The sequence below is a fragment of the Pipistrellus kuhlii genome, unplaced genomic scaffold (genome assembly GCF_014108245.1).
Source record: "Pipistrellus kuhlii isolate mPipKuh1 unplaced genomic scaffold, mPipKuh1.p scaffold_m20_p_35, whole genome shotgun sequence".
In the NCBI taxonomy this organism is placed as follows: Eukaryota; Metazoa; Chordata; class Mammalia; order Chiroptera; family Vespertilionidae; genus Pipistrellus; species Pipistrellus kuhlii.
In genome coordinates, this window is record NW_023425535.1 from 201,651 (window position 1) to 345,829 (window position 144,179).

Sequence of the window (144,179 nt, forward strand, 5' to 3'; positions counted from 1 at the left end):
ACTGTCACATGGGGCATTTTAGGATTCCTACTCAAACAAAACTCTTGAAAAGTTCTCTCTCTCTTCAACACCCCGCTCCCTGCCCCCATCCAATTGCCACACTGGCATACAGGGATAAATAGTGATGGGAAAAGAAAAGAGAGAGAGAGAGAGAGAGAGAGAGAGAGAGAGAGAGAGAGAGAGAGAGAGAGCGAGCTCTCTTTTCCAAGTGTGGTGCCAAGTCAACCCTGCTGACTCACAGTGGCGTCTCCTGTGGGCCAGTGTTTATTCAGAGGTTTGGGGGCTGAAGGAGGTGGTGGGGGACAGTTGCTTATAGGCACAGGAGTATAAGAGGTAATGCAATTAAAACCCCAGCTCTGTGTAAATGTAGCAGAGGGAGGAGCGAATTGGGAGATTATGTAGGTGTCAGCATGTGTGACAAATGGCATGAGGCGAGGAAGTGCAAAGCTCATTTGAGGAAAACAGAGTCTTATGTGCTGGAGCAGGCAGAGGTGTGCGGGATGTTGTTAAGCAAGCTGAGGGAGTAGATCCAGGTGTGTAAGAGCCTCACTTGCTGAAATAGTTGGACTGACTTGAACAGGCAATGGAGAATCACATGAGCTTTTAGGAAGGCAGTGTTATGATTGGAGAGCTGTATGTGTGCATGGAGAATAGACACTGGCTGTTTGGGACAAATGTGCAAGTGTTCCTCAGGAGCAAGGACAGCGCTGAGGCCTGCACGGCTCAAGCAAGCTGACTGACAGGAAGGATCCTGTGAGTTGTCAGGGGTCTCAGAGCTGGGCTTAGATTGGCAGATGACTGCAGGGCAAAATGGGCTGTGTCATGGATGAGCCAGGTCAGGATCCCAGCAAAAGGAGCCCATTTGTGCACATTTGATGTGTGCTGAACGAGGGGAGAGGCCAGGGTGGAGAACTGCATGGTGAGCCAGAGACACTACTGGGAGGGTGGTCAGTGCTGGGAGGGTGGTCAGTGCAGGGAACCTCACAGCTCTGGTGCTGCAATGATTCAGGGCCCTGCAAAATGGCAACGGCTAACTTCTCTGTCTTGGGTCACTGTTGAAATTGACCAGAAGGGTCACACTTAAAGGAAAAACCTGTGAATTGAGGAGAAGGGTCACACTTAAGGGAAGAATATGAGTTGAGTTTGGGTATGTGGAATTTGAGGTGCCTGTGGCATACCCGTGAGGAATGTTCAGTAGACAAGTGGGAGCATCCAGTTCAGCACTGGAAATGGGGCTCTGGAGAAGGGAATTGGGTCATTCTTCAACACGGTTATGGCAGTGGAGGAGTCAGTAAGATTGCTCAGACTGAAACAAAGGAAGCAAGAGAAGGAAAATCCCAGTCAAGGAGAGTACAGCAAAGGTGTACTGCATCCTTGAAGTATTTCTTTACCTATAAAGGGCATCTTATTTCATGTGCAATAAGAATTCCAGCATTTTATTATCATTAGTGTTTAGAATAAATGACTCAGAGGAATTTGGCCCAGCATGAGAGTTGCCAAATGGGTCAGCCTTGTTGCCTGCCTTTTTGAATCACCCATGATGCAACTGGGTCATTCACTTTAAGCATTTCTTCCTTTTTGGATGAGACCTGCTTTCCAAGGGAAAACAATTCCATTATCAGGTTTTCAGTTTTATGTATCAAAGATCTATTACTTTATTTCTCTAATCTTTTCCCCACAGCCCAGGTTTTTACTACCTGTAACTAAATACAACCTACAGGACACCAGAGCTCACGTGAGAGAAAATCATCTCTGGTTTCAGTGGGAGGGGGAGGAGCAAGCAGTTCACCTATTTGCCTGGAAGGACATGGGTCCTGAACAGCGAGTTGACTTTGTATTCACTTTTTGAGTAGGTGTATTGGCCTTATGTTTCTCATTACCCTGTAAATCTCTTTACCATGTTGAAAATTGAGGAACACATTTCTTTTCCTTGGCTCCATGTATCTGAAAACCATGCATGGCTAAGTGTACAGTGCCAGTGGAAAATGGATTTTCTGGAATATCAGCTTTGGCCCTCAGAGATTAAGAGTACTCCATGTGGTGAGCAATAAATCTGGACTCTGCTGTGTTTAATTAAGATAATTTTCCTACTAGCCCCAGATGTGGAGATGAGATTCAATTTTATTGTGCCTAAAAGAACACATCCTTCCAAATATGCGTGTCACCGACGTGGAATGTGACCACAGTTTTGCCTGCAACAAGCCTCTGTCTTCTAGAAGGAGAAGAACTTTGGCAGGAACAACTTCTAGTCCTGTCTTCTGCTTCTGCGGAGTTTGCCACTAAATGGGATGGCTTGGGAGGGGAGGAGTCCCACTGCTTAGGTACCAGATGGCAAAGGAAGAGGGAGGAAGGCAACGAGTTGAGATGGTAAAGGGAAAGCTGCTGGGTGGCATTTCTTGCCTGGTACAGAATCAATACATAAAGATTTTGACCATCCAGTAAGAATAAATTTTTGTTCTGTTCTTTATTTTCAAATTGACAAATGTTAAGAGAATCATCTAACTTTTTTTAAAAAAATATATTTTATTGATTTTGTACAGAGAAGAAAGGAGAGAGATAGAGAGTTAGAAACATCGATGAAAGAGAGTCATCGATCAGCTGCCTCTTGCACACCCCCTACTGGGGATATGCCCGCAACCAAGGTACATGCCCTTGACCGGAATCGAACCCGGGACCCTTCAGTCCCCAAGCCGACGCTCTATCCATTGAGCCAAACCGGTCTCTGCAATCTGATATATCTTTACCAGTCCCTGAAAATACTTTGAAAAGAGCAATATAATCCCAAAATGAACATTGGGAATCCTAGGATAAAAGAGAGCTGATAGCCTTGAATTTTGTCCACAGGTTTCTTGTAATGAGGTAGCCCAATCTGGGCTTGACCACATCCTGAAAAGGTAAATACATCCTGATACAGGGAAACCCATCTTTCCTTTGAAGAATTCAGGTGATTGAAAGTGTCTTAATTATATTATTGTGACAAATTCCTTTTCTCCGAGTCTTTCTCCCTTTTGTTTTATTGTTTTTAATTTTATTTATTTTACAGAGTTTGCCTTAGGTTCATTTGTACAAATAGCACAAGAGGACACTAGCTCATTGTTGACGGCAGTCCAGCAGTCATACCAGCCCTGTCCTCACATCGGCAGACAGAGGCGTCTACTCTGGAGCCTTGGGAGCCTGAGCCTGAGCTGGAGCTGCAGCACAGACTGGGGCTTGGTTTGAGTCCTGGCCTTGGACTTTGACTGGTGGAGTCTGAGACCCCTGGTGATGGCATGAGCACTTTTCCCAGGACTGGGGGGCAATGAAGGGCAGGCAATGTAGGCAAGTTGATTGAACTTGCAGTTGCTGCTCTTTAGGATCTTGGGCTTGATTTCCTTGGGCTTAAGGAGAGAGCCTCAATAGCCGTGGCATGTGCATTCATGACCTTGGCCTGGTTGACCTGTATCTTCTTCAGGCCCTTGTTGTTGTGCTCTTTGGCAAAGTGTATGCTCCTAAGAGTTTCATATGTTTGTGATTGGGGTTTCTTGATTTTATGTCTGTGGTTCCTGGACTTGGCCATATGTGCACAGAAGTCCACAGCTCCCAAAGCACCCAGGACCAGACTTTTAGTTCATTACATTAAAGGTACAAAAAGTAATACAGTGTCCCTTATTAAGGCTTATCTCTTAGGCTCCAGGCATCCAAAAGGAAAAATATACATCCTTGTTTTTAAGAAGATTATAATGAGTGGACAAAGGGAGAAAACCATAAACTCCCCAAGGTTAGGGTCACATGTTATTCATCTGTAGTTTTAGTGAGTGGTAGTACGGCTGGCACAAAGTAGGCACTCAGATATTATTGATCAAAAGAATAATTACATTGCTTTTCTCTGATTATGTCCCATGCCAAACTCTGGGACTTTCTGATCACCTTGGGTGATGACTAGAATTCTAGCTCTCACTTCTTGCTCTCTCATCTGACTCAGAGCATCCAAGTTTTGTAAGGTATTAGCACTCCATCCTGATTGGTCAAGTTTGCACATGTATCTCTGGAGCATCTGCCTGAGGTCCTCATTCTCCATGGCCTGATTCCAGTGAGCCTGGCCTACACAGAGACTCTAGGGAGCATTTGAAAGCTTGGGCATCTTTGCAAGACATCCTCCCACTTTGGAGTTAGCAGTTTCACAACACTAGGGAAAATGGGAAGTAATTTTTGCTGAGCTCAGTCTGGCCAGAGAGATAACATAGATATGCAAAGAACCCAAGACAGTTGTGATGATAGAGAAGGGATGCAAATTGGCCCATGAGTTGAAAGAAAGAGTAAGGTGCAGTATGAGTGCTCTGTCCCAGTGTCTTTGACAAGGCCAGAGGCAGTACCTAGAAAGGGAACTGGTAAAACCATTGGCACCTTGCTCTCTAGGCAGCCTGTGTCAGAGATTCATTATTGTGCCAGGAAATGCTCAAGCTTTTCCTGGAGGATTCGTTCACTCATTCATACAGTTGCTAACAGGAAGTCAACTATGTGCACTGGTATATGGGGGAGCTGCCTCAGTGCCTAAGACAGTCCGCCCTGCTTTCAAATGGGGTGGGATTGAGAATAAACAACAAAATACTTGTAGTTAGGCCTTAGAGATGTTAACATTAGAAAGCATTTAAACCTGTAAAGAATTTTTGTGAGTTTATTTGAGTTACAAGTTACCCTGACATTCCACAGATGTATTATCTTAGATGCAAAAAAGACAATAGGCTCTGCAAAGATCGAAGCTGATCTTTGTCTGGAAAGATACCAGCCTAGTACTTGCTACCCACTGTAAACTGCTTTTGAATGAAAAGGTTTTGATTTCAGACCATCCTTTGCAGTTATTTCAGGTCTATGAGTTTGTATGGCTGCCAGGCAGGCCTTTCCTGAGTTAGCCAGGTTAGTGTGGGGCTCCTTTTCATCCACAGAGACCATAAACCAGGATGATATAGAGTAGATGAGACAGGGCTGGTGAGGAAAGCAAGATGATATAGAATTGTCCAGGGAGGGCTGGTGGGGAAAGCCTCACAAAGGAGACATGGAGTTGGGACTGAACAATAGCAGGGGAACAGGTATAGTCTGGGGTCATATAAGCAGGTTGATGAGCTGGATGTGATGCTAGACTCTAAGAAAAAGTGCACCAGGGAGAAGAGAAAAAACAGCAGCCTCTAGACCTTCTCCCTTTCCCATTATTTAAGAAACTCAATGGCATTGGATGGCTAGCATCTAGTTATAAAGATCAGCATTAACAAATAAAAGTATTGGACACCCAGCCCTGCCAGTGTGGCTCAGTGGTTGAGTGTCAACCCATGAACTAGGAGGTCATGGTTTGATTCTCTGCCAGGGCACATGCCTGGGTTTTGGGCTCGATCCCCAATAGGAAGCAGCCAATTAATGATTCTTTTATCATGGATGTTTCTATCTTTCTCTCCCTCTCATTTCCTTTCTTTGAAGTCAATAAAAACATATTAAAAATATAGGACACCCAATTATATTAGAATTTCAGAGATATAACAAATTATTTTTAAAAATATAAGTATGTCCTAAAGAAAAGATTAAAATTTTCTGTTGTGGAAGAAACATAAAAACGGATAGAAGAAAGGAAGGAGAGAAACAGGCAGCGTCTCTCATTAGGGACTAACCTCAAGGGGGTTGACCTCCCCTCAGCTTTGCAGAGCCTAGTCAAACCCATGGTCAGTGATGGACCCAGGCCAAGGTGCAGAGGAGGATGGGTGAGAGACAATGTGGGTGGCCAAGCTCGTTCTTCCCCCCTCCCAGGACCCACTATAGAAATGAATAGTAGGGGATCCCAGTCCTTCTCCTTGAACCAGCATGGCGCGGGCAGTGGATCAGTGGGTCAGAACAGCTGTTCAGAGCCAGGGCTCCGGGGCCATCTGAGCAGTGTACCTGCTGGGGAGCCTGGGACACGTTGCTGAAGATAGCAGTCCCTCATCTGTCTAAGGCTGGTCAGAGGAGACTTTAGCCCTTAGGGATGTTGTGAGGATTAAATGAACTAATGCAGGGACAGGCAATGGTATAAAACCAGGCCCACAGTAACTACTTTAGAAAAAAATAATTCTAAGAAAACAGAATATCTGTTTGCTTCTAGATCACATTGTACCGCAGATGACAAGACCAGACAGCAAGTTTGAGGTGGAGCCCTGGTTATCAAAATGGCCGCCCAGACCACAAAGCTGAGTTATCTCAATTACAGCAGCAAATTCCTGTCGTGGTAATGAATCACAGGATGCATGCACACAGGGTAACGAAAAGCAGACACTGCCATGGCCTAATGATGCGACGCGTGTAGCAGCCGGGCCTGTGGCCGGTTATACAGCACGGGCCATAATGAAATCCAGCTTCTTTGTTTTTTCCCTAAATGATAAGGCTTTGCATATGACTCTTGCTCCCAGCGTAGCATTTTTTTCCCCAAAGCAAACAGTATAAAGATTTTAACTGAGGCTGGAAAACGAAAGCTTGTCTCAGTCTAAGGACAGCAAAGCCATCTGCGAGGAAAGCAGCTCTGTGATATAAAACACACAGAGCTGTGCTGCTCAAAATAATTTAATCATAAAATACCACTTCCGGGGTCTGAAGAGAAACATTTCTACTTGGCCACTAGAGCGTTCTGGAGAAAGGCGCTACAGATCTGCGGTGTGGTCATAGTGATGCTGAATTTCAAAGAGAAAAAAAAACAATGGATTTTGGCAAACATACACCCAAGAGATCATCTTTTCAATTATTTACAGATGACTTTGGAAGTTTTTGTTAAAACAACTTTGACAAAACAGAAACATGGCCATCAGTTTGAAGAGAAAGAATCAGATTTTGCTGTTTGCATTTTATTTTGAACACATTTAATAAATGAGGACATTTTTGCTCCGAGAGAGCAAAGCTCAAAGGTGGCCATGTGACGGGGACAGCCAGCAGTCAGACTAGGCTGCACACAAGCATGTGTTCGTGTGATGAGGACCACGTTCCCTGGGAAGAATCTGTGTGTAGTCTTTAATAAACACTCATTTGCACATATTTTCCCTGACAAGTCTCTTTCAGAACCACTGTCTACTTAGTTCTGAAAAAATAGGTTCCACTATTGCTCCAGCCATTGGCTATAAGGTAGATCTTATCCTATTCTAATATTAATTGATGCTTATTTTTTTAGCTTTTATTTTTACAGAAAGTAGTGCTCAGGAACACACAGGGTTTTAACATGCCACATTCCCATGTTTGAAGAACACTTCATGCTATCCACATGATTGTCCTTTAGCCATTATGAACTTAAATTCAAACTTTTAGCTCTTTTAGACATAGATCCACACATATATTAACAAAATCAGTTCTGTGCATTAACCAATAGTAACATATTTTTAGATGGGTCTCCGAATGGAATAAAAAACCCTTCAACATTGTATCTGGCATCTATTTACTTGAAGAAGGATACCCATATGAGCAAAAGTCACCCTGCCCTTCTTCCTTCTTCCCCACTCTCTTCTTTCCCTCTGCGTGCACACTCAAACACCCGGACATTCTGTTAGACATACCTCATTTCATGCTTTTGGAAAAAGTCCACACAATTTTGAGGACATTTTATATGATTTTCAATAGGGACTAACCTCAAGGGGGTTGACCTCTTTTTATAAGATTTCCTCCTAATTATCAATTTCATAAAATGATACGCATTCAGACCTCCAGTTAGTCCTCGTGTGCTCTGTATCCTGGCTGGTGCCTGGTTCAATAACTCACTCAGTGGACATGGACAGAGGATGATTTTGCATCATAACTACTGCATAGTGCTTTGGAATTTTCAGAATGTTTTCACATAGATCATCCTATTTCAGCTGGTGACAGTTATGTGAGCTACTATTTGTCAATATAACCAGGAGGAAATGAGGAATAGAGAAATTGCATATCCAACATCCCTATCTCTGATGTCATTCCCACACTGCCCCAATGATAATTCCCACCAGGTCTAATGCCCACCAGAACTCCTGGGGCAGGGTGGGGAGCATAATGGGGAAGGGTGAAGACCAGGATCAGGAAATCCAATGTGCAACCCTGGTTGAGACTCGACTCTCTAGATGAGTGGTTCCAAACCTTTTTTTTGGCCACTCCCCACCTAAGCATCTCTAAGATCCCGATGACCCCCTGTGACATATAATATTTATTATTCAAAAAGTGAACTCCTATTCATGTGGAGGAAGCCTAAAAGGCCACTAACTTGATCTAAACAAGCTTCTAAAGAACATGGAAAAAGAAAAGAATGAAAAGACAGTTGAAGTACTGAGGAAGAAATCACTAAGAAATTGTTAAAAAAATCATAATAATATGAAGAGATATGAAAAAATAGCAAATAAAGTTTCAAAACATATAAAAAAGAACTGAAATGCATAAATACATCACAATATATATTTATATACTAAATAAGAGGCCCCTAGAAGCATAAGAAATGCAAAAAATTCACTGTTACTAACTTATTCTTGAATTCCTCCCTTAAAAATCAAATTGCCCCCCTGTGGGCATGCTCTCCACATTAGGAACCACTGCTCTGGATCAAGTGCCTCCTTTTCCCTGATTCCACTCTCTGAGCTGAACTGGAAATGCACCCTGAGGACTAGGACCCAGAACTCCATCTGAAATTTTACTGACAAAGTATTTTTTCTAGCTGTCATCCACCATTTCTTCTTTGAGTTGCCTTTTATTTCAATGCCAGATTTTCTAGGCATCATTCTAAGAAAGGAGGATGGGGTAGGGGTAGCAGTGTCTCTTCCTGTCATGAGAGTTAACATCAGTCTTTCCTCTCTGGGTGATGAATCAGTGCCTCATGTTTCTGGATATATTACAGCATTCCATTCAGATTTTAATCGGATAAGTCACAGTTTTCCTCAAAATTCACTGTTGAGATCAGCTCATTAGTTTTGTTTACCACTGCTCTTCCTTAACTCACTTCCCACGTGTACCTTTGGCTCTGTCAGGGGGCAGCCCAGTCTGCTGCTCTGCCTGCGGAGTGCTCTCTCCAGGGGCCAGCAGCTCAGGTCTTCAGCTGTGGTTCCCATGAAGGTGTGGGGTTGGTCTTCTGAGCACTGTAGCAGGCCTTTCACTGCACCCAGCACTCCAGCACTCTGAGCCTGGGAGACTTGGGCAACTGCCTCCCACCTAGACTCACTCTCCTCGGGGAAAATACAGGTGGAAAACTGAGCAGTTCACCCTCAACTCATGGGTTCTTGGCCATCTGTTAACCCCTGAGGTCAATACTGCACCAGCCTAAGGATTGAGAAAACAAATCTGGAAAACTCCAAGAATACATTTTAGGGAATCTGGCTCTACCTTCATGTTGTTAAAATGATTAAAGAAAGCAACCTAGATGATACAAAGCAACTTTATTTAACACTTCATGAAGTGAACAGTCTCAATTTGGAGAACTGCAAAATGGGGCTGAAGGCAAGAAAATTTTATAGGATAAAAATATAAAGAACAAGGAAGATAAAAGTAAGAACTATCTTATTGGCTGGGGCCATACCCTACCTTGTTTGGAGAGAGAAGGAATATTGAAATGAGCACAGAGCCCAGAGTTGGCTTGATGTTGGGTGACTGGATGACTGGATATATTGTGTTTCTGGTCAACTGGAGCATTTACAGAGACACAAAAGTAATCTAAGTCTTGGTTTGCAGGATGGGCTCCATCTTGGGTCTAGAAATTTAGTTCAACAATATCCTGGATCACACATGAGTACACTTTCCATTGCAAACTAGAACTTGAGTGTTGATCAATAGGCATGTTTCTAGCTTTATATTGATAGATTAAGATTTTGAGACTCAAGAGTAATGTGACTGAAGAAAACCACTTGTATTACTTTCTTAGTTTTATGCACAAAGGGGTGTCCAATAAAAAAGTAGATTTTTGATAGATGACTTATACATATCAGCAAAAATAAATACTTGTCCTCTAGATTTATAACATTTTCCAGTAGCTCTGGACTTCGGCACGTGGGATAAAAAGAAAGCCAAGCCATGGGAGTGGGGTCAGCACTACTGAAAGCTCTGAGTCACGCCCTTGTAATGCCCGAGGAAACTGTCCGCACCTAACAGCTTCTTTCTGACATTTTCTCCCCTTTCATTTTATTTTGGTTTATTTTTTAGGCATTATGCTAAGTGAAATAAGCCAGCAAGAAAAGAGAAATATCACATGATCATCCTTAAATGTGGAACCCAATGAATAAAACATACAAACAAAATAGGTCCAGAGGCATGGATGAATGAAACAGGCTGACAGATTTCAGAGATAAGCAGGGTGGGAGGGACAGGAAGAGATTAACCCAAGAACATATGTCCATATATGAATAGCCCATGGACACAGAAAATAATGTGGTGAAGGCCTGGAGTGGCATGGAGGCTGGGTGGAGGGAAGCAAATGGCGGGAAGGGGTGGGGGCGGAATGGAGGATATCATAATCCTGTCAATAAATGTACAACAGCTTTTCTATCCACTCATCTACTGATGGGCACTTGGGCTGTTTCCAAATCTTAGCTGTTGTAAATAATGCTGTTATGAACACAGGGGTGCATTTTTTTTTTTTTCCTGATTGGTGTTGTGGGGTTCTTAGGATATATTCCCAGAAGTGGGATCACTGGATCATATGGCAGTTCCATTTTTAAAGTTTCAAGGAAACTCTGTACTGTTTTCACCATTGCCGCACCAGAATAAATACCTTCAAGAGGAATTGCTGGGACAGGGGCATTCGTGCAGCTTTTCCTTCATATAAATAGGAAGTGGGAACCCATTTCCAGCCCCGCTGGCAGTGAAGGCGAAGACAGTCTCGATGAGCTATTGTCTACACAGGGACTATCAGATGTTGTTCAATATGCTGTTTTCATCAATAACGTGTAGACTTTGGTGTGCTTTTTAAATATGCACTGATTTTATTACCAGTGAGCCTGGCCCTCATACAGATTGACCATCTGTACACCTTTTCCCCTCAAACTTTCTGCTCATATCTTTTGCTCATTTGGGCAGACTATTATTTTTTCTTACAGATTTATAAGAAATTTTAAAGTTAATGATAAGGCTAAGCTTTTTATGACATCTACTTTGCAAAAATTTTCCCATTTCATCACATGCTTTTACATGTTTTTCTAATAACTTAAAACTATACATTATTTCTTAAATTTTCATGGGTTTATCTTTTAATCATTTCCTGTTTGGCTTCTGTGGTATATTTTTTGGGAGCACCTCACTGTGTTAATAACCACGAGTTTTTCTAAATTGGTAACTTTATCTCCTGTAATGGGAAGGCTTTTTAAAGAAAAATCTTGACTATTTCCACATGATATTGCTTTGGGATTAAAAATTCTGTACCCCAACATCATCACTTCTTTTCTGGTTTAACTTTATTATAAAAATATGAAACATATAGAGAAATAGAGCAAACTGTATACAAAGCCTCATTTATTCATCTCCTGGCTACAGTAATTATCAACACTCAGTCATTCTTATTTCATCTTTTGTTTGCTTTGAAGCAAATTCTAGATACCATACCATTTCCACATAAATACTTCAGAATCTAGCTCTAACAGGAAATGTTTTTGAAAGATCACCATCATTCTGTTATTTTTCACACTCAATATAATACCAATTAATAGCTTAATAGGTATTTACATAAAAATTTACACCAAAACTATCTTTTTACAGGTATTTTTCTGGATTCAGGATCCGATAAAGTCTCACATTGCACTTGTGTGATGTGTCTCTTAGGTCTCTTTTAATCTGAAGTAGTTCTTCTTGTGTTTTTGTGAATTTATTTAATTTATTTGTTGGAGTCACTGGGGCATTGTCCTACAGAGTGAGTTCTGTTCTGGATTTAGCTGACTGCCCTCTCAATGAACAAGTCTTTTATCTTTCATGTTTCCTGTAAAATTGTGTTTATGTCCAAGGTTCAATTAAACTCAGTTGTTCTTTTTTTTTTTAAAGATTTTTGGCAAGAATATTTTATGCGAATGCTATGCACTTCCTATTGCCTCATAGTGGGAAGCAATAATGTCTTTCCATGTCACTTTTAATGGTATTAAAATTGCTGAATTCAGGTGCTGTGGGTCTAGGAATCATCAGTTATCTACATTTCTATCTATAATTTGCTCCAAGAGTCAGAGCTGGTGGTGAGTGTAATGGTTGGGAGTAATAGGTTCAAGTCAGAGACACTTAGGGTGTTTAGGGTCAAGTGTAGTTTCTGTCAGCCACATATTCTGCTTTGGCTGTTCCTCAGTCTCTCAGATTCTCTAAGGCTTGCTCAGCTTTGAGGAGCAATGCTCCATGTGACCACTGCTGGAGTGGGGTGAATTCTTTGGCAGGGCTGTTGCGTGGTGCAGAGGAGTAGTAGCTGTAATCACTGCCTTTGGTTTAAGCAGATGGAATTTGCTTAGATGAGGCCCAAGATGAATTACCAGGCAGCTTCTATAGCTGGGTTACCTGTGTAACCCAGGAAATTCAAAGGAAATCTGTGGGCAAAAGAGCTCATTGTCCAGTTGTAGTAGCTCAAAGGTTATACCAATTCTGCCAGATTTGGGTCCTGTGGACAGAGCTGAGATCTGTAAATTGGCATTTACTTTCCAAGTCCTGGTTTATAATGCTTGTCAATGTGTCACCAAGATGAAGATAGATTGATGACTACATTTTGGTACTTTACTTACTTTCCTGAAATAAGTGCTCAATCCTGTTATAGGCAAGACTCCATCTGGTTCTAATGAATGGCAAGAAGGAGCACTGTGTCTGGCCAGGAGGGCTGAGTCTGTGTCTATGCAGGCAAAGCTGCATGGAGAGCATCTACTGAGCAATTACCCAACAGGCAATGGTGTGCATAGTGTGCATCACCAGCAGGGATGGCTCAGCAAGGTGGGAAATGCTATGGCTGCTACTCATTCATAAACATTGTGGACACTTTTATGTGGCAGGTACTGTTTTAGGTTATGGGTTAGTTCAGTGAGCATAAGTTCCCTGTCCTCCTGTGGCTGATGGATATTATAATTGTGTGTGTGTGTGCGATGTGCGTGTGTGTGTGTGTGCGTGTGTGTGTGTGTGTGCAGCCAACAAAATACTGATGCAAACACAAAATAACAGAGCAAGTCAGAAAGTGATACAAACCATGGCAAAGAAAGTAGAGTGGACTAGGAGGCCTTAGAGTGACTTGGGAAGGATATGGGCTGTAGTTGAGGTAGGATATTCAGGGCAGATAGGCCTGGTTCTCAAGAACAAGCAGGGCAATGATGGCTTCTCCAGACCCCACATACTCAGTAACCCATTTGCTCAGCACTGATCTGGGCCTCGAGTGAAATTGACATGCTCAAAAGATCCACTGCACCCTAAATTGCTGCCCTGCATGACCAAATCACGGTTCTACCCTTTCATCCCCTTGAAGATGCCTTCCCCTATTCCCCAGCCCAAGAGAGACCTAGGAAGACTCCTGACCCCCACTTTGCCAGGACAATATTGCTTCCCAAGTAGACTCTGCACTGGTAGGTTTTGCACATTTCTGGAAGAACACCATGTCATCATCATTACCACCATCACTACCACCATCATCATCACCATCACTAACATCACCATCACCATCACCATCACCATCACCATCACTATCACCATCACCATCACCATCATCACCACCACCATTATCTTCCTCAAAAGTCTGATTGGGGACAGTCACATGTTAGCCACACGTGGGCTTGGCGAATGAACTCTTTTGAGCCTGGCCTGACGGGTTGAGCCAGCCAAACCTTTTGTTTGTCATAGGAAGATGACTTTTCCCTCTAGAAGTAGACTGGATGAATCATGCCTAACTTACTTACTGAGCCAGAGATTATTGGCTTCCCAGGCTGTTTACTGCAGCACAGACTTTTCTCCTAGGAGTTCTTAGGAAATGACAAGAGACAGAGAACTGTCATTGTTTTTGCTTAAAAAAACCCAGAGGCCTGGAAATAAGCCAGTCTTTAGTAGAAAAGAGTTCTTTGCCAGCCTATTTTATTCAGTGTCATGCAGGACAACTTCAGGGCCACTGTAGTGACCTGTCGTTAGCACAGATGAGGCCTGCCAGGAGAAGCAGTGACAGCTTCTTATCTTTCACCTGCTTGTCTGAGACCTTCTAATGACTCCTAATCACTGCCTGGCTGCTACTAATGGGGAAGAACTTACTGTAACATTTTACTTTTGAGCAACTGAGAGTCTAAGGACACTTGTATTAGTCACTTACATAATGCCACCTAGAACTTACTTTCCCCTAACATCTTGAATTCAGGCCCTTTAGAGCCATAGAGGGCTCAAGAGCTCATTCCTATCACCCTTTCCTGCCCCAGTGTACAAAGGAGAGTGAGACCAGGGAGTCTGAGGAAACTCGCCTGCAAAGCCCAGCTGGTGGCAGGCCTCCCACCCAGACAGACTCCTCAACTGCATCTGTCTTGCCCACCCATGCTTGCTCTGATGACTGTATGCCCATGGGGTCCTCTGACCACTCAAGAGCAGAGTCCATTACTGACACATGAGGCAATGCCCAGTATGTGTTATGCCTGATGGAATAAAGGGACAACTTGTGTCACAACTGTGCCCGGTGGGCACCGCTCTCTCGCTCAACTGACTTCTTCCCACATCTCCAGGCCTTGAGACGGGAAGGGGTGCTGACAAACTCAGGGAGGAAGGAGAGTGGTGAATGGGTCCGGGTTTGGGTTCTGATGACCTGGGTCAACTCCTGATTTTGCTACTTACCAGATGTGCATTAGGTGCTAACTTCCTGTGCTTGCTTTGCTTTGATTCTGCACCTTGATTATGATTCTCTTGGCCTCTTTCTCTTTGTGACATTTGAGGCCATCTCCAATGCATCACAAATGGCCACTGAACTTGTCCCCCACCAGATGTAGAAAGTAGGTCCTGATATAGCTTCTTGGAGCCCTGGGGGCCCTTCAGAGGTCCGTGCAGCAGCTGGCTGTGCAAATGTAACTGCAGCCAAGGTGGAGGGAACACCCTCTGTGGGGGGAGCCAGAAGACTGGAAGTCCCTGGGGGGGCCCAGAGGACTCATCCAAGTATCCTAAGATGAGGGCTAGGAGCTCTAATGCCACAATGGCAACAAAGCAAAGAAAAACGACTGTCCTGTGACATTTGACCCTGTTTTAAATCCCAAATGGTATGTCTGGGGAAACAGGTTTTATTCCTTACTTTAAGAGAAGGGAATTTTTTTTTAATTGTTTAATTAGCATGGTGTCTTACTATTGTGATGATTTTCTCCCCATATATTTATTGGCTATTTCTACTAAAATTATATATATATATATATATATATATATATATATATATATATATATATTCCTCATCTGAGGACATGCTTTTATTTTTATTGATTTGAGAGAGAGAGAGGAAGAAACATAGATGTGAGAGAGAAACATCAATCAATTGCCTATCATATGTACCTGACTGGGGATTAAACCTGCAACCCAGGTATGTGCCCTGATAGGGAATTGAACCTGCCACCTTTTGGTGTACAGATGGCCCTCTAGCCAACTGAGCCACACTGTCCATGGCAGATATTTCTATTTATTTACACTTAAGTCTTTTTCTTTTTAAAAATTTTTTGGTTAATCTTCACTTTAGTATATTTTTTTCATTGATTTTTAGAGAGAGTGAAAATAAGGGAGAGAGAGAGAGAGAAAGAGAGAGAGAGAGAGAGAGAGAGAGAGAGAGAGAGAGAGAGAGAGAAACATTGATGTGAGTGAGACACATTGATCAGTTGTCTCCCATGTGCACCTTGACTGGGATTAAACCTGCAACCTAGGTCCATGTCCTTGACTAGGAATTGAACCTGAAACCCTTCGGTGCTCAGGCTGATGCTTTAACTTCTGAGCACCAGGGCACACCCAAGTCTTCTTCTTCTTTATTTAAAAAATATTTTTTATTGATTTTTACATACAGGAAGGGAGAGGGATAGAGAGTTAGAAACATTGATGAGAGAGAAACATCGATCAGCTGCCTCCTGCACACCCCCTACCGGGGATGTGCCCGCAGCCAATGTACATGCCCTTGACCGTAATCGAACCTGGGACCCTTCAGTCCACAGGCTGATGCTCTATCCACTGAGCCAAACCAGTCAGAGCCCAAGTCTTCTTTTTAAAACATACTACAGGACAAAACAAGACAACTGGACTCCCTGAGCTCTCAAACTACATATCCTCCCACAGCCTTTCAGCACCATTGCCTTCAGACAGCCAGTCTGGGTTATGTACCAGCTGCTTCCCCTTCTGACCTTCCTCTTCTGTCTCCAGCCCTTCCTATCTGGCTTCTACTCTTACCCATGTGCCTACCACCCAGAAAACTGCATCCTGACACTTGCATTTCCCACCTCCCTCAGTGTTAGTGCGGCTGGCCACCCTTCTCTGCAGGACACTCTCCAACCTCCTCTGTCCCTCTCAACTTCCCCCACCTTCCTCTCCTCCAACGTTCTGTCTTCTTTAGTTCCTACTGGTAACTCCACATCTACTTGCCCTGACCCCTCCTGCGTGCCAGTTCTGCATGTCACAATGCCTGGCAAACATCTCCATGTGACATTTTGGGACTAAAGTGACAGCAGCCAACGACAGAGGTGAGCACAGAATTGCTGGCTGTCCTCAGTCCGGCCTGCAGCCTCTCTTCAGCACCAGCCCCAGGCCCAGACCTTATCTGCTCCCTGTACTAGCAATCCTTTCCCTACATGCATCTGGCCAGCGTGGCCTTGTCCAAAGCTTCATTATGCCACATCCCTGCCTAAATTCTTCAGTGGCACCACATTCTTTTTCTTCTTTTCTTTTATTCAGAACGAAGGGTGAAATACTCACCTGGACTTCACGCTCTCCCCAGTTGGGTTGCTGCCCCTCTCTGGAGGCTGCTCTTACATAACATCCCGTTCTCCAGCCCAGCCACTCTGCCCGGGGCTTCTGAATGTTACTTTGCTTCCTCCCTGAGTTTCCGCCCCTCTGTGGCCCATTCATGCACATTTGCCCTCCTGATCCCAGTCGGTGTGGTGCCTGAGTCTTGAAGGGGCAGGGCCTGTAGCCTCACCCACACAGATGTGGATGTGTCTCCCCCACCTCCCACCGCTGCCGATGGAACACCTACTTGTATGATGACTGGATGATGGAGGTCTTTCCAGTGCTTTGAGAATCATGCCTCGTTCTCCTAAACCACTGGTGTGAGAATAAAACATTCTTTTCTCAGCACAGCTTTGGTGTCACCATTCAGCGGCCCGTGCACAAGCCACTGTGGCTTTGGCAAGCACCCTTCACATGAGGAAGACGAAGCTTGATGATGTAAGAATCATCTTAGGGTAGAAAATCTGGGGACTTTGGGTCCCAAGCCAGCAGGGTCATGCCTTTAGGTCATTGCTGGTACTAATTTGGCGACAGTTTCATCTGAGTAAAGTCCACTGGAGGAAAAGGCCAGGCCAGGGTGAGGGTGACTCATTCTTCTGCCCCTCTGTGCTCCTTTCATCTGGATGAAGCCCCGCTAAGCAGGGTCATCCTCTGGATGTGAGCTTTGTCAGGAATGGAAGCAGAGCTCCTGCATTTGTAGTCAGCAAGTCCCTGGCTCCTCTGGCACTGTCTGCCACCTCCGTCTGTCCCTGTGGCCTCTTTATTTTCAGATCCTTCAGCCTTGAGTAGACCCACCCACACCTGTCTTCTTCTCAGTGGTCCCTTCTGTCCTGCTCTGTGGCATATGGCCCTCCTGTGCATATTGCCTGCTCCAGGAATATATGTATGGAAATTTGAAAAGCTATCATGTTACATCCTTCATATTTTACCAGCAGTAAATCCAGCCCCTTTCTTTTGAGTGGACTCTCAACTCCACAAATTGCGAGTCTATTTCCACGGAGGAAAGTTTCATCGTCCCTGAGACTCCCTACAGCCCGTTCTTATTTCAAGTGCTTCCCTGGAGTTGGACTAAGAAACCAGTGTCTTCCAGAAGGAAAGGAACTTGTGCTCTGAGAGCTGAGTCCACACACTTCTTGCTTCTTCCTCCCAGCCTGCCAGCTGGGCCCTCCCATCTCTCAGATTCCATACTGGGCTCTGGCTTTGGTCACCTGGCCTCAGGCCATCTCTGGGTTCTGCTCTTCTTGATAATCCTATCTGGGACCTTTCCTCAGAACCTGTGTCCATGGCCAGCAGGGCTCTATACGATGTAGCTTCTCTATGCTGAGGCAGTCTGTGCAGTAGGGACCTTGAAATCCACACTTTGATTTCTCTTCTACATGCTAAGCTGTTGGGATCCAAGCTCCATTTCCCCAAACCGGGCCTGTGCTTGCTTTTTATTTCAAATTCTAGGCCTGTAGGAGTTGGGGACAGTCCTTGAGTTGAGGTGGATGAGAAGTTGTGTTTGCCTTGAGCCCATCAGGAACATTCTAGAAAACAGTTTTCAAAGCAGCCAGAGAGAAGCTCTCCATCCCTCTTCATCCTGAAAACTCCCCCCAGGGAGCTGGGCTCCTGGCTGCAGGGAGCCTGAGACAGAGGGGGAGGGGGAATGGCCCTGCAGCAGCCCCAAGGAGGCTGTTGCCAGGAGAGAAATTTTCTAAGACAGTTCATAAACAGGTGCAGGCAAACAGAGAACTAGATACTGACTGCAAGGGCAGCTCAAGTCTTGAAGATAAAAGATGGGATGCATCGAAGCAAAGTGAAGCTGCAGGGGAAGTGGGCAGAGACAGGAGTCCAGCAGAGGGAAGGAGAGGTAGGACAAGGGTGGTAGCATGGAATGGATGGGGCAGTGGGGCAAGTGACGTCCAAGCAAAGAGTGGCCCCTGATGTAGGTCTGGGCAAGGCTGGCTCCTCAGTGGGCCTGTGCACACCTGTCCCCTCGTGGCCTCCATCCTGGAACTCAGGCTGGAATGAGGCATGACTATATGAGGTGCTGGGAAGGGCTGCCTGCTACAACTGAGATAGGCTAGGTGGGCCATGGTTCCACAGCGTAACCTTCCTGTCCTCAGCTCATTCAGCCAGGGGAACTGCTGCTGAGTAAGATGCCTTCACGCATGTTTCTCCAGGTCTCCTTCCTTTCTCCTGCTAACCAGCCATTCTCATTCTCTCCTTGGCCTTCTATAGCCTCAGGGCCCTAGGCAGGCTTTGGACAGAAGCTTGGTTTCCTGGGCGGCAGCTCCATCAGTGAGCCCCTCTCCTCATAGTGACAGAGATGGGGTGGTGGCCCTCGTGGGGAAGTGGAAGTGGTTCTTGTTGGGGACCTTCTTGTTTCATCACATAGATTCACCCTCTGTTGTTTGTTTCATGTGCAGAGGGGCTGGACACCCAGCATTCCATGAGCAACTGGAGCACAGGCCTTCAGCTGTGAAATAGGCAGTGTCCCTGAGTTGGTAGGGAGAGAGGATAGAAGACTGTCCCAGGTCCACAGTGATTAAGGGCACTGCTTTCTGCTCAGGAAAACTTCTCCAGAATGGGTCCTGGAATGTGGGGAAGAAGGGGACCAAGGAGGGACCTTCAACTCAGATCAGATCCACAGGAGGGACAACTGACACATAGCTAACACAGTCAACAGGGCTGTCCCCTCGGCTGCTGAAGTAGATGAGAAGTTGTGTTTGCCCACAAGCCCATCTTATGCTCAGGAAGGACTACCAGTGCACGTGGAAGTCTGGTGGGCATCAGAATAACCTGGGAGCTTTGATCTATAATCCTCTGTGTAATTCAGACACGTCCAAGTCTGAGAATCACTGACCTGTGACATGTCTGTAGGATAGAAACACACCTGTGTGGATAGAATTGCACCCACCTGGTGGGAAGAGCAACAGACTGCAGCTGAAATGTTTCTTGAGGCCGGATCCGGAGTTTTGAACCCTGGTTGTCTATGAAAATCAGCTGGGGAGTTAAAAAATGAAGGTGTCTGACTCCTCCCCTAGAGAACTCTCTCCTTGGTCTGGGCGGGGCCCGGGCTGCGGTATGCGGAACCTCTCTGGGTCCCCAATGTGCAATCGTGGCTGGAGAGAGCCTAACCCATGTGGCTGCTGTCCTTTTCATCTTTGCTTTGCTTACAGGTAAGGCTTGGGAAAGCTACTCCATAGATTGCAAGTTTACATTTTTAGATTGAGAACTAGATATTGGGAGTTGTAACCATGATCTATCCATAGGCATTCTGAGGATGATTCCATTATGATAGAAATGAGGTATTTGTTAGAAGCTGGATTTTGCTTTCCACATAGTGTCCCTCATGCCTCCCCACTACCTAATACATGACAGGAGGAGGGTGAATTTTGCAAATGAACAAACTTCCAAAGAGTCTTGTCAAAGGACTGAACACATAAAGCATCTTCACAGAGAGGACAGTGGGGAGTGATGACAGTTTGGCTTACTCATTTTGTTTGCATGGCCCTTTTATGGGAGGGTTCCTACTGATCTCTGTGTCTAGACCTTGTGCAGATGTCATTGGGGACACAGCTCACACAGAGGACTGCTGTTGACAAAAACAATCTTTAGGACTTGCAACCTATTATTGTGTATTTTCGTTCCCAGAGGCTAAGATCCTTGGAGAGCTGAGGGAACACAGGAAGCAGTGCTTGCCACGTGAGGCGGGCCGTGCTTCGCGATCACAAAGGATGCGGGCTTGGCCAGTGCAGCCTGGAGCCTGCCAACTGCCTGACGGCCCCACCAGAGACGTGTTGCTCACTGTACTTGGGTGACCTCCCCTGACTTCCCCAAAGGCCACACCCTCAGCATTTTCAATGAAGTGGACTCCCTTCCTTTACCGGCCTCAGAGTTCAGAGAGGTTCAAGGTTGACCCATTAGCAGGATGAGAACACCACATGGTTACTCAGTGCCATGGAGGGCTCTACCACAGGGCAATGTGGACACTGGGTCCTGTGTTCTCCAAGATGGCAGGGGTTTGCTCACAGGTAACATCCGGCTTAAGTGGCCCAATCTCTTCACACATAGGTCCTATGGGGACCTTGGTCCCATAGATGACCTACAAGGAGGACAGAAGAGGGGAAAGTGTTTTGAACTTGTCTTATATGAACAGACCAAACACACAATACACAAAAACGTGCACTTTTCCAGGCCAGTTCTTCTTTCTGAGATGTTCTTGAACCATTCAGGCTGCCCAGTGGAATATGAGGCACTGGCCAGGGAAGCATTGGGAAACCAAGCAATGCCAGCTTCCCTGGAGTCTGATATTACAGTTTACTTTCCCAGGACAGTGGCTGGAGACCAGGAGTGACAAAGGCAGCCTTCTTCCCTCTCTGCCCTCAGTGTCTACATTCAGAGCCTCTGCAGAGAGAGCTCTACCTCCAGCCCGTTCTGCCCCCTCCCTGGAGAGTGTTGTGGTTCAGACAACTAGTGCTGTGTATTCCTACTTCCCTCATTTTCCATGCCACCAGTGGGAAAGATTCCAAAACAGGTTCCAAAGAAACTTCATGCTGCTCCTATTTGAACAACCACTAATAAGAAAAGAAAAGCTAAAGGTTAGCACTGGGTCCAAGAACTAGAAGTGATTGTGAAGTAGATTTGGGATCAATCTGGAAGTTTTAATAATTGTGGGGCTCACATAGCACTCTTAGCCTTGTGAGGAATGCACTGCCATAGGCCACAGTACTTTGATCAGAGGTAGGTGCCACCATTAAATAGTCCATCAAAGATTGAGTATCTGCTTTGTGCCAATGCACTGTGCTGGGCCCTGGGGAGGTGACAGTGAAGGAGAACACAGGATCCCTCTCATCTTGGAGCTGAGAGTGTGATGGGAATGAGGATGTAAACATGACGCTAATGTGTCAGTGTGGGAAGAGTGGCCAATGGAAACAAATAGAGGCAGTGACAGAGGACAAGATGGGAACATTTAGATGAGGTTGTCAAAGACCACCTCATTGAGGAGGTAGAAATGGCACCGATTGTTACTATAAATCCTGATTGTGAAATCCCAAAGCTAAAACTGACTGTGAGAATAATGTAGTGAGAATGAGCATGATCACAGACACAGAGATGCATGTGAAGGAATCACACAGGGGTTAGAGGCAGAGCATGGCTCGGACTCTGAGCTCTGGGATCCCAGTGCGGTCCTGACTTTCCCATTGGAACTCACATGGTTTCCCATAGGTAATTGGTTTCTACTCTGCATGCCAGCCTGATAGCCTCCTAACTTCTCCCCTCCTGGTCTGATTGATGTCTAACTGCTCCCCTGCCAGCATGATTATCCCCAACTGCCCTCCCAAGTGGGGCTGAAGGGACTGGGTGACTCCAGCTGGATGAAACAGGACTGAGGGGACTGGGGGACTCTGGCTGGATATGGCAGGGTTGAGGGAACTGGGTGCCGCCATCTTGTGATGGTGTGACAGTCAATTAGCATATTCTCCCTTTATTGGCTGTGGGTACTGCCATCTTGTGATGACATGATACACCCACTGATTTCACCTGTCATTCACTGTTTGGTTGATTTGCATATTAGGTTTTTATTATATAGAACTAGGGGCCCTGCACATGAATTCATGCACCTTGAAAGGAACTGTGGGCTGTGAGGCTGCAGTAGACACAGGGGCAGGTCTCAGCCTATCCTCTGCACCCCTGGTCCCTTAACTGCTGGCAGTCTCACTCCTGCCACTGCCATTCCCATGCTTTGACAATGCTGGTCCTGCTTGAACCCACTGAAGGGTTGGAGCAATTGGGGCTGGTGCCAGCAGTGGGTGTGACTGGGGTTGGTGCAGCCAGTAGGTGCATGTGGTGGCTGCTGCCCCAATTGCCACTGCTTGCAGCCACTAGGCATCTGCAGTGGGTGTGAGCAATGGGCAAGAACATGGGTTTTGGGAGCAAAGAATTTTCAGTAACCTCCAGAAGCTCACCCTGATGACAGTGACTGGTGCCGGCTTGGTCTGGCGTCCCTGCTCACCCACTCCACCATCCTGCTGCGGCCAACACCTGCCATGTTCCAAGCATACCTCCTGGTGGTCAGTGCATGTCAGTGACCGGTTGTTCAATTGTTCCGTTGTTCTGGTTGTTCTGCCATTCGGTATATTTGCATATTAGCCTTTTATTGTATAGGATTTTTATTGATTTCAGAGAGGAAGGGAGAGGGAAAGAGAGATAGAAACATCAATCATGAGAGAGAATCATTGATTGGCTGCCTCCTACACACCCCCTATTGGGGATCAAGCCCACAACCTGGGCATGTGGCCTGACCAGGGATTGAACTGTGACCTCCTGGTTCATAGGTCAATGCTCAACCACTGAGCCACAGTGGGCAGAATGTGTATTTTAATTTTACACATTTCTATTCTAGAAGCAATATGGTAAAAAGAGCACAGGATTTGGTATCTCGAACATGGCCCCACTTCAACCCTTTCACACAAAAGCGGTGTGATACAGGCAGCTAGCTCAGTTGCTCCATGAGACTCTTAGACGGACAGAATCACAGCTCCCTGCAGAGGCACCGTGCTGAGGACCCAGGCCACGTGCTGGGCTTACTGTGGAAGGGCTCCGCACCAGATAGTTCCCTTCCCTTCCATCCTGCTAGGGGCCTTCCTGCTGGGCTGCAGCATGGCGGGGTGGTGGGAAGTTCCCGTTCTAGGCAGGAGTTTGAACTTTACATTTAAAGGTCTTTGCCATTTCAGAGTGACACATTTCTGCACGTTTGTTACATCAGCGATTACCTGCTGATAAACGCAGGAGAAGGAGAGAGGTAAGTGCCGCAGGCAGTGCCAGGACCACTCTGGGCACCGCCTTGCTGCACGCATGCGGCTGGTGCAGTGGATTGCAGGCTCCCCGAGGGCCACCCCGTGTCCCAGAGAGTGCTTCCTAGGTGCTGGGCTTTATTAGATCACAAATAATGCCGACAGAGGAGTGTCGTTATATTTTAAAAACCTGTTACCAGTTTCTTATGTCCTTAAGATAAGGGTATTAAATGTGGTTCAAGTGTATTGTCTTCTGAAAGTGGTGCAGCCAGTGGTGCCTAAAACGGCTGAGCTGATCTCCATGGCTGAGCTGACCTCCATGGCATCCCACGGCCGGGAGTCCCTGGTAAAGGAAGGCTCAACTCCTATTGAGGGAGAGGTCTGGCACGGGCACATTTTTTGAAACTGTGTATAAGTTGGCCCTTAGAAGTTTGCCATCTGTGCACACATATTATCAATAGGAGTGGAGGTGAGGTTGCACCAAATTTCAGAATACTGAACTCCAGATTAACAAGTGACCGGAGAATTCCTTCAAATTGATCCACAAGCACTTTATGCTTCTCCTGGGCGCTACCGCTGTGAGGGAGATTGTAGTGTCTCAAATGAAATTTTCCCAAACTCCAGGCTTGGTTCACAGGCACGCAGAGCATATATTTAACGTGTGGAAGGAATCCCGATTCTCCACATCGAAAGCTGTCCTTCTCCATTTTTACATTTTAATGAAGTAGAGCCCTCTCCTTCTCTAAGACCTAGCCTCTCTGTAACTCACTTTCTCCCTCGGTGAAGCTGAGGCAGCAGCACGTGCTCCTTTTAAAATTCTCAAGGTTGGGAGGTTTTCAAAGTAGTAAAATGACTTGTTATCCTTCTGTCAAATGTGCTCTCCAATTGTGTTTCTACCCATGGAAACGAAAATAGCCCACTTAGTTATAAAGGTCACTGGGAGATTAAGCTGAAATAAAAGAGTTATAAAAATAGAGCTGTTCAAGGGCATTCTAATTAGGTCGTTATTTCATCGTCTCCGACTCCCACAAGGTGGAGGTAACTTCTGTGGTGTCCTGGCCGAAGGTCACACGTAGCGTTCCTCGTGTCTCACAGGAATTGCACAACTAGACTTTGAAACGCTGCGGTGCGGCCGCTCCAGGAAGTCCAGGCTACACACAGCTAAGGTTAACGAGCATTGATAGGGGTGTGTTTTCTCTGCCTTCATTGAAAACCGGCATTCCCTTTTTGTCCCATGATTGTAGTTGAATTACACCTTGACCAACTAAGTGTGTGTCTTGCTTTCTTAGGTCCAGTATTTTTGCAACTTGCAGAGAAATGTGAGAAGGTAGCAAAATTCTCTGCAAACCGTGTGGTCCAGGCTCCAGTTTTGTCCCCCGCTAGTGTGGATGAAAAGGGGGCCTCCTGCTACACCTGAAGCTCAGGGGAGGCCGCAGGGTGGCCTGACAGACTCGGTAAGGCTTTTACTTTAGGTTAAAAGTAACCACATGTGATGGTGAAGTTAAAACTTCCTAACTAAAAGTGAGTCATAAAAAAAATAATAATAAAAAAAGTGAGTCATGGTGCATATTCACGTAAGGTTGGTATCTTATTTGACAAATGTCCCTCTTTTCCCTAACTGAGCCTATTGTCTTTAAAACATTTTTAATCCTCACCTGAAGATATGTTTTATCGTTTTTTAGAAAGAGATGGAAAGAGGAAACATTGATGTAAGAGTGAGACATCAATCTATCACATAGATTCTATATCAATTGATTGCCTCCCATATGCACCCCAACAAGGAATCAAAACCAAAATCTTAGATATGTGATCTGGCCAGGAATTGAACCTGCAACCTTTTGGTGTATGGACCGATGCTCCAATCAACAGAGCCACCAGCCAGGGCTGACTATTGCCTTTTTGCATCTAAGATAACATGGCTTTGGATTGGCAGAGTAATCCCCCTTTTCCAGGCCTCTCAGGGTACAATTCCCCACCAGAACACGAGAGCACAGAACCCCTGGTTGTTACCCTGTTCTTCCATATGCCATCTCTGTGTGCTGTAACTGTTCATTATTAACGATCCTATACCCACAAATGTAAAAAGAGTATGTGTCTAAGCATTTAGCTTTTTATTCAATTTCAGAGAGGTCCCCTTTGCTTTCCCCCAACTCCACAATTTATCACTAGTGGATTCAATGTAACCCCCTACGTCTTCCCCTTTGATTCTGATGTATAAATTAAGGGGTAAAACTGCCATTTTCCAGAGAATTTTCTCAATCCGTTGAGATTTTGCTTCTTGGCAATTGTCATTAATTGGCTCAAATAAATGCATAAACATTCTCTACAGGTTTGGATGTTTATTACGTCGACACTAGCAGCACTCCAATAAATCAAAGTAGAAGCTAGAGAATGGACCGTTCTCTCTTCTTTCATGCCCTTGACTGCCATGAGGTCATATTTATAATTGCAGGCAATGGAAGACATCTTTACGGAGCTGAGGAAATAAGCATGTCTAGTCACTCTGAGTTTGCCCAGCTTCCTTCTGGATTAATGGTAGAGCTCTCTATCACCACCTATTTCTAGCCGTTAGTTGTTGGGGAGGAAAGAGTGTGTGTACTAAGAAATTAAGTCAATGGCACACACTATTTGGGTTGTTAAATGCTATGGAAGGACAATTTCTAAGTCTTTGATAAGACATGGTTTCTCCAGATTTAGTCCTCAATAACAGCTTCTATGACTGACTGGAAGAAGGTAAGTTAGTGGTCTCTCTGTCAATCACTGTGATTGACACATTTGCCTCAGGTTGCATTCTGCCATCACGCAGATGCTGCTGGACACTGGTGTGCTCTGGCTCTGGAGGCAGAGATTAGACTCAGGGAATGAAGTCTCCTTTGTGTCTTCTTGTTGTCTAGCCTATTCGCCTGCCCTCCCTTCCTTCTCCTTCACCTCTCAGTGAGTGCCAATCATGTGCTGGCCTTGATTAGATGTTGAACATCCGGAGATAAACTGCACTGCTCCCAGGAGAAACACTCATTATGAAACTCTTTAAAGAGTGTCAAGAGGCTCTGGCTGGGTAGCTCAATTGGTTAGTGCCTCGTCCCAATATGCTAGGGTAGTGGGTTCAAGCCCTGTTCAGGACACATACAAGAATCAACTAATGAATGCATAAAGGAGTGGAATAACAAATCTCTCTCTCTCTTTCTATCTTTCTCTTTCTCTCTCTCTCTCTCTCTCTCTCTCTCATCAATAAATTAAAAAATAAAAAATATTAAAAAAAAACAGTGTTAGGAGGACTCAGCTTAGGCTACTGCAGAAATTTTAGCAAACAAAGAACTTCAGTTACAGTGGGTTGATTCTTTGTGATTTGATTCCAGGGCTGGAGGCTGTGTAGTGCAAAGGTTAGTGAAGTCCATTTTCATAGATTTTCACTCGGCTGAAACACATGAAATCTTTAGTAGAATCTAGTACCTCCTTATGCAGTTTTGTCCTGTGTTTGTGGCATGATTTCTCCACAGGTTTCTGACATTAGAGCACCGTCCACTGTCCCACGCTGGAGCAGGAACAGAGAAACCCAGAGGCCAGGGTCAGTCTGAGGCTGTGCACCAGCAACACGCCAGCTTGGCTCGCAGCTGACTTCCTGCCGCCTGGCCGCCTGGCGCTGAGCTGCCGGCCTGGCTGAAGCTGCTGATTGTGGAGCCACAGCTCCGAGGCTCATGCTGTTGTCGGATTGCCATCAAGGCCAGGAGTGCCGGTCCCAGAAAACGTAGGATATTTTAAGAGATAAAGAGCAATTGACAACAAAATCTATTCTGGGATGTTTTGAACAAAACAATCAGAGACTCAGCACCTCCCGGGGTTGAGAACCAAAGTGAAACATGACCAGCATCCCGCGTTACCTCTGATCTCGCACGTCGGTTTTGCAGCATGAGGAATGGTCTAAAAATAATACCTGGACCTCACAATACTGGCGTCTTAACTATTTACCCTTTTATGCTTTGTCTTTTGAAAGACAAAACATCTTTATATGTGCTGAGAGTTTCCTATCATTTGTGTTTATAGAGCCCTTTATTCTGAAGACCTCAAAGTACCTCCTTTCATTTCTGAGAGCTAAGGGCAGGTCTTCCCTGGGCAGAGTGACTTATGACGGGTTATACAGAAAGCGGTGGGAGGAGATGAGTGTGCCTCTTGGGTTTGGCTTGCAGAGTTGCTCTGATCCTTCCTGAGAAAGGAGAATACTGTCCTTGCTTCTGCTTCCGCCATGGTCCCCACCTGAGTCCTCCCACCCTCCCCTCTTGGCTACACCATACCTTTCCTGAAAGGCCGGGCCCGCCTTTTGGCCCTAATGACTGCTGATGTCTGAGGGTGCTCATTGTCAGCGGGGACCCCTCATGCCTTCTTCAAGTCACACCTCACATGCATCTGTCTCTCCAACAAGTTTTCGGTCCCTGGAGGGCAGGAACCTGAATCGTGTCCCTCAGTCCTGATGGGACAGTCAGCCCTTCCACAGCCAGAGCCTGAGTGAAGTAGTGCCAGCCCCTCACACTAACGGGTGATTCGGACCCAGATCACAGAAGAGACAACCCCAGGGACCTGAGCTGTATCCCGATCTGACTGAAGCCGAGGCTTGTAGGATCTTCTCTCCAGTCCCGTGTTCCTGTGTGGTCCGTGGCAGCCTTGGCCCTTCACTGTGCTTCAGCCCATTCACCGGAGTCACAGTGAGATGGGGCACAGAATCGTGAGTAGTAACCGAACAACCACAGAAGCCATTGCCCGGCCTGGAAGTGTGTCCTAAGTGTGGAAAAATTAGGATGTGCCAGTCTTCCTCACAGGAGCGATGGGATGGGCCCCGATTTAAGAACATCGATCACAGCCCTGGACCCCGAGGCTGAGGACAATGCTGCCTCTCCGGGTGGATCGGGAACACGGTGTGAGCTGGAGGGCTCACCCAATGCCATCAGACCCAGTCCCGTGTGGCAGCCAGCCCCGAGCACCGGCTCCTGGGCTCCCAGCATCCCTGGTCCTGGGCCGCCTCGGCAGGGGGAGGGTGTGCAGCTGGCATGCAGGTGTCTTGTGATCTGGCTTTGCTTTCTGTGTGATCCTGACATGCCCGCAGCCTGCCCCTGACACAGCCTCTGGAACGCTCACAAGGAAGTAGTAACAAGTATTTTTCACTAAAGGAGGGAAGAGCCACAGGAGGGGATTTGGGGAAAGGCTGCAGACAGGGGTGTGAGCAGCCGAGAGGCAGAGCCAGTCTACAAAAAGCACAGGGCGCGGGCCGTCCTGGTGCAGCCGCATGTGGAGGGGACAGAGCGAAGAGCCTGGGTGCGAGGCTCCCAACACCCACAGGCCCGGGAGAAGCCGTTGCCAAGCACCGTGGAAACAGCCGGGAACCATGGGAACAGCGGGTTTGGAGCCAGCGGTGTTCTCCCGGCTTTCCCTCCTGCTCTCCCAGCTGATGGCTTACAAAACGTGAGCACTGATTAACCACCCTCAGTCCTGGTTTTCTCCCACACATAATGGGAGAAAAATATGTACCTCACCAGCAATAAGCAAAACACTTACAGAATAACAACACATATCATAACACACTTAGGAGTATTTTTAAGGAAAGTTAATGTGATCACAATGAAGAAAATTGCAATTCTTTATTGACATATGAAATGTACACATAAAATAACAGACACATTTGAACAAAAGACATGTTCCTGGATAAGAAAATGACTATTGTGAAAATATTAATCATTCCCAAATAAAGGCACAAATTTAGTAGAAGTCATTTCAACATCCTCATAGTTTTTTTTTTAGAAACAGAAAAATTCTGAGGCTACTAATATTAATTTTTAAAATAATGCTTTGAATAAAAAATAAAAGTGATTAGTATTTAATTATTAGATTATGTTACAAAGATACAATATTCAAAATAATTTGTATTTTGTTCATCAATAGACAAATTAATGAAACAGAAAAATAATTCAAAGATCTTGATATACATATATAACACAAATATATGACTATATGGTACAGAAAGCAACAAAAATAAGTAAATAAGTAAACATATTATTGCAGAAATCACATAGAAATAACCTGTTAAAAATTAAAGACAAAGAGTAACCTAGTCTTAAAACAAATTAAAAATTAAAGTCAAAATATAGGAAAACCACAGGCAGATGCAAGAAAGAACTTCATCACATAGGAAAGATTTCTCTTCATCCTGTGGGCTTAGAAATTCATTAAAAAAATTGACTTGCCCAGCCGGTGTGGATCAGTGGTTGAGTGTTAACCTATGAACCAGGAGGTCATAGTTCAATTCCCAGTCAAAGCACATGCCCAGGTTTCAGGCTCATTCCCCAGTTGGGGGCTTGCAGGAGACAATCAATGATTCTCTTTCATCATTGATGTTTATGTCTCTCCCTCTCCTTTCTTCTCTGAAATCACTAAAAATATATATTTTTAAAAACTTTAAAAAATTGTTTCAGGGTTTAGCAAACCTCGGAATGCTGTTTGAGCTGTCCAAATTCATAAAACCGGTGTAGTAGACCTAGTGACAATTTGTCAGTTGATAGTGATGGAGATGTCAGTGTTGGCCTTGTCCCCCAGGGCATTAAAGGTGAGCGTGGCATCAGAGCGTGGTGAGCAGGGTCCTGCCCAGCGTTTAATTTACGACCCACTGGACCATCTGGAGGTTAAACATTTGCTCTCACACTGGATGGCATCACATCCCCAGATGCCACTGGACCTGCTGAGCCCTCCTCCCAGCATTGGCGGGAAGGCTACTGCCGCGTTGGCTCACGCTGGGGACCTTGGGGCCATGCAGGAAGCCCAGGAAGGTAAGCCCCCCCTTTGCCCAGGTGGAAGGATCTAGGCTTTCACCTCACGGGTGCCACAAGCACAGGCTCAGGCCAGCAAGGGCTGCGGTGGGTGCTCCCCCTTCTTCTAGCTCAGGTGGTCTCAGAGTCCCTCCCCCCCCCAGCTACTATGGGTGGCACAGTGTCTGGGTTTGTAGCTCCCGTTGTAGCTATGCCCTCTGAGGCCCTGTCCCCTCTGAGCATCTGCGTTGCTGAGAGGACCAGTAGCCTTCCTCCTTGTCTCAGGCTCATCTTTCTCCTTCCCACCTTGTGAGACTGGAGAGAGTCTATGCCAACCTCTTTTTGGAAAATTAAGACCCACCCCATTTAGCTGTAGAAGAGAGAGACCTGGTCATTGCCAAATCATCTGTAGGAGGGTCACCATGTAATTTCTTTTTCAGAATAAGACAGCTTTGAGAGTAAAATTGGGGTGAGCTGGAGGTATTAATAACAATGTTAAAACAACAACAACAACAACACAGGAGTAAACAAGATTCTCCAGCTCCCCCCAACATTCTTGCTTTTCTGGGCTTTTCTGAGCGTCTCTGACCAGCCCACCCGCATCTCTGATTGTCACGTTCTTTAGGGACATTGATGCCTCGAACACTGCTGCATTCCTTTCTGCCTCTGTCCCCTCAGGCTAACATCTCAAATGTCTGTTTTCACTGATTACGCACCTGTTATTATAGCAGAACTCGCAAAGGAAATCTCAATTCTACGTTCCTGAGGGCTTCTCGGATGGTTGGTCACTGACTTGCTCTCTCCTTCCTTTTCCCTCTCCCCTGTCCTTTGGGGGGATTGAAGGGAGAAATGTATCTTGCTAAAACAATCTGAAATTGCAATATTATTTAAAATAATGCTTCCCTCAAACCCCTGGAGCAATGCAAATGTTCCACAATTAGGGAATGTCCAAGCAAAACTGAGGGTATCGAGACTACCAGGTAATATTTAGGAAGGCGATGATTTTGAAACACTGGGGAACATGGAAAATATGTGTGCTATAATTGCTGGTGACACATTACGAAGAAGGCTATACAGTTGTACCACTTGGACTTTAATTGTATGAACATAATAACAAATTGTTAAATGTCAGGATGGAAAACAAAATGCCCAAACGGTCACAATAGCTTTGTTTCAATTATGGGATGAGAGGCCTTTCCCCCGCTTTTGCTGTCCCCCAGCCCGTCCGGAACGTGTTCATATAAATGGAAACAATGCCGGCCCTCCTCCTGGCGAGTGACATGAGGTAATGCCTCTGAAGTGCTTTCCTTTGTTTTCCCTGCTGTCAGCCATTGTGTCCTCCTGGCCTTGTCCTCTGGGGAGAATGGAACGCGTGGGCTTTCTCGTTGATCCGGGGTGTTCCCAGGGCAAGGCTCTCCCCTTTGCTCTCTTGTCCTCCAACTCCGTCACATGAAATGCTCTCAACAGCCCCATTGGTATCGGGGCCCGCCTGCACCTGCAAAGCCCTGCTTCCACGTCACTTCCATAGAAATTTCAGCCCTGTCAGAAACAGCTCTGCTTTGCAGGCTTTATTGGCAAAGGCAGTGTCCTGAGAGTTTTCTACAGCTCGGCAAGCTCCCCAAGTTCACCCCCCTCTCCAACACGCACTCAGGTTTCTGGCCACTTTGGTGGTCCCGGCTCTGAGTGTTGAGCTGGAATTCCTTGTTCAGGTTCTAACGTTGTTCTAACGTCGTTCTGAATGTAGCCTCTTCTTGATGAATGTTTTCCACGTCTTCCATTTTATTTTATTTGTTTGGTAAGCCATTTCTAAAATCCCCCGCCAGCTAACGAAGGCTAGCGGGCCCTCCCAGGCAGTCTCAGAGGAACGAATGTTCTGACCGTGTGGAGCGAGGGCAGCAGCACAGAGGCCAAGGGCCCGCTGTCAGGAAGATCCTGCATGTTTCCTCAGATTTCCTCCCAGGAGCCAACTCAGAAAGCTCCCTCAGTGCGTGCGTCTCCTCGGGCCTGGGCCATTCCGACGTCACCAACACAAGGCGCCTTTGCAGGACACCGGCCTGGATGTTAGCAGGGCTGACCGCACACTCCTGGACCCATGTCCAGGTTCATCAATAGGGCCGGTTCATCAATAGGGCCGGTTCATCAATAGGGCCGGTTCATCAATAGGGCCTGTTCTTCAATATGGCCAGGTTCAACAATCACGCTTCACCCAACAACAAAAATCCTAACTAACAAAGCAAGCGGTGTGAGCCAGAGGCGGGATTTGTATTACGCTACACTTAGGCATGTAAATATTTAGATATGCATTGGAGATTTCTGTGAGGCTAGAGATAAAACCAGTAACATATCCTCCTCCGGGGAGGGAGCTGGAGGCTGAAAGACAGAGCAGAGAGACAGATTTTTATGGTTTAGATTTTTGTTTTCTTTTTTCTTTTTTTTTCTTTTTTTTACCAACTGATATATTTTGTATAAAGTAACATTTCTGCCAATTTTACATTTAAAAAGTTTTTAAAGTAAATATGTATGAACTAGAAAAAAATTAAAGATGTGTATTTCATGGGCATGCTGAGAGCCTTCCACGTGGGTGGGTCACAGTCTTCTCACTCGTCCACACTAACAAGGGGAAGCCACCCCATGCCCGGGCCTCCTGCAGCCGCCAGCCCTTGCTGCTTAAATCGGTTCAGGCTGCGGTGCACACATTCAGTTTGCTCCCTTTGATTTCCATTCCTCACTTTCTTGGGAGCCACTTAAAATGTTTTGTTTAAGAATTCACCCTTCCCTCTGCTGCCCTCCCCTCAGACGGTGTAAGAAATCTAAAACATAAATGCTAGAAAATTGATTTTTGATACGAACTTGACATAATATTTATATAAATGTTAGCTCTTGCCAGCGAGTCTTGGGTACCTGGCTGTTGGACCGTGTGGGGAACTTGGCGGCTGGGGGCAAAGTCCGGGTGATGGGAGCCGTTTGCACGTGGGCAGAGGAATTAAGTGGAGGGTGCAGTTGTGAGTCGCTCCTCCACATTCAGGCGCAACAAGCATCGCATTTCTTTTTCTTCTGAATCAGATTACACTGCCTCCAAGCATCTGCTCCCCTTGCTAATGGGGTCAGCAAGAAACAGAGCAATGGCCGTTCCTGGGCTCCCCGACTTTAGTTAGCTCACACGGGGTCCTGGGGCTCCCCACTTTAGTCAGCTCACACGGGGTCCCGGGCTCCCCACTTTAGTTAGCTCACACAGGGTCCCCGAGGCTCACGAGTCCAGGGAAGAAGGCAAGAGCTGCCTCCTGACCCATGTGGTTGGCACCATGTCACTGCCGCCTTCTCTTTGCTGCCTGGCTTCCTGCCCCCCTGCAGGGCATGCTGGGGGCTGGGTTTAGCAGCAGAATGCCTCCAGCGAACTCCCACTCCCCAAAGCCCTGGCTGCCCCCTGACTCAGTGTGGGATGGGCACAGTTCCCAGGGCTCATCTGCCCAGGCATCTTCCCAGTCTTGGAAACCTCATCTTCTCTCTCATACATGAACCCCATCTTCTCTCTATTGTACAGGAACCCCATCTTCTTTCTCTTACACATGAAGCACGATTCTCTCGATGGTTTAGCCTTCCAGAACGAAGCTGCACTCTGCAGCCTGCCTCCTCTCTCCCGAAGTTTGGGACCATGTTCAGGTCTCAGGAAACCAGTGCCTGCTTCTACTTTGAGTGGTGAGTCCAAAGCAACAGCCTCTCTCGATAACGGCAATGCTGGTTTCCTCACCGCCTCCCTCACCGCCCCCCCCAACCCCCCCCCCCCACCACACAAAAAACAACAACAGTCCCTGTGCTCTGCCCTGATTGCGGCCTTGAGCTCCTCTCCTGTCTGTGGGGAGCCGGTAGCTGGGCGTCTCCCTACAAGTGCCTGAGCTCCCCTGCACCTCTGGTCTCCAAGTTCAGGCACTCTGCACCATGCAGGACACCTGGTCCCAAGGACCCTGGCCTGGGGGCCACAGGGTTAATGGCTCACTCTTGGGCAATAATTGCCCTCTGGCCTTTCCTGTGCTGGTTCCTCTGCGCTGGGAGCGGGGTGCCTGCAGGATTTTTGAAAGCTTTCATTTAGTGCTTTCTATTATTTGACTCCATCTGAAAAGTGGTCCTCAACCTTCTGGGCCAACACCTGGGGGTGTGCAGCACCACATTCCGGGGAACACGCATTCTCCCTAATCTCACCTTCTGGGGCTTATGCATCCTTATCTATGCTCGCTCTGAACGACGGGAGGTGTATATATTACATTAGTTTTGGTGTACAACTAAATGCTACCCGCCATTTCTACACCTTGCACTGCGGTCTCCACAGTAAGTCTGGTAGACATCTTCATCATACAAAGTTATCACAATATCCCCTGTGCTGTACTTTACACCATAATGACTTGCTTTATTTTCTGACTCGAAGTTTGTACCTTCTATTTCCCTTCGCCTTTTTCACACATCCACCACCTTCCTCCCCCACCACCACTCGCAACCGTCAGTTTGCTTTCTGTATCTATTAGTCTCCTTTTGTTTTGTCCCCCCCGCTTAGATTCTACATACAACTAAAATAATATGGTATTTGTCTTTTTCTGTCTGACTTATTTCACTTAGTGTAATTCCCTCTAGGTTCATCCATGTTGTTGCAAATGATAAGATTCCATTCTTTTTTATGGCTGAGTAATATTTCTTTGTATATCGATATATGCATTACATCTTTATCTAGGTCTATTGATGGATACTGTGATTATGTCCATATCTTCGTTATTATAAATAATGCTGCAACAAACATAGTGTTCAAATTAGTGTTTTTGTTTTCTTTGGATAAATACTCAGAACTGGAATTTCTGGGTCATCAAGTAGTTCTATTTTTATTTTTCTGAGGAAATTCCATACTGTTTTCCACAGTGGCTGCACCAATTTACAATCTATCAACAGTGCAAGGGTTCCCTTTTCTCCACATTCTCACCAACACTTGCTGTTTATTGATGATAAATAAATCGGGTGTGACAGGTGTGAGGTGATATCTCATTGTTGTTTTGATTTACATTTTTCTGAGGATTAGTAATTATATGTGTCTCTTCATTTGTCTGTTGGACTCTATGAAGAAATGTCTATTCAGGTCCGCTGACCATTATTGATTCAGATTATTTGTATTTTTCATGTTGAGTTGAATGACTTCTATATATTTTTTTGGATATTAACCACTTATCAGATATATAATTTGCAAATATCTCCTCTCATTCTGTAGGTTGTCTTTTTGTTTTGTTATGGTTTTATTCACTGTGCGAAAGCTTTTTAGTTTGATGTGGTCCCATGTGTTCATTTTTGCTTTTGTTGCTGTTGCCTGAGAAGAGACACATCTGAAAGAAAAATATTGGTGAGACAGATGTCAATGTTTCTTTCTGGAAGTTTTATGGTTTCAGGTCTTACATTTAAGCCTTTGGGTTTTTAATTTTATTTTTACAGATTAAAATAATTAAATTGAAACTATAAAAGTATTTACTGTTCTTAAAAATATGAATTTAATGTTGAAAAACTGTTTGAGTTGTTGAATTATTTAATTTTATGGTTCTTATGTTTTATTGATTTTCCTTCGGTTTCTATTTTTGCAATGTGGTCTGTGGTTTTTTAAAAATTTGGAAGTTATATTGTCTTTTTAGTTCTATTGTACATTTATAATGGCAATACCTTTAATCTACCTTTAAAATCTTAAAATTCTTATGCATCTTGTTCAATTTTAGAAATAAATTTCTGTATATTGTCATCCAAGATGAGAAAATAAGCACAAATAATTTTTACATATTGCTTATCACTCCCAAATCTCTATTCAACATTCTGAGTGTTGCTTCATTGTACTTTTGTAAATAATTAAGTATTTTTACATTATAGAAAATTTCTTTTAAGAATGATAAATACTTCCCTCATTGATTTGGCTCAGTGGATAGAGCATTGACCTGCGGGCTGATGGGTCACAGATTCGATTCCAGTCAAGGGCACATGTACCTCTGCTGCAAGCTCCATACCCAGCCCCTGGTGCATGCGTGAGGCAACCAATCAATGTGTCTCTCTCATATTGATGTTTCCCTCTGTCTCTCCCCCTCCCTTCCTCTCTCTCTAAAAATCAGTGGAAAAATATCCTCGGCTGAGGATTAATGACCACAACAAAAAATAATAACAAATTCCCTATTTTATTTTGGATCTATAATTACCCAAATTATTTATATTTAATTATGTTTATTTAGCTTTCTATATTAAGGTACATTTGAATAATAAACTGCCCATATCTAAAGTGTACACTTTTGAAAGTTTTGACATCTGCCTGTGGAACCATCAGCACCTCAAGAGAGTAAGCCTGTCCATTGCCCCTAAAAGTTTCCTTATGCCCCTTGGTAACCCCCCCTTCTTGCTTCTTCCTGATTCCCATCCTCAGGTGAGTACTGATCTCTTTCCATCACTATAGACTATGGTAGTTTACATTTTCCTGATCGTAAATAAATGGACACATTCAGTATGTGTACTTTTTGTCTGGTTTCTTTCAGGGAAAAATACTTTGTGATTTATCTGCATATCAATAGTTAACTTCCATTTATTTCTGAGTTTTTTGCATCATATAGATATGCTGCAATTTGTTTATTCATTCTCTTGTTGATGGGCATTTGGGATTTTCTTAGTATTGAGCTATTACAAATAAAGCTGTTATGACCAAATTTAGCCAATTCTTTGTATGGAAACATGCTTTTATTTTTTAAAAAATATGTTTTTATTTCCTTAGCCAGTTTGGCTAAGTGAATAAAGCATCAGCTTGCAGACTGAAGGGTCCCAAGTTTGATTCTGGTCAAGGGCACATGCCAGGGTTGCGGGCTCAATCTTTAGTAGGGGGCGTGCAGTAGGCAGCTGATCAATGATTCTCTCTCATCCTTGATGTTTCTATCTCTCTATCCTTAGTCCTTCCTCTCTGAAATCAATAAAAATTATTTTTAAAAATTTAAAAAGGTATGTTTTTTATTGATTTTTAGAGAGAGAGGAAGAGGGAGGGATAGAGAGATGAAAACATGGATGAGAGAGAAACTCCACTGATTACTGCCTCCAGGAGGGGTTGAGCCCTCAACCTGGGCATGTGTCCTGACCGGAATCAAACCAGCACCCTCTTGGTTCATGGGTTGACACTTAACCTCTGAGCCCCACTATTTTTCTTGATTAAATACATAGCAGTGGTATGGGTGCATCATGTCTTAGATATATATTTAACATTCTAAGAAACTGTATAACTATTTTCCAGAGTAGTACCATTTTACAATACCAATAGCAGTGTATGAGAATCAGTTACTTAGCATATGCCAAAATTTGATGTCTTTTTAATTTCAGAAATTCTAATATATAAAGTGGTCTCATTGTAATTTTATTTTACATTCCCCAAATGACTAATAGTGTTGAACATTTTTAATGTAATTGTTTACCATCCACATATCTTCTTTGATAAGATATCTGTTAAATATTTTACCCATTTTTTTTTATTGGGTGTTTGTTTTGTTAATGTGTTTCAAGACTTCTTTATATATTTTGGGTACAAGTACTTTATTAATATGCAAATATTTTCCTTTTGATTTGCATTTTAATTCTCTTAATAGTTTATTTGAAATTCTTAATTTTGAGGAAGTCCAATTTATCAATTTTTTTAATGGATCAGTTTTTGCTAACAAATCTAAGAAATATTTGTCTACTTTAATGTCACTGAGGTTTTCTCTAGAAGTAGTTTGACATTTTATATTTAGGTCTATCATTCATTTTAACTTATTTTTTATAAATGAGAAAGGTATGGGTTAAAGGTCATTTTAAAATATAGATTATCATTTCCCCAACATTTATTGAAAAGATTTTTCTTTCTCCACTGAATTTTCTTTACACCTTTGTCAAAATTGCTCATAAATGTGTGGAACTATTTTTGGAACTAGATTCTGTTCCATTGATCAGTTTATCTCTTGATGCCAATAGCACCCTGTCTTGATAAATGTACCTTGTAAGTTTGAAAGCAGGTAACGTTAGACCTGCAGACCTGCTGCTTTGCAAATTGTTTAGGCTCTTCTAGGTCATGTGCATTTCCACAGGAATTTTAGAACCAGTTTTTTAACTTCTACAGAAAGTCTACTGGGGTGGTGATTAGGATTTCATTGGATGTGTAGATCAATTTGGAGAAAATTCTCTTAATATTGAATCTTCTCAGCTGCTGCCTGTGTTCAGCTTAGGCCACTGGGATGAGCTACAAAGTGACTTGTGGGTGGTAGCTGCCTTGCTGGGCTTGGAGTTGCCTAAAAGTGATTACCTGTGAACATAGATGGCTACCACTAGCACTGGGCTTGGGGCCACTTTGCAAAAGGTACCAGGCTTGCCAAGGCCAGCCCCTGCTTGCTTGTGGACCTGTGAGGATTTTAGGAAAGTTTGCAGCCATTTGTGTGGGCTGGTCTCTGAGAGAGGATGGGCTGGTGCTGGAATTGGGTGGGGTTTCAGAGAGTCACCAGAGTAGATGAGAGCAGTGTGCACCATATTAAAGCAGATCAGATTTGGAATCCCCCGTCCTGCTGTGTGTGTGTGTGTGTGTGTGTGTGTGTGTGGTCTCAGCAAATATCAATTGCATCTGCCAGTACTTCATTCTCCAGAGAACGGCTCCTCCATCTCCCCTGCTGAAGCCAGACAATTCAGTATCTCCCTGTAGGTCCCTGGTGCTTTGTGAGCTGATGTCCCTTTGTGAGGGTGAGTGTTTGTGAGCTAGGAGTCAGTGCTTAGGCCCTTTAAGAGGACACCTCTGTTCACAGCAGCCCTCCCTCTCACTGGGATTGAGTGCCTGCTGATTCTCACTGTCAGCAGTTGTGGGGACGCCTCTTCCTGGTGTGTGCTCTGGGCTGGGAAGCCTGGTGTGGGGCTAGGACCCCTTGCTCCTCAGGGGAACCTTCAAAGCTGGGATAAGCCTCCTCATTCTTAAATGCCACACGTGGGTGTGCCAGCCTGCTTCGTGTCCCTGCTCCTCCTACCAGTCTCAACCTGGTTTCTTCTTTATCCTTTTAGTGATAGGCATTCTTCTCAGCCAGTCTTCCGGCGATTCTCAAGGTGGTTGTTCTATAATTTAGTTGTAATTTTTAAGTGGTCACAGGAGGAGGCAGGGGCAGTGTTTATATACTCCACAATCTTGACGGGAAATTCTGTATTTCTTATCGTTAATTTTCTTTTCTTTTTTATTTCCCTGGAGTAAATCTTCAGTGATTTTTAAAATGATCTTTTGCACATTGCATGCTTTCCTTCCCCATTCTCTCCTCTTTCTCCTCATTTCCCCTTACTGATCCTATATCTGCTTCTCTTCCTCTCTTTACTTTTCTTCTTCCTCTTGTTAAAGTTTTATTTAATATTGAATGCTGTGTCTTTGCATGTCAGTCCTATTTGACTTAAATACCCCAAAATAACATGGGTAGGATTTTTTTGACCCCTTTTTTATTTTTTTAATAACCTAGGCCAATGGTCAGCAAACTCATTAGTCAACAGAGCCAAATATCAACAGTACAACAATTGAAATTTCTTTTGAGAGACAAATTTTTTAAACTTAAACTTCTTCTAATGCCACTTCTTTAAAATAGATTCACCCAGGCCATGGTATTTTGTGGAAGAGTCACACTCAAGGGGCCAAAGAGCTGCGTGTGGCTCATGCACCGCAGTTTGCCGACCACGGACCTAGGCAACATTTTTATTATCACGTTAGGGTGAGTTAAAGAAGGTATTGGTCTTCATTATGCCACAGTACATGCTGGGCTAGGAGCAAACCCGCAGTCATGGTTCTGCTTCACCTAAGAACCCTGAGACAAATGCTCCCAAAATGTTTGTTCACTGAATGGATGAGCCACTGAAAGCCTGCTTTCCTGTCTCATAGAAAAGTAAGCAGTTAGACCGGAGGGGTAAAGCCACCTCGATCCTGTGGAGTACTTCACAAATCCCGGCTGAGTTTTTCAGAGTGAGCCAAGGTGGTAGTTGCAGGGCAATGCATTTTGGTAAAACATTTCACTTTCTCTGAGATGCCACAGTGTTTATTCCAAAAAATGTTGTACCATGTGCACTTGGGCGTGGGTGCCTGACCGCAGAACAGTGACAGTTATTAATAATGAGAAGTCTGTGGTTGTGACCAAATTCCTGCAATGAGTGACTCCAGGGCCCCCAGGCAGTGCAGACCGGGGAGGGAAGTCCCCAGGCTGTGCTGCCAATGATGCAGCACATCTGTGCGAGGCAGCACAAAGTTCCCCCTTTTCCAAACATTTACTGAGCTGCTCCTTTGGGGTGGATGCCAGGAAGGTGTGTGTGTGTGTGTGTGTGTGAGATCCACAACTCCTGGCATCCTTCAGGGATGGGCAGCATGTGCCCTTTTACTCTTTTTTTCTCTTCTCTCTGACATGTTACGAAGGGCTCACTCTCGGGCATGCCATAGCTAAAAATTGAAGGCTAATTTGGTGTTGCTGTTTCTTTATTGCTGGACATATGTGAGCGGTGTCAGACTCCGTTGTCCCATGTCTGTCCCTTGCCACGCTGACCCTCAGGCAGCTAGCCTCTCCTTTCTATAGCCTCCTGTCGGAGAAAAGTCTTTGCCTTCACCCTGTTTTCCATCTCTGCCTCTCAGACAGAGTGAATCTAGAATTTTCACATTCACTTGCTACTGCTTGTCTGGTCCATGATCTTGTGTTTTTGAGGACTGAATGTGTCAAAAGAGGAAGGATTCACAAATTGTTCACATATAGTTGACCCTTGAACAATGTGGGTTTGAACTGCATGGGCCCACTTACATGCATATTCTTTTCAATAAATATTTTCTTTCTTATGATTTTAAATAATATTTTATTATTTCCAACTTATTTTATTGTAATACTAAAATAAATAATCATACATAAAATATGTGTTAACTGACTTCTTATATTATCAGCAAGTCTCCCAGTCAACAGTAAGTTATTAGTAGTTAATTTTGGGGGGGATCAAAATTTATGTGGATTTTTGACTGTGTGGTGACTCAAAGTCCCTAACTCTCCTTGTTCAAGATTCATCTGTATTAAATGTCAGAATTGCATCACTGAAATTAGTCTTTAATTGGTTAAGCAAATCTCAATTAAAACTTAAAAAAACTCCACCAACTTCTGGGATGCACAGAATATAGAAAGTAGGCATTATCTAGCTCACAATTTATGCAGTGAGTGACATGTTTTGTTCAAGAGAGAGGAGCATGATCCAAGACAACTACATTCTTTTAGGACTATGACAGCCTGAGAGGAGATAGACAAGCCAGGAAGTATTGGAGCACTGTTATTTTTAGGACAGAAATCTAGACCTAAGGTCCACTGCTCCTGTCTCTGAGGTTCCTGTTCTCTCCTCCAAGGTCTTTTAACTTCTTCCATTTTCATTTACTGTCACTCCTTCCCATCTAGGCCCTGGACTTAAGTCTGAAGATTGCCACAGCAAGTCCTCTGCCTCTAGCCATGCTTGTCAGATATGCCCCCTAATCTTATCCATGTCTTAACTTAGCCAAGCATCCCAGAATCCAGGCAACTACATTCACCATTTCAGAGCACCACCTTCACCCCTTGTTAGTCACAGAACCCCAGTTATGGAAGTAAAATAAAGACAAAGGTATGTGAGCTGTCTGCTTTTCTAGAGCCTGGTATTTACTGGGGTAAAATATTACCCAGGGTGTTCAAAACTATATCTAAAAGCTTTAGATTCACTACGTGGAACTGCACTAAAATGAGATGCATACATTCATTTAATAAATCTAATAATGATAATGAATTATAATTTCAAGTTGTACTTGGTATTATGATGGGAAGTAAACAAAATATGGAAATTGAACCAGTCACAACAAATTTAAAATAGATAACACCAATTTACTTGTTAATTGATCAACTAATTCTTTAATTTATATAATGGCCATCCATCCAGCTGACAGAACTTTATAAAGAACAATCTCATGGCAGTGCATGTGTTGTGGGAGGCCAAGAGATGCCTGTTCCCAAGGAGCTCAAGGGTTGAGAGTCATTCTTGAAAACATATATCAATATGTGTTGATAGGCATGAAAAGAGATGCATGGGAATGAGCCTGGAGAAGTAAATTAAATTTAATATTGGCATAACTGAAGGCAAGTAGACTAGCTAGACATTTCTTGCAATCATGCAGTTGAGTGATTGTGATCTAGAGTACAATGGTGGTGGGTATGAAGAGAAATTGATAATTCCCAGAGATATTTAAGAAGTAAGAACCATGAAATTAACTATTGAAAGGTGTGAGGGTAGACAGGGAGTGAGGGGAGAGGGCGTTCTCTGCTGCTGAATTGGAGGACGTGGTAGATGGTGATAGAGATAGAGAGAAAGAAGGAAGTTTATGTGGGGATTTTCTGTTTCTCATGTGGGCTTGTTAAGATCTACTTGGAAATGTTGAGTAAGTCTGAAACTTAGGAGCAAGATGTAGGTTGATACTCTCTAATTGGAGTATCATTTTTTAAAGCAGTAATAATGGGAAGTGTGCAATTGGGAGAGATTATGAGAGAGTGATTCAGGACAGAATTAAATATTCTAAGGATCACCACATTTTAAAAGAAAGTTTGGGAAAGGAATACAGTAGATACAAAAAGTATGAGACAAATAGGTAGAGGAAAAACTAGCAGGGTGTGGTGTTTATGAAGCCAAAGGGAGAGTGTGATTAGAAGGGAGGAATGGTTTGTATCGAATGCTACTGAACTGTGAAGGCTGATGTGCATCAGGTTCTTAATTGATGACTTCTACTTTCTCTGAGCAGTAGGAGAGAAAGTGTTCTGATGAGAGTGAATTTCAGAGGACTGAGAACAGAGTTTCTGGGCAACTTTCCAGCCAGATTTAGGAAGCAGGATGAGATAATTTATGTAATGTGCTTTGAAAAGTGCCTGGCAAAGATCAAGCTCTCAATACATTTTGGCAGCTATTATAATGGCACCAAATTGTGCAGCTTTGTGGTTTTTCTGTACCAGCAATTAGCACCTGGGATATAAGCACATAAAAATTGGACAGATGCATTAATTCTGAGGGGGATTTTTCAAGAAGGGAGATAGGAGAGTAAGTAAGTTGGCAAGTATGAGAGAAATATTGTGCTATGGAATCTTAACTGAATTAAAAAACAAAAAACAAACAGAAGACAAGAGAAGGCTGTTAGATGGTGAGAAAATAGACAGTTCCTGGGCCAGAAAATCTTGATGAGGATAATAACAAGGTGCAGAGATTGTAACTGAATGAAAGACACTGAAGGGTGGAGGCTTAAGGAAGAGAGAGGAATGTCTAGATATTGGACTTATAAATACAGACATGACCAGTTAATGACAGGGAGATGTTCTGAGAAAGTGCCATTAGGCAATTTTGTCATTGTGCGAACACTATACACAAACCTAGATGGTATAGCTCGCTACAACTGTAATTATATATGCCATACTTTTATACAACTGGCAACACAGTAGGTTGCTTGCACCAACATCACCACAAGCAGGTGAATAATGTGTTGTGCTACATTATGATGATGAGGACATCATTACGTGATAGAAAATTTTCAGCTTCATTATAATCTTATGGGACCTTTATCATATATGTGGTTTGTCATTTTCTGAAACATCAATATGTAGCGCATAACTGTACAATGGTAATTGGTGATGAAAATATTTTGGAGAGGCAATGGAAGACAAAGTGGAGTGGAGGCAAAGGTCACTGGAAATGGGCTGATCAGAGGACTGAGAACTCAAGCAGGGACTTGAAGGTTAAAGTCACCCATAACGGTGATAGGACTTGGAGGCAAGGGAGAGACCAGGAGGCTGGTAGATGACAAAGGCGGTAGCTAGAAATGTGTGATATATGTTAGCCTATCTTTTTGTAATGTTCTCTTCCTTTTGAGTAGTCTGCATAGTCCAGATATTGAACGTACCACTCCTTTGTACAAAGGATTGCCACTATGCCCACCCAAATTCATGACACATCGGGCATCTGGTTGCATTCAGTCCGAGTTGCATGGTAACTTGTCCTCCCCTGGCTAGGAGCCTGTTTTTATCAGGCCCAGCGTCATGACTAGAGCTGTTTTTCAAATAGTGAGAAACTTTCTGCCCCAAGCCCCCCAAAGTTTTGTGACCCAGCTCTGTGCTCTGTTCCAAATCCAAAGGCCTAGTAAACAGCATGCGCGTTCTTATGGTCGGAGGCACCAAGTGCAACAATGTGCCCTTCACCTGAGAGGGAATGTCCCAGCACATCCTGACACTGGACTCGATTGACTTCACTGGTGGGCAGAACCGCATGGGATTTCGCTCCTTTGGTCCACATGTGTCCTATGATTCATGTTGAGAGCACATTCTTGCCTTTGACTCAGTACTTCATGCCTCCAAAAGCATTTGATTATAGCATTATGCTTCTCTAGGGCCAATGTATTTATTTCCATCAGAAAATGGGACTATTAATTTCTACCCTATATTTCTCACAGTGTCAAATTGAGGGCCATGTATTATACATGAGACACTTTAAACTTGTAAAGCATTACTTAATTATTAAATGGTTAATATTAACCTGTTATAGACACCACAGTGCCTTTTTTTCTTTATTTCTTTTTTGGTATCTGAGGAGTGAATTAGAGTTGCCACAAAAAGAAAGAGCTCAGGGCAGTGGTGTTCAGGAAAACCTTGGGAAATAAGCAAACAGGGGACAGCTCTTGGCTCAGGAATCCTGTTCTCCACTCAGGATTCCTCTGAGTCCCGCCTGGGATTGGTAACTGACGCGAAAGTGAGACATTTCCAAGTCTGAATGTTAATTTATGCCTCTCTTGTATGGGAATACAACTAAGTTGTAACCAAACTCATCTTAATAGAAAGTTCACCAAGTCCTTATGAGCTCTGTATGCCGCACGGGTAGCTGATCATCCCGCGGAGAGGCCTGTGAGGGTCCAGGCGCTTGGCCAGGCCTTTGAGAGGACGAGGTCCAGACGCTCTCAGCACCAGCACACTGACTGTCTCAGCCCCGGAGCTTGTCTGGGATGGATAGAATTTTCCCAGGTTTTCATTTCTTCTTGAGGAGGAGGCATCCCCCAGAGTTAGCAATTTTACTTGGGAGGGAAAGGTCAGGCGCATGGATTTCTGGGAACAATGACTGGGGCACCATGACAGGTCGATGACAATGATGCAGGAAGAGGCTCTGTGAGCAAATTGTGGGGATTCAGCTGTGGGAATGGGGTCTTAGCTGGCCTCATTTGCACTGCTGCACTGAGGCTTGAAGAGGGCAGGAGGCCAAGCGGCACCCCTGCAGGTCAGCTTTCCGGGAGCAGCAGTGTGCTGGCAATCCAAGCCTTACTCTGGGCAATTGGAGGAAGTAACTAATATACAGCGTCACTATGGGCATTGAACAAGTGTGACTTGCAAAATGTACTTTCAAAGCAATTTTTATAATAGTGTGCTAATATTTATTTGTTCCTTGTCCCTGGATAAAAATTAAGCAGTCCAGGGTCAGAGTTAGTAAGTGAGATGCAAAATGAGAAATTAGAATAAAAATGGGGTCCTGAAGAACAACACTGGGGTACTGTGGGAATCTGAAAGGACTCAGCTACTGTCCCTCACTCAGGTACATGACACTAACTATCCAGTGAAAGGACTGGGAGCAAATGTCAAGATGACCTTCTTCCCACTGCTGGGCTCCATGGCTTCAGGCTGCTGACATCCAGTTTCACTTCAATCGAAAATTCTCTTTGGAGAGCCATGCAAGTCTTCATGAGCTTCACTGTCTGCATGGTTAGTGTAGTATATGTATCCATTTCCCCCACTTTAGAGTTTAGACTTTCGGAGAAAATCATCTATACTAATTAAAGCCTAGGTGGCCCTCGTGCCCTTGTGCCCTCACGTCATCACAAGATGGCTGACCCCATGTCATCACAAGCTGGCCACTACAAGATACCCAACACAAGATGGCTGTCACAAGATGGTCACTACAAGATGGCTGGTGGGGAGGGAAGTTGGGACTGAAATGGTCAGCAGGGGAGGACAATTGGGGGTGACCAGGCCTGCAGGGAAGGACAGTTGGGGGTGATCAGGCTGGCAAGGGAGTGGTTAGAGGGCGATCATGCTGGCAGGCAGAAGCAGTTAGGGGCAATCAGGCAGCCAGGCAGGCAAATGGTTAGTAGCCAGTAGTCCTGGATTGTGAGAGAGTTGTCCCCTGTGGAATCAGATCTAAACCGGCAGTCGGACATCCCCTGAGGGGTCCCGGATTGGAGAGGGTACAGGCTGGGCAGAGGAACACCCTCCTCCCTCTAGTAAGTTTATAATACTGAGGAAAAGTAAAATTGTAAAAGGTTAGGAACACATTTCATGGAGTGTTATAGCATTTTTTCATTGATAGTAATTCTAAAGCTCGTATGACAAATGGAGTTTATTTAAGTAAATCCAATAATATTGTCAATATCTTAAGAAAAACAGTTTTCTTTGTATCATAGTACAGTCTTAGTTTGCACAGCTCCATGGTGCTATGACAAACAGCACTAAGGATTTTTGCTAATGTTTCAGTGGAAATAGGATTTTATTGCACCGTAAGAAAAGAGAACTTCAGATGCTTCTCTAAATTGTTGGGATGACAATCTGACCAAGAAAACTCTTAGGAACTACAATATTTCACTGTGAGCCTGCAGAGAGCTCCCCCTCATCTCACGCTGGCATTTCCTCAGAGACTGGCTGGTGTGAAGGCCAATCCCAAGGGCTTGCTCAGATGAGCTGGCTGAGAGCCCCAAGGCCTCCCTTGATTACTTTTGGCTGTGGGAAGTTATATCACCTTTATAAACTTTTATCTTCACTTGTAAAAGAATGATAACAATAGCACCTATTTCATACACCAATTGCGAAAACCAAATGAAATAATAAATGTGAAGTGCTTATTAGCATAGAACCTAAACTTTGAGGAGAGTTGGTAGGGGACAGCTTTTTCTATTTTTGTTATTATGAATTGTTCATCAGAAACCAAGTGAGTTGTAATAAAATGCGATTATAAAGCACCTACTTTGTGTAAGACTCTGTAGGAGGCTGGGTCATCACAAGTTCTCAAAGGGACAGAGGGTGTGCAGAAGCAGTGGTGGGACACTGCAGGGACAGAGAAGGCTCAGGCACACCTACAGACATGACACCAGCAGCCTATAAACATTCCACACCCACGAAGATGCACAAACACACGCTAGAGCAGAGCCTTGCTCATCCATATTTCCTATGCGCCCCACATTTCTCAGTCTTTCCTGCAGGGGCTCAAATGTTCTGGACAACGGACTATGAAGTGAGGGTTGCTTCCAGGACGAGCAGGTAAGAATCAGCACTGCCAGCACGTCTCCTCTTGCTCTGCTACTGGGACCTGGAGGCTGTTGTCCTAAATCACATAGCACAGACAGAGGGCTGCCTGACCCACATCAAACACTGTGTGAGCACTGAACCCTGGTGACTGAAGTGAGCAGGATTTTGGAGTTAGTCATAGGAGCATGAGACATGTCCCTATCTCGTAAGAGTGCTGAGCTTTAGGATGGACTGTAGCAGAGGCAAGAACAATAGCCAATGGTTACTCTTATTAGACAGCTCCAATATAGTTGCCTTTCAACAAACACTGTACCCATCAAGATGGAAAGACCATGAAAATGAACTGTGACCATATCTATCCAGCCTATGTTTAGAGAAACAATCTTCACCTGTTTATACTGTGCTCAAAATTTCTGAGAACTGGACTGTTTCCTCATCTCTTTCTGGCCCTCCTGATGATCCAGCCCAGTGCCCGCCCTAATGTAGACATCCAGAGCATGGGATGTCTGGGAGAAGAGAGGGAGGGACCTGCAAAGAACCGAAGGCGTCCTGGCCACAGGTCAAGAGCGTGAGAAGAGAACCGGGCTGGGTAGGGCCATTTATGGTACTTTAGTGGGAAATAGCAATCCATGTGGCTCAGGCTGTGGATGGCACCCAACGGCTCCTAGTGGCCACTGAGAGAAGAGGGAAGAGGCTGGTGGCTGCTATGTGGGCAAAGTGCTAGTTGGTGGTAACAGCAGTGAGCATGGCCTGCATGTCTGTTATGCACAAAGTATCTCACAAACGCTATCGTGTCTGATCCCTGACAATCTTATAAAACTGATTGCATTTTAATGGTGGAAAACACCGAGACTCAAAAATGTTAAGTAACTTGTCTGCAGCCACTGAATTATTAAATCTTGGAACCAAGATTCACGACCAGATTTTTTAGAGTCAAAAGCCCCTCCTCTTCTCACTTTAGCTCATTACCTCCCAAGAAGAAAGAAGGCTTGAGAGAAACGGCTATTACTGTGTCCCTTGGCAGGCAGTGTGGAGGGGCGGGGGGAGGACTTCAGCCAGGAGGAAGAGGAAGCTGGGAATAGACACAGATTCAACGCAGCACCCTAGCCAGTTTCTCAGTGCTTAGAGCCTCGGCCATGTGGACTGAAGGGTCACAGGTTTGATTCTGATCAAGGCCATGTACCTCAGGTGCAGACTCAATCCCTGGCACCAGTCAGGGCGCATGCTCAAGGGAACCAATCTACGTGACTCTCTCACATCAATGTTTTTCTCTCTCTGACTCTCCCACTCCCTTCCACTCTTTCTACAAATCAATGGAAAAAATATCCTTGGTAAGGATAAACCACCACAGCACCAGAAAAGGCAGCATTGTTTTCCAAGGGGAAATCTCTCCCGTGGGTGGGCAATAACAGAAGTTTCCAGTAAATGCTAGTAGAATAGAATGGTAATAATACTGTTCCACCGGATCCAGTCAACACCTTGCTGGAGGTGCGGGGCAGAGGCTCATGTCTTCAGAAGGGGTCTCTCTGGTCAGGACTGGGTAGGGCGTCAGCGCTTCCTCCTGGACTCCTGGGCATTAGTCCGGGGGTGGATGGCCACCCTCGGAGCACGCTGACGGGACAGCAGAGAGCTGTGAAGGGAGAGGCTGTGTGTGCTGCCATCCAGCGCCTCTGCCGCGTCTTGGCGGGATCTGCTTTCCTGACTCCAAACGCTGGGGTTGGGCCGTGCCTACGGCTTTGGGCTGTGAGGAAAGTCAGCGACTGACACAGGCTCCACGGTATCCAGTGGATAAGTGGCTCCTAGCTGCATGTTGTTGCATGTTACATTTCACGCCACTCGAGAGATCAGCTCTAAAGGACTGCAGGGCCAGGAGAAGTGTGCCTGACAACTGTCAGGGCAGGAGGCTGGCGGTGGGGGCGGTGATGCGGTTGAAATGCATGAAGATGAAGACAGTCCAGGCTCCCCAGATCGATAGCTGATGCCAGGAGAGGCAGGAGACACAGCAACGACTCTTTGAGGAAGCTCAAAGGAACAGGCAGACTGAGTTAGAACTGAGAGGGTGGGTGATGGTCCCTGCAGTCCAGCTGGCTGCATCTCAATGCCGGCTCACAGGTACTGAGCCAGATTCAAAGGGAGAAGTCCTATGAGTGAGTGTGAAACACACCCCAGATTCCCCAGACCTATCTTATTAGTAAGATGTATGTATTCTGTGTGTTGGAAAGTTAATATTTTAGGTTTATTAGATTAAATAAGTTAGATTCGTACATCATTTTAAAATTTATTTTTACCTTTTTAATGTGGCTACTAGGAAAATCACACATGTGGCTTGTCTTACTTCTATTGGACAACATTGGTCTGCAATCTTGTTAAAGCTCCTGGAGCAAAATATTAGAAAGAACACACACACACACACACACACACACACACACACACACACACTGTTGAGGGTTCCAGGCCACGCTGGCATCTGGAAGAGCAGTCTGCTGACCTTTCTCCTGAAACTGATAAGTTCTCCTTGACCGGCTGGGCCCCTGCTGCTCAGTCTCCCTTGTCCCGGGCCCTCTTCTTCCCATCTCTGCCCTGATCTGCCCTGACTCTCACCCAGCCGAGGCCGCGATCCACGTTTAAAAATGCCACCACAGAGTCAGGGTGAGTGATATGCATGAGAAAAGCTAACAAGTCCTTGCATTTTGGGGAAAAGAAATCATTTTCCCAGACTTTGGAGGTGAACATAATGGGGCTTTGCTGCATTCCAGTTGCAAACAGTCTGCAGGCTGGCTGCTCTCGGGTAGAATGTGAACCATAACTCAGCGGTCACTTCAGTTTCAATGTGTAAAAAGTTCAACGGTATTGTTGGAACTATCATCATAAATCAGCAGCAACTTTCTTTAGGGACTCTATTGCCGCTTGATTTAGTATTTCCTGGCAATTTGCCTATCATGGAATGAGGCCACTATTGCTTCCTACACAGAATGTTATCTGCAAGACATTCCGCCAGAAACCTATAGAAAGAATGCTGCTGGGCTTGCAGGTTTGATAATCTATGGCTGCTCCTTGTATTGAGAATAAATTTGACAATGGGACTCATTGTTGAACTGGACAATACAGGGTGGGGCAAAAGTAGGTTTACAGTTGTTCAAATGGGAAATAGCACAATAATTAATTAATAATGCCAGAATAGCCCTAGCCAGTTTGGCTCAGTGGATAGAGCATCAGCTTGTGGACTGAAGGATCTTAGGTTCAAATTTGATCAAGGGCACATGCCTGGGTTGTGGGCTTAATCCCCAGTGGGGGGCATGTGGGAGGCAGCCAATCATTGTTCTCTCAACATTGATGTTTCTATCTCTCTCTCCCTCTCTCTTCCTCTCTGAAGTCAATAAAAATATAACAAAAAATAATAATGCCAGAATAAACTGTTTTACATACTCACAACTGTAAACCTACTTTTGCCTCACACTGTATATCCCACGGGACAGCTTACAAATTAAAATAAGTTTACACAGTGTCTTACATACCATTTGTTCTAAGGAAAGAGAAGCAGACCATTTCAGTCCAGGAAGAAAACTCAGCATCATCGGTGCACTGTGGTGAGGGCGAATTTCATGCAAACATGTTCAGCTACTACAGAACCGGGGAATGCGGGCCAGCTGTGGAGATCAGGGGAGCGCGCAGACTCGTGACTAAATGCCGAGGCATTTCCTTTAGATGAGGAGCACTATGAGGATGCGAACTTCTGGATAGTCCTCCCAGAGAAAGACAGAAAAATCCCTGCAGGACCCTGAGCTTTGCCTCGTGGCGTGCTTTGGGGACAGGCCCAGGAGCTAGGGGTGCAGTAGATGGAAACAACACACTGAGTTCACAGACCCACCTGCCTCTAACCCAGGTGACATTTACTGGGGGCCACGAGCCCAAGGCAAGGGCAGGTGTGACCCTTGGCCAGTGCTTCCCCAGAAAACACTGGATGCCCTCCAGGCCTTGGAGAAGAAGGAGAGTAGAGGCCAGCTGCTGCAGGGCCAGCTCGGGCCGGTTTGCTCCCTTCCCCCGATGCCAAACCAGCAAAGTCACCTCAGTGAATCAGCACCTATCCTTCCTCCTCCCCTCGCTGGGGTCAGAGTGATTCAGACTGGAAGCTTTAACACTGGCTCCATGGATGCCTCCTTCACGCTAATGATGAGCACACAGAGAAGTTCCAGGCAAAGGAGAGGACAGCACAGCTCAAAAGCAGGGACCACACTGAGGAATCAGAAAATGATTTCCCAGGAAACAGAGTTTCTGCCAGCGGTGGGAGAATTTGAGAACACTCCTGATTTGTGTTTCCAATGAACTTCAAAAGGACACTTCTTGCAATTTGAGCAGAGAAATGTAAGGAGAAAAACAGTTTGAAGAAGCCAAAAGGGAGATTCAAAAAATGTTCATTTTAAACTGAAATGGAGGAAGCGAACAGCAAAATGAACCCTAGAGAAGACAGGCTTGGTAGGGCAGAAGTCAACTTTGACATAGAAAAACTCAGAGAAAAAGGATAAAGAGCTGTGAATACAGGACATGTATATAAAACACCTATAAGAGATACATTTAACATATGAGTAGTAGGAATTCCAGCAAAAGAACCAATAACAGTGGAGTTATCAATAAAAAACTATTTAGGGGAAATTTCCCAGCTGAAAACATTCTGTCCTGCAGTTTTATTTGCTAAGCCACCTGGCGGCCTCTGCTCTGCACCTGGACAAGCGGATGTGCAGAGCCCAGCCCAGTGGAGGGGGGTCTCCTGTTCACACAGCCCCAAGTATACACCCTGTGTGTCTGCGTCTGGAAAAAACAAAGACAACTTACCTGAATTATTTTTAAGCCAATGGAGTGAGGAATCAAAGTATCCAATTCACGGATGGCGAGAACTCTGCCCTGGTAGGTGCTCAATGGCTAGAGCATTGGTCCGTGGACCAAAGGGTTGTGGGTGTGATTCCCTGTCAAGGGTATGTACCTTGATTGCTGGTTCCATCCCAGACTCGGGGCAAAGCACATGCAGGAGGCAACCAATCTACATGTCTCTCATGTCGATGTTTTTCTCTCTCTCTGCCCCACCTCCTCTCTCCCTTTCACTCTGTCTGAAAATCCATGGGAAAGATATACTCCAGGGAGGGTTAAACACAAAAAACAATGGAGAGAACTCATGACATAAAAGACTGATGGGGAATATAGTCAGACCACCCCCCCATTCCCTCCGCAAACAAACAGCTATAAAACAAAATTAATGGAGTTCTCAATATAATATTAAAACATGATGAAAATGCCAAAACCAATTTCCCAAAGAGAACATATGATTTAAAATGTTACTTTAGTAATAATAGTCTAGTTCAAATTACCACTACCATTACTAAAAACGGGGAATTTGGGGACCAGAAGAAAAGAAAAACAGAGTAAATTTCTCACATTACACAGGGAAGATTAGATTCCAATATATATTTATTAAATGTCACCACTAATAGAATAAACATAGTAGGAAGCATTTCCAAATTACAAGGGAAGTCAAGTTAAAAAGATAACTGCTATCACTATTAAAAGGTATATTCAAAGGAACAACAAGCCAAAATAGTAGAAATAAAAGTAAGCCTCTAAGTTATGTTAATGCAATGATTGGAATAACCTGTCATTTTGAACCGCATATTCTTATATTGGATTAAAAATAAAATCTAAATATTGCATTAGTGTACCCCATCAGTTAAAAAATAACAAAGATAAGGCTGTGGGTAAAGATACAGTGGAGAAGACAAACCAGAGGAAGCAGGAGTGGGATCATGAGAAAGAATTCAAGGCTGAAACAGTCACTATGAAAAAATAGCGTTAACCTATTCCATGAAAAGAGAAAGTCCATATGAAGAAATGACAGGTTTGCACTTTCTATGCTTAATACAAAAGTATCAAGTGTAGTAAAGGAAAGTATTTTTCAATACAACCAGAAAAAGAGACAACATACTTCCATATGGGACAGAAATGAGTACGTATGTAGAAAGTCAAACAGCATAATGTATTTGTATTCCAAAATGGAGAATGCAAAACTTTCCAAACATGCAGCATTCCTACAAATTGATCACAAAGAATATGTTATTAGATTCTCTAACTAGCAAAGTCCCCCCTGTGGCCCTGGCAGGTGGTTCAGTGGTTAGAACCTTGGCCCACTTACTGAAGGATGGAGGGTTGAATTTCCAGTCAAGGGCACTCTCTGGGTTGTAGGTTTTATTCCTGGCCTCCAGTCTGGACGCCTGTGGGAGGCAACCGACTGAATTGATGTCTCTCTCTCTCTCTCCCTTCCACTCTCTAAAAATCAATGCAAACTCACCCCCCCCCCCCCCCAAAAAAAAAAACAAACAAACATTCTCAGGGGAGGATTAACAAGACTTCAACCAGCACTGTTGAGAGCCCCACCACGCTGGTTCTTGCGCCAGGAAACATGGATGTCCCTGGGATGGAGAGGCTAGGAGAGGCCGCCACCGCACTTTCAAAAGACAACAACAGACTGGTCCATGGTGACTCTGTCCAGGTGATAACTGTGGCTGGTTAGCCAGCGATGGACCTGAAATCTAGCCAGGGTCTTGGGAGTAAATACAATAGTTTCCATTTCCAGCGACCCTCGCGTTGGATTGCAGACTTGCCCGCCTCGAGGGCCGCTGCCGCGGAGCGGAAAGACCCGCCAGGAGGACCCGCGGGGAGGGCCGCTGCGGAAGGAACCCTCGGGTGGCGGAGCCCAAGCTGCTCCGAGATGCCGCTGTGCAATGGGGAGGGTCTGTCTCACGCCGAGAAACTCTGTGGGAGCACGTGCGATGCTTTATAGGGTGATTACAGTGTGATTTATAAAGTGACTCTTCACTGCAGAAAGAACTCAGGGGACCTGGAATGCCGAACTCTGCTCGCGGGTTGCAAATCAGATCGGGTTTCCTGGAGCACCGTGCCCGGGCGCAGCCATGTGCGCCTCGGAGAAAGCACGGAGGTCTGCACGGCCATAGGGGGGAGGAGGAAGGGGAAGACCCTGTCAGGAGAGACATGAGCTAAATGAAGCCAGTGGTGCAGAGTGAGAAGACTGTTCTTAGCAAGCAGCGATGAAGGAAATCAGAGCAAAGGCTCCTGCAGCAGCTGGCCTCCCCAGGCAGGCCCTGTAGCGTGTTTCCAAGAAGCTGCCTCCTAGGCCATCCTCCTGCAGGTGAGGCAGCTCTGACTGGAACAGCGGAGCTGCAAGGCTCTGAGCGTGGGGGCCTGGCGGCTGCCGAGCCCCATGCCCAGGCCACGCTGCCGGCCAGAGAAGGCCGTTGGAGTGCACACTCCCTGTCTGAGACGGGCAGCCCCTTTACATACACAGGCGGACTCACTGCGAGGCCCTCTGAATGTAAACACTTACATCAGCTCTTTACAACTGCATGATTTCACTCCACATATTTTTTCTCCAAATATGGACTCATTAGATGTAATAAATAAAGGAGCCTGGGCATAGGAAATGGAGCATTCTTCCCGGGGGGTTATTTCAGGGAAGCTGGCGGAAGCGGCCCTGCTATTTCACGAAACCTGGGCAGGCTGGCTGCCGGGCTGCGGCCCCACGCAGCTGTCCTCAATCTCACAGCTCCACCGCGCAGCGCTGCCAGATTTATATTGTTTAAACACTTAGCTAAATTAGCTCTGAAAAGAAGGATGGGAGGATCCCTGCTTAGCAGGGGAACTCAGGCCTCTGGCTTCACACACTTCACACACACACACACACACACACACACACACACACACACACGATGTTTTCCTAGAGTTTGCCAAAAGGAACTGGAAAGACTGTGTGCCCCTTATAGCAAGATGGAAAACACCGCCTGCTTTAGAGAGTGGTGCCTGGCAGACGGTGGTCAGGGCTCTGGGCTCTAGGCTGGGCTGGGTCAGCACTGGGGGGACTGGGGCGGGCTGAGGATGAGAAGACAGGGGCCCCAGTGCTGGGACGGGACATATTGGGATGCAGGCCGGGCTGTAGGTCTGCCTCTTGGAGGCTCTTTGGAAGCCTCCTGGCCAGTGACTGGATGATCAGTTTAGCTATCGTTGGGACAAATCCATCTAAGAACGCTAAATCCTCACATCGCCAAGCTGGGTTTGACTCTAGTCCAGTGTTTCCCAACCTTCTCTCATGATGAGAATCACCTGGTGGAGTTGTTAAAACACAGATTCCCGGATCCCAACTAAGAAGTGCTAAACTAGAATTTTTGGGAACATATAGGTAAAATTGTATACCTAACTTAGTGCTCTGTATATAAAATCTGTCTTAGAGCACTAGTTAAGTATACAATTTTACCTATATGTTCCCAAAAATTCTAGTTTAGCACTTCTTAGTTGGGATCCGGGAATCTGTGTTTTAACAACTCCACCAGGTGATTCTCATCATGAGAGAAGGTTGGGAAACACTGCTCTAATCGATGGCCACAGAGCTCGGTCACTGAATTGCCCTCATTAACCTTTAACCGGTGGGTTGAATGACATCACAGAAGACATTTATCTAATAACAGAACTATGGAAGCATGCAGAAACTGGAAAACAGAATTGTGATTTGAAAGAAATTTGGAAAAATTGGTAATGGAGCCAAGGTGCAGGTTCTTGGAAATAAATGGGAGGGTCTGAAATCAGATCCCAGAAATCCATTCCACAAATGCAAGTCAGGAACCATGGCAGAGCACCCGGGAGCCAGGCCGCCCGGTGGCCAGGAGAGATGGGCCAGGCAGCACCCAGACCCTGCTCCGGCTCTGCTCCGAGGCCCGGAGGCCGGGGACAGCAGGAAGAGGCCGTGGCCGGGGAGGCCTCTGTAAGAAGGTGGCTGCTCGTCTCAGAAGCGGAAAGACTTTGCAAAGACTTGGCCTCCATCTCCGAAGATGCTCATGGAAGGCTGGAAGTGACTGCTCGGAGAAACGGGAGGGCAGAAGGCACAGGAGGAAGATGGAGGCTTAAAGCACTCAAGGTTTTCAGGAAGGGGTGCCGAGGGTCTGAGCAGAAAAAGAAGGCCTGTGTGGGGAAGATGCCCAGGACCGTTGCTAGGGCACCCCTGGCACCAGGATTCTCCGGGTGCAAATGGGCATCATTCATCCTCTCTCAGGAACAGAGCCCACCTCTCCTCTAGACGTGGCAGGAGGCATCCTCAGTGAGTGGGGCTTCTCAGAGTGGCCTTGGAGGCTGAGCGTGGAGAAAAGGACCCAGTCTTTCAGCCAAGAAGTGTTCTAGGCTGAGGCCCAACTGAGACCAAGGCCCTCCTGGGTCTGGCTGGACCTCCTGGGTCCCCCAGGCTGGGGTTCACCTCCCTGGGGACCCACCTTCTGAGCTGGTGCCCAGTGACTGAGGCACGTGCACCCGATTAGCTTCCCTGAGTGTCCATATCCCTGGACTGTGGGCAGACTGCAGCTCTCCCGCCCATCCTGGAGGTGGTGGGAACTGGAGTCTGTATTTCTGGGGGTTGGGGTGGGCGGGGAGCCTTTGGTAAATGCAGCGTAGGCCCCAGAAACGCAGAGCCCAGCCTGTAATTTTATTCCTGAGCTGGAAGCAGGTTTTCCTGATGGCTCTTCTCTCTCCTCCGGGCCCCTGACAAACACCCCTCCCAGGGCTGTTGCCTGGGCTGGCGCTGACCCTGCAGACTGCAGTGTCCTTGTCTAGGAAGTGGGGAGAACAGAGCCTGACTCGGCGGTTACTGTGAGGTTGAAACTCCAAGTGCACACGCTGGACGCGGTGGGACAGTCTCGAGCCCACACCCCTCAGGAACAGGCACACTGCGAGGCCCAGGCTCCTGACTGTGCTGTCCTCGTTCTTTTAGGAAACCACATGCTTCCACTTCCTGTTCTAGATTGCCAGCTCTTTGAAATTGCTCTATAACCTAGGACTAGTTCTGAGATTGGAACATCATTGTTGCCTAAGAAATATTTATTTCATGAATGAATGGTTCATGTTTTAATATAATGTACCACTCGTTATGGAAAGACTATCAACATAACGAAGTAACTTTGAGGTAAAAATAAAAGTAGCAAGCAATTATTAATTATTTCCTTTGGGCCAGACACTCTATGTGTAGCACTAAATTCTCACACTAACCCTCAGAGGAAGGAACTACTTCCTCCATTTTACAGATGGAAACATTAAGGCTCAGAGGGTAGGTGATCTGCCTAAAAGCCTGTACCCGGATATGACCCCTCCCTACCACCGGCTGTCTCACACCGAAGCCTGTGCTCGCCCCACCAGGCGCTGGGACGGCGGGGCAGCGCCCATTTCCTCCCAGAGCTGTGTCCAGGGGGGATGGCCCCCTACCTCAAGACACTTCCTGATTCCATGGCAGCACCCCTTTTGGGCCTTACATGGAGCCCTGGAAAGGCCATGTTCTGTATCCCAGCTTCTAGCAAATAGCCTCATACTCTCTGTCCACATCCTTGCTGAGCGTGACTGCAGAGGAGTCCCCGTTCTAGAGATGGGCCACTCCCTCCTCCCCTCCCTCCCCGCTCCTGTGCTGGCTGTCCCTCAGGGCACTGGTTTATGACCCACACAGGCTGCCGGCCTCTCAACCATGACCATCGTCATCACCATCACCATCCTTGCTATTCTTTTGTGCCAAGAACATTCTGAAAGACTTCATCTTTCTCCGGGAACCTCATCGTGCAATTCTGGTGTCACTCCCTTTGAAAGAACCAATCACGTGACTTTAATACCTGTACTATGACTCACTCATTGTAACCTCTCATTGAAACATATGAAAAAATAAAAACTGGATGCATTGGGAAGCCATCTCGAGCACCGGTAATTTAGATTGTGTTGAGATGAGCTAGCCTGGCTGATAAACTATAGAATGACGGTACATTACACTTGCCAATCGTGGCATCTTCATGAACAGCAGCAGGTTCCTCTGTCTCTGTTATCTCTGCTGCTTTCAGAGAGTTCAAAGCAGCGCTGCCTGAGATCTCTGCACAGAGTGCTGCCGACTTTCCGGAATGCAGGTCCCGACGCCCCTTTTAGTTGTGCGATTTTAGTTATTTCTGTGGGAGGAGCCAGGGGGGAAAAAAGAAAGAAAACTTTTCCAAAAAATTTATTTACAAAACATTCCTCTTTGATATTTTCGTAGAAAACTAATTTTGCATGTAGAGCTCCCAGTTTACATGTTCTTCTATTTTTATACAAAGCTTTTTTTTTTCCCCCTCAGAGGAACAGACTGGGCATCTTTGTTCAGCTGGTTGAGCGGAGGAGGTGAGCAGAGTCTGAGCAGCATTGGTCACTTATGTATAATATAAAAGGCCACAGCATTTCCGTCCTGCAGGCATGCAGCCGCTGGAGCCTGCGCTGGAGTGCAGGAGCAGCCCCAGGGAGCAGGGACAAGCAGACCTGGCGCATCCCGATAGAACTTCATTCTCACACAGGCCCCCGGGCTCGCAGGGGAAGTTTGCCAGCCCCTGCTCTGGAGAGTCTAACAGACCTTGTTCCTGCCACAGCCTGCGGGTGCCTGCAGGCCGGGAACCCCAGCCTCCTCACCTGTAATGGTCACTATAGCATAGGCACAGAGCTGCTGAGGGCGAGAGGGAGTGCGTGCCCCCGAGCAATCCTTAAATGTGAGCCCCAGAGCCAGAGGAGGTGGCTCCCCCCTGAGCCTGAGGCCAGGGCAGAGCTTCTGGTGATGGGACCCCAATTAGGAAGAATTCCTGCCCCAAGGCTGTTCTTTGGCCTTTTGACTTTGTTTATTTGAAAGGATTAAAGAAGAAATAATTGCATGGGATTTATGAATGTTAAGACATTTTCTCCTACAGTGATGGGGGAGGCCACATTATGTGACAAAACAAGTCTGTAGGTGATCTTATCTTGCCCCAAAAGGTTTTTATAGTTTCACTTCCTGGGTAATAGTTCACACTATTTTCCTGTTTTGTGATGGCCACCAGGAAGCTCCAAATGAAATCCATGGTTTAACAATCAAAATCAAGCAGCTCCAACTTGGTAATAGTAACAAAAATAATGGCGGGTCCTTTTCATTGAGCACCTACTTTGTGCTAGGCTCTGCTCTAGGCACAGGCATGTAGTGGCCACAGCTCCCGTGCTCCTGGTCTCCTGGAGCTTACCTCCTCCTGAAGGAGCTGAGTGAGTCTTGGGAACATAAATGAACTCAGAGAGGCTGTGATGGAGACAAAGCAGCGGTGCATGGCGGAGCGGTAGAGGAAGGGTGCGCTTTGGTCAGGGAAAGCCTCCAGGAGACCGGTGAGCACGCAGAACATGCGGGGCGGGCCCCACAGACAGGCTGAAGGGCCCAGCTGAATGGGCTCGGAGACCCTCTGAGTGATGGGTGCCAAGGCCTTACCCCAACTCAGCGCAATGGGGCACCTCCAGGGAGCGGCCAGCGGGGAGCCTGGGAGCCTGAATTTCCAACACACCCCAAGCTTGCTTCTGAAATGACATCTTCCTGTCACTTGTCTGAAGCTGCCCCTCTTAGGACAAATTTAGTGTGTGTGTGTGTGTGTGTGTGTGTGTGTGTGTGTGTGTTTAATAAAACTACTTAAAAATGTACATAGGAACTTCCAGTCCTCCTGTGACAGCTGTGAGGGTCCAGGAGCCTGGAGTCCCCTGACCACCCACCCAACTAGGCTCATCCTCGTCCCTGGTCTCATGCTTAGAAGTGTCAACACCGCGGCCTTTTCTCTCCTGACCTCCCTGCCTCCCTGGCTATGAGCTCTTGGCGTCCTTTAGCCTTTTCCCTAAACAGTGGTTTCTCAGAGTTTCACCCTCATGCCCCCTTCCCTCCTCCCGCCCTGGCTTCAGCTGCAGCCTCCCCTGCAGATGTCTGAGGGGCCGGGGTCCTCACCTTCCTCCACGCTGCTCAGTCGTCAGCTCTCAGTGACTGTCTTCCCTGCTGCCATCCAGCTTCCCTAGCAGTTCCAGTCTCCACGCGTCCCTTCACAGCCTCTCTGCGCCCTGCTGTGCAGTTTACTAAGGATTTGCTTAGTGTCTGTATCCTCACTAAGTGCAGCCGCAGGAGGGGAGAGGGTTCAGGTCTTGTTACACTTACAGCACCTGGACCTGCACTTGGTATGAAAAAGGGTTTACTAATATCTGCTGGATGATTGACGGGCAGAATAACATTAATTGCCTGGTGCTTGTTTGGACACCTTACTTTGAGCCTCCTGGTTCCTCAAAGGCCACCGCCAGTGCCCGTTCTCAAGTGTCACGGCCTCCGGGGCAAGAGGAGCCTCCTCTGGGGGGAATGGCCGGGACCTGGAACAGGATGTTCCACGGGCTGCCTGCCTCCTGCGTCCTGAAGTGAGATGCCAGCTCTCTTCCCAGGAACAGAGGTGAAGAGGCCCAAAGAGAGCACTTGGTGTTGGGAAGCGCGTTGGGAGCTCTTGCACTTTCCATCCCTCATCCTGGCCCCCTTCCTCCGGCCAAGTTAGGCTCTGATGAGTTAGAGATTCTGAATCCCAGTGGCCCACAGTCTGGGGCTGCAGCAGGTCCAGGCCTGGCTGCTCAGGAGTGGCCTCAAGGTCTCGATTTTGCCAGGGCAGAGGATGCAGGAATGTGACCCCTGACTGGAGGCACCTTCCAGGCTTTGCCCAGCAGGGCCCCCTCAGGCCAGTGGTCCGAACAGAGGGTGTCAGTGTGGGGACCTGCAGGAGAGAGGGTCTCGGAATTCAGGTTCTCTGGGGAGCACACAGATCACCTCCCTTCCTTTCTTCCTTCCTTCCTTCCTCCCTTCCTTCCTTCCTTCCTTCCTTCCTTCCTTCCTTCCTTCCTTCCTTCCTTCCCAAACCTGGAGGAGTAAAGACCCTGTTGAGGAGCAAGGCAGGGAGGGGATGGAGGGAGGGGATGGGGGGAGGGGATGGAGGGAGGAGATGGAGAGAGAAGATGGAGGGAGGGGATGGTAGGAGGGGATGGAGGGAGGGGATGGAGGGAGGGGGATGGAGGGAGGGGATGTCAGAGGCTCTGCCTGTGGCCCTTAGAAAAGAGCTAATCAGGTGCCTGAGCAGCCACAGGTTTCCAAGAGCCTCACCTACTGAGGCTTCCCCGTCTCTTGTCCTCTCAGTTCTCTGGGAGGCGGGGGGTTCGGGCAGGGGGAGGAAGGACAGTGAACTCCCACTCAACTAGAAAGCAGGATGCTAAGAAGCCACCTACCTGCCTCTGCTGAGAGCTCATGGTACAGCCCCGAGTTATCAGGCCCAAATTCTCATCTTACTCCTCCATGTTCATGCCGGCGTGTGGCACACCCTCAGTCTTACTTGGTTCACCTTAGCTTACAAACATTCTGTGGTTCTCATAACACCTGATTGTTTTAACAAATAACAGTTTTATGTGATTCTGATGATGTGTAGGCTGCTGTCTTCTGCCGGGGATGCATGGCTGCCAGGAGAGCATGAAGCCCAGTGCAAAGAGGATCACTCACCACATAAGGTCAGCACAGGCTATTTGGAGGAGGGAGTGCAGGCTACATGGGAGGAGGCAGCAGTGGTACCCAGGCTGCCTGGGCACTTGGGAGGAGGGGTTAAAGTGAGTCGCAAAGATGAGGAGAATGAGGCATGTGAACAATGGCCATAGCTGAGCGCTCCTGTTGGAGCAGCATTTGTTGAGGGTTAGAGGGACGCTTCTGAGAAAGTCCCTGTGGCATAGGGATTGTTGGGAACACAGGTGAATATTAGCCTGGAATGATGTACAGAGACTGCATCCTGGGGAGGAGGCCCAAGCTAGGTTTGATACTTAGGGTTGTATCTGGTGAGAGAAGACATTGAAGGGCTTCACAATGGCTCCATCCAATCCCCACTCCTGGCTGCAGAGTGGAGTGGGGATTCCACATCGGGAGGGGTGAGGGTGGAGGAAGGCCAGGAAAAGCAGACACCTGGGTTTCGTAAAACTGAGATTTGCAATTTACCAAATAAGGTGACTTCATCCAGGGTGGTGGCAGGAAGTGAGGGTGACATTCCACATAGGTTTGGAACTAGGATTTGAGACTGAGATGAGGCCAGGGGCGAGAGCAGGGGGTGAAGAATGATAGTTGCTTAAGGGACTGCACAGCAAGCTTACTCATCCGAGCTAACATGCCTCCAGGAGAAGGGGCTTGCAGGGAGAGGAAGGAGAATGAGTCCCACTTTGAAAAGGCTGAGTGTGGGGTCCTCTGGGACATCTATCAAGCATCCCACAGGTAGCCTGTGAGCTCAGAGACAAGATCTGAGGTGCGGGAGCATCAACAGACACAATGTCACAGATAATGAAGCAACTTCCCAGGGAGAGTGTGGGCCCAAGAAGAAGAGGGTCAGGTCAGAGCCCAAAGGAACCCTGACCCTATGGGTGGGTGACAAAAGAAAGGAAGTTTCTGGACTTCAATGTCTTCTCTCTCCAGATACTTCACACAAGCTTTCATTTCCCTCTTTTCTGAGATATCAGTGCATGTCTCTTTGGACTTTTGCTTCTGCTTGCCTGGCCCTATTTGTCTCCAACATCTAATCCCAACGCCTTCCGGAAAGTGGAGACACCAAAACTAGGCAGAGGAGAAGTCCTCTTAACCCATGAGTCCCCCCCCTTCCCTCCAATACCATGGTTTCTGACAACAATCATGAGCAAAGTTTATTAGTCAAGATTGTTGCACTTTTAATTAGAAAGATGCTTAACACATAGCAGTCATTCAATAAATATTTGTTAAGTGAGTTCATGCTTAGCAATTTCAGATATTTCCAGGGCAAAACTGACTCATCCTCAACTCTGCTCTGGGATTCAGTTCCTTCCTCTGGGACTGAGAGGAGCTGGTGTGGCTCTGGTCCTCAGCTCTCCCAGGGCTTAACTCACTCATAGGGACTCTGCAGGTGCCACTTCCCTGTGGGAAATAACCAGGGCTCTGTGGGACAGATATGGCTGCTTTTAAAAATAAATTAATTAAATGTAATATAAAATTTTAATCATCTTTCCAAATATATTGAGGTATGATTGACAAATAAAATTGTACACATTTAGGTTATACAATGTGTGTTAAAGAGTACAAGTGATGATTTCATCATATACTTATACATTGTGAAATAATTAGTCCAATCAAGTTAACTCATCCATTACCTCACATGGTCACCATTTTTTGTATGTGATGAGAACACTTAAGATTTATTCTCTTGGCAAATGTAAAGGATGTAAAGGAAAGAAGAACAGACCATACTTATGTTCCTGAGTGACCAATGCTGTGCCTGGGCCACTGCCCTGAGTTCCGGGGTGTAGGGTTGAGCCAAGAGAGGGAACTGACTCAAATAAACATATCTGAAGAAAGTGTCTTCACTCCTACCCCCCTGCAATTAAACCATGGTCAAAAAAGAAATCTAAAGTGATATTATATAGTATTTTTAACTCAATGATTTTTCATTCATTGCATATCAACATTTGTAGGGAGCCACTAAAGCAGTCCTAGAAGATTATAGCACTAGGTTTACTACAGAAAATGAAGGCTTCATATTAATGGTATCAGCTTCTAGCCGAAACCAGTTTGGCTCAGTGGATAGAGTGTCGGTCTGTAGACTGAAAGGTCCCAGGTTTGATTCCGGTCACGGGCATGTACATTGGTTGTGGGTACGTCCCCAGTATGGGGTGTGCAGGAAGCAGCTGGTCGATATTTCTCTCTCATTGATGTTTCTAGCCTTCTATCCTCTCCCTTCCTCTCTGTAAAAAATCAATAAAATATATTTTAAAAATAGTATCAGCTTCTACCTTGAGAAATTAGAGAAAAAAAGAACAAATTAAACTCAAATAAAGTACAAAAAAGGAAATAATAAGGATCAGAGCAAAGTAAAAGAAAAGTAAGTAGAAATAAAATAGAAATAATTATTGAAACAAAAAGCTGTCTTTGAGAATATGAATACAATTAATAAATCATATTTTAGACCTATTAAAATAGAAAGAAGACACACATTAATAATACCAAGAATGAGAGAGGTGACATCACTACAGATTCTTCAGGCATTGACAATTCAACATAGAAATATTTTGAACAACTGTATTCAATAAATCAATGACTTATATGAAATAAATTCTTTGAAAGACACAAACTACCAAAATTCACTCAAATGAAAATAACCTGAATCTATATCATACAAAAATAATTTGTTGTTAAAATATTCCCACAAGTAAAACTCCAGGTCTACTTCATTGGTGCTTCTTCCAAACATTTAAAGAAGTAATATCAATTCTACAGACATTATTTCAGAAAATTAAGGTGAGATGGATACCTCTACTCTTTCTATTTGGCCAACTTTATCCTGATATCAAAACTTTACTGGAAAAAATGATTACAGACCACTCCCCCTTGTGAACATAGACACAAAGTTCTTAACAAAATTTTAGAAAGTTGAAGTCAACAATATATAGAATGGATGATGACTGACTGGACTTATCCCAGAAATGTAAGGTTGATTTAATATTGACATTGGGTGGTGAACACACAGTACAATATACAGATGATATATTATAGAATTGTACACCTGAAACCTATATAATTCTATTAACCCATGTCACCTCCATAAATTCAATAAAAACCATTTGAAAATCAATCAATGCAATTAATCATTTGAACAAACTACAATAGAAAAAATATGACCATCTCCATAATCATAAAAAAAGTATTTGACAAAACTCAACATCACTTCCTGATAAAAATTCTCAGAAAACTAGGTATAGGGAGGAATTTTTCTGGCTTGACAAAGAGTATCTGAGAAAAAAAAAATCCCTGCAGTTATTATTCATACTTACTGTTGAAAGACTGAATGCTTTCCTCTCATGATCCAAAACAAAACAAGGTGTCTGCCTTTACCACACCTATTCAACACTGTAGTGAAGCAATTAGGCAAAAAACAAAAACCAAAACAAAGAAATACCACCCCTCACCATAAAATACAAAACAAAACAAAAATCAACAAAACACACACATACACACAAAATTAAAAAACATAAAAGTTACCCAGATTTGGAAAGAAAGAAAGCTAACTTTATCAACAGACTAGAGGCCTAGTGCATGAATTTGTGCATGGTTGGGATTCCTCAGCTTGGCCAGCAATTGGGCCCATTGGGGCTGGCCGGCCAGGGGGATGAAATGCAGGAAGTTGGCCAGCCATGGGAGGTTGGCTGTGGGAGTGCACTGACCACCAGGGGCAGCTCTTATGTTGATCGTGTGCCTGCTGGTGGTCAGGGTGTGTCATAGCAACCTTGACTGGTCATTCAGTAGTTTGGTTGTTAGGTCACATATATATATATATATATATATATATATATATATATATATATATATATATATATATATATATTAGTAGCCTGGTGTACAAAATTTGTGCATAGAGAGGGGTTTCCTCAGACCAGCCTGCACCCTCTCCAATAAGGAACTCCTTGGGGGAATGTCCTACTGCCAGTTTAGGCCTGATCCCACAAACCAGTAGTCAGACATCCTTTTTGCAATCCAGGTCCACTGGCTCCTAACTTCTCACCTGCCTGCCTGCCTGATCGCTCCTAACTGCCCTTCCCTGCCGGCCTGATCTCACCCCCAACTGTCCTCCTCTGCCAGCCAATTTGGTTCTGATTGGTCAGTTTCTATGCCAGTCAGCGTCAAAAGCTCCACCTCCTAGGCAGCCTTGGATCCTCACAGTTCACCCAGATTTGGTTCTGATTGGTTGGTTTCTATGCCAGTTAGCATCTCCAGGCCTATCTCCAGAGAGAAACAGAGGCACACCTGCTGGTGAAGCCTGGAGAGAAAGAGAGAGGCAACAGCTGATCAACAGCTGCCACAGAGTCTGTGGATCAGACCTTGCCTCTCTCCTCGGGTCTCTCTCCAGGCCTGATCTGCAGCCATCTGGGCAGTCAGTGCTGGGTCGCCATGGCAACCCAGCACTGACTGCAGGACTGACTTCAGGTGTTCAGTTGAACCTTTGATTGGTTGTTACAGACCCTAGATTTTTATGTATTAGGATAGATGACATGATGTCCCATGTAGAAGATTGGATACATTCTATATACAAAGCCTATTGAAAAATTTAAAGAATATAGTTCAGCAAGAATGAAGCTTTAAAATCAGAAGGAAAGTCCTTCAATAAAATAATATTTTAAAAAGTGCATTTGTCAGCAATTTTTAAAAATGACTAAGATTAGAGATTTAAAAAAATAAGGTAGAACTATCTCAGTAATTTGGCAGATGGGAAAGCAAGATATTTTGGGACAAAAACATCCTAAAGTTCTTATAATGTCTAGAAGGAACTTAAACATTTTAACTTTATACATTCTAACATCTAGTATGCATGTTAAAATATAATGGTAGCTAGTAAAGTCATAGAAATATTATGTGTAATTCTAAACTCTGAGAGAACAAGTATGTGTGGTGAATTAAACCTGGAAAAATATAAGTGCAATTAGAAGGTGATAAATAAATAAATAAATAAATAAATAAATAACTATGTAAGTAATGCATATCAAAAGCTGTATAATTGTATTATACTATATAGCCAAATCAATATTTAATGACATAATGGCAATTTGTGCTATATTGTCATTTCAATAGCTAACACAGATTGAATTGTCCCAAAGTATGAAAAAAATATATAAGAGGAAGTTAATAAGGTAGGATATAAACACACACATAATGATTTTTTAAAAATCCAAGAATTTATTTTTGAAAAGATATGTTACAAAATGTCTATTTTACTTACAATATGATTAAGCAGGAGAGAAGCACAAATGGCCACTTTTAGGAAGGATAGATGGAGGAGGGATGTTAAGTTGAGATTGGAATAGTGGCCAGGGGAAGGTCAGATTTTGATTAGCCTGCAAAGTATCTCAAAGATTCAGAGCAATGGGAAATCTCTGGAAGTTTGTATGTAGGTAGTAAATATATATGGATGGAAAAGGGGAAAATATGGGTTGAGGAGAAGTCAGTTAGCCTAGTTAGGAGAGACCAATTACAGAAGTTCACGCAAGATGTAGTGGTGGTTTTAATAAGGGAAGAAACAGAACATGAGGAGCAGAGGGATTCAGCAAAAATTTGGGTGGTAATGTAAACAAGATTCGGTGCTTGATAGTGTATCAGTTAGGATTTAACAGGAAACAGAACACACAGTAATTTAGACTAGGAAGATTGAATATAAAGAAGTTTTCATTATAACAAAGGAGTAACCATAAAGGATTACATATAACTAAAAGATATCCTGGGGTTGAAGGTACCCAGAAAGTTACCCAAGAGAAGCTTGGGTGTTGGGACCCTCCCAAGGCCTGGGATTCAGACCTCAGCATCAGAAGACATTACATGACACTGACTGCCCTCCCTGCTTGCAGCTGGAAAGAGTGCATGTGAAACCATCTTGACAGCCGGTGCAGAGTTGCCTGGAGAGAAGGTCAGAGTTGCCTGGACCATTGCAGTCTAGTCAGTAGGCAAGCAGGAAGCATTACCCCTGAGGACAGGCAGAAGGGATGGACACTGTAACCAGGACTAGCAAGTGGGAAGCCCGCTTTGGGGACCAGGTGAGTAGAGGCAGGTGGTGGGTATATGGAAAGAATGTTGGGAGACCGCAAGCTAGCCAGAGTGGTGTGGGGCCTGGGAGTGTGATGTGCCTGCGAGGAAGGTGGTGCAGTGTCCCTGGGCCAGGCCAAGAGAGAACTCGCCAAAAGATTGCAGGCAACTAGGATAGAGCTACTGGAGGCCCCGCCCCTCCACCTCGCACAGAGACCCAGCAAACAGCAGCCCCTTCCTTCTGCAGTGCTCCCCCAGCATCCTCCACAGACAAAGCTGAACATGTGGGTGCCAGCTGCCGATGAGAAATGCTCACAGCCATGTTTTCACTGAGCAGGAAACAGAGAGTGAATTTGGAACTGAGAGGCGTTAGTCATTAGACTGATGATTGAGATAAAGAGTCAACTATGACTCTCAGGAAACTGACTTGAGTTAGAGCCCATGCTGTCTACTGAAATGAGATCCATGAGGAAAAAAGTGTTTGGGCCAAAGTAGATGAAAAATAGCCTTTTGGAAATGCCGAGTTTAACAAACTTGAGAAATGCCCAGCGAAATGATGGCTGGTTTCTTCTGGGTCTGGTGCCTGGAGGGAGAGCTGGACTGGATACATGGCGTCACGTATGGGGATGGTGACCACGTGCAGGGTGAGCCCTATGGAGACAGTGTCAGCTAAGAGAGGACCCGGATCAACACTCACACCCAAAGTTTGGTAGAAGGGGCTGAGCAAATGCACTAAGGTGACCAGAGGGAAGGAAAGAGCAGAGAAGGTGGTGTCGCAGGAGATGGGCAAGTTCAATTAAAGATATAGCGAACACAGTATCACATACCAGAAAGACTGAAAAGGGGCATTGGCTTTAGATCCAGAGGTCCTTGATGACTTGTGACTAGAGAAGCATTGGCGGGGAAGGGGGGGGGGGGAAGAAGGAGGGGAGAAGGGGAGGAAGGCAGGGGGCGAGGAGAGACAGATATCATTGTGCTCTGAGGCGTGGGTGGAAGTGAGGGGATGGCTGGTCAGTCTGACCATCTCTGTGCTGGAATTTGCCGGTGAAGGAGAGGAGAAAGGAGGAGAGCAACCCCAGAGATGTGGGACTGAGACAGGTTTTATATTTACTGGAGAGAAGGAGCAATTCTATGGTAATGTCGCAGGTGCAGAGGGAGTGGGGTGGGGAGGCACTTGCACCTGTCCCTGAGTGGAGGGAAGAGCAGGCCTGCGATGTGTCCCAGAGCTGGCTTCCCACGCACTCTTACCGGCTGCGAACATGGGATGGCGGTAAATGTGCGATGACTTCCAGGAGCGAGCTGAGGAACCCACATGGATTTGGGAAGGATGATAGAAGATGCTTCTGTTGCTGAGCAGGGACACACGGAAGGCAAAGTGTGTGTGTGTGTGTGTGTGTGTGTGTGTGTGTGTGTATGCAAGAAATAGTTGCAAGATTTCAAAGTGAAGTCACTTGCAAAGGATGAGCATTGGGGAGGGAGAATGAGAAAGTGAAAGAGAGACAAACATTTATCATGACTTTCATCCTGGCCTGTGGCCAATAAGAAGGTCTCAACAGCGTCCTGTGACTTTCTTCTTTATTTCCGTCTGTGGTGACTCCCCACATGGCTTCCCACAGGCTCAGGGGGTAAGCCCTGGCCGCCAGCGTTCACACAGAAAGTGCGAGTGACCCGCAGCCTCAGACCCACCGGCCTGAAGTGGCCTCCGCCTGCTCCCAGCTCTGGCCAGAGGTCTCCTGTTTTGCTTTTGTAGTTTTGTCAGTACTTTGGTGGACAGACCTTTCCCTCTGTCTGTCTATGAACATTTTCCTCCCCTCAACCGCTCTCTGAAGTGAGCAGCCCGGGTCTCCATCAGGGAGGGAGGCGTTTCTCACGGCTGCCAGGACATCAGGGAGGTGTGGGATTGCTTCATGGGGCGCTCACCTCGCCCCTGCAGCGTGGGGCTCCAGGACAGCGGCCCCCTCCCTCCAGGAATCTCTCCACAGGAGCCAGTGGAGGGAGCCGTGATGTTCTGCTTACGAAGTGCTCCATGATGCCTCCCTTAAAGATGCTGCCTGCATAGATGTGTTAATAGCTCAGAATTAACAAGGCACTGGGGACTCCATGTAAAGACGACAGCTGGTAGTTTGCATTGTAATGTCCAAAAATTGCTGTCCAAGCCAACTTGGGGCTCGTCCATTGCGTTTTATTTTGTGGAACCGTGTGTGGGCCTGAGCGTGGTGTCCCTGTGGGCAGACCACACCGCTGGGCTTCCAGATGTCGGGGTAAGATCGTCTGCTAATTGCTCAGCCTGTGCCACCCCTACAGGGTTTTCAGTTCTTTCTTTCTTCTTCTTCTTTTTTTTTTTTTTTTTTTTTTTTTTTCTAACATTTTGCTTCCAGAAGAGACCAAAAGTAGCCTCACGCTAGGAGTCCACAGCCCTGCCATCTGTCCTCTTGGCCTCACAACACCGCTCTGTCACTCACTGTACAGGCCACCCCCGCTGCTCAACAGCGCTCAGGGCTGCTGTCCTCCTCTGTCCCAGCAGCAGCCAAACCGCAAGTGTCTGAATTCCCTGCTGAGGTTTGGGGGAATCTGCTTGGAAGTTGGGTCCAAAATGATGACCAATTTGGGGCTGGGCAGTCGCCTTTATGTTTCTTAAAGCCCTCTGTCAGCCAAGGTTTTGAGGTGTGTGTGTGTGTGTTTGTGTGTATGTGTGTGTATGTACATGTGTATGTGTGTATGTGTGTATAAGTGTGCATATGTATGTATGTATGTGTGCATATGTGTGTGAGTGTGTGCATGTGTGTTGTGTGTGTGTTGTGTGTATGTGTATGTGTGTGTGTGTGTGTGTGTGTGTGTGAGAGTGTGTGTGAGTGTGTGTGTGTGTTGTGTGTGTTGTGTGTGTGTGTGTGTGTGTGAGAGTGTGTGTGAGTGTGTGCATGTGTGTTGTGTGTGTGTGTTGTGTGTATGTGTGTGTGTGTGTGTGTGTGTGTGTGTGTGTGATGGCCACATCTGCCAGTGAGTGCTCTGTGGGTGAGGGCAGCACACAGCATGCCCAGCCCTCCCGCTTGTCAATCAAGCACAGCGAGAGGGCAGTCCACTCACCAGGGACATGAAAACGCCTTTGGAACCAACACTTGTGACGCTGCCTCACCCTGAGGCGACATTGATTTTTGTTGAGGTTTCAGGCCATTTCCTTTGTCCTCAGCGAGGACAGAGTGTGGCCACTTCTCAGGGAAACGGCGCTAGGCATGAGCGACTCCAGGCCTCAGTCTTGCCTCCTTGGCAGGCATGCCTCAGAGCACGTGGCCGTGCCGCCTCCAGGCCCACACGCTCCCTGCTCCCGTGTCTCCCCAGCCTGGCTCTGTCTCTGAGATAAGCGCAAGGAACCGGGAGAGACACATAAATTATCCGGCTGTTTTATTTCCCTGTTTCTCATAACAGGCTACACTGTGTGACCCGCCACCTCTCTTTCAGGAAATTTATGTCGTGGCCACAATAACTCTTTCTAACAGAAACAGCCGTAGCAGGGTGGCTTTATTTGGGGAGTATTTATGGCTAATGAGGCGCACAGCGCTCTCCCTCGCTCCCCGGATGCCAGGGAGCAGCTGCATGAGGGCGGGCGGGCGACGGTGGGGGCATGTCTGGGAGGAGACGGGCTTGGAGTCTGCCTGTGTCCTTGACACCAACTACATCATCGCGATGGGCAGGACGACGCTTCCCTCCTCCTGACTGCAGCCCTGCCCGCTGGAGGGCCAGGGGATTGAATCGGACGGCAGTCATGCTCCGTGATTTGTGGGTCTGCCAGGAGAGGGCTGGGCGTTAGCACAGGGAGGCAATAGGAGTGAAAGGTCACGGTCAGGTTGACCCTCACTCTATACGTCCCATTCAGGCTCAGCCTCACACCCACCAGCTGTAAAGGTGACAAATGGTTTGATCTAGTCCAGAAGCCAAATCCTAATGTAGAACAAGTTAGATAACCCAGAGAATCACGTCCAGTGAGTGTGTGTGTGTGTGTGTGTGTGTGTGTGTAAGAGAGAGAGAGAAAGAGAGAGAGAGAGATAGAGAGAGAGAGAGAGAGAGAGAGAGCGAGAGCGCTCCGAGTCTATCTCTGACCCACACTGAGAACACCACCGAGTGAAAGCACACAGAGTGACCTAACGGAAGGCCATCTGTTAGCCAGAAAATGCTCCCATTTATCACCTCCCTTAAGTGTTTGCCTCCACACGGGAGACTATTCCTGCTCAGGAATCCTCCCTGTCTCCTAGTCTCAAACCCCAGACAAATACAGCTGGGAAGAAATTATTCTCAGTCAGAAATGACATCCCTCCTGAAAATCTTTTTAGCACTAAAAGCATGGCTTCCCTCTCCCTCTTGCTGAGCTGCTGGGTTAACCTCGACCTCAGGGAATCAACCCCAGGTAGCATAACCCACCTCCCCAAGCGTTTACCTGGTGAGGTACCTGCATCATTTTCTCAGCAAGCCTCCCACGACCAGTGATGGTCTGACTCCCCAGAGCTGCCCAAAGTCTCCTACTATCCTGGCAGTTAAAAGCAGAGAGAGTTAAGTGGATGGCTGTTTCAACCAAACACACAAAGATATAAGGTCATGACCACCTCTGGTCCAAGAGGACTTCACGTCCGTCACCTCAAAGGTGCAGTCCACGTGCCACCATGGGCGGCTTGTCCTTGGTGATGATAAGATTGTGCAAGACTCGGGCTTGGACCTGAGAGGTTTGCAGATAAAGAAACTTCCTCTTAGCAGGAAAGATACTGTATTAACAGTTATAATGTCTGTCCATTCTAGGAGGTTTTCTCCTGGACCACGCCGAGAATTAGAATAAGCGAGTCTGCCTTGCGAGATTGATGGTAGAACATGGTTCAAATCCCTAACCCTCTCTCCATTCCCATGTTCCCAATGGGAAAACAGCAAAGCCCGTACCCCAATATTCATAGATCAGACAACCATTTGGAAAAGTTGCATTTACTCTATCAATTACCAGAATCCAACTGCTAATTTTAACTGGTTGCACAGCTGGCCTTTGGCTACCGTGACGCTCTGTTGATGACAAGACCACAAGTAAAACCTAAATGTGTTCCTCATAGCTTTCTCATAATGCCTCGATGACAAGCTGATGCTCACTGCCAGCTGTCCAACTTCACGAGGCCTCTCAGAGCTTGCCTCAAGCTCAACACTTCTATGAAATAGACACTAATTCCTTAGAGGATACAGGAAAATTATTTGCTTAAGGGAAAATAGGGCAAGCCTCAGAACTGAGGTTTGAACCAGGCTACTTGAACCCACAGCTGTGCTGCTTTGTGCTCCAGAACCGTCCATCCAGTCATGCTGTTTCCTGGGGAAGGATGCTCTATTCCAGTCAAGGGCATGTACATTGGTTGGGGCACATCCCCAGTAGGGGGTGTCCAGGAGGCAGCTCGTCGATGTTTCTCATCGATGTTTCTAGCTCTCTATCCCTCTCTCTACCTCTCTGTAAACAATCAATAAAATATATTAAAAAAAACACAAAAAACAAAAACCAGAAAATAAATCTGTCTCTTCTTTTATTCATAGCAGTCTTTTTAAAAACTAATTTTTATTTTCCAATTACAGTTGAAATACAATATTATATTAGTTTCAGGTATACAACCCAGTTATTAGACATTTATATAATTTACTAAGTGGTTACCCGGATAAATCTAGTACTCATCTGACACCATACATAGTTATTATAATATTACTCACTATATTCTTTATGCTTGATATAGCTTCTTTTTTATATCCTTAGTTATAGCACTCCTGTCCAAATACATTTCAGGCAGTTCTCAATGATGGCTGTTCTGTAGTTTAGTTGTAATTTTGATGTGGTTGTGAGAGGAACCAGTACTATATTTCCTTACTCCATTATCTTGACAAGCAAGAATTAACCCTTCGTTACCCTTTCAGTTAAATCTTTTTAAAAGGTAGTATACATCTTCACATCTTCGCTTTTTTTTTTTTTAACAACTTTATTGAGATATAAACCACAGGGTATAAAATTCACCCATTTAAAGTATATATTTAATAATTTAATATGTTAACAGAATTATGCAACCATCATCACAATCTAATTTTGGACCATTTCCAAAGGAAATTCTATCCATTAACAGCCACTTCCAATCTTCTCTAACCCCTAAGTACTGAATACTAGTAATCAACTTTCTGCTCCACAGATTTGTCTCTTCTGAACAATTTATATAAAAGAAACATAGATTATGTGGTCTTTCACTTATCATAATGTTTTTAAGGCTCATTGATTTTGTACCATCTATCATTACTACTTCATTCCTGTTTATTGCTAAATCATATTACATTGTACATATATATGAGATATTTTATTTATATATTCAACAGTTGATGAACATTGGAGTTATTTTCACATTTAAACTATTATAAATAGTGCTGCTCTTAACATACATATATACATTTTGTGTAGATATAGGTTTCATGTCTACAAGTAGTATAGCTAGATTATATGGTAACTCTATGTTTAACTGTTTGAGAACCTGCCAAAATATTTTTCAAAGCAGCTGCATTATTTTACATTCCCACCACTTGATCATTCCAGTTTCTATACTTTCTTGCCAACACTTGTTATTGACTCTCTCTCTCTCTTTTTTTTTTTTTAATTACAACTGTTATATTTGTTTTGGGATTATAAACTCATTGTAGTTTTGATTTGTATTTTCCTCATAATTAATTATGTTGAGTATAATTTCATGTGCTTATTGGTCATTTGAACATTTTCACGGGAGAAATGTCTATTTAGATACTTTGTCCATTTTAAATTGATTTATTTGTCTTCTATTAATGATTTGTAAGCACATTAATATTCTAGATATAAGTCCCTTATTAAAGATATGATTTTAAACATTTTCTGTCATTCTGGGGTTGTCTTTTCAAGTTGTGGTCATGTCTATTGAAGCACAGAGGTTTTTTGTAAATATATTTTTATTGATTTTTTACAGAGAGGAAGGGAGAGGGAGAGTAAGAAACATCGATGAGAGAGAAACATCGATCAGCTGCCTCCTGCACATCCTCTATTGGGAATGTGCCAAGGTACATGCCTTTGACTGGAATCAAACTTGGGACCCTTCAGTCTGCAGGCTGATGCTCTATGCATTGAGCCAAACCATTTAGGGCAAAGCACAGAGGTTTTTAATGTTGATGAAGTTCACTCTATTTTACCTTTTATTACTTGCACTTTTGGTGTCATATCTAAGATACAGTTGCCTAACCCAAAAGTTTTCTTCCAAGAGTTTTATAATTTCAGTTCTTACATTTAAGTTTATGACCATATACCTTTATTTAAAAAATATAATATTAAGTAGAGTCTTAGTTTCATTCTTTTGCATTAGCTATTTGCATTGTCCAAACACCATGTTTGAAAAGACTTTTTTTCTTTCATTGAAATGTCTTATTGAAAGTCAATGGACCATAAATATAAAGATGTATTTCTTGACTCTCAGTTCTATTCCATTAATATATATCTTATTCCACTACCAGACAGACGCAAATACTGTTGCTTTGCAGGGGGACACTCAATGCAAAAGCTGCTCCCTGGTGGTCAGTATGCTCCCACAGAGGGAGTGCCACTCAGCCAGAAGCTGGGCTGATGGCTAGTGAGCACAGTGGTGGTGGTAGGGGCCTCTCCTGTCTCTGCAGCAGCACTAAGAATGTCTGACTGCTGTCTTAGGCCCATTCCCCAGCAGCTGGACATTCCCCAAGGGCTCCTTGGCTGCAAGAGGGTGCAGACCAGGCTGAGTGATCTCTCTCCTCTGCCCCAAGTGCCTCTAGTTACATATAACAGTTCTTAAGTATATTCCTTAGAAATTTGCATATGTAAGATACTAGAGTCCCAGTCCACAAAATTTATGCACAGGTTAGGTCCCTAGCAGCTGCCGGCTGTGGGTGCCTCCCTTCCCCTGACCTCCTGTTGCCACTGGCAGCCCCATCCCCTGGTTGAGCTCCTGGTCAAACTCCCAGTTGAACTTCCAGTTGAGGGGACAATTTGCATACTAGACTTTTATTATATAGGATGTTATCTGCAAATGGAAATAGTTTCATTTCTTTCATTCAAATCTGGGCATCTTTTATTTGTTTTTCTTGTCTAATTGCTTTGGCAAAAATCCAGTACAATGTTGAATAGAAATGATGAGAGTACATATCCCAATTTTATTTTTGGCACTTAAGAAAAAAATCATTCCCCATTAATAGTTTTTCACCATTAATTGCGATGCTAGGTGTGAGTTTTTCATAGATGACCTTTATGAGGTTGAGGAAGTTCATTCTGTGTTTAGTTTATATTTTATCATAAAAGGTGTTGGATTTTCAAATGGCTCTTTGTATCTACTAAAACAACCATGTGTTTTGTGTCTTTAGTTTATTAATGTTATATGAATTACTTTTCAGAATTTAAACCAACCTTTCATTATTGGAATATATACACTTGATCAGAGTGTATATCCCAATATATAAAAACCCTGGGTCTGGCATGAGCAGAGGCTCCACCAACTAAAGTCAATCCTGCAGTCAATGCTGGGTTGCCGTGGCAACCCAGCACTGACTGCTGTGACTGCAGGTGCGGTGACCTAGCACTGACTGCTGAGGGAGCTGCGAATCAGGCCCAGAGAGAGGCCTGAAGAGAGAAGCAGGGTCTAATCTGTAGCCTGTGTGACAGCTGTTGATCAGCACTTGCCTCTCTCTTTCTCTTCCGCCGGGCCAGCAGTGTGCCTCCATTTCTCTCCAGGCCTCCACCGGGGCAGCCCTGCCTTCCTGATTAGGCCCTGTTGATAGGCCCAGAGATGCTGACTGAAATAGAAACTGACCAATCAGAACCAAATCTGGGTCAATTGTGAGGAGACAATGGCTGCCTAGAGACAGAGCTTTTGATGCTGACTGGTTTAGAAACTGACCAATCAGAACCAAATCTGGGTCAATTGTGAGGAGTTAGTGGCTGCCTAGGAGGCGGAGTTTTTGACACTGGCTGGCATAGAAACCAACCAATCAGAACCAAATTGGCCTGCAGAGGGCAGTTGGGGGCAAGGTCAGGCTAGCAGGAAAAGACTGTTGAGGGCAACAAGGCTAGCAGGTGAGGGCATTTGGAGGCAAGATCAGGCTGGCAGGGGAGGGCAGTTAGGGGTGATCAGGCAGGCAGAGGCAGTTGGGGGCAAGATTGGGCTGGCAGAGGAAGAAAGTTGGGGACAAGATCAGGCTGGCAAGGGAGGGCAGTAGGGGCGATCAGGTAGGCAGGCAGAGACAAATAGGGGTGATCAGGCAGCCAGGCAGGTGAGGGTTAGGAGCCAGCGGTACCAGATTTCGAGAAGGATGTCCAACTACTGCTTTGTGAAATCAGGCCTAAACCGGCAGTTGGACATCCCCCAAGGGGTCACTGATTGGAGAGGGTGCAGGCTGGGCTGAGGGAACCCCCTCTCTGTGCGAGTTTCATGCACCGGTCCACTAATCTTTTTATATATTTGCTGGACTTGATTTGTTACTAATTTGATTTGAGAATTTTTGCATTTATATTCATAAGTATTGTTTGTCTATAGTTTCCTTTCTTGTGAATGTTTTTATTTAGTTATGATTTCAGGGGAATACTATATTCATAAAATATGCTGAAAAGTGTTTCTTTTCTATGTGGAAGAATTTATGTTGATTCTTTAGATATTTGACAGAATTCACATAAAATGTGTCTGGGCTTTTCTTTGTGAATAAAGTTACTAATTTAACCTCTTTACTTTTGATTCAGTAGTTTGTGTGTTTCTAGATATTTATCTATTATATAGTATGTTGCCATATATATATGTATGCCATATATATATATATATGTATACTTACCATATATATATATATATATATATATATATATATATATATATATGTAGTAAGTATATATTGCCTGGTATTAGTATAGCCACTCTAGATTTCATATATATATGGCAACATACTAAATAATAGATAAATTATAATTTATCTATTATATAGTATATCTACTATATAATTATATCCATATAATTATATATATACATATAATTCCCATTTATTCTTTTTATTACTGTAAAAAGATGTGATGTTTTCTCTATTACTGTTGACTTTAGTAATTTGAGTCTTCTCTCTATTCTCTTGGTCATTCTAGCTAAAATTTTGCCAATTTTGTTGTTCTTTTTAAGGAGCTAAGTTTTGGCATTGATTTTCTTTTTTGTTATTCTCTATGTTTTAAAAAAGTTTTCTCTAATGTTTTTTATGACTAATTTTTTTGGGGGGTTTAGTTTCTCTTGGTTTTCTAGTTTTTTAAGATGAGATGTCAGTTTATTGATTTGATTTTTTTTTTTACTTTTTCAATTAATAGGCATTTAGAGCTATAAATTTCCCCTCAAGCACTGACTCAGCTGTATTTCATAAATTTGTTTTAATGTTTTGTCTTTATTTTCATCCAACTCAATGATTTTCTAATTTCCCTTGTGACTTGTTTGACCCACTGGTTATTTAATAGTATGCTATATAATTTCCACATATTTATGAATTTCCCAAGTTTCTTTATGTTATTGACTTACACTTTTATTTTTATTGTGGTTAGAGAAATACTTTGCATAGATTTCAATCCCTTTAAGTATTGAGACTTGTTTTATAGTGTTGCAGATCCTGAAGAATGTTGCATATAAATTTGAAAAAATGTGATTTCTGTTATAGTTAGGTGAAAAAAATGTTAATCCTCACCTGAGAATATGCTTTTATTTATTTTTTAGAGAGACAGGGAGGGAGGGAGAGAGAGAGAAACATTGGATTGACTCTTTCATTATTATAAAATTTCTTGCTTCATCTATAGAACATTTTTTGCCTTAAAGTATACATTGCCTGGTATTAGTATAGCCACTCTAGATCTCTTATTGTCACTGTTCACATGGCCTGTCTTTTTACATCCTTCCACCTTTAACCTATTTGTACCCTTGAATCTAAAGTATCTCTTGTGTCAACATATAGGTGTATCATGTTTTTCATTAGTCTTATACTTTCTGCCTTTCTGTTGGATTGTTTAATATACCCCCATTTGATATTATTATTATTGCTATGGTTGAATTAATAACTGCCATTTCACTTTTTGTTTTCTATATGTCTCATTTATTTTCTTCCTCTGCTCCTCCTTTACTGCTTTCTTTTGCATTAAGTGAATATTTTCTCTTGCACTATTTTGATTCCTTTAATACATTTAAAAATAATTTTGAAGTTAATTTTGTAGTAATTGCTTCCATGATCACAGTATACATCTTTACTTATCAGAATCATACTCAGATTTAAAGTGACTTAATTTAGTGTTAATATAATTTTCCCCTTCTTGCCCTATTTCTTCTATTATTGTTATGCACATTGCATCTCTATATGTTATAAGAAAAATTATATGTTTATTACTTTACATAATTTTATGTCCTTTAAAATAACTGAGAGATGAGATTAAGTATATATGCCTCTTGGCCACACCACCTGGAGTACAGCTGCCATTGCACTGAGCGGAGGGTGGGGATGGGAACTAGGCCTGGCTCAAATGCCACAAGTTCCCAGTCATTACTGAGTCTTAGTAGAGTTCTATGAACAGATATTTTCCCCTCTGATGCCCTTAGGATAGTGGTCGCCAAACTCATTAGTTAACAGAAGAAAATGGTAGTCTTTTCAACACATGGTACTGGAATAAACTAATGTCTGTCCGTAAATAATGAACCTAAACACACACCTTATACCTTACACAAGAATTAACTCACATAGGTCATTGTTCTTATTTTAGTTTTCTATTGCTGCTATAGCAAGTTACCACAAATTTAGTGGCTTAAGACGCAAATTTATTATCTTACAACTCCGGATGTCAGAAGGCCAAAAGAAGTCTCACTAAGACAGGGGTCAGCAAACTCATTAGTCAACAGAGCCAAATATCAGCAGTACAATGATTGAAATTTCTTTTGAGAGCTGAAAACTGACTTCTGCGCATGGGCCATGAAGTTTCAATCACACTGTATGTGCGTACCCACAAAATACCATGTGGTATTGACATGTGGTGTTCCCTGCCCCAGCTAGTGTCCCACCAGCTCGCTGGGACAATCGCCTGTGGTCTTGCTCATGTCCCTTCTTACTGCTGGTCGGCTGGTCTAACCTCCTCCCGCCTACTCCTCCCATGTGCAGTCCAGCTGCAATTAACGGGGCCCTGGCAGAAAAAGTCATAGCACTTCTCTCAACTTAGCATGTGACAGAATCATTTGAATGGTCCTCCATGCACAGATTGCAGAGTGGTCTGAGGTGGGGCCAGCAGCTTAACCCCAGGCTAAGTGTGTGGATGCTGCTGTCAATACCACACTCAAGAGGCCAAAGAGCCGCATGTGGCTCGCGAGCCGCAGTTTGCCAACCACTGCCTTAAGACAATGCCTTAGAACTTTGAATGTTGTTTCAGACAGCTTTTTGCAGTTAAATGGTCATTTTGCTGGGGTAGGGTCCACTGAGCTCCTCGTGCCCCCGTTTTGCACATCCTCTATCTTTTACACGTTTTATACACTGCAATGGATCACAGTCTTCCCTCTTCATCAAAAATCATTAGAACACAGTTCCATTATTGAATGCTATGAAAAGTTCATTCTCCTAGAAATGTTTTAGCTTAAATTTTAGTTTTTCAATTTCTTCCCTTAATTGACAAGTTAGACATTTCTTTTACTTTGGCGGCCTGTGTGCCTCTAGTTATCCTCTTCTACACCTTTTAATTTCCTGATTCAAAGCTGATTGGAAGCTTGTCAGAACTGTCGGCAATTAAAATGAAAGCATTTGGATTGAGGGACTAGAGGGATCTCCAGTGAACCAAGCGTTTGTGTTCTAACCCTGTCACTCCACCAGCCTGTTCAGAGCATTTGTTTAGCCTGGACCTTCAAGGCGGGGCAGCTACTGAAGACCTGAGAGGTGCCCTGCAAGCAGCCTCACTCTCTCCCCCTGCAGGGAGCTGGCTGGGGCAGGGTGCTGGCTGGGGCAGGGTGCTGGCTGGGGCAGGGTGATGGCTGGGGCAGGTGATGGCTGGAGCAAGGTGATGGCTGGGGCAGGGTGATGGCTGGAGCAGGTGATGGCTGGAGCAGGGTGCTGGCTGGGGCAGGTGCTGGCTGGGGCAGGTGATGGCTGGAGCAGGGTGCTGGCTGGGGCAGGTGCTGGCTGGGGTAGGGTGCTGGCTGGGGCAGGTGCTGGCTGGGGTAGGGTGCTGGCTGGGGCAGGTGATGGCTGGAGCAGGGTGCTGGCTGGGGCAGGTGCTGGCTGGGGCAGGTGATGGCTGGGGCAGGGTGATGGCTGGGGCAGGGTGATGGCTGGAGCAGGGTGATGGCTGGGGCAGGGAACTGGCTGGGGCAGGTGCTGGCTGGGGCAGAGTAATGGCTGGGGCAGAGTAATGGCTGGGGCAGGGTGATGGCTGGAGCAGGGAACTGGCTGGGGCAGGTGCTGGCTGGGGCAGGTGCTGGCTGGGGCAGGTGCTGGCTGGGGCAGGTGCTGGCTGGGGCAGAGTAATGGCTGGGGCAGAGTAATGGCTGGGGCAGGGTGATGGCTGGAGCAGGGTGCTGGCTGGGGCAGGTGCTGGCTGGGGCAGGTGCTGGCTGGGGCAGGGTGCTGGCTGGAGCAGGCTGTGGAGAGGTGTGTACAAACACTGTGACATGAAAAGCTACTATTTAGGGCAGGAAACCAACACCTTGCCGTGAGCTCATAGGGCCTGCCAGCCAGTCCTGAGGCAGCAAGACTGTGGGAAGTTCTGCCCTCACAAAGGGCAAGAGCACTGGCTCTGCTGCTAGTCCAGCCCAGGACAAGGAGGCCCGATTCCGGTAACCCAATAGCTGCATTTCCTCTGCATCTGGATGTTGCCATAGGAGGCTGCGGCTCCTCAGACCATCTATGCTCTCGGCTAATATTCTGCCTTTCCAGGGTCCTTGCTAGAATTTGCATCAACAGCCTCCTCCGGGAAGGACCCTGCTGTGGATGACAAGCCGCTGCTTGCTGCCAGCTGTCCAGGTTCATGAGGCCCTTTCAGCCTGGGCCTGGCAGTTTGACTGCTGGATTGCTCTGTCGTGTGTCCCACCAGCTCGCTGGGACAATCGCCTGTGGTCTTGCTCATGTCCCTTCTTACTGCTGGTCGGCTGGTCTAACCTCCTCCCGCCTACTCCTCCCATGTGCAGTCCAGCTGCAATTAACGGGGCCCTGGCAGAAAAAGTCATAGCACTTCTCTCAACTTAGCATGTGACAGAATCATTTGAATGGTCCTCCATTCACAGATTGCAGAGTGGTCTGAGGTGGGGCCAGCAGCTTAACCCCAGGCTAAGTGTGTGGATGCTGCTGTCAAGGGACCACACTTCGGGAACCACTGATCTATAAGGCAACAGCCCCAAACGGTCCTAGCTGTCACTCCTGATCACTGAAGCTGCTTTTAAATGTTTTCCTGTAGTTTTCCATTTGTATTTCTATTTTTCATAATTAAAAATAATGAAAAATAACAAACTAACACAGATCCCTCGAAATGCATGCCCTTACATTCTCTCCTCCGTCTCCCTTCTGCAGCCCCTGGGGCTTCTTTCTCTTCCTAGGAGAGCATGCCTGCACTTCCCCCAGGGCCCTGGCAAAAGCTGCTCTCTGCTGCAGAGCACCTGCCGGATGCCCCTGCCTTTCAGACCAAAGGTTCAAGTTCATCTCCTCAGAGAGCACTCTCCCTGGTACATGCCACTCTGTCACTCAGGACTTTATTTGATGAATTATCTTATAATTATATTTATGTGTTTTCTGTTTTCTGCCTTGTCCCTTCTCCTCCTACCTCCTTGAACTCACCAGTCGCTGGAACATAAACACCACAAGTCTTTCTTGTTTGTGCTAAATCCCAGGGGCCTGGGACAGTGTCTGTCATGTGGAAGGTTCTCAGTAAATATTTACTAAAGGATTGAATAGTGATGAGAGCAAAAGTATTATGAAAAAGTGAAGCCAGACCCCCACTGGGTTCTCAGCTATGCCAGGACATGTATATGAACTAGGCTAGCGTAGACCTCTGGGGAGAGGCTGCACCTGATCTGGACAGGGAGCAGGAGAAGGAATAAGGCAGAGAAGATGCTGGGGTGGCGGGGAGAAAACTAGACGGAGTCCTTCCTCAAGGGTTTAAGCACAGCTGGCTCAGGTGGTCAAACAGCAGGGAGCCGGAGCTTGGAGAGGTGGAACATTGTGTTTCTACTGAGGGTGAGCTTATTTCCTAGGGCTGCTGTAACAATGGCCCGCAATGGGAAGGGCTTGAAACGATGTAAATTGGTTCTGTCATGGCTCTGGAGGCCAGAGGTGAAATTAAGGTGTTTACAGGAGCAGATCTCTAGGGGAAGACCCATCCTTGCTCTGCCAGCTCCTCATGGTCCCAGGTGTTCCCTTGGCTTGTGTCAGGATAACACCAATCTCTGTCTCAGTTGTCACTTGGTGTGCCCTTCCTGTCTGTGTCTGTGTCTTTCTTATCTTCTTATAAAGGACACAAGTCAATGGATTAGGACCCATCCTAACACTCTCATCTTAATGTGATCACATCTACAAAGGTCCTATTTCCAAATAAGATGACATCCACAGCGATGGGAGGTGGGACCTCAACATGTCTTTTTTGTGGACACAGTTCAACCTCTAACAGTGACCGTGGTGGGGCAGTTTCCCTGAGGTGGTGCTTCACCTGTAAGACAGCTGACAATGAGTTGCATCTACCCAACTGGGGGCCATCCCTTCCAGCCTCTGGAACATCAGTGATTCCCTGAGTTCCCCAGGAAACCTGCCACAGCTCAGGATCACTCAGAGTGGAGCGCACCCTGCCCCTGGCCCCTGAGAGGAAGTGCCTCAGACAGGATCTTTCAAAAATGGACAATTCTTCCATTGACATACCCCAAAGCATATCATTATCTTGGCCCCATTAGGGACCATTGTGGGATAGACTCAGAGGGCTGCCATATTCTAATTTCAGCTGTGTCAACCAACCAAGCTTGACCTGCATCTTTGCCCAGGTTTATACCCCTAACCGGGAGGCTTTAGAGCTGGTTGATGTGGAGCACCTTGGACAGTGTCCATTCTCCCTAGGTGTGTGCCAGGGAATAATGGAGGAGGGGTCAGTGGCTCCACAAGGTCATGTGACTTGCCTGAGTAGTAAAGCCAGTAGTAAAGCCAGTTCTTTTGGTGCCATTCAGGTGCTCTTTGCACTGCACCATGATTCTATTTGCTAGGCTGTGGTTACCATTAATGAATGCTTTGTCCACACCTGGACCCCCAATACCGGAGGGTGTTTGATGGAGGCTGCAGGAACCTCTGGAATCTGGTCAGTGGAGCCAGAGCTGAGTCCCTATGTATCTCAGAAGGCCATTGTTTCACCCATTCATTATTCTTTAATGTTGGCTAAATGCAGTGGATACAAAGCATGGCAGAAAGCTGTTGCCAAGGAGCTTGCGGCCTTACAAGCACAGGCCTTTATACCCAGGAGTGTGAATGGAGGAATTCTGGGAGCAGCCACATTATCCAGATGGAAGGGCTATTCTTGAGGATGTGATTACTGAGCAAGTGCAGGAGGATTCTAGGAAGCAGGCACAACCTATAGAAAATCCGGGAGGAGGCAAAAGAATGGTCTCCTTAGGCTTGAGCCATAGTAACCAACGAATCCTAGAGATGAGCCTGGTGGTAATCATGTGTGACCAGGAGGAGTCTCAATGCCATGTAAAGGAATTTTTTAACCCCTCAGAAAGTTGGAAGTCATCTAGGGAGTAACAAAGATAGGTTTCAGATTTCCACATGCTCCCACATTGTGCAAGACAGAATCCTACTCACTGTGTCTGTGTTCCTGAGTTTGGCATTGCTTAGGGTCAGCTTTCCCACCCTGACTGGAAGTGAAGCAGCAACTGTACTTTGGCTGTGCCCTGTCAGAGCAGGGGTCAGAATTTTTTGGGGCCAAGATTGCTGTGGGATCTTGGCCCCTTTCCTCAGCCTGTGATCAGAGACATGCCTTCCAGGGAGGGTGCGGGAAGAAGCCTTGTTACCTTAGTACTTGTAAGCAGGGGATGCTTGCTGAATCTCTGAATTAGTGCTTTTTCACATGGCTATGAACAAATGGTCTTGGGACTTGTATGGAAGAACAGCCGAGTCTTCCAGACAGGCTGGAACTTAATAGGACCCTTAATTTAGGCAGCTATTCCATCATTCACTCAAGCATCAGATATTTACCAAGACTCTACCATGCCCATGGTCACCTGCTTACTACAGACATAGAGGTGGGAAAAGGATATTCCCTGACTCAGATTTGCCCAGGTTGCAATGGAGCTACCCAGAAAGTGTTCCTTGATGCTGCTGTTACGATAGAGGCAGTATAAATCCAGATCTAGGAGTGCAGAGCAGAGAGTCATTAACCTGGAGGCAGAGACCTCAGTCCATGGGTGAAGACAGAAACCCCAGAAGTTTTTGGCTCCAGGTCTGTCTGAAGTGGTTAGAATTGCCACTTTTACAGAATATCATGAGATGATCTTTCTTCCAATTCCTTGAGAGACTATATCAGACATTTTTTCAGATCCTTAGCTTTAATCCTCTTAGTTCATGCTTAGTTAATAGCCAAGGAGACAAAGCCTGCCCTTAGATGCAAAAAGTCCCCAACAACCATCCTTAGCCTCCTTCAGTCTTGGGGTCCAAGGTTCTAAGGACCGTTGCCAAGATGATGACTCTCAGAAGGATAACCTTAGCCCTGCCTCTCTCCTGAGGTCTAGATCTGCTCCCTCACATAGTCCAAAGGTACTTCAAGCTCAGCTTGTCTCAAACTCAATATTCATTCTCTATAGCTCCTCACACCAAAGAAACATTCTCCTACTTTTGAATTTCATAACTTTGTTGACAATGCAGATTCTCATCCAGCTTCTTGATCCAGAATTTTAAGGATTGCCCTTGAATTCCCACATGTGATCTTTTGGATGTAGGAAGTATCTGGCTAATTATCCATTCTGTCCCTTGCTCACATCCAATGTTACTATCACATCATTTTTCATCTTAATTATTGTCATAGCTTGGCTGTGATTCCTTGCCTATAATCTGCCTTTTGCTAATTTATTTCCCAAAATGTCCCTAAGGGTGAGTTTCTAAAAATGTAATACTTATTATAAATTCCACCATGATATTCCATAACTTATGAAGCAGAGAGCCTTCATAATTTGCTTCCTGCCTACCCTACTCATATGTCCTTCAACTTTCCCTATCACCTTTCTCTCTGCTTTAATCTTCATCAATTTGGAGGTTCCCTTTCTATGGGCCCTGTTTACTGCCTACTCCACACCCATCACCCTCTCTCTCATTCCTCATAGAACGGCATCAGATTACCACCTTCCCAGCTCCTTCAAGGAAGGCCCCTAGTCTTCAAACCATTTTACCCATGACATTTCTCTGATTCATAATTGGACTATAGTGGACTGACAAATGGATTAAATGTGACTTTGGGGAGAAATTCCTCTTACTCTCTATCTTGCTTGGTGTGAATAATGAAACCCATTGCTCCATTATTCTGGTCACTATCTTGAGGCTGCTGGTGGGACAGCCCTGGGATGAAACTAATGGTGAGGACACAGGAAAAGCAGCTGGGTCCTTGGTGGAGGCATTAAGCTGCTGAATGCACTTCACCTGAAGGTGTACTTGAACTCTGTGTGAATTTGCTAGGGTTTCCTGTTACTCGAAGTCTAAATCCGACAGATGTTGATTCAAGCCTTCATGTCTACATGCACTCTTCCTAAATGTAGGATGTATATATGTTCCAGATGGCCCAAGGCAGCACTGGGTTATATCCATCAGTAGAGCATAATTCAGTAGAGCAATGTCTCCAGGTCTGGAAAAGACAGAGCGTTTATTCTGCTGCAATGACTCTGCATGATCATTCTGCCTGTGAACTCCTACCCAGATGGCTAGAGCCTGCTTATGCAGCACCTCAATGGGGAGCTTATTCAGTCTCCTCAGTAATTCCCTGTTTTCCTGAAGGGAATCTCTGCCCTTGGTGACAACCCCTGATGAGGGCCATTGCAGTGGCCAGGGCCCCTGGGTCCCCATGTCCCATTCCAAAAGTGAAATGCCCTTTGTTGTTGGGCAGACTTCAGACATCTTAGAATTGAGCCCTGCATCTCTCTGCTGTTTTTTGTCCCTGTGCAGAGGGGCAGCCGCTGCCACGAGTCGTTTCTCTATTGGAAAGACTGGAGTAAAAGAGTCAAAATAACTAGGTCTTCGTTCTGTGTCTCTGGACAGTCTGCTTTGTCTGTGAGGCTCTGAAGAAGGTGCTGTGCACTCTGCCCTGTGTTTCCTCTTCTGCTGCCCTGGAAACATAGCTTATTAGGGAGTTGCATCATCCTAGGGTTTTGAGGGGGTCAGGGAATCCAGGGAAGGAGTTTTCTCCTAACAAAGATCACTGTGTACATTGACAAGGAGAGTCAGGCTTGACCAGTTAGCCGGGGGCGGGGGGGCTTTTAGGAAACACTTTGCCATCATAAGACTTATAAAGAACAATTAAAGTTACCCCAACATTCTTTTAAAGATGGCACTACCAATGAGGGTGGCATAACCCCAGCCACTGAGAAGCATGAGTGTGGCTGATGGCCAGGAAGCTCAATGTTCAGGGCCACACCTGCCCTGCTCTGTCCAGGGTCTAAAGCCCAGGAGTGCAGGGGCAGAAAGCTGTCATAGTTTTAAAGTTTATTTTCCTGAAAACTTTATAGAGAGATGTCGGAGGTGAAGCACACTTGTCAGAATCAACTCCTAATTGTAACATGGCACTTGGGACACTTCCCAGCATTCTCTCTGTCCCGCAGCTGCTGTCTCTGGGACACACATGTCCACTGTGCCTCCGTTGTCAGGAGCCCACGTGGTTCTCAGCCCGTGTCTTCGCACGGCCTTTTAACTTGGCCTATGATGTTTCTCTGTCTCTTCTATCCAGTGAGACTATAAATTAACTTGAAAACCCAGTTGAAGCAGTTTCTCCTAAGTGGTGTTCTATGTGCTTCCAAGAGCTAAGAAATTTCTGTCTTTTTCTTTTTTGTTTCTAAAAGTTGGGCATAATTTGCTTTCACATGTCCAAGTCCTAGAGTCTCTATTTAAATGTGTGTGTGTGTGTCCTGTTGACATCCGAGACACTTAAGGAGGCACTGTCTTGTGGAGGCTTCCAGAGTGTTCTCTATCTTATAGTTGATGCTCTGAAACATTGAATTAATTGATCACGTGCTTATGAGTGCTGTGAGAATACTGCTATTTTCAGGAAGATAAACTTAAAAACTATGAGAAATTGTCTTCTATCCTTCTGGTTTGGCAAATAACTTTCATTTTTTCTAATGAAAAATTTTGACTTAAACCTTGACTCTGTACTTAGAGGTAATGGCTTTACTAGAAATGGATTAGGGTAGTTAATAAACTCTCTCTAAATGTTTTATTACAGGGCTTACAAAGGTTATGTGGCTTGGCCAGAAAATTCACATTAAAAATCAAAATAATAATTTCCTGAATTCTTGTTCAGGCTTCTAACTTGTCTTAGTATCTTTGTCCACAAGTAAACAGCTGTGACATAATCAGTAACTGCTGGAAAGCAACAGGAATCCAAAGCTCTTTGCAGTTCTCTGGCAAGCAGGATACAGGGAGAAATGGGACAGAATGGACAGTAAGGAGCAATTACTGACCACAGCCAACTGCCAGAGTATACACTGCACGCCAGCCTCTTCTAAGTGCTCTGCCTCAGCAGTCTGTAATTCCTCTGGGCGAGGTTGTGCCATGATTCCCACCTAGGATGTGACCCACCTGAGATGCAGAGTGGTTGGTTATGTGAGTCATACAGTAGAGACTCTAACTGATTGCTTTTGATCTTAAAGTCCTGGTTTCAGCCATCCTGGTATGCTTCCTCCCTGATCAGATGAGCATCTACATTGAGGTTCAGGTTCAGAGGGTTCAGCTGAAATGGATAAACAGAGACATGCTCTGAAGGTTCAGACCTCATGTCCTTCACTCAAGGACAGGGCCCAGCATGCCCTGGGCACAGCAGGGCTGGATTTTGACTGGAATGGGGTCTGAATCGAGCTCCGTGAGGAGCAGGGTGTCTTTGCCTGTGTTATTTGTACCCTCAATACGCTGGTTTTCTCACCTGTAAAAAGAGATTTTTGAGGGTTAAATGACATGCTTCATGTAGGGAGCTCAGCAGAGTATCTGGGGATATGAAGAGATAGGAAGGGATATGGGGAGGAGGAAGATGGAGGCAGCAGGGGACAGACTCCATCCTCTTAAAATTGTCCCATTTCTGTGGTCACAAGACTGTCCTAAAAACTATTTCCAGAAAGGCCCTCAGGGATCTCTTTGATTCCTTGTGCTTTTCTTCTCTTGGACTTGGCAACCAACTGCCACCTCTCTTTGCCTGGCTGAGCGATACCCCCACAAATCATATACTTTGTGGGGCAGGTCCAACTGGAGATACTCACCTGAGACTGTCCTGCTTGCTGTGTCAGATTGAGGCCAGCAAGAGAGGGTTTCCCTCACCGAAGAGAGGCCAGAAAAGCGAGGTCCATCTTCAAGAAAAGTCATGAAGATGTTTCCTGCGAATAAGAGGAGGTTGGGGGCTATTTCACTGAGACGTCACATTGATCTTAAAAAACCAGATGCAGAAATTTGTCAGTCTCAGGAAAGTCTCAATGTTAACACTCGAGCACCAGGGCCTGGGCTCTGGCGGTAGGCATGGCCCTTCGGCTCAGCTATCCATAGCTCTGCCCCTTCACAGCATGAGCCAAGGTGACTGAATTCCTCACACAACCACAGAACTCATTCATCATGTGTGTTTATAGCAACTGACACACTTCAAGGCCATTGACAAAAAGCAGCCTGCTGATGGCCGAGGGTCTCAATGGTCACGCGGTGGGAAAGGACATTGGCCAAGCCTTGACATCTGGGTAATATGTGACTTATCTCAGGAATGGCTGACTTTGAAAAATATACACAGAGTGACCCACATGGAACCTTAAAACTATTTTGTGGCCATACGCATTTTCTGCCTCATTAAAAATGCTGGTTGTTTAAAATTGCCGAGGGGTAATTAAACAGGCCTGCTGTTGATTTATGGGAGACAAGCAGAGATATGAATGAACACAAATATTATGCTGTGAGGGAGGTAATTTATGAAGCTAAAGCTAAATGCTGATGGCGGAAGCCTAACTCAAGGTTGGCTATAAGAAGTGATGTCTCCCTCCAAAACCAAGGAGGCCAGGAACGTCCAGGCAAGCATCACATCTTGACATCCTGGCTCATATCTTGAGTTTAGTAGCTTTTTAATGTTATCTCAATACCTGAGAAAAGAATGATATGAAAGATTGCACCCCACACCCACCCATACCCACATGCACCCTCCTTCCCCCCATGTAACTTACAATTATGAAACTAATCTAAGTATGAAATTAAAAGTGATATCAAGGTTTAGATAATTGGGTCTGATGAGTGGCCTTCTCTTTTGCAACATCCAGTGTTTCCAAAAAATGTGGCTAATACTTACCATCAGGCTGTTTCTACAACACATTATAAGTTGGGGGGCATTGGTGCAGCTTGAGTGTGTCTGGGCCTTCAGGCTGAGAGTTCTTTGGGGCTGGGAGGAGCTTTGGTTGATCTCTCCTCTTGGTGAAGATCATAGTAAGAGAACAAGAAAGAGAAGGTACCAAGGCTGGCCTCCAAGGGGAAAAGTGTGTTGGGAGGCAGAGGGCATCTAAGACTTTCAAGCCCTCGAGTTTCCCTGTCTGGTGAGCTCAGTGCTGGTCTGGGGCAATCTGGGCCAGTGGGTGGGCGTCCTGATGGAGACATTGAATCCCTGCTGCTCCTGACGATGGCGGCAGCTCCCAACAGCTGCACTTGGACCACAGGTTTGTCCTGTCCTTTGTCCCATCACTCTGGTTCCTCAGTGCTCAGTCAATGAGGGACACCTGCTTCTGGCTGCTTTGAAAGACGGACTCTCCTCTGCCTCAGAGGACAGCTGTCTTCCACCCCGAGAGCTAGTCCGGGGGCAGCCAGCACGGGTCAGGGCCCACCTAGATACGCCTGCGCACTTATGCATCACTCACTCACTCTGGCCACCTTTTCTGTCTCCAGTTCTGCTCTGGGCATGTTCTCATTGTTCACATCTTTGACACAGTGGCTCACCCCAGAACCACTTGTAGGGTTAGTTACCTGATCTGGGTGTGCTCCCGCCCAAAGCCCAGCTCCACTTCTTCTGCCTCTGTTGTTCCAGATGTGCATCCCGTGTCCCATAAATTCCAGGGGAAAATAAAACCGAGCTCTGGGAATGGCCACAGGTCAAAATAACTTATTAAATATTTTCCTTACGTGGTTACTTTCTTGAAGGCGCTCCTAACAAAATCAGGGTGATTTTAAGGGAAGGACTTGATCCCAACTTCCTTCTCATTTCATCTCTTCCTTTCCTTCTGTACTCTCACCAAGTAGGAAATCCCACCGTTATCTGAATGTACCCACATTTCTTCTCCCTCTCCCAATGTCTCCCTCTTCCAGCATGGCCTTCCTGTTGCTCCCAGTCCCACTTAATTACAACCTCAGCTCCAGCATTAAGGTCCCGCCCCCTCTGGCAGAAACCACCTCAGAATCTGAGCAACGTTTCTCTGACCCAAACACCAAAGCTGTCTACAAATCACCACTAAAGATCCCCTTGTTCTAAAGAAAGAAACATTTTGCCAACCTGGTTTGAATTACTGTGTGAACTTGGAAATATTTAAAATGCTTAAAATACTTTTTTAATGTGAAATTTAAGTTGTTCTAAACTGTCCGTGTCCTCAATTTGTCCGAATTGGTAAGCTTACTGCATGGAAAATCAAAATCAATGACTATTTTGCACCACCTTCTAACTAAGCACAAATCTTAAAAAATAGCAAATGTTACTTTATTACAAGGCAGTCACATACTTGAGATTGTGATGTTTCTGCTGTATTTATCAGTAATGTTAACCTAAGCTCATTAAAAAAGTAGAACTTGTTTAGATTGGAAGGGAAAGTGTTTCTCTTCTGTGAATCATCCAGGCGACTCCCCTTCCAACCCGGGGTGTCCTGAGTTTCACAACCAGGACCGGGAACTCGTGGTTTCAGTTCACATAGGGGAGCTGTACTCCCCTGCACTGTGCACTGCACTCTAACCCGTAACAATGTCCTTTCTCTCTCCTATACTTTAAAGTATTTTGACCATCAACACCAGCACACCTGTGAGCTCTCACGTGGAGTCACTATTTTCAGTGATAAACACATTGTTGGTTCAGGGGTTGTCGCCGTGTGGTTTCGCTGGCGCTGGAGAGGGATGTGTTGGGCATGTGTGTGGCTGAGGGAGTGTGGGGTGGGGTATTTGTGGCATTTTTTAATGAAAACACACACACCACATTGTCATCTGAAAGAAGATAAATAGAAATTATTAGTCCTAGGCCTCCAGAGACTAACTATTTCTCTGCTATATTTCAGGGATTTCACCAGTGACTGAACATTGACTCAACATGGCAAATGTTGGTCTGTGTTATGAAATAAAAGACATGTTATTTTAATGTGAACAATGCAGAAATGTTCTCAAATGTCCCAAGTTGTTAGTCACATTGGACACGTTCAGTGCTCTATGCCTGGAGGTCATGTGACGTGGAAAAGGAAGAGGAGGGGGTTAGAGGAGACAGCAGCTAAAATCCAGGTGGGCCCCCCCTTCACCTCAGGGCTGATGAGCAGCCCAGCAGCCGTCCAGGGAAACCAAGGACTCAACAGCGCACTCAGTGTTACACACTCATAATCCAAGCCTGGTCCCAATGCTGCTCCCAGCCTGCCTGTCCACGTTCTGCTTCGGTTTCACGCAGGTTGTCACTGGAGGCTGCCTACCAGCCCGGCCCTGGCAGATCTGAGTCAGCAGTGTGGGTGGTGAAGAGCATGGGCTCCCTACCACACCCCTGGCTTCCCAGCTCTGGACCCACCACGTGAACTGCCTGCTTTCCATAGGGTGCTGTGCACCTCAAATACAGCATGTGTCTAAGGCAGGGGAGTGGTACACAGAGAGCATTCAGGGAGCGCCAGCCCTTCCAACAGCCCTTCAGGGACAACCACTCACTGACCCTTACTCTGGGCCAGGCTCTGAGCCCAGGTGAAGAGGGGTAACCTGCATTTAGGAGAATGGACCCTGTTCCTGCCTCTTTGTCTTCTAGTTCAAGGTCTAACAAATAACAACATCCCAAACCACTGGCTGAAATAAAGACAGGTCTTTACCTTCACACATCCTTAGTTTAGAAACAAAATCCCATTAACCTACCTGAGGTCCAGTCATGGACAGGAGGCCACTGCCACTATTTGTAACAAAGGACACTGGTTACCCAGGTGATAGGAGAACTGTGATGTCAGACCATGGGAACCTTGGGAACCCAGATTGGGGCGGAGGGGCCCTGGAGGTCAGGGGCTACAGGGCCCAGACACGAAGGCTGTCCACTGGAAGCTGGGAACCAGGTTTGCCTTGAAGGAACTAGAGACCCAGGGAAGGTGCCAGAGACACCACCTGGGTCATGGGAAACGGTGATGGGGACATACCCTGGCTTCACCCGTTCTTGAGCACTCTCTACTGGTGTGTATCCGACAGGGCGAAACCTGTCAGAAACCATCGGGCACAGGAGCAGAAACCAGCCTGAAGGGGTGCATCCCCCTCTCCTGGAGCTCCACCCCCATAAAGCGAAGCGGGGGAGGGTCTGGAATGGCTCTGGAGGCAGACAAGCTCAGGACCCGCATGTCTTGCATTTGGATATCTCCACAGCCCAGGAATTAATATCCTCAGTGTACCTCAGCCTATAAATCCAGAAAAGCTCTGTCAATGGCGTATTCTCACCTCATTTAAAGTGTGAAAACACTGTCTCAGCGGCTTCAGGTACATGGCTCTCAGCCACCCAGCTAGTGCATGGCCTTCACAGCTCAAGGTTAGATTTCCTGATCCCCGTCAAGCACTCCTGGCGTGTCATTTTAAAAATGTTATTCTTCTCTAAGGACTTGCAAAAAGTTTCTCTCACTCATAGAGATTTTGAATTTTATAGTGCTCAAATCTTTTATTTCTTTATCTTTTGCATAATTTTTCTATTTATTGTTAAAAGTGGGATATTGAAGTGTCCATCTATTATGTTTGAATTATCAATTTCTTCATATCAGTTTTGATTTATGTGATTTGGGGCTTCTATTAAGTGTTTATATGCTAATAGTTTTTATGTCTTTAGATAAAATGTCCCTCTTTTTTTCTAATAGCATCATTTTATTTTCTTTACACTAGCAATAAACTATCAGGAAAAAAAATTAAGAAAACAATGTCATTTACAATTGCATCAAAATAATAAAATATCAAGGAATAAATTTAATCATGGAGATTAATGAAAACTGTATTAATATAGTTAATATATTAATAAAATAAATTAAAGAAGGCACAAATGAATGCTTATAGATTGGAAGAATTAATATTGTTAAAATGTCTGTAGTACCCCAAACAATATACAAATTCGATGCAATCCATGTAAAAAATTATATCAAAATATTTAAATTTGTATTTTTTCCACAAGAAATAGAACAAACAATCCTAAACTTTGTATGGCATCACCAAAGGCCAGTTCTTCTGTAAATCCTTGGTTATAGGACTTCTGTTCAGCTAGTCTTCAGTTGGTTATTCAGGTTAAATGTGGTATATTTTAGTTCTAATTCCAGTTTGGTCTTGAGAGGAGGTGAGTGTACCTTCCACCAACTTTACCACTATCTTGTATCCTTCTCAGCAAATAAATAAATGTATCAACAACCAGGTAAATTGTGATATATTTATACAGTGAAATATTACTCAGTCATACAAAAGAATGAAATCTCACTATCTGAAACAACACTGATGAGTTTCAAGAGCATTATGCTAAGTGAAATATGTCAAACAGAGAAAGACAAACGCTATATGATCTCTCTTAAAAACCATGCTCATAGAACAGTGGCTTGGAGGCAGGGTGAGGGGAATTGAACAGTTTTTTTTTTTTCCAGTTTAATTAAATTGTATAAAAAAAGTCTACTTTGTTTGATCTCAAGTTATTTCAGCCTTTTTATAGTTGTTGTTTGCACAATATAGCAAACAACAACTGTAACTCAAAAAACAACCTTTTACTCTCACTCAATGTGCATCTTTGAATCTAAAATGTGTCTTTTATGGAAAGCACATAATTGGATCTTTAGAAAACCCAATCTGGCAATCTCTGCCTTTTGATTGAATTATTTCTTTCACTCATATTTAATATGATTGATATAGTTTGTTTATATCTGCCATTTTATTTTTTGTTTTCTATATATATCATGTTTTTCTTGTTCCAAGTTTAGCATAATAACAGGGCATGTAATAAATTTGGGTTTGGGGTACACAATTTAATAAAATATTTTGCTTTCCTCCCTCTTCCTGATGAGGAAAGCATAAACCTCGTCTTTACTTTGCAGGTCCTGGTGAGCTGCTCTGGGGATTAGGCAGAGTGTGAGACAGAGCGTGTCACAGTCTCTGCTGGAGGGCATGAACTGCAATTGGGAAAATGCCCAGCACCACCTCACTGTCCACACTCCCTGACTGCCCTGTACCCCTTTAGAGAAACTTCTGAAGTCACTTCGTCATCTTAATAGGCTGATACCTAAGTGGTAAAGGGATTCTCCTGCACGGACTGTCACTGCTCGCAAGGGTGGCTCTCTGTGCGTCATGGTCCAGCTAACACACCTTCCCACAAAGCTCTTCTTCCTGAGGCACCAGCTGAGGCTTTCTCACCACCCAGGCAGGCGTTAGTCTACTTCCTGAAAACTGCAGGCTTCTTGTGAATGATAACTGCAGAGTCCGCCTGGGAAGACACATGGGCATTTTCCTTATTATCCTCAGCTGAACTCAAGGCATAGGCAGAGCCACGCCCTGGGAACATGTTTCCCCAAGATGGCGGACTTGTTGTCAGCTTGGCCTTCGTATCAGCCCAGGTGTCGGCAGGGGAGGGACTAGATATGTAAATCCAGGCATGCGAGGGCTTATGTAAGAATGCAAATAAGTTGGTGTTACTTCCTGGTATTGGGGTATAAAATAAATGTGCTGGGAGGGGTCGTCTTCTTCCTGCCTCTCCAGCAGACAGGATGGCGGCCCACCCAGCTCCCAGCTCAAAATCTATCTCTGTGTCTTCTCCATTTATTTCTATTATTTCTCAATCCCTGGCCACCTCCACTTAGAACCGGTTCATTCATCTCTCTTTCCGTGCAGGATGCAGAAAAGGGAGATCCCTGCCATGTCTGGCCCCCGCTGCATCAGGCCCCCGCATATAAGAGGGAAGCAGATTTGGTAAAGTGAAAAATATCTTTGTCATATTATCAAGTGAATAAAGCAAAGTACAAATTATACTCCTTGCTGACACCACCAGATATAATTAATGGTGCCCGTGCCCGTGGACAAGGCCCAGGGGTGAGGCAGGCCCAGAAAGCAGTTATTTTGTCAGAGTCTAATGGCAATGTGCCTGATGCTTTTCTCTGGTTATATGTCCTTTATTATTGTTATATTTTTGTGTGTAAGATACAATAAAAAATGAAAAAGCAGGAAAGGACTGATGAAAAGGAGGGAGGGGAGGAGAGAGGTGGAGAGGGAGAGAAGACAAAGGGGGAGGTGTCACCTTCTTTGAGCTGCAGGCAGAAGGTAAGCCCTGAGGTTTGAAGCCAGCGATGGCTGAGGAACAATGAAGGAGATCTGAATCTTATTTATGTTTTAATATTTACTTAGAGTAATAAAAGTCAGAGAAAAAAATAAAGCAAAGTATCACGGGGAGTTCAAAACCTAAAATGGACCATCTGAAATGTGATCTTAAAGAGAGATACTGCGATTCCAGTCTGAAGGCTATACTTTCACACGAGGGAGTGAGAAACTTCATGCCTGTAAAGCATGTTTTATGTAGTTATTTGCCCTGGGGAAGGAAGCAGAAGGCTTATCTCTGCATCCTGGAGAAGGCTGCCTCTGCCTGCCCCTGGTCCCTGTTCGGTCCAGCTGCCTGGGACGCTACCCTGTCCCCTGGGCCAGCTGCCTCTAAGCCCTGTCCAAGACACTAACTTATTTCCCAAACCACCTCCGATGCTCCCACCTCCGTGGAGTTCTCCTGACCTCAGCACCTCTTCTTAAAAGGATACTTGAATCCCCCACAGTTGGGTTCTCAAAGCTCCTGGACTCTGTCTTTCAAGGAAAAACGATCACTTCTCAGGTGTGTCATGGGTTTCTGTGAATTTATATTTTGTTAACTTAGTTGAGCTGAAACATTATTGACTAGGATTCTCTGCTCTTAACTGTTCCAAGAGAGCAAGAACCATACTTGGCTGTCACTTGGAAGGCTGTCGTAAAGGAGCAGCCTACCTTCTATGGGATCAGATCTATGTTGCTGGCTGGCCAGCTGTAGGGTAAGTATGGGTCAAGGCTGGCTGAGCTCTCAGGGTCTGCAATATATCCTGCTCCAGTCTCTCCAACTAGAGATCAAAGCTGTTCTTATTGGTCCTTGTAGTCCCAGTGCACTGCTGCTGCCGCTGCTGCTGCTGGTGGTGGTGGTTGGTGGGCAGGTCCTATTAGTCTTTGCTACTTGCATTCATGTCCATCATCCCTCCTCACTGCCTGCCCTGCAGGCTCCGGGCTCAGGCATTCTTCCCAGAAGCAGCAACCTCACATGGGTTGTGTCTGGCCAAATCGCTGCTATGAATGTGGATGACACAGGCCCAGATGGTTCTGTTTTAGTGGAACCCTGACCGAGGCCCACCTCAGGCCACCTCTCTCCCTTTCAGGTTGGCCCAGGGGTCAGGTCTGATTCGTCTTCTCAAGTTCGGGTATGCTGTAGGTGCCCACAGAGCACAGGCTGGTAGGAGGGCTTCATCATCTTCCAGCTGGGATCCCACTGCAGGAACAATGAAAGGAGATCTGTGCTCCATTCTGGGGACTAGTGCATAGGGCAGGGGCTCCGGACAGGGTTCCCTCTGATGGCCGTGTCTCTCCAGAGGCCTTCCTCTGACCAGATAGCCTGGAGCTGGGGTGTCCCCCCGGACAGGAGTGCTCTCGTTGTGGCCGTGTATACTCACTGTGCTGCCACCCCTCTGGGAAGCCCAGGGTGGGTGCAGCCTTTGCTCCCTTTGGCACAGATGTCTTTGTCTTGTAATCTAGCCCCAGAGTCTCCGTGCAGGACAGCCTATATCTGCCCCCTGGGTTTGAGGACCCTAATTATTATGTTCCTACCATGCTCCGGGGCCTACTGACATATGTTGCCTAACTCTGGCTCAGTGCAGCCACCATGCTTCCCACTCTGAGCGTCTTCCCCACACCACAGCATTTCTGTCTTGAACCAGGACAAATGATCAGTGTCTAATTAAGGAACAGGGGAGGGGGAGACAAACCACCCTTTCCACTTCTCCTCCCTGAGTTGGAAATCCTTTGCACCGTCACTACTGAGAGTTGACAAATGACTTCCAGCTGCCAGCAGGCACAGGCCAGCGGCTTCTGTTGATGGGCTCAGTTTTCAGGACCCGACAGACACCAGGCTACAGCAGAAAGTGACACTTGCAGCCTTGTTCCCCTGCCAGTTGGCTAACTGGTGGCCTTCATCTCATTCTTTCCACTCCAAGGTCCACCCATGAGTTCCACCAGGTAGGCAGAGTGCCACACTGGATGTTCCAGCCAGTTTATCTCCAGGTTTTCTTCTCCTATTGTTCCATCCATGAAGTTCTGTGATGCACACGTTACCATGGTTATAAGGCTAGACTCTTAGAGCATCAGATCCAAGTGACTGCAGGCATCCTACCCAGCAGCTTTTGCCACTATGAAAGGGCACTGGATGTCAGTGAAGGAGGACATGTCCATATGGAAGGTGATCTGCTGACTGGTGCTGTGCTTCTGGGTACGATGCTCTTGAGTCTGGGGTGGTCCTATTGGCTGAATTGTTTTTACCCAAATTCATATGAAAGTATTTCTAACCCTGGCACCTCAGAATATGACTGTATTGGAGATGGGGTATTAAAAGGGGTAATTAAGGTAAAATGTGGGTATTGGAGAGGGTCCGTATAAGAGGAGGAAACCAGGGCACAGACACACAGAGGGAACACCATGTGAGAACAAAGGGAAAAGATGACCATCTGCAAATCAGGTAGAGAAGCCTCAGAGAAACCAACTCTGCTGACACCTTGATCTCAGACTTCCAGCCTCGGGACTGAGAAATAAATTTCTGTTGTCTCAGCTCCCTATCTGAGGCAGACCCTGTAAAGGAAAGGAGGTGGTGACTTACTTCTTCCTGGTTTCCTCTAGTTGCCTTCACATGTGATTTCAGTGTATTTGGTGCCCACTCTGTGAGTGCTCATTCATCAGAGCGACACTGAGATGCATGGCTTTTCACCTTTGCTGTTTTGTTTGTTTGTTTGCCTGTTTTTCTATTTCCAGCTGCTAGTTTTAGGATTTGGAGCCCCTGCCTGGATACAATCTTTGGAATTCCCACTGTGGCCCCTGGCCTGCACTGGCTGCCTGGTTTCAGCAGGTACAGCTGTGGGGAGCATTTTCTCTTGAAGAAAATAAAGCAGGGACAGGCTGGGAGGCACTGGGCCATGGGCCTTAGGTCTGCAGGCCCTGTTCTAGCAGGGTCCCTTCCCTGCTCCCTCGTGCCCATGTGTTTTGCTCCTATTGCTTATCTTCTATGACTTCCTCCTTCCTTGTCTCCACCTCACCCAAGGAATTCCAAGGGCACAGCCATGGAACGAAGAATGACAGAGGGCCAGGTCATAAATGTGGGGGCAACTGTGCCTTGAATGTGGGTTTCATTGGCTCAGGATCCCCCTATGTCTGACTTTCCTTAATTTCTAGAGACTTGCCAACCTTTACTATTTTGGCATGGGACATGGAAAAGACCTACAGAAACATATGCCAGCCTACTTTCAGTTTAGTCATATAAGTAAAATGGAAATGCAGGGCAATTTATCTTCATGTAAAGCAAAAGTCTATTTACTGAAGCTGCCTATGGCTAGAAGGTTATTATAACAGTCATAGCTTCACTATTTGATGGCTTATAGTTTTCAGACCATTTTTTACAATCATTTTTTGTTTTAATACATGCATTATTATCTCTATTTTATTAATATGAAATTAAGATCTAGGGAGATTATCTTTTCCTGAAGTTCACACAGGGAAGATTCCTAATCAGGTGCAGGCATCCCTTTGTCCATCCCTGTTATCCAGTTCCTCAGTGTCTGTGCAGCTGGCCCAGCACACCATTCTCTATAAGGATGATGGGAAATAAGGCTCCCCCAAAATCTGTGAGATCAAGAGAATTCCTCTTCAGAGGAGCCTCTTCTGATCTCCCCTGCTTTCCATGTTCCCAGGATCTGAGTCAGTGAGGAGTCCAGTCAGCCTACACCTGCGCCCACTCTGACAGTGTAAGGAATGTCAGCAGCTGTCTTTCTCAACCTGGGCCAGAAAATGCCACTCTTTCTACAAGTCCAGGACACACTCACTGGGCAGTAGAGAGAAGCAGCTACTTTTGAGAATTATGGTACCATCTCCCACCTATGCCATTGAGAACTTAGCCTTCCTTTCTGAGAAGGTTTGGTGACTTATGTGTCAAATTCTGGCTTGCTCACAACCTGCACATGCCCTGCTAGCTCCTGCCCTCCTAGGCTCCCAAATAGCTGTTGATGTCTGCTATCCACAATGCTTAGGTCTGCAGAGTATCTGAGTTTAGTTTAATGCAGAATTAGGCTCTGACTTGTTTTCATTTTCTGCCTTCTGCTTTAGAGTTCGAACTCCAGCCAACACTGGGCCTGGCATTTCAAGCCCTTCTTCTAGGGTATTATATTGTAGTGGGTGAAATTCTGAGGACCTCCTTCCCCGCCATCAAGATTTCCCCCACCTGGTCTACATGATCTGAATAATCCCCTCCCTTTGGGGTGGGGGGCTAGGCTGTGAATATGATGTATTTAACTTCCCTGATTAGGTTTCAAAGGTGAAAGTGAATTTGTAAATGAAATTGAGGTCCCTAATCAGTTGATACTGAGTAATGAAAAGGGAAGTCACCTGAGCCCTTAAAAGGATTTGGCCATTCAAACATGAGAGAGCTCCTCCTGCTGGCTTCCAGAAAGCAAGTGCCCAGGTTGTGAGAAGACCCCTGAGTGAGCCTCAGGTATGGAGGCTAGTGAGGCCTCTAGGAACTGAGAGCAGCCTATGGCCAACAATCTTGAGCTGGCAAGAAAGCTGGGACCACAGTCCTACAGTTGTAAGGAACTGAATTTGGCCACCAACCATGTGAGCTTCGAAGTGGCCTCTGAACCCCAGAAGGGAATGGACCTGGGCCAACACCTTGATTTTAGCATATGAGAGACACTGCTTAGACATCTGAGCTACGGAAACCGTGAGAAAATAAACACATGCTGTTTCAAGCTGCTGAGTTTGTGGGGATTGGTTATACAGTGGCCAAAAGCTAACACCATGCCCTAGTAGTTCTATCTCCCCCCCCATGTAGCTCAGCATTTTATCAGAGTGTTAGCACTGCCTTATTCTCTCTGCCATTGCCTGACTTCTTGATTGGCCTGCATCCCGGGATCCCATACTGAGCCCATAATATGGGTGATCAACCCTGGGCTCTGGGCTATCACACCTCTTCCCCAGGGGCAGTCCCTCTGGCCCCATGCACCTGAACGAGTGAGGAAGGGGAGGTTTGGGCCCCAGAGTCCTTCTCTTATGGGTCGCATTTTATATAGCTCTGTTCCTAGTTCCCATCAGATTATTTCCAGGAATTTCCAGGAACCACAAAACCCAGCCACTTGAGAGCAGGAATGATCTCTCAAGCTTTTCCTAAAGGTCAGGAAAATGTCACCATTTCTCCAGGCCCAGACCACAGTAACTTGAGACTAGTGAGGAGTGAACATTTTTTTTTTAGATTAAAGTGGCTTCTCCCATCTGCAGGATTGAGAAATGTCAACCATCATTTCTTAGGAGACTTGGTGATTTATTTGTGAACATTTTAGGAGGGTTTCAATGAGAAGAGAAATCTCAACAAAGTCTCAAAGCTGCTGACCAGCTTATTTAAAAATATGCTATATACTCAGCAAACACTTAGGGTAAACCACAGAAAAAACACAGAAGAAACTTCATTCCCTGTCAAAAATAGTTGAAAATGTAAAACCCCAAAAATGTGTCAGTGAAGATGAAAAATGGAGTAAAACCCTCACTGGATCTGTTTATAAAGTAAAATTATTTTTAAAACTTCTTTTGATCTAATTATAGACTCAGAGAAAGTTGTAAAAATTATACAGAGTCCTACATCCCTCCTCCAGCTTCCCCCAGTGTTGATATTTTTTTTTTTATAACTGTAGTACAATATTGAAAATGGAATTTGCATGGTACATGTTGTACATGTTGGAGTCCTAACTGCCAGTTGGAAATATGGTTATTACAGATATAGTAAGTAAAGATGAAGTCATATTGGATTAGGATGGCTTCTACGGAATATGATTGTCTCCTTACTCTGTCTCCACATGGCATTATTAGACTAGACCAGTGGTCCGCAAACCGTGGCTCTCGAGCCACATGCGGTTCTTTGGCCCCTTGAGTGTCTAATGCCACTTCTTCAAAATAGACTCGCCCAGGCTGAAAACTGACTTCTGCACATGGGCCATGAAGTTTCAATCGCACTGTACGTGTGCACCCACACATAGTATTTGGTGGAAGAGCCACACTCAAGGGGCTAAAGAGCTGCATGTGGCTCATGAGCCACAATTTGCCAACCACTGGACTAGACCACTGACTTATTCAGTTTTCAATAATTTTTACATGCATTATTTGTATATGTATATGTGTGTGTACTATACAATTTTATCTTAAAGATAGATTTTCATAACCACACAAATTTGAAATGTAAAGAGAATGAACATACAATATACAAATTGGGAAAAATGTTGATAATCACATTTTTTTTTTGCAAGAATGTGTATCATACTGTTTTTGGTTGGAGTGTTCCATGACTATTAGAATCTCTTGGTTGATGATGCTATCCCAAGTGAAAAATACCACTCAGGAATGAAGAGAAAATAGATACATACTCAGAGGAAAAAAACCAAAAGAATTTGTCATCCGTAGACCTTTTTAAAAAGAGTTTTTAGTTCTAATTTTCTCCAAGCAGAAGGAAAATTAGAACAGAAAGAAACTTGGGACAAAGAATAATAAAGCTGGTAAATGGGAGTATATAATGTAGAATATCTTCCTCATGATGTTTTAAAATTATATTTGATGATTTCAGAAAAAATTATAATAACATCTGATTGTGTTTAATTTATGCAGAGAAAATATAATAATTAGGTTTAAAAAGTGTGTGTGTATGGGGGAGGATAAAGGAGTGAAGTAGAAGGAAGGTTTCTACATGTCACTGAAAGTGACAAAATGATTGATAATACAAAATGTGGAAGTTTAGCTGTCTAGTAAGTCATGTCTAAATTGTGGTGGGAGTTGAAGGATAGGAGTGTTTTCCACTGATACTTTGCTAGAGTAACACCATTATTGTCAAAAGACTTTCTGATGATTTTTTGGTTTTATTTCTTTAAAAATGTCATTGGAATTTTGATGAGGATTGCAGTAAATCTGTATATTGCTTTGGAGAATGTATTTCTTTGGATATATATTTTTAAAAATATATTTTATTGATTTTTTACAGAGAGGAAGGGAGAGAGATAGAGAGCCAGAAACGCAATGAGAGAGAAACATTGACCAGCTGCCTCCTGCACACCCCCCACCGTGGATGTGCCCGCAACCAATGTACATGCTCTTGACCGGAATCGAACCTGGGACCTTTCAGTCCACAGACCAACGCTCTACCACTGAGCCAAACTGGTTTCGGCTCTTTGGATATTTTTAACTGTTGATACTTTCAATCACACAGACAATATTTTCATTTTATTGTGTCTTTTCCAATCTCTTTTAATAATACTTTGAAGTTTTAAGTGACTAGGTCCTTAACATTCTTCATTAAGCTTATTCCTAGATATTTTATCTTGTCCACACATTTGCAAAAGGAATTGTTTTTTCCATTTCCCCCCCCCTGAAATTTCACTGTTAGTATATAGGAATGCAGTAGATTTTTGTGCAATGATTTAATATCTAACAACTTTATTATATTTGTTTATTGTTTCTAAGAGTTTTTGGAGGAGTATTTAGGGTTTTCTATGTAAAGAATCATCTGTAAAAAGTTACAATTTACTTTCTCATTTTCAAATTGGGTAAGTTTAATTTCTTTCTCTTTCCTGATTGCTCTGGCTGGGACTTCCAGAACCATAATGAATAAAAGTGGTGAGCGTGGACTTTCTTGTCTTGTTTCTGATCTTAGAGAAAAACCTTTCAGTTTTTCACCATTGGATGTGACATCAACTGAGGTATATGGCCTTTATTGTGTTGAGGTACTTTTCCTTCTATATCCATTTCATTGAGTATTTTAATCATAAATGGATGTTGTAGTTTGTCAAATGATTTTTCTGCAAATATTGATATGATCATATGATCTTTATCCTTTATGTGGTGTATCACTTCGATTGTTTTGCTTATGTTGAAGATTTGACTTTGGGTGGTGGGCACACATTATAATATACAGATGATGTATCATATAAATGTATACTTGAATCTATACATTTAGTTAAAAATAATATAAAACAAAGCAAGCTTGTCTGAAAAATAAATAAAACCTATTACCCAAAAAAAAGAAAAAGACTTTCTGATCTGTGAGATTGGCACTTCCTGGTCTCACAGACCCATGAATCAGGCATTGCTTGGGTTTCTTTGTACCTTTGTTGGTAGTTCCAGGCTGCAGGCTTCGCCAGTGCTGTGCCTGAGTAACACAGAGATGGGAAAAAGCCCAGGACCCTCACTGCTGTGCTGTTCCTCAAGTACCAAGGGCCCTAGGAAGTTGCCTTATTCTTTTCACCTTTCAGACTCTTCCTGTGTTTGACTTTCTTTTATTGTGGTAAAATACACATAGCATAAAATTGACAATTTTAAGTTACAAATCTGCGGAATTAAGTATATTCACATTGAATGGGCACAGAGGTTTAGTTTGGAAAAATGAAGAGATCTGGATACAGATGGTGCTATACCGATAGCACCATCTGTATCCAGATCTCTTCATTTTTCCAAACTAAACCTCTGTGCCCATTACATAATAACTCATCATTCCCTCCCCCTGCCTGGCAAACACCATTCTGCTTTTTGTCCCTATAAACTTTACTATTCTAGGTGCCTCGTATAAGTGGAACCATAGAATATGCATCTTTTTGTGACTGGCTTATTTCATTTGACATAACGTTTCAAGGTTCATCCATGTTGTATGTACCACATTTAAAAAAATCCATTTATCTGTTGATGGACATGATTTCTTTTACCTTTTGGCTATGGTGAATAATGCTGCAATGTACATGGGTGTACACGTACTTTTTGAGACCTTGTTTTGAATTCTTTTGATTATATACCAGAAAGAGGAATTGCTGGATCATGAATAATTCTGCTTAATTTTTTATGACTGAGTTGTGGTGTTATGTCCAGCATTTTTTAAAAAGAAGGATAACTTGGCGAAGAAATGAGAATACTCCACCTTGACTAGAACTGGAAAGTGAAATCAATTTTAAAAATATTTTTCTTAGAGCATAACTGGCAAGGAGTTTGTGTCACTCTCATGGAAATCCTTGCCTGTTTCTGACACTAGGGAATTTCCCTGAAGAATGTTCCAGACCCTCTGGTTCATGGAATAGGAATCCAGCGAGACAAATTATTTTCTTACTTCTTCAGAATGTTCTTTTTCCCCCCTCTTTGGAACTGCAAACATGTCAGTAACACATAGGTGTTACAATAAGGGTCAAAATAAGCCGTTTAAGTTTTCAAGAAGCTTTCATTTTTGTGATCTCACTGATCCCTACAGCATCGCTGTGAAGAAAGTTATCAAGGCCGATATTATTTATCTCTATTTTATAGACAAGAAAGTGGACTCAGAGAAACAGATTTGCTGTTGTGTGAAATAATACCCATGTCATTTGAATGAATTAATGATAGTAGGACCACTTTAGCATTTTAGATGATCGAACTCATCTTTAAAAACAGAGAATGTTCTGCTAATGGGCTTTTACCTTGTTTCCTAGCCTGGGAACTGTGGGAAAGGGATGGAGGGACCATGTTGGTGGATTGCGAACATCTGGTTTGCATTTGTCATTGGAGGGGATAATAATGTTCTTACCCAAGCCTGCAGTTTCTCTTTCTGATTTATCATCAGGGCAGCAGTTGTCTACCAGGAGTGGGGCATTAGCGTTAGTACAGACAGAGGCACTTTTGCTGTGAATAGGAGAAATTCAAGGTCACCACAGAAGAGGACTCTGCACAGAGGGCTAGTGGTAGAACAGCTCACATCAGATGAAGCCACCAAGACAAAGAGATCACCGGAGACACCCTTTATTCATAGATGCATTTGAGTCTTGGAGTCGTTTGCTCTGCCCGGGCCTGGTATGTCTGGTTGGCTGCTTAGCAGCATCCATCTCTGCTGAGTGTGGCCACGCTTCTGAGCAAATGCTGCCAATGCTCCTGTTAGATCACATATTGAGCTTCTTCCAGACCTCATCCCATGGCCCCAGGGCTGAATCCTCCATGTAGCTTCTCCCCTTGGTTGGCTCCCAACAATCTTGTTACGGATGGAATTGTCTCCCCAAATTCATGTTTTATCTCCTAACCCCCAATGGGACTGTATTTGGAGGTGGGGCCTATGAGAAAGTAATTAAAGTTAACTGAGGTCCTGAAGATGGGCTCTAACCTGGAGGAGTCATTAAAGAGGGACACCAGAAAGCTCTGTCCTTACCTCCTTCTTGGCCACATGAAGCCCAGCGAGGAGCTGGCCAGCCACAAGCCAGGAAACATGCTCTCACCAGAACCAGTCTGCCAGCATCGTGTTTTTGGACTTCCAGCCTCCAGAACTATGAGGAAAAAATGTCTGTGGTTTAAGCCCCCAGTCTGTGGTATCTTGTTATGAGGGCCCCAGCTAAGACAAACCTCAAATGTAGTGTTTTCCAAAGAAAACCCCCATTTGCCCCAGAACCTGCCCTCCTCTGTGCTCCGTGTCACTGAGCAGCATCACACACACACACACACACACACACACACACACACACTTTCCAAACCTGAGTTTCCCTCGTTCTGTCATCAGATTCTTTTATTTCCATTAATCGAATCACTTTGGCATTCATTTTTCCTACCTTCCAACCACTGGCTTTATGCAAGATTCCATAACCTGCAGCCTGGACGATTCTGGCAGCTTTCTAGGAGGCTTCCTGATTCTGGTCCTGCTCTCCACCCTTCATTCTCCCTCTGTGCTATGGATGTCTTTCTAGATTCTTCTAAAAATGCTCACTTGACCAAGTCACTACTCAGTGCATATGTGGGGTTCCTACTGACCACAGGAGAAAGTTCAGATTTCTTTTGCACACACACTTCATGTTGATCTCACCTGGTGTTCTCTGAGCTCCCGCTTGTCACTCTCCATGTGCCTTCCCCAAACTCCCTTCCCCACCTTGTCTCCATGGAGTGTCCTTTCTTCTCTCCCCCTACCTAAGTCCTCCCACACTCCTTAGCTCTGCAGAGCCAGGTCTTTAGGGAGCTCCTCCCCACCTCCCAGACCCACGTCCAAGGCAGAAGCCACCTGAAGTGCAACTAGTGTGATTGGAAACCAATTTCTAAGTTGTAAGTATATAATATAGTATAGCAAATTTTTATATCAATTACATGTTGAAATGATAATATTTTGGATATATTTAGTTAAATATTATATATTATTAAAGTTAAAAATTTTAAAACTAAGAATATGATAACTACAAAATAATTGAAAATTAAATATGTGTTTCACATGTTATTTCTGTCCTAGGCAGGCTAGCTGCCCCTTCTGTGTGCCGGGAAGGGTCCTGTCTTAGTCCTGGTATAGCATGCATCAAACTGCCCTGTAATCATCAAGTCTTGACTGTCTTCTCCAACAGGGTCTGGGTTTTGAAGAGGTTTACTGGGTCCTGATCAACAGAACATCCCTGACACCCAGTAATAGCAACACACACACACAGAAGATGCTCAGAAACAACTGAAGGGAGAAGGGAGGGAGGGAGAGAGGGAAGAAAGGAAAGTGAGGGAAGAAGAGAGAAAGGAAGTGAGGAATTAGGAACCATAGATCTTCCTGCACAAATGAGGCAGCTCAGCACACCCAGGAGGTTTCAGGTGGACAGCAGAGGGACCCTCACTCCCTCCTGGAGGGTGCGATGCTCTTACTGGCCTGGATCTGGAAGAGGAAACCCGTGGGACCACTCTGGAACTAGAGGAGGCCTCCTGGTGGGAATGGATCTCTAATGCAGAGAAGAGCTCAGTAGTGTTAGATGTCTGGAAAAGATATGCTTTATCTCCCAGCACAGTACAAAAAACCCTCTCAGATTTGTTACCTCAGGGGAAAGCACCTTCTCCTCATCTTTCACTCCATTAGATAAAAGCATAATAGATTTAAGGATTTATCTAATGGCAGGACTTTTTATATTTCTTGGCCCACAGGCCATAAATTGGGGGAGGGGCTGGAGGGAGGGGAGAAAGAGGGACCTAAGTAATAGTGACAATAATAAAAAATACCCCCCCCCCCCCAGGTTTTATTTAAATACAGTAAGTCCAGTCTCTGGGAGTGGTGCTCAGATGCAGTCTCTCCCTGCAGTCCGAACGGGAGTAAGATCATCACACAGACAATCTTGCCCCAGACAGAGCATTCCATGAGTTGTAATAAAATTCATACCCAGGATATGCAGGTAAGGTGAGCTGGGTAAGGCACAAAATAAAACTGTTACTATTGTTCATATTAGCATAATGGAACTAGTTCTTTCATAATGTATACAAAATGCATGTTCTAAAATGGGAAAATATATATCTCAAACCTATCTAAATTGAAACATCTCTTTTCTCCTGCTATTTGCAGATTATTTAATTTCACCCATTAACTGCAGTTGTCATTGCTTAGGAAACTTTTATGTATTAAAAAATAAGTAGGCTATGTAGATTTTCCAGTAGGGGTTTAATAAAAAATCCAAGTACCTCTCTAGGTATATTTCAGAGAATAAAAGGTTAGTAGTAGATTATTAGAGAACTAGAGGCCCAGTGCATGAAATTCATGCATGGAGGGGGGGGGTCCTTTCAGCCCAGTCTGCACCTTCTGCAATCTGGGACCCCTCAGGGGATGTCCGACTGCCGGTTTAGGCCTGATCCCTGGACACATACCTCTCACGATCCAGGACTGTGGATCCTAAGTCCTGGGAGCACCCTTGCCTGCCTGCCTGGTTGCCCCTAACTTCTCCCCCTCCCAGCCTGATCACCCCTAACCACCTCTGCCTGCCAACCTGATCACCCCTGTTTGCTTCATGTGCATAAATTTCATTGTATGTGAATTATATCTCAATAAAGTTAAAAAAAGAAAAAAAGTAAATGACATTCTGCTGATATACTATTGTTGTATTGATCTACTGCCACATTCTGGCTAAAATTTACAGTTTTACCACCAACTTACTTCTACCAGCTCACTACATTTCAGATTAGCAAGTCATGACTACATTTTAAATCATTCCTTAAATTAGATGTTTCCACATTACCCTTTTAATATATATACTAGAGTCCTATTGCACAAAATTTGTGCAGTGGGCTGGGAGGGCCTCTCAGCCAGGCCTGCATCCTCTCTAATCCTGGAATGCTCAGGAAAGTCCAACTGCTGGTTTAGACCTGATCAATCAGGCCTAAACCGGTTGTTGGACATCCCTCTCACAATCCAGGACTGCTGACTCCTACCAGCTTTCCTGCCTGCCTACCTGAACCCCCCGCTCCCATGCCGGCCTGGTCACCCCCAGCTGCTCTTCCTGGCCAGCCTGCTTGCCCCTCACTGCCTCCTCTGCTGGCCTGGTCACCCCCAACTGCCCCCCTGCCAGCCTGATCATCCACAACTGCCCCCTCCCCTTTCTGGCCTGGTTGCCCCTAACTGTCCCCACTTCTGGCCTGGTCTCCCCATGCAGCCTGCTGTTTGGTCATTTGTCTGGTTGTTTAGGTCATGATGGCCCCTCACTTTATATATATTAGGATTGGGAAATAATGGGCTGCCTTTGGAAATTGTGGAAGGGCCGAGATCTCTGTGGTCTCTGCCATCTCCAGTACCTAAGGGACTGCTCTCACAAGGATGCCAGAGGGTTTGGGAGCTCAAAAATCTCAGAAGCCACAGACCTGAAGTGAAGGCAGCCCTGGAGCAGGGCGCTCCCCAATGAAGCCCCATCACTGCTGTCTGCCAAAGTTACCTGCCTCCCCTCAAAGGCTGTGGGGGCATTTGATGGCTCCTCTTTCCTTCTGCCTTCCAGTTTTGTCGGAGGCCTTCTCTTGTGGAGGCCAATTGGATTTCCAAGGGACTGGGCATATAGTTTCCAGGTTTTGCCCACTTGTGATTATAGCAAAGGGAGGTAGGGAGAGGTGGGTATTGAATATCAAGAAGACATATCTAGAAGGTACCTGAAAGATACAATGGTTTCTAGTTTTTTATTTTTTATTTTTTTATCCACTGTAGATAACTTATTTTCATACAATAAATTGTCATTCTGATTGTAAATTAAAAAAAAAATCAAGTTATAAATAGAATTAAGGCTAATTAATTATGTGGTCAAACACTGGCTCCAATTAGTATTAGACTAATGGCATTATTTAAAATTCAACTTTACCAGTTATTCCTTAGGTGTGAAGGTTATTTAACTTCTTCACTTTACAGTTTCTATATTTCTATAATAGACAATGGTATTATTTAATAGAAGTCTTTCACATAGCAAAGAAAATAAAATGTAAAGAAACCATTACAATGGTATACACTCTAATTATAGCTATCTTCCTTTTTACTCTCACCCTTAATCTGGAGGGTTTTCATTAGATTACAACAGTGCCAAGTGTTGCAAAATTAGATTAGTCAGGAGGAATTTGGGGGAAGGTAAGGGATCTAACCAAAAAGAATCCTATTCTCAAAGCACAGAAGCCAGCATAGCAAGGTCTTAGGGTTGACACCATGGACTTAAGATTTTTGTCCCAAAGGCTAATAGGCAAATAAACAAACAAACAAAAAAAAGCCATAGTCTGTACTTTTCAAATCTGCCTACCACTTTAAAAAAAAAAAAATTCCAGTTTTCTTCTAAAATTTTCAAGTGTGCTTCTCTTTGGGTTGAAATTAAAATGCTTGAGGTGAGGCGGCACCAGTGGAGGGCACCCCAGTCTATAGACTACAGGAGCAGGCAGCTAAAGAGACTGGTGCTGAATGACAGGCTGGGGTCCATGTATAACCACATGCACACTGAGGTAAGTGAAGACGATGGTTAGGATCACTGGCGGGTGAGGGAATGAGAGATAGGCAGTTAGGCAATGATGCAGTACAATCTTCAATAAAATAATGAAGGGAACAGGGACTAAGGTGATGGCAGCTAATGAGGGACATAAGATACAAAGAAGAAAGAAGAATGGGCATAAGACTGGCAGAGAGAATGCCAATGTCCCGTCTGTTAAGGTCAGTGGGGGTATCTGTGCACTTGAGAAGAGCACGGGAGGAGGGGTTCTCAGTGCGGTGTTATGTTTCAGTCCAGGTGGGAGAGCTGATCTGTCCTGTGAAGAGGCTAAGGGCATAGCTGACAGTGTCTAATGTGAAGAGACTTGGCCAGGTAGCTCAGTTAGATAGAGCCTCAGCCTGATATGTCAAGGTTGCTGCAGGTTCAATCTCTGGTAAGGGCATATAGAGGAAGCAATCAGTGAGTACATGAGTGGATGGAATAGAAAATCAATGTTTCTCTCTCAATTTCTCTTCCTCCCTCCCCTCCTCTTCTCTCTCTCTCTCTCTCTCTCTCTCTCTCTCTCTCTCTCTCTCTCTCTTTCTCTCTCTCTCCCTTCTCCCCCTCTTCTCTCTCTCTCAAGTCAATAAATTAAAAAACAATTTTAAAAGGAAGGAATGAATGTGGTGGTGTGGTAGGCCATGTAGCATTGGGGAGGTGCAGAGTGATTTGGCTGGAGAACATCTGACCAGTAGAGAGCAAAGGAGGGGCCTGAATCACAGACTGGGACCCAGGGTGACAAGAATGGGGGGTGTCATGGGATTATTGGCCTTGAGAAGCTAATGCTGGTTGAGCCCTGTGTGCTTCTGGGTTGCTATGTAGCCAAAGAAAGCTTACCCTGAGCAAGTGGGATGTGAATCCTTTTGTTCCAAATGCATTGACTTCCTGCTGAAACCCACAATCCCAGGTGAGGGAGAGAGAAGGTGAGATCCTTCCAGAACCCCGGGCCTCATGTTAAAGGCAGCAGCTGCAGCAGACCCAGAGGACTTCTGGAGGTGAGATGTGACTCTGGGGGAGGGAGTGTCATTCCACTTGTGGGAAACAGCTCAGAGGGGGGGGCTGTTAAAGTGTTGGCAAACTCAGCTTCTGTAATAAAGCAGAAGGTTAAATCTATGTGAGTGAAAATGGAGATAATGTACATGAGTGCATTTTAAAGAATATATTACAAAGGTGATCAAATATCACCTAACTTAAAAAGCATACTTCATAAATCAACCAATAACTTTGTATTAATTTGAGGAAGAAGGAGCCTAAGAAATAATTGAATTATTTTTATAATGCCATCTTAGAATTAGAGTTTTTATTGAGAAAATATCTGCACATAGTTGACAATTCAAATACAAAAGAGAATAAAAAGAAGATAAATCCTCTCTCCCCTCAGAGCATTCATCCCCATCCTTTCAAAAATGTTTGAATTTCATTTTCTAAATACTTGTTGCTTATGTTTAGGAAATATGAAGTTTTGTCATCTGCCATTTTACTGAAGGATGTTTTACTAAATTTCCTTGATGTTTCTAATGATTTGATTTGATTTGGTTTTCTTGGGTAAAGACTCATTATGAAGTCTTGCGTAGTGTTTATTTATTCTATTATCATCATTGTCATCAGTAGCAGTAGAGCATAGTAACTTGTAACAAAAATCAACTTTTCAGGCCCTCTGTTAATCCTATTGTGATATGTAAAAAGTCAGAGCAATTCAGGAATGCCTACCGGGAAGAGGCGGTCCACAACTGGAATTAGGAAAAAATCATTCATTCAATCATTCATTCATTCATTCATTCAAGAAAACATTTATAGATGACCCACTCAATAACAGACATTTAAATGTGGACAAACATACAAAAGTAGTCAAGGTAGAGGAAGAAACAAAGAAAGTTAACTTTTGTTGAGTGTACCAATCACCTGAAGCACCTCATCCCATATAATTCTCCCAAAGCAATTTATTGGGTGTATAGTGTTAATTTTGTTTTTATAAATATGAAGCTCACACTCAGAGGCCAATTTATTTGCCCAGGGTAACACAGGGACAGATCTGAGATTGAAATCCAGACCTGTGCAATTTTACAGTCTCTCTCTCTCTCTTTTTTTTTTCTACCCTTGATCCCTGCCATTCAGAAAAAAGTCCTAAACTTGAACTCTTAGATTGCCTCCTGAGATCAGCACTGTGAGGGAATCTGATGCAGAGGAATAAAATGCCTCCTGTGGTTGGAAGAGGTACTGAAGAATGACTGGGTGTTGACCAGAAAACCAAGAAGTTGGAGGGCAAGGTATTCCAGAAATAGGAAATAGTGTGTGCAAACAAAAGGGGCCGTGAGAGCCCAGCAGGTGTGACTTGGTGGTTGAGCATTGACCCATGAGCCAGAAGGTCACAGTTTGATTTCCGGTCAGGGCACATGCTTGGGTTGTGGGCTCCATCCCTAGTAAGGGGCTTGCCGGAGGCAGCTGATCAAAGACTCTCATCATTGATGTTTCTCTTTCTCCCTCTCCCTTCCTCTCTGAAATCAATAATCTATACTAATAAAAGGGTAATATGCTAATTAGATTGGACATCTTCCATACATCCTTCCGTACTTCTTTCTGGACAAAGCTCCATGGTGGGGGCCGAGGCAGAGATGGTTAGGAGTGATCAGGCCAGCAGGGGAGAGCAGTTAGGGGTGACCAGGCCGACAGGGGTGATAAGTTGGCGGCGATCAGGCAGGCAGGCAGGCAGGCAGAGTGGTTAGGGGTGATCAGGCAGGCAGGCAGGTGAGCTGTTAGGAGTCAGCAGTCCAGGATTTCGAGAGGGATGTCCGACTACCAGTTTAAACTAAACCGGCAGTCAGACTTCCTCAAGGGGTCCCAGACTGGAGAGGATGCAGGCTGAGCTGAATGGCCCTCCCTCTCCTGTGCATGAATTTCTTGCACTGGGCCTAGTATATATATATATATATATATATATATATATATATATATATATATATATATATATATATATATATATATATATATATATATATAAAAAGGGGCCATGTGGAAACATCTAATTTAGGGAATGATTTAAAATGTAGTCATGACTTGCTAATCTGAAATGTAGTGAGCTGGTAGAAGTAAGTTGGTGCTAAAACTCTAAATTTTAGCCAGAATGTGGAGGGGTTAACATGCCATGTGTGGTAGATCAATACAATAGTAAATCAGGGGATGCCATTTCCTTTTTTCTTTTTTAACTTTATAGAGATGTAATTCACATACAATGAAATTTATGCACATGAAGCATACAGTTGGGAATATGAATCTAGAGAAAGGGTGTGGGTCTAATGGAGATAGAGAATCAGAATTTCAAAAGTGTATGGGAGGTGGGTGTATGGGTCCATCTGCGCACAGTGTGCAGAAGAGGGAAAGAGCTTTGAGGACAGAGAAAAGCTAAGCTTTATTAGGCAAGTGAGGAAGAGAAGCCCACAGAGGGCATAAGGAAGGAGAGACCAGAGAGGTGGGAGAGAACTGGAACCTTCTTCACAGAAGTGCAGGTGAAGTAGGTTCAAGGAAGGGGTGGCAGCTAATGCCTCGCTGAGATGCAGACACAAAGAGGACTGGACAGGTGCCCAGGAGGGGGCTGATGAGGGTGAGGAAGGTCATGAAAGGGAGGCAAGAAAGTGGAGTCAGTGAGGGGAAAATGTCCTTCCTAGAGACTTCCCAACTCCATGGCAAGATTCACAAATTCTCTCCCATCCCACAAACTGGAACAAGCTGGAAACACTTAAAGTAGCCCCATCCTACTTGCAGAGTATTATGCTGAGCAAAATGTGCCAGTCAGAGAAGGACAAGTATCACATGATCTCACTCATACCCAGAGACATAGGAACATGAACAGACTGTTGAACCTCAGAGGGAAAGCAGGGGAGGCTGGGTGGGAAGAGATCAACCAATGAACTTGTATGCATATTTGCATATAGGATGGACACAGACAATGGGGAGGTAAGGGCCTGGGGGTAGGGATGGAAGCAGGCTGGAAGAGGTTAATGGGGGGAAAAGGAAGACCTATGTAATACTTTCAACAATAAAGGCTTTTTAAAATTAGCCTCATCCTTTCCAGGATACAATTTAGGTGATACATGAAACTTGGGCTTCCCTCAGGTGGGCCTTCACATCAGCCATCTCTGTTGTTTTCAGGAACCCAGCATGAAAACGGGGTATTCTGAGGCTCCACAGCAGATGGTCACAGTTAAAAAAGCACCTCAAAGGCTCTAGCCATATCTCAGATTGCTGCTGAGCTATGTTAACCAGACACTTCTGTTGTGACAGCTGTAATCTAAACTGTGATGAAGACCCATGGCTAACCAATTTTGGGATGACCTGCATATTTACTCAGATGAAGGCTCTTTATTGAGAGGTTGTCAGTACTTACAGGTCAAGGAGATTTGAGCTCTGGGACGATGCCTTTTGTCATGGTTTGGGTGATGTGTCTATTGCTTAGTAATTGTACTTGGAGTCCATAACAATCTCTCTTTCCTTAGCAATGACCCAGAGTCAGCACAGTTGGATAAGCCCAATCCTAGAACACTGAATTTTTCTTGCTGCCAGAATTTAAAGAATGATTTTTTACCCCAATCTACATGGAGAGCCACCCTGGGAAAACTTGAGTCTTCTGTGGCTCAGAGTGGAAATGTTATAGTGATCAGCACAGGTCAAGTACATCAAGACTTCTCTACAGCTGAGATCTTTGACCGGCAGAACTTCAGTATCCTGGCCAACCCCCAGTAGTTGAGGTGCTACAGTCAAGAGTGTATATCCCATCTTCTCAGGTCTGACCTCTCATTTTACAGACAACTGAAGGCACATGAGGCCATCTAGAAATGTAACCTCAGAAATACTACTAATTTTCTCTAGAGAAAAATTGACATAATGCTGTTCTTCCATTCTAGACAGCTTTTCCTCACTCTGACATTGACCAAAATAACATTTGTTCAGTCTTTAATGAAAAACCCTATAATCTGAATTGTGCCCTGTTGTGCAAAGTTTCTATACTTTCCAGCAGAAAAACACATTCAATAATATATATTATTATTATTTTTTAATTTAGGCATTTGAGAGAAAGAGAGAGAGTTTGTTGTTCCACCAGTTTATGCATTCAGTGGTTGCTTCATGTTCATTTGTTGCTTCTTATATATGCTCTGTCAGGGGATCAAACTTGTAACCTTGGCTCTAACCAACTGAGCTATCCAACCGGGGCCAATTATACATATTGTTTAAACAATTACAATACATTTTTTCCTTATATATACTGGTTCTTTTCAAACCAAAGATAATATATAATATATTTTAAAAAGCTTTGGTTTGGCCAAAAGAATAAGCACTACTGATTTAATACAACTTGAAAATTTTGCAGAGTTACTTCATTTCTTTGATTATATTGTTTCTTGTATGTAAATAGCCTGACAAGGTCTCATTTATCACAGCTACTTCTCCTTTGGACAATTCCCATTTCCTGCCATTTTAGCCGCATACTTGTACAAAAACATTGAAACAGGGAGCATTAGACAACTGGTTGAAAAAAGCTATTAATTACACGTGTAAATAATCTGTTGGTAAGTAGGGTTGCTTATGCACAGGATCTCAGTGAGGGAATGGATAAAAGCGGTTTGCATAAAATAGCACTATAAGAATGCACACACTGAAGCCTATTTCTATTCAGGTGATGACTAAACTTCCTGGAAGTGCTGTCTGGTTATGGAGCAAAACCAGGTGCTGGTAATGGCTTCACCATGTGGCACTGAGGGGCAAAGGCTTGGGGACCAGCATAAATTAATCACGGGCTTTTTAGGTTGTCATCATGTTCCTTGGGTCTGGCTTTTGTGAATTCCAAAGCAAATACTGGGAGAGAAAGGCCATTTTGGTTTCGGTGGGAACCCTTTGATGTCAGGAGCCTACCGACTCGTGGAGCAGGAATCTGCTGCACCTGGTAGATGCACTTTTGTGGGAAAGGAGTTTTAAGGGACAAAGCAGCCTGAGATAAGATCTCAACATGGAGAGAGCCCAGTAGGCAGAGCTGACAAGTGTGAGGAGCCTCCAGTGTTGAGGACTGGGCCCAAGATCGTCTACTGAGAGCATTGCCTGAAATAGCCCCTGAGTAGAGTTCATTTACTATTCTCTGATCAGCCTTTGAAAGAAACACATTTTCTACCTCAAGACCAGCACAGCTATGAGAATCATGAGTGATCCCCATTTGCTAGTTTGCTGAGTGAACTTGAGAGAGCAAGTTAACAAGAACTGCAAGTTTTATATTCTGTTTCTCATCAAAATACACCTCCCAGGAGAGCTGCCCAGGCAAACTAGTCTGTTGACCAGCCCAACAGAAGGCAAGCTGAGATAATCCACCCTAATAAAAACATTTAATGGAACTGAGCAGCGCTTGTATTTCAGTAAAATTATAAAGAATAGAAATGGTCAAATACTTTGAAAATCGCTTTTGACTTTATCAAGCACTCGAGTCTTAGTTTTCTAAAGCCTCTTTGTTTAGTTTGAAATATTTTGTTCATTTGTAACATAGTAATTCATTCAAGAAAGTCTTTGATGCAGTTTACAAAAACATGCACCAAATAAGAAGATAAAATTTACACAGTAGAAGATGAATTGGCTTTGAATGAGAGTTGCTCCCCATGTCTAATTCTATCTGTTCCACTTTCCACGGGAACTTCCAGGAAATGAAGGAGGTGGTACAAAACATCTAGAACTAGAATCAAGGAGTTTTGTTACTGAGCCCAGTGTAGAACTTTGAAAAATGCTCATTTCTAGCCCTGTCAGTGTGGCTCAGTAGTTGAGCATTGACCTATGAATCAGATCACAATTTAATTCTTTGTTGGGGTGCATGTCCAGATTGCAGGCTCAATCTACAGTGGAGGGCATGCCAGACGCAGCTGATCTTTCTCATCATTGATGTTTCTATCTTTCTCCCCATTTCCCTTCCTCTCTGAAATCCATAAAAAATATATTTTTAAAAATGCTCTTCTCTAAAGCTCTGAAACAACATCAGTCTAGAGAGAGGGGAGGAAGGACGCTGTTTGCATTTGCCCCATATGTGTGGTTCTTCTTCAGAGACCTGATCCCAGGGGTCAAACAGAAAGCCTGTCCACCAAACCCCAGTAAGAGGATTTGCTTTCTGATATGCTCAAGGCTTTCCTTACACAGTCACTCCCCTCTTTTAGCTACTCAATTGGAATTTCTTTTTTTTATATATATATATTTTATTGATTTTTTTTTTTACAGAGAGGAAGGGAAAGAGATAAAGAGCTAGGAATGTCGATGAGAGAGAGACATCGACCAGCCGCCTCTTGCACACCCCCTACTGGGGATGTGCCCACAACTCATGTACACGCCCTTGACCGGAATCAAACATGGGACCCTTCAGTCCGCAGACAAACGCTCTACCACTGAGCCAAACCGGTTTCGGCCTCAATTGGAATTTCTATTGTGCTACATCCACCAAGGACAGTGTTACTTGGGTGAAAATGTTCATATGGCAGTTCCCTGTATTTTGGGATTTAGCTCAACAGCAGAGATGATAGAAATAAGGAGCAATAGAATACTTCCTCCTGAGGACTGCCAATGTGCATGACATATCTCCAGCAAAGATGAATAGAAGAGCAGTGTGTGTATCGACTTATCCAGGGGTTCATTCTCCTTTTCATGTTCAGCACATGGACCAGTATCAGCAGAGGACAATTCATCCCAGTTCAACAGAGACGTGCAAATTAGATTCCTGACAGGCAAGAAGATTTCAACCAGAGGTAGCACACAACCACCAGGCCTTCAGCTTAAAACCTTGCAGGTAGAAAAAGGGGATTAAACTCTCCCCAGCTATTGGCAAAGAACCCTAAAAAAAAAGTAAATATAGTCTATGCTCTGGATAAAATGTAAGATATCATGAAGTTCATATGATAGAGATGAACATATAGAAGATGTTGAGGTGGATTTAGATAAATGCTGGACAAAAAGTAAAAGAAATGTAAGAATGCTAAAAACCATCACAGAATTAAAAGATGTACCATAAACAGAAATGAAGAGAGTTGGCAAAAGAGAAAAAATGATCTGGAGGCCAAACCCATCAGCTTTCTAATAAAGTAGAATGACTATACAAAGTGGAATAGGATGGGAAGGAATATAATGAATATCCAGAAAGGAAAATCCAGTTGCTGACCAATTAGCGTTCTGTGAAATAAAAACTACAGAAAAAGGAATGGAGTAGGAAAGAAGTTATAATATAGAAGAATATCTTTCTGGGGTTATTAATATATGGAGGAGAACCAAGATGACAGCATAGTTAAACATTGGTACTTGCTACCTTACACAATCATATAAAATTACAACTAAAATATAGAACAATCATTATTCATAACAGCCTGAAATGGAAGTCCTACAAAATAGAGAATTAAAGAAGAAAGAACAATGAGTCTGATAGGAGGAGCAGAGGCGTGAAACAGGCTGTTCCAATACTCACATGTGGTGTGTTTTTAATAGAGGGGGATATCTCGGCTTCAGAGGGCTCCCGTCAGAAGGAGGGGTCCCAGCCCCACACAGACCCCACAGCACAGGGTTTCAGTGCTGGGAAGAGAAGTCCCTGTAACTTAGGGCTATAAAAACCAGCATGGATTGTGACATGGAGGCTGCTGGAAATCCAGGCAGAGTCTCTTAAAGGACTGGCACTTGGGTTTACTTGGACTCACACCTTCTGAGTTCCAGTGCTGGGGCAGTGGCTTGAGGGGATCCAGGGACATACCAGGAGGAACTGGACTGCTTGGCACCCAGGCAAGAACTCATGGGTGCATTTCTCCAAGACAAAAGCTGGCAGAGGTCATTGTTCTTATGCTGAGACCTCGGCTGTTGTAGAGGGCAGTGGCAGTCACCATATCTGAGTTTTTATCAGCCTGGCTCACACTGTTTGCTCCACGATAGTGATTCCCTAGTAAGATCTTACCACATTCAATTTGCAGCCCCAGCCAAACATTTGCTACAGCCTTTTCATATGAATGGCTTGTCCTGGCTCAGGTTCAGTCTTTTCTAAAATCTATCAAACAAGCAGCAGCTGGCATTAGTGTGGCCTATTCCTCACAATAAGAAATCCCAAGCTGGGCACTAACAGCAGTCTGCCTTGTTTCACAGCTGGGCCTCTCCCAGGCACTCCCAAGCCCAATACAAGTAACAGGCAGCTGAAGATCACTCTGTAGCTCCTAAGCAGTGGCCCCAGGCAGGGCCTATGCAGTTGCTGATTTTGCACCTCCAGGGGAACATAGAGTAAGTGCACTGATGGACAGTTTCAGACCATGCTCGATTATAACTCCACACAGCCATGAGCAACATACTAAGGGAGCAGACTCATTGAGCACCAAATTAAAAAAAAGTAGCATGAACATTGTGACTGTGGCTGAGTGTAGACTCATAAACTAGGACATCAAGGTTTGACTTCTGGCCAGGGCATATGCCTGGAGTGTGGGCTTTATCCCCAGCAGGGGGCATGCAGGAGGCAGCCAATCAATAATTTCTCATCATTGATGTTTCTATATTTCTATTCCTCTTTCTTCCTCTCTCTGAAATCATCAACAACAAAAAGAAATAATAGGAATAGATTTATATGTGCCAAAAAATAGGAATAGATTTATATATGCCAAATAAAAAAATAAAGCAAAAATTCCTAGAAAGCTTGTAAGTAAAGTACATATTTATATAACTCTACTCTTGGAATGCACCCAAATTAAAAAAAAAAAAAAGACTTCAATATAGAGAAAGAATCTTGGTCATCTATGAAACAAATGACCTTACTTCCTTAACAGAAGAATATATATAAAAAGCAACATGTTTTAGACCACATTAGAAGAGGATATGTGATCCAGTGAAAGATTTATCTCCTAGATGCTATGAGAGATGATTGAGGCTCCTTCAATATCCCTCAACCAGGAAAGGGAGTACTGTGTCATGGATGGCGTAGGTCCATTTCCACAGCATAGGGTAATCTGGGAAGGCAAAGCTGAAGAGGAAATCATGTGTCTTGATGTTTAAATTTTCTCTGATGGGAAGAGTGATTGGAGAGGGAGTGGAGTAGAGCAGAAAAAAGTGGAAAAAAATGACCTTAGAGTCAGCTTTGCCTCTTTTGAGTCAAGTCCAATGAGCAGAAATAAATGAGCTCTGATTCCCTCATCCCCAAACTCGATGTTTGTAGTTTGTCTGAGCTGGCCTTCTGCCAAGGTGATCTGTTTGTTCAAGAGGAGAAATGGCAGAAATTAGAAGGGAGAATTTCTCCCAACTCATAGACCATTAACCTGCCCAAGGAACCAACGGACAGGGCGGGCAGAGCACACTGAAAGGGGCAGGGTTAGACGGGATGTACAGAAAGTATCAGTGCTCATTTGAGAGTTTCTAATAGGCAGAATTCTCACGTATCCCTACTGCCTTTGTGGGGTCATCCGACGAGACTGCATTGGCAACATCATACCACTGCTACAAACATTTCAGAAGGAACTACCTACAAGCTGCATTGCTTCTTGGTCCCTCCAACGGCATCAATAAGGAGAAGCTAAGGGAGGTGGAATTCAGCTAAATAAAAAAGAGACCTCCAATATTCGGGGATTTAAAAAAATGGCAGGTTGTCCCTGGGGGGAACTGAGAGTCCCGTGGCTGGGCATTATAAGCAGAGGCCAGGCTTCCCTATGATGGGCTTTCCTGCACTCTGGAAATTAGAGGGTTACTTGTTTCTGGGACTAGGAAGAAGGGGAATAAAAGGTGAATGTGGCAAAAGCACCTTAGGCACCTCTGAATGAAACTTGGATGCACCCCCACATATGGTTCCAGAGCTGTACAATGCTCCCTCCCCTTGCAGAGTGAGACTCATGCCCCCGCCTTTCCCAAGCTACCGCAGTGAAGAGCGAGCCTGCTTGTCCCACAGAGCTTGGTGGTCCTGCCTCTCCTGGCTCTGGAGGTCTACCGTCCCAGGTACATTATTACCATGTGCTAAACCTTGAATCTCATGGTAGTTCTGCGTAATGCCTTCTCCAGTAATTCTCTCCAGGAGCATTTAGGGCTAAGAGGAAAGTGACTGTTTTCTTTTGTTTTTACATTTTTGACTTAGCTTAATGCTATAATTTCTACTCATATCTTCATAATTTTCAACTTGCTTTGCATTTATTTTGCTCTTCTATAGTTTATTAGGTGGAAGACTTTGAGTTAACTGTTTGAGACTCTTTTACTCCTCAAAGGTTGTTAAACTTTAACTGCTACTTTGGCAGCATCCCAAATTTAAAATTTTTATATTTTTATTTATTCATAAAATATTTTATGATGTTTCTTGAGAAAAAAACACCTCACTGCTATGGAAAGTAAGACAGATGGTCTCATGGTTGTGGAGAATGACTGGTGTGTAGACTAAAATGTGCCTAGTTTATGACGGAAAATTGAAGGCAGTGGTGCTTCTAAGTGACCCGGATTCTCCCAGCCCACAAGGTCTTTCTGTGTCTGAATCCTGAGTTTTCCCTTTTGTTCCATGAAAGCACATGAAAGGCAGAGCTATGTTTTATTAAGAAATCATTCCTCCTTTGTTTGTTAACATTACACCACAACCATTAAAGGGCCATCTACACCTCCTATTTATAGTCTATCAATCATAAAAGAGGGTTGTACCCACTCTTTCCATTGCTGGTTGTCAGGAAACAGCTGGCATTAACTGATACTGTGTGGGTCTGGTGACCTGCCTGGCATGTACACTGAATAGCTAGTGCCCATTGCATAAGGGTCATTAGGTATTTTAAATGCCTCCCCTTCCTGCCAGCAGCCCTCACTGCTTCCCCTTCATGTGGCCAAAATGCTTCTTCCAGCCAGATTGCACAACGCTACCCAGAGCCCTGGCCCTGGTGTCATCCTGCTTATAAAACTCTGATCTTTCTCATTTGCATTCATTCCAAACTTCTTGGTCATTTGTGAGCTGTCCTTGATAGTCTTAGTTTCTATGACTTCTTTACTTGACCCTCTGCTTTTGGCAACCCTGAGTATTCCACTTGTCATTCTATACCTGCCTTTGCCATGAGACATACTGACTTGTACCTTAAACTGAATCTGTAGGAAAAAAGAGCAGCTGCTTCACCCCTAGACCCTCAGCCCACTCTGGAGGCCCCAATAAATTGGTTGCTCTCCTTGACACTTTCTCCCCACACATTTTCTCCTGCTGCCTTCAAGGCCAGTGATTCCCAAAGATGACCTTTAGCACAGACCTCCCCTAAAGCAGACCTATTGTCTGTCCAAGCATCTCCTGTCAGATGGTCCACAGGCAATGAAACTTAACATCTGCACACGTAACATTATTGTTCTGTCCCCACGTGTTAGTTTTTATTTTCCTGCTTTTCTTACCCAAGTGGAGGAGTGGATTGTAGCCAACATCTTATATCTTCCTTTTTATTGTTTAATTTTTTTTTTTAAATTCTCACCTGAGGATAATTTTTCCATTGATTTTTAGAGAAAGTGAAAGGGAAAGAGGGGAAAAGAGAGAAAAACATGGATGTGAGAGAGGTGCATCCATTGGTTGCCTCCTGTATGTGCCCTGACCCAGACCTGGGGATCAAACCTGTGATCCTGGTACATGCCCTTGACTAGGAATTGAACTTGTGACTTTTTGATCACAGGCCAATGCTCTAACCACTGAGAAACGCTGGCCAGGGCTTACATTTATTTTCAATTACAGTTTATATTCAATATTATTTTGTTTTAGTTTAAGGTATACAGCATAGTGGTTAGGTAATCATATACTTTACCAAGTGTTCCCCCAATATTTTCAGTACCCATCTGGCACCATTCATAGTTATTACCATATTATTGAATATATTCCCTATGTTGTACTTTACAGCCCACTGAGCATTTTTAAGTACCAAAATGTACTTTTTTTTTGAATCATATATGAGCATTTATTCCAATACTGCTGGCAGTATGGGAGAGCAGCAGGTCATCCACAAAAAAAATCTTCTTTGCAGCCCCCCATAAACCAGCTGCCTAGATAGGGTAGGACAAGGATTACAGGGGGAAGCAGGGATTACAGGCATGGGGAAGTAGGAACCTGGGTGGTATTCCATTGTTTGAGCAACAAGGTTGCTAATATTTCCATGATGACAGGCAGTTATTGAATGAGAATGGACCGCGTTCAAAGGTTGACTCTCAGGTCCCGGGATACACAACTCCCAGACAGGTTAGAATGTTCTTCCTTTAATGAACACAAGGCAACCATGGTTAACAGAGCATGATTAATATTTTCCATAACCATAGCTAGTCCCCAACATTCTATTTTTGCCCCTAACATTTCTCCGCTGCTATTTCTATCATCTCGTATCTACAAGATTAGTTTTAGATGAAAAGTCTCATCCTGTTGGACTGCATCTGCTTCTGCCTTGAAAACAGTTCCCAGGGATGAAGTACACCAAATGCAGGATCTTGGATATGTTGTGTTCTATCAGCTGAGAATTGTCAGAAAGATTAAAATAGTATATTCCTTTAAATTCCTCACAACCGTGGTTATGCTGCAATAGCAAATAATCTATTGCTTCCTGATTTTCTAGAACTACCACCTCGACCTGACTCAGCTCTTGATTTACCCCATGTATAGCCCTGGAGGTGGCATTCAGGGTTTTTACCTGCTGCAAGCCAGCCAGGTCACTTCTACTTTAAGGGAGCCTACCATTACAAGCAGAACAAAAAATGGTCTAAGCCACATAGGCAGTAGGGCTCCACAGGTGGAGATCCTCATTGCATTCCGGTGCCCCGCCCTTGAGAAGGCCTCTTTTGGTTTAGACCTTGTGATGTTTCTGAGGCATAAAGACAGTCAGTCATCCTAAGGAACAGGGCTCCCCAATGGTGTTAGGAGGGATAAATAGTTATCTCACATATCAGAAACCAACTAGCCAGTACCTTACTATGCTCTTACTATAAAGGAGGGTGAAATTATCAGAACAATTAATATCGTAGTTATTAGATACTGAAAGACAATAACTAAAACACTCAGTAACAGTCAGACATTTGCCATAGGGAACTATTGCAGCAACCTTTAGAGAAGACATCCTGCATCCTTTTTCCAGACAGAGTCCCAACATATAAAGGTCCCTGTATAAAACTCCCCAAATGAAAGGAATAATCCATAATAATAAAAGGGTAACATGCTAATTAAACTGTATGTCTTCTGGCTATCATTCCAGACGTCCTTCCTGACAAAGCTGGGGCCAGAGGGAAGCCAGCCCAGCTCCTGGGTGCTGGAGGCAGGGCGAAGGGGTGGCAGAAAGCTGGTGCCGACAGGTGGGGGAAGGAAGGAAGGAAGGCCTACTCTTGTATGAATTTTCATGCATCGGGCCTCTAGTTCTATAGATCATCAATAGAATTCTCCGACTCAGCAAATGTAAAGGTTAGTTCTACATAGTTTCCTCCACTGCCAGCTTCAGAGCAGTTGGAGTGGTGAGAAGCACGTCTCAGGGTTTCATCCATTTTTTTCTCCTGGAGGCCCATCATCTTTGCCCTGCTCACATCTGTCTAACTGTGTATCACATCCTCCCCTCACTCCCCCCCCCCCCCCAAGAATCTTGGCTCTGAATTCTTTCAGAAAAAGGGGGTGCAGGGCATCTTCTGTGACTGCTTCATGCTGAGGAGGGATGAAGTTTTTCCTTCAGAGCCACGAGATCCTTGCTCTCTGTCAGAGGGATGATGAGGCCTGGTTATGGATGAAGGTGACAATGGTGTCTAGAGGTGATAGTCCCTGAGTGCAAGTAGGGCTTGTAACCTGGTGGAGACAAACTGTGTTATAAAACTTAGTATTACTGGGCAAAGGTTCTAACAGTAAGAATTATGACAAATAGTCTGGTGGAAGGAAAAAAAAAAATCAGTTATAGTAATTCCCTATTGAAACACAATTTTTCTCCCTGAAATCACTCTCATTTTTATTAAAGAGTCACGTTAAGACTAATTTGTTTAGTATTAAGTCTTGTTATAATTTGCCCTGATTGTTTGCATGAACCCAGTAAGAATAACAGTGGTTCACATAGACTGTTTTAAAAAGATATGCTTTGCAGGAATTTCATGATTAAGCTTTAATCAGCCCCACAGGGCAAAGAAGCTGAGCCACCTAGCTGCCATCAGGTTTGCCTGCAATACCTATAGATATGGGTGAATTCCTCAAGTTGAGGTCCCCAATGATGTCTTAAGGTTCCTTTGCCATCTCTCAGGAAAGCAGCCTTTGTTCCTTATCTGGAGAGACTGCCAGGAGCCACGTGACCAAGCAAGGTACAAGGTGCTCTTATTGGCTTTACTCCTTAAAGCTTTCTGGTGACATCCAGGGTCCAAGCATGTCTCTCTCAGGCATGACATTCCTGTCAAAGTATTGGTTAATATAGCCACAATTGGAAACAGGTCTTACTGAATTCATGCAAAGAAATGTATGGTCACTTATTAAGAATTGCCAGATTCTGGAGGGACAGGTAGGGAAAAAATATAATTTACCAAATTGCTTTAAATATGCTTCCTTATACCTGAAAAACAAAAAATTTAAGAATCGGCAATATTTTCAACAAAAGTTACAAAAACTATATAATTATTTTTATTCATTCAGCCCATAGCCAAATTTTTGTTTCTTCTGATTTTTTCCTGCCAGTACTTTTATAAATCCAGATACTTTATATATTAATGCAAATGACATGGAATCTTGTTCTTTCTGCAAAACACAATATTCCAGAATAATAATTAGAGATATAAATATAGCATAGTTATTATTATTTGACTAAACTTCCCATGTACCTTAAGCAGAAAGTTTTCCTTCATGACAGAGAAAACAAACAAAACACTTGAGGCATTCCAGAGCCTATTGGAATGATCTAAAGCCAATTTTAGGTCAAGAAAAAAGTTCCTTAAAATTCAAACCCTGGAAAGATTGTCAAAGTTATTTTACCAAAAGATCATATATCAAAGTGTGTTAGACCAAACATAGGCTAGCACACTTTAATTCCCACGATTAAAAATATGACTTAAAAATACCTGATTAATATAACAGATAACCATTTTAATAATTTATAGAACTTGCTTCTTGGGTAGAAAAACAGGAAAGATCCTTTCCCTTTTAACAGACTAGAAAATGACTAACCAAAATAAGGTTTATTCTCTAACTTTATTTGTCCTTGGGTGTGGTAAGCAAATGACACTAGTTGGATTTCTGCTTTCCGTCTCCCTGAGTAGGTTAATATAAGCTATTTACCCTCTGGTTAGGGAGGCAAAATGCAAATCATTTGTTCTTAAGTGTCTTTGGTTTAGGGAAGATAGGATTTACTAGATGGCTCCAAATTGCTGTTTAACCATCTCATTTTCCCTATTCTATTACTCCTGGCTTACTGGCCTGTTTCATTTATACAACTTCCTTTCAACATTCTACAACTTTCACAAAACTTTCTTCCAAATCTTACAACTTTGGGAAATAACCAGCTTTAGAATTCACTTTTTCCTCCTCTTAAAATTTCATCTCCATGCCTCATGCCTTCTATTAAACCAAAACCATAATTTCTTTCCAATTAATTAGACTTCTTAATCCTTATAAAACTTAATTTTTAGGTGACTTGTAGGTAATTAACACCCCTCAGGTTAAAAATATATTCACATTTTAAGAGATATCTTACCCAATGAAAGAGTATTATGCAAATTAACCATCACTCCTCTACACCCATAAGCATGCCCACCAGCCACACCCACAGCCAATCAAAGCAAGTATGCAAATAAATCCAACCAAGATGGCTATAGCCACAGAGAGTAGGAGGGAGGCTTGGGCTTCCCAGGCAATAAAAGAAGCCAAGCTTTCCCACTTGTCTTTGCTGGCCTAGGCCTCCACTCAAGGCTACAACGTTTCAGTAATAGAAGGTAAACAAATCCAAACAAAATTGGCTGCCGGCCACAAAGTGAGCAGGAGGCTTGGCTCCCCTCCAGACTACGAAGTTTTAATTGTAAAAGGTAAATAAATTCCAGATACCAGGGCCTCCACTTGGGTCACCAGGGGGCATGGCTGGCCTACAAACCACCACAGGCCCCTTGCCCAGGTTGTCCCATGCCCCACCCTCATCCGGGACACCCTTCAGAGCAAATCAGCTGGTCCCCACTCATGCACCAGGCCTCTATCCTATCTAATAAAAGAGTAATATGCAGATTGACCATCACTACAACACCTGCCCCCATGTGGACACAAGATGGCCACCACAAGATGGCCAGCAGGGGAGGCCAGTTGGGAGGCACCAGCCCTGCACGGGAAGGCAGTTGAGAGGGATCAGGCCTGCAAGAAAGGACAGTTGAAGGCGATCAACCCTGCAGGGGAGGGCAGTTAGGGGTGACCAGGCCAGCAGAGGAGGGAAGTTGGGGGCAAACAGGCTGGCAGGGGAGCAGTTAGACATCAATCAGGCTGGCATGGGAGTGGTTAGGGGGTGATCAGGCTGGCAGGCAGAAGCGGTTAGGGGCAATCAGGAAAGCAGTCAGGTGAGCAGTTGGGAGCCAGCAGTCCTGGATTGTCAGAGGGCTTTCCAACTGACCATTTAAGCAGGCAGTCGGACATCCCTCGAGGGGTTCCAGATTAGAGAGTGTGCAAGCTGGGCTGAGGGGACACCACCACCCTTTCTTCCCCCATGCATGAGTTTCATGTACTGGGCCTCTAGTCCTTTCTAATAAAAGGATGCAAATTAACCATCACTCCATCACAAATATGGCAGTGCCCATAGCCACAAGATGGTGGCACTTAATCCTCTCAGCCCTGCTGGAGTCCCTCAGTTCCAGCAAGGAAGGGTGCGGGGGGGAGGGGTGGGAGGTACTGAGAGTGAACAGCATGAGCAGCCTGGCGAAATACTTGCTTCGTCTCTGTGGCAATGAGGCAAGTGTTCCACACCTGGCCTCGGATGGGCCTCTGGGCCGCGGAGAGCCTCTGGGCGAGAGCTACTGGTGCAGGGATTTGTGCGCAGGGCTGCTAGTTTCAAATAAAATACAAAACTTATTCATTAACAGACTCAAATCTATTGTCTAGTATCCCGTTATTTAAAAATACCTAGATATTTAATATATATTTTTTATTATTTAATCCAGCAAATTCTAAAGTTTTAAGTTACTAAAGATTCTGAAAAACTAAGTTTAGGCATATATAATTACCATTGTAAAAGCTTTATCATATACCCTTCATTTTAGTTATAGTTATTTTGCTTTAATAAATTGGAGATTTTAAAGCCAATTATTATTACCCAAGGCATTTTCTTGGCAAATTTTGTAACAGGCATAACTCACCAGCCTTCAATGTTTTAATGTGAAAGTACTATTTTCTTTATCCGTACAAAAGTGGGAGTGCCTCCCCCCCCCCCACTCCAATACACATACACACACACACACACACACTGCTATTTCTTTTCTTTTCTTAAAAAAAATATATATATATATATTGTTTTTTTTTTTTTTTTTTTTTTTTTTTTTCAGAGAGGAAGAGAGAGGGATAGAAAGTTAGAAACATCGATGAGAGAGAATCATTGATCAGCTGCCTCTTGCACACTCCCTACTGGGGATGTGCCCGCAACCAAGGTACATGCCCTTGACCGGAATCGAACCTGGGACCTTTCAGTCTGCAGGCCAACGCTCTATCCACTGAGCCAAACCAGTTTTGGCCACACTTATTTCTGCAGCCTGCTGGAGGAAACCTCTGTAGATCTGGTTTTCCTAGGAAAAAGACTTTGGGGGCTTAGAAGATTTTATGTCCCATATTTTTTCTTATTGAGTAGACTAACAAAATAAAATCTTGCATATAAGAACAGATCTTTAAAAAAGAAACAAAAAAACCCCTATAGTAAATGAATGAGTACTCACAAAAGGATGGACTGGGAAATTAGGCTTAGAATCTTATTACACACTAACCCAGCATAGCAAATGGGTTCTGAGTGGCACAAAGCCCAAACAGCAGAGAGAGGATTCCTTATGTTTATAAAATGACAAAGAGCAAACTAAGTCCCTCAAAGATAAGAAAACAAGCAAAGAACATCAATAACCAAGTTATATCACAGACAGACAAGAGCTTTCACTAGCTAAGAGTTTCCAGTGGTTGATGCCTTGAGAAGGAGAACAGGAAGGGTCCCCAAGATGAAGAATTCTTGGAAGCTGCTGGGAAGTTCCTGCGATCCTGCTGTGGGTTCAGCCCGGCACAATCAGCTGGGGAATCTAGCAAAGTAGGATGTGCCATATCTTTAAACAAATTAAACCAAACAACAAAGAGACACAAAACAACAGTCAACAGATACTCTATGTACAATATTTACTGGCAGGCACAACCCACAGACAAGAGCTTCACACCATGCTCCTTGTCTGCCCAGTCACAGAAACCTCAGAAGGTCCTGCGTTTAAAAACCGACAGAAGCAGAGCAATGTCTCCATCCCAGAGTGGATCAGACTGAGGGCTCAGAGACCAGGCAAGGACTGCAGGAGGATCCTTGCAACCTGGAGCTGATCAGGTTCAACCAGACGAGAGCAGTAAAATGCCTCCAGTGCCATGCAGAGTGCTGCCAGACACAGTACATACTTCCTTACAAGAAAGCCCAGACTAGAAGCAGCAAGTGCTTCTCATGCCACACAAACAAGCTTGATTCCTCCTACAAAAATGCTGTTCAACTTAGGTCTCAGGTGAGACAACAGGAATTGCTGAGGATGTGGCTGGGACTCAGAACAGCAAAATTCCTGCCAGTGCTGCAAGTAAGAGTTCAGGCCTCAGCCCCAGGAACCCCCAGTCCAGGCAGCAAGAAGGATCCCTGGTACTTACCCCAGAGGAGCATCTTGCTTACATCCCTTCGTGGTTCTCAGAATATGTACCTGGTCAACCAATGGGTCCATGCTGCCTGTCACTACTTGAACCAATTAAGCAGAGACAGGGTTGAATCATATATGAGCATTTATTCCAATACTGCCGCCACTATGGGAGAGCGGCAGGTCATCTACAAAATCTGCACTCCTTAATAACCACCTTTCTTCACCAGGCCCCCTACAGCCCCTCCCCTCTGGCAACCATCAATCTGTTCTCTGTATCTATGAGTCTGTTTCTATTTTGTTTGTTCATTTATTTTTGTTCCTTATATAAGTGAAACCATAAACTATTTGTCTTTCCCCATCTGACTTATTTTACTTAGCATAATACCCTCTAGGATAACCCATGCTGTCGCAAATGGTAAGATTTCATTTTTATGGCAAACTAGTACCCTGTTTCCCCGAAAATAAGACAGTGTCATATGTTAATTTTTGCTCCCAAAGATGAGCTAGGTCTTATTTTCAGGAGATGTCTTATTTTTCCATGAGGAAGAATATAGTACACATTTATTGTTAAATGAAAATAAAGGAAATTTATTACCTGTATATGGTACGGTAGTACGGTAGTTGTCAACACAAACCAGACAAACTGTGAATCCTACAGTATCAAGAATTTACTCATTTATTCAATGACAATCCTGTCATCATCTTCTGGAACATCATCATAACAATCCAATTCCTGAATTTCCTGGTGAATTTCTTGTTACTCCATTTCTTTCAGAATCAGTGGACCAAATCTCTCATGTTTAGCCTAGGAGGGGGGCCTTATTTTTGGGGGGATGCCTTATATTTCACTCAGAAGGAAACCTGTAAGTAGGTCTTATTTTTGGAGGATGTCTTATTTTCGGGGAAACACGGTATATGTACCATAGCTTTTTAAATCCATTTTTCTATGATGGGCACTTTGGTTGCCTTCATATCCTGGCTGTTGTAAATAACACTGCAGTGAACATAGGGGTGGATATATTAATTCAAATTAGTGTTTTGAGTTTCTTCAGACATACACCAGAACGGAATTATTGGGTCATAAGACTCTTCCTCCCTCCCTCCCTCCCTCCCTCCCTCCCTCCCTCCCTCCCTCCCTTCCTTCCTTCTTTCCTTCCTTAACTCCTTCCTTCCTTCCTTCCTTCTTCCCTTCTCCCTCCCTTCTTTCTCTCCTTCCTCCTTCCTTCTTTCCTTCCTCCTTTTCCTCCCTTTCGCCTCCCTTTCTCCCTCCCTTCTTTCTTTCCTTCCTCCTTTCCTCCTTCCCTCTTTCCCTTCCTCCCCATACCTCCCTCCCTCCCTCCCTCCCTCCCTCCCTCCCTCCCTCCCTCCCTTTCTCTCTCTCTCTCTCTCTCTCTCTCTCTCTCTCTCTCTCTCTCTTCTTTCATATTTCTATACTTTTATTATTCTATATCATGTTACATTTTAACCAAATTTATTGTTATGAAATTATTAACAAAACTATTCAAGTTTCAAGGGTACAACTCAATAAAACATCATTTGCACAGTACATCCTGCACTCACCACCAAAAATCAAGTCTCCTTCCATCCCCATTTAACTACCCTTTGCCCACTTTCACTTTCCTTCACCCTCATTTCCCTTTGGGTATCACCATATTGTTGTATTGTTGTATGTGTCTATATATGATACACACACACACACACACACACATACACACGATTGGGCAAAAGTAGGTCTACAGTTGTTCGTATAGAAAATAATACAATAATTAGTAAGTAATAATACAAGAATAAACTGTTTCATGTACTCACCAACTGTAAGCCTACTTTTGCCCTATCCTGTACTAATAGTATATACTGGTAAACAGTATATTTGTCTTACTTCCATCATCTATTTTCACCCAGGCCCCCAAATCTTCTTCCCTTTAACACTTGTCAGCCTGTTCTATGTATCTATGTTTCTGTTTCTATTTTGTATGTTAAATTATTTTGTTGATTAGATTCCATATATAAGTGAGATCATATGGTATTTGTCTTTCTCTGAGTGCCTTATTTCACTTAGCATAATAATTTCCAGGTTCATTCATGATGTTGCAAAAGGTAAGTTTCTTTTGTTTTCTTTTTTTTTTTTTTTTTTTTTTTTTTTTTTTTTTTTTTTTTTTTTTTTTTTTTTTTTTTTTTTATAGCTGAGTAGTATCTATTGCAAAAATGTAACCCAGGTTTTTATCCATGTATCTACTGATGGGGACTTGGTCTATTTCCAGATTTTGGCTATTGTAAATGACATTGCAATGAACATAGGGTCCATGTATTTTTTCAAATTAATGTTTCTAGTTTCTTTAGATATATTCCCAGAAGTGGAATTGCTGCGTCAAAGGTGGTTCCATTTTAAATTTTTGAGCAAACTCCATACTGTTTCCCACAGTGGCTGCACCAGTCTGCATTTCCACCGACAGTGCACTAGGGTTCCCTTTTCTTCACCTCCTTGCCAACACTTGATGTGTATTTTTTTTTTTTTTTTTTTTTGATGATAGTAATTCTGGCAGATGTGACGTGATATCTCATTGTGGTTTTATTTGGCATTTCTCTGATGCTTAGTAATGTTGAGCATCTTTTCATATGTCTATTGCCCATCTGTATGTTCTCTTTGGAGAAGTGTCTATTCAGATCATTTGCCCATTTCTCAATTGGATATTCTTTTTTGGGGGGTTTTGAGTTGTATGAGGTCTTTATAAATTTTGGATATTAGCTCATTATCAGATGTATCATTGAGAAATATGTTCTCCTATTCAGTGGATTGTCTTCATTTTGTTGATGGTTTCCTTTGTCGTGCAAAATCTTTTTAGATTGATATAGTTTCATTTTTGTTTGTTTGTTTCTCTTGCCTAAGAAAATATATCAGAAAAAAAATATTGCTAAGAGAAATGTCAGAGATTTTACTGCCAATATTTTCTTCTAGGAATTTGAACACATTTTGTGTCAATATTTTTAAATGGTGTAAGGAGGCAGTCTATATTCACTATTTTTACATATATCTACCCAATATTCATAACACCATTTTTTGTATAAATTGTCTTTATATCTTTTGCCTCTTTTTCAAATATTAATTGACCATAAAGGCATGAGTTTGTTTCTGAGCTTTCTATTATGTTCTACTGGTCTATGTGTCTGTATTTATGCCAGTACCATGCTGTTTTGATTACTATGGCCTTTTATAATTTGATATCAGGTAGCATCATTTTTCCAACTTTGTTTTACTTTCTCAAGATTGCTGTGGCTATTTGGGATCTTTTTCATTTCATATATAAGAAATAATATATATTTATTATTTGTTCTAGTTCTGTGAAATCTCCATTGGTATTTGGATAGAAATTGTATTAAATCTATATATTGCTTTGAGAAGTATGGGCACTTTAATAATGTTATTTTTTTCTTCCCATGAGCATGGTATAGGCTTCCACTTATTTTCATCTCTTTCAATTCCTTTCTTCAGTGTCTTAAAAAATTCTGAGTGCATGTCTTTTATCTCCTTGGTTAGATTTTTCCCAGGTATTTTTTTTTTTTTTGATGCAATTGTAAATAGGATTGTTTTCTGACTATTGATGTATAAAATGCAATCTATTCATGGATATTTATATGTGAATTGTAGATTTATAATAGTTGAAGGTCCTTGCTTTTTATATCTTTGAATATTTCATACCAATATTTTCCAGCCTAAAAAGTTTCTGTTGGTAAATCTGCTGACAGTATTATGGATGTTCCTTTGTAGGTAACTGATTGCCATTCTCTTTCTGCTTTTATGATTCTTTCTTTGTCTTTTTGTTTGTTTGTTTGATAATACTCACCCAAGGATATTTTTTCCCATTGATTTCTAGAGAGAATAGAAGAAATGGGAAGAACAGAGAGAGAAACATAGATGTGAGAGAGATATTTGATTAGATGCCTCCCACATGCACCCCAACCAGTACTGGAGATTGAGCCTGCAACTGAGGTATGTGCCCTTGACCAGAATAGACTCTGCAACACTTCAGTCTGTGGGCTGGCATTCTAACCATTGATCCAAACCAGCTAGGGATTCACTTTGTCTTCAATCTTCACTAACTACACTATTTAGATGTGTCTTGGTCTGAGCCTCTTTGGATTCATTTTGTTTGGGACTTTCTGAGCACCCTGAATGTATGTCTTTTTTCTTCACCAGGCAATGTAAATTTTCAATCATTTTTTCTTCTAATACTTTCACAATTCCTTGCCCTCTCTTTTCTCCTTCTGGTACTCCTATGATATGAATGTTAAGATTGATATTGTCCCAGACATCCCTTAAACTAATCTCTTTAAAATATTCTTTTGCTGCTCTGATTATGCATTGTCATCTGTTTTATCTTCCTAATAGCTGATTTGATCTTCTGATTCATCTAATCTGCTATTGATTCCTTTTAGTGTATTCTTCATTTCTGATATTGTTTGCTTTTTTTTTTTTTTTACTGTTTTTTTAATTGTTTCTATGTTTCCCCCCTCTCCCCCCGACTTACTATCTCATTGTTGAAGTTCTCACTGAGTTCATCCATTCTTCTCCTAAGTTCCCTAAGTTCTTTGATCATCCTTACAGCGAGTGTTTTAAAGTCTGTATCTGGTAAATTGCTTCTCCATTTCATTTAGTCTCTCTCTCTCTCTCTCTCTCTCTCTCTCTCTCTCTCTCTCTCTCTGTGTGTGTTAGTGTGTGAAGATTTCTCCTGTTCTTTTATTTGGGGCATGTTTCTTTGTTTCTCCATTTTGGCTGCCTCTCTTTACTTGTATCTGTCTATTAGGTAGATCTACACAAATCCCAGTCTTGATGAAGTAGCCTTATGTAATAGGTGTTCTATGGAGTTCAGTAGTACAGTCTCCCTGATCACTTGAGCCAGGTGCTCCAGGAATGTCCCTTGTGTGGGTTATGTCAACTATCCTACTGAGGTGAATCTTGATTTTAGTTGGGCAATTTATTGTTGGGTTTGACTCTCTGGCTGGCTGACTCTAAGGATTGGCCCTAACCACAGTGTGTGAGCTGATCTGTGGGAGCTGAATCCATGTTGCAGAATTGTCTGAGTGGGATCTGGGTATGTGACCAGAGCTCACATTTTTGTATGCCCTTTAAAAAACAATCCTAACTTAAGGATATTTTTATTGACTTTTAGAGAAAGAGGAAGAGTGACAGAAACATTGATGTGAGAGAGAAACATTGATTGATTACTTTCCATACATCTCCAAACAGGAGATAGAACTCACAACCTAACTGTGTGAGTTCTATCCACAACTTTTTTGTGTGTGTGTGTGCATGGCAATGCTCTAATTAACTGAGCCACCCGGTCATGACTGTGTACGCCTCTTGTAGTGTGAAATCAGCCACTAATTGTTGTTTGTCCTGGTGCCTCTTGGGAGGGACTCTTATACAGGTCAATGTCATACACTGCCTGTGACCAGCTCTGGGTTACTTGTTAGGAGCTACAAAGAGATTCAAGGTTCATAGCTGCCTATGGGTGTGTGTGTGAGAGAGGCCAAGCTGCATACCAAGCTAACTGCCACCAGTACCAGGCCTGGGGAAAGTCAGCAAAAGGTCCATGGCACCCTAAGATATGCTGCCATCTGCCTGCTGCCCATTAGGTTCACCCACTGAAAAAGGCTCACATGGTATGTGAGTTGCAATGAGGGCAAGCTGTGTTCACCAGGTTCACAGAGATTCAAAGTTGGTGCCAGTACTGGCACTGTGGAAACTCTAGAAAAGTCTCAGGGAATTTTCAAAGCCAGCCACCACCTGCCTGGGACCTGGGGACCTTTGTGATGGGGCGGGGTCTCAGGGAATCATCAGTGTGGAGCTAGTAGAGTTCATTAGGCTAATACAGATTGAGATTTTTCCAAATAGAGGGAGGGGTCGGCAGAGGGATATTGGCACCTGTCAGGAATGTGGGGGAAAATGTCCCTCGCCCTACAGCCTCTCTTTATGTGTCTCTGGTACTCCCTGGACTTGCCTGAAATTCCTCAAGTGTTTTTTAAAGATGACCAGATCAGGGGCCCAGGCTTGGCAGGATGGGGTTAATCAGCTCCCTAGGCTGATTCCATGGGGAGAGCCAAGCACAGAAATGGTTTTAAGTGTTGTGCCTGCAGGTAAAATTTCCTCACTCTAAAGCCTCACCACTCAGTCTCTCTGTGTGACTCTGACACTTCTCAAGGTAGTCTGGTACACCCCAACAATTTTCGAAGATCTTGGCTGGTCGCCACTAGCAGAGTCCACAGCTGAGTGCAAACTTTTCAGGGCTGGGCCTCAGGGAGTCGGCAGGGTGGGGCTAGTATAAATCTCCAGGCTGATGCTGAATGGAGGGAAGTGTTCCATCCAGGAAAGATGGCATCTGGGGTGGTGTGGGAGAGAGACTCAACAAGGAAACATTGTGGCTGTCCCTCCAGCTTTCTCCCTGAACCTACACAGCCTAATATCTCCTTGCATGGCTCCAGGCCTTCTGTGCTCCCATTCCTCTGCTGGAGCCCAGGGTGAGTGCCTGTGAGTGAGATTTTGTGTGCTGTCCCTTTAAGAGGGTTCAAGGGTTTCCAAAAGCCTCCCCCCCCCCCCCCTCCAATCTCACTCAGTTGGACAGAATCCCTGCTCATTTTCACAGCCAGGTGATATGTGGGCTCTTCTCTCTGCACTAGTGCTCTGGGATGAGGGGCCTGCATGGGGCTGAGACCCCTGGCTCCTCAGGGGGGACCTTTGCAGCTGAGATTCCCTCTGGGTTTTCAACCACAGCACATGGCTGTGGGGCCAGCTTGTTTTGCATCTCTTCCCCTTCTACCAGTCCTGCCTTCTGTATGTCCTTGGTTATAAAACTTTTTTAAAAATGCATTTTTATTGATTTCAGAGATTAAGAGAGAGGGAGAGAGATAGAAACATCAATAATGAGAGAGAATCATTGATTGGCTGCCTCCTGCACTCTCTCTACTGGGGATCAGGCCCACAACTGGGGCATATAACCTGATTGGGAATTAAACCGTGACCTCCTGATTCATAGGTTGACACTCAATCACTGAGCGACACCATCCAGGCTGTAAGACTTCTTTTCAGCTGGTCTTAACATGGTTATCCACGTTGATCTATAGTTCAGTTGTAATTTTCATGTGGTCCTTGGAGGAGGTGCATGTACTTCACCCACTCTATTATTTTGGACTTGGCCCATATTCTGTGTCTTTTCATTCACCCACTTGTAGGATCCTATTTCACGTCCTGAGCGGGTCAGGGTTCCAGTTCAAGGTTTGGGTTCTGGAGAAGGCCTCACACAAATGAAAAGAGGCTAGAAAATGTATTAATTTGGTGATATTGGGGTACAGGCAGGAGCCCACCTCTAGTGGGAGGACTACACACTGCTTTGGCCTGCTATCCCTTTTATGAGGCTACGGGAAACACCCATAGTCCTTAGGCAGGAAATAACAGAAATTTACATAAGACAGAGGTGGAGGCTGCTTCAGCTAACAATGCCTCAACTAAAGGGTGAGTGGTTAGACTAGAGCAATGAAGGTTGTTGCCCAGCCTTCCAGGCTTCCTGTGCACATCTCTCTGTTAGTGAAACAGTGATTGGTTTCTGGCACCCACTATTCTTCTTCACTCCTATTTCCCACTAGTCACCTCTGCCAGAGTTTCCACCTTGACATCTTTTATATTTTCCCACAGCTCACCAACTCCAAATCTTATAATCTAAGTGGTTTCTCAGTTTTCTAAAATTATTCTGTTTTTTAAAACGCTTTAAAACTTTCAGTGAAATATAACTCTTCTCAAACGGAGTTGCATGGATCTTGAGGGTACTTCTTTGGGTTACAGGGCACTTGAAGCCTCATGAGAGATGTGGTATGTTACTCTGGAGTATCCATTTTACTCAATGATAAGAACTATTTTTGAATGTTAAAACAAGTGTCAATCTAGTTCAGAATAGAAGAAAAATTGTAATATTCTAAATAATCTCAGGCACAGAGTTTCATTTCATCATGGCCTAAGACCCTTAGGGGGTATAAGATTTTTCTCCTTATCAGCTTGAAAGAGACCATTTTATCCAACAGTCTAAACTTCCCAGTATGTCCTATAAGGCCCTGATAGATCTGGCTTCCATTTTTCAATCGTATTTGTTAGTGTCTTTCCTCAGAGCCATGCTCTGGCCACACTTCATCCTATTGTGTTTTTGTTTTTGCTCACAGAGGTTTCTCTGCCAAAATTGCCCTTTCTATGTGATAAATGAATATTTATTCTAGCTTTAGCTCCACATTTACCTTCTTTCCAAAACGTATCTTTTCCTCCCCAAGTGGAGTCACACTGGCCCCTTTTCCCCAAATATCCCAGGGCCTTCTTTCCCCTAAGCATTCTAATACGTTAATCTTGGTAAAGTGATGTTATAGCTTTGGTGTCACAAACACTAGTAAGAAATTATTTTCTACCTGAGAGTGTTTTTGTGGAATTGGAAAGCCATTTCTAGCTAAGGAACTTCCCTGCCTAGACAGCCTCTCAGTGACAAATCTTTATGTAGAAATGTCACACTTAAATGGCCTTCAATCTCCCTCTTTATATTTTATTGACTTTTTTACAGAGAGGAAGGGAGAGGAATAGAAAGTTAGAAACATTGATGAGAGAGAAACATCTATCAGCTGCCTCTTGCATACTCCCCACTGGGGATGTGCCTGCAACCAAGGTACATGCCCTTGACCGGAATTGAATCCAGGACCTTTCAATCCACAGGCCAATGCTCTATCCACTGAGCCAAACCGGTTAGGGCTTGATTCTCCCTTTTGAGTCATATCACTGGGTTACATTCTGGGTAAAATTCTAAGATGATAATTCCTTGGCAGTATTCCCAGGACTGCCACTGGGGGGACCCTGCCAGGGGCTGAGTGGAAGGACCTGCTTTCCTGCCCTCACCTATGGACACACAGCTTTGCCACCAAGGTTCCTCTCATTCCCATCCGGTCTCACTTGATTTTGCCATTCTTTCCTCCAGGGCTAGGAGAAAACTTCTCAATGTGACCTCTTTTATGTTCCTTTAGAAGATTGCAAGCTCCAAGACTTCGAGTACTTGCACTCTCTTCCTAAACGTATAGCAGGTGTTTCGTAAAGGCCAGTTGATTGATTGGATGAAGAGACCACTGCCGTGCACATTTTTAAAGTCAGCATCAGAAAACCTACCTCCCATTAAAGTGTTTTCCTAGAAAGGAGGAAGCGCCTCACAGCCACTGTCTTTCCCTTACTGTGTCACGGACAGGACTGTGCAGACATTGCCGAAGACCACCAGGCTGACTTAGCTCCTGCTCATGCCTGCTTGGCAACACAGGAATGAATATGACTCCATGCACCTAAAAGACCTACAGGCATGCCCAAAATCCAGTAGGACTTCTGCCCTTTCTTTCCCATCACTGAATGTGCTTCTTTGAGAAAGACTCATTCACCCACTGCCTTGGCCAACCCACACCATGACTAATTCACTTTCCCAGCCTTTAGAGCTTTCTCTGTCATGTGGTCTCCAGGCTCCACTTTCTTTCTGGGACCAGCAGCCTCCTATGACATCAGCATTATAGGTGCACATGAAGGAATGAGTGACCCCAGGAATGTGAATTATGCAGATAATTAGAGGATAATCAATGCTGTAGTGGTGGCAAATAAACAAGCAATGACGTCATTGGTAGAGAATGAATAATTCTTCTTGGGAGGAAAGGAGAGTAGAGAACTTATTCACCAAAGGGGTGGTATTTGACCACAAATATGGGTAGATAGCTGAAAAAGCAGAAAGAGAATATGAAGAATTCTTTAAGTAGAAAGGAGAAGAGTCCACAGAGGAACAAAGGTACCCCTGGCCAAAAATTACCCTTCAACCTAAAAATTATACAAGATATGTTTATTTACATGCATTAATGTTTTCTCTCTTTCCAGGGGGTAATTTTATACTAGTACCTATGGAAACTATTTAAAAGCCCCTTTATTTATGAGAATTAAAAGGTCTATAAGAAAAAGATAAAAACAGTATGACTAATGTTATCTCAGGCAACTGGAAACGATTCAAATTGCCATCTGGAAAGCCCATCAGCAGACATCCTCCTGTTGCTCTCTTCCCTTCCTTCTCTTCCAGCACAGCTTCCTCCCTCACTCAGACCCGTGTGTGCTCATGCTGGGAGCGGCGGGGAGCTGCGGGGATCCTCTGCTCCTTGGCCAGCTGGACACTGGCTCAAGATTGGCTCTGGCTTCCAATGGAGACACGGAGTCTGACTTGGAATTCCCCTGCCCAGTCCTGGTGGGGTGACCTCATGCGCATTCTGTGTTGCGATGTTTAGTGTGTGAGTGTGAACTTTCTTTATGTACAGGAAGCAAAGGAAGGAAAGTGAGTTTAAAACAACAATGGCAATCTTTAAAAATGGGTCACATTTTAAACAAAAGTATCCCAAACTGCCCATATTTCTGCTTATTTGGAAAGAGTGCTGCGGAGCCGTCTCGATGGCTCCTTCAGAGGAAGCAGAGGCCTGTTTCATGCTTTGATGTGAAGCTAGTGGTCAAGTTTGGTGAAATGAACCCCTTGGAGTTCATAGGCTGACATAGCCCTGAAAAGCCACAGTCAAAACTCTTGGCTATTAAAGAGCTCCTGTGATTAGGTAGTTCTGCTCAGATCATCTCATTAATCTTATGAACTATATTATTCAATCCTCACTGGAGGGTTTATTTTAAATACTAGAGGCCCTGTGCACAAAATTCGTGTACTTATATGACTGTGCCCTCTCACAGTCCGGGAGCCCTCGGGGGATGTCTGACTGCTGGGTTATTGGGCCTAAGCTGGCAGTTGGATATCCTTAACGCTGTCACAGAGGTGCCATCGCTTCTGTGCTCGCCAGCCGTAAGCCCGGCTTCTGGCTGAGCAATGCTGCCTCTGCGGAAGCGCACTGACCACCAGGGGGCAGCTCCTGCTTGAGTGTCTGGCCCCTGGTGGTCAGTGCACATCAAGTGACCGATTGTTGTGCCTTTCCGTTGATTTGCATATTAGCTTTTTATTATATAGGATGAGACAAAAAACTCAGTACTAAATTCTCAGTACTAGTGAAGTGGGGCAGAATCTTGGGTAGGTTCATTGGAAGCCAAACACCACCACACAGTGAGGACATAGAAAGAGAACAAGAGGAGTGAGGGGGGAGGAGCAGTGAGTATTGGCCTGGCATTCAAGCCTGTGATTGTCTCCGTTGCGGTACATTAACATGTTTGACCAACAGTTGATCCCAATAAGGGGACTTGGAAAGACAAAGAGAGTAATAGCAGTCATATGGTAAAAGTGTTAGGGCTTGTAGCTGTAATGAATCAATCAAAGAAGAAAATAGTGAAGTTGAGAGGAGAGAAATAGCTTCCCCAACATCCAAGCTCAACAAATTTGCTTTTGATTCAGCCTTCCACTTTTTAGTCCAAGTACTACATCATGTCAGAATGTTCCTGTCTTGAAATAGTAATCTAATAATCTCCAAAACCTTCAGGGACATGGAGCATCATTTGTTCCCTTCACCTTCTGCCCTTATAAACACAGTTTTTGGACAATTTTCTTTGGCTCCTTGGATATCAGCACCTGGGGTATGGCATCCTGGTGTGGTTCAGAACGGACGCATGCTCTTCTCGACCTACTCAGCTTCGGCTCCAGGGAGTCCCCCTTGGCCTCAAGTTCTTAATCTTGGTGGGATAAGCTGGACCCTTCGCCTACTTTACAATTCATGACGGCTTTGAGAATGGGAGGCGGGACCCTATGAGCTGGAGATAATGTTCTTGGCTGCCACTTCCTCCTCTTTCGATTTTAAACCTCAGGGACATGGTTTTTTATTTTTATTTTTTTACTTCTATGAGATTTAGGAATCTTGAGGTTTTATTGCAAAAAGAATAATTCTGTGTGGTTTTAGAAGGCAAGTCACTTTGAGTAATTCTAACCCTCACTTATCCAAACACAAAGGCTGAAGGACCTTTAAACAAACTGCGCCTCATGTGACAAAGCTTTTGGCACAGAGTTAATATCTACCCTGTGCACTGCCCATGTGTTTACCTAGCAGGTCCCATAGTCATCTCACCAGCCAGCCTGGCTCTGCCAGGTTATCTTCATGGGTGCGTATGTGATGCACATGTATGCAGATACCTGTGATCAGGAGCGCACGTGTGCATGGGGTCATGTGGAAAGAGGAGAGTTTCCGGCTGTTTACTAAGCTTGTAATAAATGAGGTTCGGGGACAATTAAGAGTAATTCCCCATGGCAAAAACGTGCCTGGTTGGGTCTGCTTCTCATTTTGGACAATTGGAAAAGGCAATCACTCAAGTTTTATTGATGCCAAAGAGGTTTTCACCGTCATCAATATGGGTTACAAAAGTGCAGTTGTTGACATCTTATTTCTGGAGGGTTTTCCTTCAGATGATTGTGAGCCCTCAAGCATCATATATCCTGAAATAAGGCGGCTCCACTCCATAAGTGAGTGTTCCCAATGCATTGCATGAAGTTGATCTCTATGAGAGTTAGGAATCTTGAGGTTTTATTGCAAAAAGAATAATTCACAAACACATTGCCAAACCCCAGGCAGCAACATCTGTCTCCATCAAGCTTTCTCCATTGGCTCTAAGACTGCTTTCTTTGCTCTTACTTTTACTCAAAGGTGAATGAGATAAGGTTTAAATTGCCCGTGAATGTTTTTAGCCATCTTTTCAC